This window comes from Trachypithecus francoisi, unplaced genomic scaffold (genome assembly GCF_009764315.1).
Source record: "Trachypithecus francoisi isolate TF-2019V2 unplaced genomic scaffold, Tfra_2.0 Lachesis_group6, whole genome shotgun sequence".
In the NCBI taxonomy this organism is placed as follows: domain Eukaryota; kingdom Metazoa; phylum Chordata; class Mammalia; order Primates; family Cercopithecidae; genus Trachypithecus; species Trachypithecus francoisi.
This window is the reverse complement of record NW_022681471.1, coordinates 65,026,577-65,170,755: the sequence shown is the minus strand read 5'-3', so window position 1 is coordinate 65,170,755 and position 144,179 is coordinate 65,026,577. Positions and strand designations below refer to the sequence as shown.

Here is a 144,179-nt window from a genome sequence, read left to right as displayed (position 1 = left end):
CGGTCTAATGTATAAGGAAACCATACCATATGAATGACCTAGTGGTTTAAAATAATTAAAAAAAAAAAAATTTCCGTAGGTTTTTGGGAAACAGGTGGTGTTTGGTTACATGAAGAAGTTCTTTAGTGGTGATTTGTGAGATTTTGGTTTACCCATCACCGAGCAGTATACGCTGCACCCTATTTGTAGTTTATCCCTTTCCCCCGAGTCCCCAAAGTCCATTGTGTCATTCTTATGCCTTTGCATCCTCATAGCTTAGCTCCCACTTATAAGTGAGAATATAAGATATTTAGTTTTCCATTCCTCATTTACTTTACTTAGTATAATAGTCTCTAATCTCATCCAGGCCTTGATATTGAGGTTTTTTTTTTTTTGTTGTTGAGAAATATCCATACTGTTTTCCATAGTGGCTTTAGTAATTTGTGTTTCTACCAGCAGTGTATAGTTACTTTTCTTGAGAGACAGTGGATCATGGCAGACGAGAGGCAGGAATATATTGCAGCTCTGGATAGAGCAGCATTGTGGAGGCTTGCATTGTTTTGCATTGTGAATTTTAGCTCCAGATCGACTACAAGGACAAAACAGCAATCCTGAGAGGACCCACAGACCCTCTGAAGGAAGCAGACTGCTCCTGCAGGACCCGGGAGACACCCCAAATACTGTGAGTGCCCCAACTGTGGAACTGGGAAAGGGAGACCCTCCTTTCTGGAACACACACCCCCAGTGGAGAAGTTGAAGGTCTGTTAGTGAGAGACATTCCAGACTTTATCTGGAGCTGAGTCAAGTTAGCAGAGCCGAGTGAAATACAGGGTAGAGGAGGCAGCAGGGAGGCCCAGGGAGCTCACTGAATCCCCAAGCAGCCTATTCCTGCCTGACACCACAGGGATCTATCAGGAGGGAGGCCAGAGGAGCAGGGGGTAAAACCCCACCAGGGAGAAGGACTTCCCTAGCTGAACTCTGTAACAATTTGAACGTGGCGAGAATTCTCCAAGCCAGAACTCAGGAGAGAGCACGAATCCGGCTTACAGACTTCACAAGCTGGGGGAAGAACTAAAGCCCTTTTCTTTGGCGGCTGGGAAGTGGAAAACCTTGGACAAGCTTTCAAGCCTGCACTCCGCCTGGAAACAGACCTGGGGCTGTTGTGGGTGGCACGGTGGGACTGAGACTGGCCTTTGGTTTGGGTGGGAGCTGGGTGAGGCCTGTGACTGCTGGCTTTTCCCCACTTCCCTGACAACCTGCATGACTCAGCAGAGGCAGCCATAATCCTCCTAGGTACACAACTCCAGTGACCTGGGAATCTTACCCCATCCCCACAGCAGCCACAGCAAGACCCGCCCAAGCAGAGTCTGAGCTCAGACACACCTAGTACTGCCCCCACCTGATGATCCTTCTCTACCCACCCTGGTAGTGGAAGACAAAGGACATGTAATCTTGGAAGTTCTAGGGCCCTGCCCACGGCCGGTCCTTCTCCACACTACTACAGCTAATGCTTTCTGGAAAGCATCACCTCCTGGCAGGAGGTCAACCAGCACAAAAATAGAGCATTAAACCACTAAAGCTAAGAACACTCACGGAAGGTTCTTGCAACCTTCACCACCTCTACCAGCACAGGGGCTGTTATCCACGGTTGAGAGACTCATAGATGGTTCACACCACAGGACCCTGTGCAGAAACCCCCAGAACCACCCAGGAGCTGGGTAGACTCGCTGGGTGGCTAGACCCAGAAGAGAGACAATAATCACTGCAGTTCAGCTCACAGAAAGCCACAACCACAGGAAAAGGGGGCGAGTACTACATCAAGGGAATACCCTGTGAGACAAAAAAATCTGAACAACAACCTTCAGCCCTAGACCTTCCCTCTGACAGAGCCTACCCAAATGGAAAGGAACCAGAAAAGCAACCCTGGTAATATGACAAAACAAGGCTCGTTACCACCCCCCCCCCCCAAAATCACACTAGTTCAACAGCAATGGATCCAAACCAAGAAGAAATCCCTGACTTACCTGAAAAAGAATTCAGGAAGTTAGTTATTAAGCTAATAAGGGAGGCACCAGAGAAAGCAAAGCCCAATGCAAGGAAATCCAAAAAATGATACAAGAAGTGAAGGGAGAAATATTCAATAAAATAGGTAGTTTAATTTAAAAACAAAAATTCAGGAGACTTTGGACACACTTTTAGAAATGCAAATGCTCTGGGAAGTCTCAGCAATAGAATTGAACAAGTAGGAGAAAGAATTCAGAGCTCGAAGACAAGGTCTTCAAATTAACCCAATCCAACAAAGACAAAGAAAAAAGAATAAGGAAATATGATCAAAGCCTCCAAGAAGTTTGGGATTATGTTAAATGACCAAACCTAAGAATAATTGGTATTCATAAGGAGGAAGACAATTCTAAAAGCTTGGAAAAACATTTTTGGGGGATAATCAAGGAAAACTTCCCCAACCTTGCTAGAGACCTAGATTTGCAAACATACAAAGCACAAAGACACCTGGAAAATCATCACAAAAACATCTTCACCTAGGCAAATTGTTATCAGGTTATTCAAACTTAAGACCAAGGAAAGAATCTTAAGAGCTGTGAGACAGAAGCACCAGGTAACCTATAAAGGAAAACCTATATGATTAACAGTAGACTTCTTAGCAGAAAGCCTACAAGCTAGAAGAGATTGGGGCCCTATCTTTAACCTCCTCAAACAAAACAATCTTCAGCCAAGAATTTTGTGTCCAGCAAAACTAGGCATCCTATATGAAGAAAAGATATAATTGTTTTCAGATAAATGCTGAGAGAATTTACCAAGCCGCCACTACAAGAACTGGTAAAAAGGAGCTCTAAATCTTGAAAGAATCCTGGAAACACATCAAAACTGAATCACTTTAAAGCATAAAGCACACAGGACCTATGAAACAAAAATTCAAGTTAAAAAGCAAAAACAATGTCCAGGCACGGTGGCTCATGCCTGTAATCCCAGCAGTTTGTCAGGCCGAGATGGGCGGATCATGAGGTCAGGAGATTGAGACCATCCTGGCTAACATGGTGAAACCCCGTCTCTACTAAAAATACAAAAATTAGCCGGGCATGGTGGAGGCGCCTGTAGTCCCAGCTACACGGGAGGCTGAGGCAGGAGAATGGAGTGAACCTGGGAGGCGGAGCTTGCAGTGAGTGGAGATCGCGCCACTGCACTCCAGAGCCTGGGTGACAGAGGAGACTCTGTCTCAAAAAAAAAAAAAAAAAAAGCAAAAACAAAAACAAGTCACAAGTAACAAAGAGCATGATAATGCAATGGTACTTCACTTTCAATACTAACATTCATAAATGGCCTAATGCTCTACTTAAAAGATACAGAACTGCAGAATGGATAGAACTCACCAACCAACAATCTGCTGCCTTCAGAAGACTCACCTAACACATAAGGACTCACATAAGTTAAAGTAAAGGGGTGGAAAAAAGCATTTCATGCAAATGGATGCCAAAATTAAGCAGGGGTAGCTATTCAGACAAAACAAACAAACTTTAAAGCAACAGTGGTTAAAAGAGAACAAAGGGGGACATTATATAATGTGTAAGGCCTATCCCCCAGGAAAATATCACAATCCTAAACATAGATGCACCTAACACTGGAACCTCCCAAATAAAAAACAATTACTAATAGACTAAAGAAATTAGATAGGACAGTAACACACTAATAGCGGAGACTTAGTACTCCACTGACAGTACTATACAGGTCACAGACAGAAAGTCAACACAGAACAATGGATTTAACTATACCTTGGAACAAATGCCCTAACAGATATCTACAGATCACTGTCATCAACAGCCACAGATACACATTCTATTCAACAGCTCGTGGAACTGGCCCCAAGATAGACAATATGAAAGTCCATAAATAGCCTCACTAATTTAAAAACATTGAAATTAGAAGGGCGGAGCAAGATGGCCGAATAGGAACAGCTCCAGTCTCCAACTCCCAGCGCGAGCGACACAGAAGACCGGTGATTTCTGCATTTTCAACTGAGGTACTGGGGTCATCTCTCTAGGGAGTGCCGGACAATCGGTGCTGGTCAGCTGCTGCAGCCTGACCAGCGTGAGCTGAAGCAGGGCGAGGCATCGCCTCACCTGGAAGCGCAAGGGGAAGGAAATCCTTTTTCCTAGCCAGGGGAACTGAGACACACAACACCTGGAAAATCGGTAACTCCCACCCCAATACTGCGCTTTAAGGAAACAGGCACACCAGGAGAATATATCCCACACCTGGCCGGGAGGGTCCCACGCCCACGGAGCCTCCCTCACTGCTAACACAGCATCTGCGGCGATCTATCCGCAAGGCAGCAGCGAGGCTGGGGGAGGGGCGCCCGCCATTGCTGAGGCTTAAGTAGGTAAACAAAGCCGCTGGGAAGCTCGAACTGGGTGGAGCTCACAGCAGCTCAAGGAAGCCTGCCTGTCTCTGTAGACTCTACCTCTGCGGACAGCGCACAGCTGCGTCCATTAGGGGAAAGAGCAGGGCGGTGCAGACGCGAACGACTCTGTCTGACAGCTTTGGGGAGAGCCGTGGATCTCTAACGCGGAGGTTGAGATCTGAGAACGGACAGACTGCCTGCTCAGGTGGGTCCCTGACCCCTGAGTAGCCTAGCTGGGAGACATCCCCCACTAGGGGCAGTCTGACACCCCACACCTCACAGGGTGGGTCACCCTGAGAGGAAACTTCCAAAGAAAGAATCAGACAGGTACACTCGCTGTTCAGCAATATTCTATCTTCGGCAACCTCTGCTGCTGATACCCAGGCAAACAGGGTCTGGAGTGGACCTCAAGCAATCTCCAACAGACCAACAGACAGTCCTTCTGACTGTCAGACGGAAACTATCAAACAGGAAGGACACCTATACCAAAACCCCATCAGTACGTCACCATCATCAAAGACCAGAGACAGATAAAACCACAAAGATGGGGAAGAAGCAGGGCAGAAAAGCTGGAAATTCAAAAAATAAGAGCGCATCTCCCCCTGCAAAGGAGCGCAGCCCATCGCCAGCAACGGATCAAAGCTGGTCAGAGAATGACTTTGACGAGATGAGAGAAGAAGGCTTCAGTCCATCAAACCTCTCAGAGCTAAAGGAGGAATTACGTACCCAGCGCAAAGAAACTAAAAATCTTGAAAAAAAGTGGAAGAATTGACAGCTAGACTAATTAATGCAGAGAAGATCATAAACGAATGACAGAGATGAAAACCATGACACGAGAAATACGTGACAAATGCACAAGCTTCAGTAACCGACTCGATCAACTGGAAGAAAGAGTATCAGCGATTGAGGATCAAATGAATGAAATGAAGCGAGAAGAGAAACCAAAAGAAAAAAGAAGAAAAAGAAATGAACAAAGCCTGCAAGAAGTATGGGATTATGTAAAAAGACCAAATCTACGTCTGATTGGGGTGCCTGAAAGTGAGGGGGAAAATGGAACCAAGTTGGAAAACACTCTTCAGGATATCATCCAGGAGAACTTCCCAACCTAGTAGGGCAGGCCAACATTCAAATTCAGGAAATACAGAGAACGCCACAAAGATACTCCTCCAGAAGAGCAACTCCAAGACACATAATTGCCAGATTCACCAAAGTTGAAATGAAGGAAAAAATCTTAAGGGCAGCCAGAGAGAAAGGTCGGTTACCCACAAAGGGAAGCCCATCAGAAACAGCAGCCTCTCGGCAGAAACTCTACAAGCCAGAAGAGAGTGGGGGCCAATATTCAACGTTCTTAAAGAAAAGAATTTTCAACCCAGAATTTCATATCCAGCCAAACTAAGCTTCATCAGTGAAGGAGAAATAAACCTTTACAGATAAGCAAATGCTTAGAGATTTTGTCACCACCAGGCCTGCCTTACAAGAGACCCTGAAGGAAGCCCTAAACATGGAAAGAACAACCGGTACCAGCCATTGCAAAAACATGCCAAAATGTAAAGACCATCGAGGCTAGGAAGAAACTGCATCAACTAACGAGCAAAATAACCAGTTAATATCATAATGACAGGATCAAGTTCACACATAACAATATTAACCTTAAATGTCAATGGACTAAATGCTCCAATTAAAAGACACAGACTGGCAAACTGGATCAAGAGTCAAGACCCATCAGTCTGCTGTATTCAGGAGACCCATCTCACATGCAGAGACATACATAGGCTCAAAATAAAGGGATGGAGGAAGATCTACCAAGCAAATGGAGAACAAAAAAAAGCAGGGGTTGCAATCCTAGTCTCTGATAAAACAGACTTTAAACCATCAAAGATCAAAAGAGACAAAGAAGGCCATTACATAATGGTAAAGGGATCAATCAACAGGAAGAGCTAACTCTCCTAAATATATGCACCCAATACAGGAGCACCCAGATTCATAAAGCAAGTCCTTAGAGACCTACAAAGAGACTTAGACTCCCATACAATAATAATGGGAGACTTCAACACTCCACTGTCAACATTAGACAGATCAACGAGACAGAAAGTTAACAAGGATATCCAGGAATTGAACTCATCTCTGCACCAAGCGGACCTAATAGACATCTATAGAACTCTCCACCCCAAATCAACAGAATATACATTCTTCTCAGCACCACATCGCACTTATTCCAAAATTGACCACATAATTGGAAGTAAAGCACTCCTCAGCAAATGTACAAGACAGAAATTATAACAAACTGTCTCTCAGACCACAGTGCAATCAAACTAGAACTCAGGACTAAGAAACTCAATCAAACCGCTCAACTACATGGAAACTGAACAACCTGCTCCTGAATGACTACTGGGTACATAACGAAATGAAAGCAGAAATAAAGATGTTCTTTGAAACCAATGAGAACAAAGATACAACATACCAGAATCTCTGGGACACATTTAAAGCAGTGTGTAGAGGGAAATTTATAGCACTAAATGCCCACAAGAGAAAGCAGGAAGATCTAAAATTGACACTCTAACATCACAATTAAAAGAACTAGAGAGGCAAGAGCAAACACATTCAAAAGCTAGCAGAAGGCAAGAAATAACTAAGATCAGAGCAGAACTGAAGGAGATAGAGACACAAAAAACCCTCCAAAAAATCAATGAATCCAGGAGTTGGTTTTTTGAAAAGATCAACAAAATTGACAGACCGCTAGCAAGACTAATAAAGAAGAAAAGAGAGAGGAATCAAATAGACGCAATAAAAAATGATAAAGGGGATATCACCACCGACCCCACAGAAATACAAACTACCATCAGAGAATACTATAAACACCTCTACGCAAATCAACTAGAAAATCTAGAAGAAATGGATAATTTCCTGGACACTTACACTCTCCAAGACTAAACCAGGAAGAAGTTGAATCCCTGAATAGACCAATAGCAGGCTCTGAAATTGAGGCAACAATTAATAGCCTACCCACCAAAAAAAGTCCAGGACCAGATGGATTCACAGCTGAATTCTACCAGAGGTACAAGGAGGAGCTGGTACCATTCCTTCTGAAACTATTCCAATCAATAGAAAAAGAGGGAATCCTCCCTAACTCTTTTTATGAGGCCAACATCATCCTGATACCAAAGCCTGGCAGAGACACAACAAAAAAAGAGAATTTTAGACCAATATCCCTGATGAACATCGATGCAAAAATCCTCAATAAAATACTGGCAAACCGGATTCAGCAGCACATCAAAAAGCTTATCCACCATGATCAAGTGGGCTTCATCCCTGGGATGCAAGGCTGGTTCAACATTCGCAAATCAATAAACGTAATCCAGCATATAAACAGAACCAAAGACAAGAACCACATGATTATCTCAATAGATGCAGAAAAGGCTTTTGACAAAATTCAACAGCCCTTTATGCTAAAACGCTCAATAAATTTGGTATTGATGGAACGTACCTCAAAATAATAAGAGCTATTTATGACAAACCCACAGCTAATATCATACTGAATGGGCAAAAACTGGAAAAATTCCCTTTGAAAACTGGCACAAGACAGGGATGCCCTCTCTCACCACTCCTATTCAACATAGTGTTGGAAGTTCTGGCTAGGGCAATCAGGCAAGAGAAAGAAATCAAGGGTATCCAGTTAGGAAAAGAAGAAGTCAAATTGTCCCTGTTTGCAGATGACATGATTGTATATTTAGAAAACCCCATCGTCTCAGCCCAAAATCTCCTTAAGCTGATAAGCAACTTCAGCAAAGTCTCAGGATACAAAATAATGTGCAAAAATCACAAGCATTCTTATACACCAGTAACAGACAAGCAGAGAGCCAAATCAGGAATGAACTTCCATTCACAATGCTTCAAAGAGAATAAAATACCTAGGAATCCAGCTTACAAGGGATGTAAAGGACCTCTTCAAGGAGAACTACAAACCACTGCTCAGTGAAATCAAAGAGGACACAAACAAATGGAAGAACATACCATGCTCATGGATAGGAAGAATCAATATCGTGAAAATGGCCATACTGCCCAAGGTGATTTATAGATTCAATGCCATCCCCATCAAGCTACCAATGACTTTCTTCACAGAATTGGAAAAAACGGCTTTAAAGTTCATATGGAACCAAAAAAGAGCCCGCATTGCCAAGACAATCCTAAGTCAAAAGGACAAAGCTGGAGGCGTCACGCTACCTGACTTCAAACTATACTACAAGGCTACAGTAACCAAAACAGCATGGTACTGGTACCACAACAGAGATATAGACCAATGGAACAGAACAGAGTCCTCAGAAATAATACCACACATCTACAGCCATCTGATCTTTGACAAACCTGAGAGAAACAAGAAATGGGGAAAGGATTCCCTATTTAATAAATGGTGCTGGAAAATTGGCTAGCCATAAGTAGAAAGCTGAAACTGGATCCTTTCCTTACCCCTTATACGAAAATTAATTCAAGATGGATTAGAGACTTAAATGTTAGACCTAATACCATAAAAACCCTAGAAGAAAATCTAGGTAGTACCATTCAGGACATAGGCATGGGCAAGGACTTCATGTCTAAAACACCAAAAGCAACGGCAGCAAAAGCAAAAATTGACAAATGGGATCTAATTAAACTAAAGAGCTTTTGCACAGCAAAAGAAACTACCATCAGAGTGAACAGGCAACCTACAGAATGGGAAAAAATTTTTGCAACCTACTCATCTGACAAAGGGCTATATCCAGAATCTACAAAGAACTCAAACAAATATACAAGAAAAAAACAAACAACCCCATCAAAAAGTGGGGAAAGGATATGAACAGACATTTCTCAAAAGAAGACATCCATACAGCCAACAGACACATGAAAAAATGCTCATCATCACTGGCCATCAGAGAAATGCAAATCAAAACCACAATGAGATACCATCTCACACCAGTTAGAATGGCAATCATTAAGAAGTCAGGAAACCAGTGTTGGAGAGGATGGGAAAATAGGAACACTTTTACACTGTTGGTGGGATTGTAAACTAGTTCAACCATTATGAAAACAGTATGGCGATTCCTCAAGGATCTAGAACTAGATGTACCATATGACCCAGCCATCCCACTACTGGGTATATACCCAAAGGATTATAAATTACTCTACTACAAGACACATGCACACGTATGTTATTGCGGCACTATTCACAATAGCAAAGACTTGGAATCAACCCAATGTCCATCTGTGACAGACTGGATTAAGAAAATGTGGCACATATACACCATGGAATACTATGCAGCCATAAAAAAGGATGAGTTTGCGTCCTTTGTAGGGACATGGATGCAGCTGGAAACCATCATTCTTAGCAAACTATCACAAGAAGAGAAAACCAAACACCGCATGTTCTCACTCATAGGTGGGAACTGAACAATGAGATCACTTGGACTCGGGAAGGGGAACATCACACACTGGGGCCTATCATGGGGAGGGGGGAGGAGGGAGGGATTGCATTGGGGAGTTATAATGATATAAACGTCATGCACATGTACCCTAGAACTTAAAGTATAATAAAAAAAAAAAAAAAGAAAAAACAAATGTATCAGATAAACAAATAAGCAAATTTCAAAAAAAAAAAACAAAAAAAAAGTATGCAATTTGGCAACTTATTATTTTATTTCTTGACATTTTCCTATTTAATGTTTTTGGTGCACAAATACTAGGGTAACTGAAACCATGGCCTAAAACCCAGATAAAAAGGGAAAAAAAAAAACAAATTTGAAAATTATAAATCAAGCAGTTTCTCAACCGCAGTGGAATGAAACTGGAAATCAACTCCAAAGGGGCCCCTCAAAGCCATGCAAATACATGGAAATTAAATAACCTGCTCCCGAATGAGCATTGGGTCAAAAACGAAATCAAGATGGAAATTTAAAAAATTTTCAGGACAGGTGCAGTGCTCATGCCTGTAATCCCAGCACTTTGGAGGTGACGGATCACCTGGGCAGGAGTTCTCAAGACCAGCTTGACCAACATGGTAAAACCCCATCTCTTCTAAAAATACAAAAATTAGCCAGGTGTGGTGGCAGGTGCCTGCATTCCCAGCTACTTGGGAGGCTGAGGCACGAGAATTGCTTGAACCTGGGAGTCGGAGGTTGCAGTGAGCCGAGATCGCACCAGTGCACTACAGCCTGGGCAACAGAGTGAGACTCTCTCTTAAATTTTTTTTTTCACACTAAATGACAATAATGACACAACATATCAAAACCTCTGGGATACAGCTAATATTGTGCTAAGAGAAAAGTTCATATTCCTAAACACCTACATCAAAAAGTCTGAAAGAGCACAAACAGACAATCTAAGGTCACACCTCAAGGAACTAGAGAAACAAGAACAAACCAAAACCAGCAGAAGAAAGAAAATAACCAAGGTCAGAGCAGAACTAAACGAAACTGAAACAAAAAAAAAGTATGAAAGATAAATGAAACAAAAGACTGGTTCTTTGAAAAGATAAATAAGATTGATAGACCATTAGCAAGATTAACCAAGAAAAGAAGAGAGAAAATCTGAATAACTTCACTGAGAAATGAAACAGGAGATATTACAACTCACACCACCAAAATACAAAATATCATTCAAGGCTACTGTGAACAGCTTTATGCACATAAACTAGAAAACCTACAAGAGATGGATAAATTCCTGGAAAAAATACAACCCTCCTAGCTTAAATCAGCAAGAGTTAGATAACCTGAACAGACCAATAACAAGCAGTGAGATTGAAATGGTAATTTAAAATTACCAACAAAAATAAGTCCAGGACCAGACGGATTCACAGCAGAATTTGACCAGACATTCAAAGAAGAATTGGTACCAATCCTTTTGACACTATTCCACATGATAGAGAAAGAAGGAACCCTCCCTAATTCATTTTATGAAGCCAGCATTACCCTAATACCAAAACCAGGAAAGGATACAACCAAAAAAGAAAACTATGTGCTGATATCCTTGATGAACATGGATGCTAAAATTCTTAACAAAGTACTAGCTAACGAATCTGACAACATATCAAAAAGATAATCCACAATGATCAAGTGGGTTTCATACCAGGGATGCAGGGATGGTTTAATACACACAAGTCAATAAATGTGATTCACCACATAAACAGAATTTAAAACAAACATCACATGATCATCACAATAGATGCAGAAAAAGCATTCAACAAAGTCTAGCATCACTTTATGATCAAAACTCTTAGCAAAATCGGCATACGAGGGGCATACCTTAATGTAATAAAAGCTATCTCTGACAAACCCACAGCCAACATGATACTGAATGGGGAAAAGTTGAAAGCATTCCCCCTGAGAACGGGAACAAGACAAGGATGCCCACTCTCACTACTCCTCTTCGACATAACACTGGAAGTCTTAGCCAGAGCAATCCAACAAAAGAAAGAGATAAAGGCATCCTAATCAGTAAAGAGGAAGTCAAATTGTCCCTGTTTCCTGATGATATGTTAGTTTACCTTGAAAACCCTAAGGACTCCTCCAGAAAGCTCTTAGAACTGATAAAAGAATTCAGCAGACTGCACGCAGTGGCTCATGCCTGTAATCCTAGCACTTCGGCTGGCCGAGGCAGGTGGATCACCTGAGCTCAGGAGTTCGAGACCAGCCTGGCCAACGTGGTGAAACCCTGTCTCTACTGAAAATACAAAAATTAGAAAAGGTGTGTTTGTGCACACTTGTAATCCCAGTTACTTGGGAGGCTGAGGCAGGAGAATCACTTGAACCTGGGAGGAGGAGGTTGCAGTGAGCTAAGATTGCACCACTGCACTCCAGCCTGGGTGACAAGACTGAAACTCTATCTCCAAAACAAACAAACAAAAAATTCAGCAAAGTTTCTGGATACGAGATTAATGTACACAAATCAGTAGCCTTCTATACACCAACAGTGACCACGCAGAGAATCAAATCAAGAACTCGACCCCTTTTACAATAGCTACAAAAAAAAAAAAAAAAAAAGGAATATACCTAACAAAGGAGCTGAAAGACCTCTACATGGAAAACTACAAAACATTGCTAAAAGAATCAGATGACACAAACAAATGGAAACGCATCCCATACTCATGGATGGGTAGGATCAATATTGTGAAAATGACCATACGGCCAAAAGCAATCTACAAATTCAATGCAATCTCCATCAAAATAACACCATAATTCTTCACAGAGTTAGAAAAAGCAATTCTAAAATTCATATGGAACCAAAAAAGAGCCCGCACAGCAAAAGCAAGACTAAGCAAAAAGAACAAATCCAGAGGCATCACACTACCTGATTTCAAACTATACTATAAGGCCGTAGTCACCAAAACAGCGTGGGACTAGTATAAAAATACACACATAGACCAATGGAACAGAATAGAGAATCCAGAAATAAAGCCTAATTCTTACAGTCAACTGATCTTTGACAAAGCAAACAAAAGCATAACGTGGGGAAAGGACTGCCTTTTCAACAAATGCTGCTGAGATAATTGGCTAGCCACATGTAGGAGAATGAAACTGGATCCTTATCTCTCACCTTATACAAAAATCAACTCAAGATGGATTAAGGACTTAAACCTAAGACCTGAAACTATAAGAATTCTAGAGGATAACATTGGAAAAACCCTTCTAGACATTGGCTTAGGTGAGGATTTCATGACCAGAAACTTAAAAGCAATTGCAAAAAAACAAAACAAAACAAAACAAAGATAAATAGCTGGGACCTAAGTAAACTAAAGAGCTTTTGCATGGCAAAAGGAACAGTCAGCAGAGCCCAGCCTGATTTTGAACTCCTGGGCTCAAGGAATCCTCCCACCTCAACCTCCCAAAGAGCTGGGATTACAGGCCTGAGCCATCAAGCCTGGCCTTCTTTGTCTTTTTAATTACAGCCTTCTGACTGGTTTAAGATGATATCTTATTGTGGTTTTGATTTGCTAATATTGAGCATTTAAAAATATACCTGTTGGCCATTTGTATGTCTTCTTTCATCACCTATCCTTTGGGCTATTGCAATGACCTCCTAATTAATAAATATGTATTGTGAGAGCATTTTTTGCAACACAAAAAATAGTGACACCTAACAAATCTGACAAAGGATTTTTTTTTAAATAGACAACTTTCAGTTATGAAAGGCAGTCTGAGGGATAGACATTAGATATCAAGTATCAGTGTTCAGGTTATGAATCTTACAGTTCTAGTAGTTCAGAAGAGGAAGAGATCACTTCCATTTTGGTTATCAGGGAAACATTTATACAAGAGCTTGGTTTTAAGGAACAAGATAGGCAGAGAGCACAGTATGAACAAATGCACATGGCATATTTGTTAGTGGTGATGGCAGAGTAGACTTGTTTGTTTCGAATGGAGAGTTCATGCAGTTTTTCCTAATTGATACTAATTATCACTTGGGTGCTTGTTAAATATACGATTAGCAAACCTCTGGATTAGAAATTTTGATTCAATAGGTCTGAGTGAGGGCATAGGAGTCAGTGTTTTTAACAAGCATATCAGATGATTCTTAGGTTCAGGGAAATTTGGGAAACACAGAACTGTAGAGAGAATAATGGCAGAATTATTCTGCCAGGTGGAATGGAAAGTAGGTGCTAGATTATGTGAGACTTTCAAAGCCAGGTGCAGGAGCTCAGAATGTTGCCACTGAATATGAGCAATATCTAACATTTGGAAGTCTGTGACTATCTCCTGCTTTCCATACTGGAAATGCTGCCAGTACTATGACTGTGGATAGCATAGGTTATGAGCTGTTGTCTTGTTTACATTGGAGGAACTGTCAGGTTTACCTGGACTCTGCAAAAATATGTAGTTGCAGGAATGAGACCTTTAACTTCATAGCTCAAGCAAGGGCCTGTGTCAATCAAGTGCACTGATTTTTCAATTTGTCCCCACTCTAGCCTGTAATCAGTGATTTCAGCACCATTGCATACAGGAATGTGAAAGATGCAACAGACACAGAAATTGAGTTCTTTCTCTAGGTAGTCACTGTACTAGATACTGTCAAGAGTTACAGCATGATCCTTTCAGTGTCAAAGCTTATAATCTATTAAATGCTATGAGATACAGACAAGTGTAGAAATAATTAAGCATAAGGCAGTATACTATAATTAACATTAAAAGGCTCAAATAAAACTAAGAAAAAGGATAATCTAATTTTACATATTAGATGAATGCCTTTAAAAATGTATTAAAATTATTTTTAAGTGAGTTACTTAAAAAAGAGCAAACTTACATATACTAATGTTGCTTTATATTACTATTGGTTACTGGGATGAAACACAAACCCCAGTATTCTCTGGCCTTTATACAGTGATACAGTGATGTAATCATACCTGTCATCTATTATTAAGAGACTAAGGCTTTTTGTTAATGCTACACATACCCTGCTAGAGTCTGGGAAAAAGGGAAGAAAATTTTAAAGAGACTTACATGGCTAAATAATTAGGCCTTTTTTTTTTTTTTTTTTTTTTTTTAGAGCTTAGTTTGAATGTGAAAATATTCACATGGATGTAAAAAAGTTATTTTCTGGTTTTTGTTTTTTTTTTGAGATGGAGTTTCGTTCTTGTTGCCCAGGTTAGAGTGCAATGGCGCCATCTTGGTCCACCGCCACCTCCGCCTCCCGGGTGCAAGTGATTCAGTGATTCTCCTGCTTCAGCCTCCTGAGTAGCTGGGATTACAGGCATGTGCCACCACATCCGGGTAATTTTGTATTTTTAGTAGAGACAGGGTTTCTCCATGTTAGTCAGGCTGTCTTGAACTCCTGATCTCAGGTGATCTGCCTGCCTCGGCCTCCTAAAGTGCTGGGATTACAGTTGTGAGCCACTGCGCCCAACCAAAAGTTTGTTTTTTTTAAAGCTTCATTATCTTATAGCCACATTTCTTATGTGTCATACTGTATAGTTACATGCAAGCAAACATGACCAGAGATTTCCCAATGACGCTTTAAAAAATGCTAAATTCTGGCCGGGCGCGGTGGCTCAAGCCTGTAATCCCAGCACTTTGGGAGGCCGAGACGGGTGGATCACGAGGTCAGGAGATCGAGACCATCCTGGTCTACACGGTGAAACCCCGTCTCTACTAAAAAAAAATACAAAAAAACTAGCCGGGCGAGATGGCGGGCGCCTGTAGTCCCAGCTACTCGGGAGGCTGAGGCAGGAGAATGGCGTAAACCCGGAGGCGGAGCTTGCAGTGAGCCGAGATCGCGCCACTGCACTCCAGCCTGGGCGACAGAGCTAGACTCCGTCTCAAAAAAAAAAAAAAAAAAGCTAAGTTCTGTAAATTGATTTAACTTTATCTTTATTTTAGTTTTAAAAATTAAATTAGTGACCTATTGATATTCTACTTGGTTTTCCAAATGTATTACTCTCCTCAAATATAGGCTCTGTAGAGCAGGATTAGCATTGCTATAGCCTTCCTAATACCATTAGTATTACATCCTAGGTGTGTTCCAGAAACCATGATCCAAGATTTGTGGGATTCTAATTCTAAACTCTGACTCCTTAGGGAGTTCCAGAGTTTCCAAAAAAGGTTCTAAAAAAATTACTGTGCTTTTATAATAATCATAAATTAATAACAATAAATTGATAACATACTCCCCAACTAACAACAACACAGTTTGGACCCTTTCAGGTTAGTACAGATGTACCACATTGAGAAGGAGGGCCTGGGACTGATGCGGTTTCACACTTCATTGAAAGATCCAAACTACAAACAAACAAATAAGCAAACATACAAATGATTGTGCAGGCATGATCACTTCCCACCTTGACGGGAAGTAGCAGCATATATCCATCCAAAGTGAAATGGACTACAAATGGGACAACGTAACTATATAACTTCTCTATCCCTATTTGCTGTTTTTAACTAGAAATTGTGTATTCTACAGGAATTTGTTTTCTCGATCTGTATTTCACTTCAGAGCCAGGGTGCCCTTGTGTGTCATCGTGGTTACCATTTGCTTTTTTGACACATACAAGTGCTTCAGGGTTTCCATTAGCAACAGAATTTTCTATGAAAATATACAAAATCAAATTTAAAGTATTTTGTAAATAGTTTTAAAGGTGCTTCTCTAAAATTATACAAAATAATTTGAGAAGACTTTTAAAACACTTAAAGTAACAGAAGACTCAAAATGTAGTAATCGTGTCAATTAATTTTTAAATTTTATTTACAGACTTAAAAAAAATTGTGGTTTCAATTACTAAGTAAGAAACAACTGGCCAGGCTCGGTGGCTCCTGCCTGTAATCTCAGTGCTTTGGGAGGCTGAGGTGGGAGGATCACTTGAGGCCAGGAATTCATGACCAGCCTGGGCAACAAAGTGAGACCCTGTTTCTTCAAAAAATAAAAAATGTAGCTGGATATGACGGTGCATGCCTGTAGTCCCAGCTACTCGGGAGGCTGAAGAGGGAGGTTGCTTGAGCCCAGGGGTTCAAGGCTGCAATGAGCTATGATTACTGTCAGTGCACTCCAGCTTGGGTGACAGAGTGAGACACAGAATCTAAAAAATGAACAAAGTAAAAAAAGAAACAATTGGCTGACCAATATTTGATTATATACTAAAAGAAAATCACTCTTTCTGCTTTAATATCATTTAATATATAAAAAATCAAAAGTTACAAAACAGGAAATATAGGCTTAGTCATACAAATCATACAAAGAAGCCTCATTGCATAGGACATTGGTTTCTCTGGACTTTGTCTTACCATTCAAGGGTGGAGGACAGCAAGATGCAGGAGAAAGAGTAGGTGTTTGAATAGTCAATATATCTGAAGGCTAAGGGAAAGAAAAAATACGTTATGACTGTACTGAATTAAAGTTCAGTTTTGTAAAACATTTAGTAATATGATACAGCTCATTTCAGTCTTCAGTTTAAAATGTTTTCCATCTTTCTTTTCTCACCTGTCTGGACTATAAGTGAGTTACAAAAGACTCTCAGTTTATATGCAGTACCAGGTTGCAGGTGATTATATAGAAATTCCCTTTTGTTGCCACTGTAAATTATGTTCCAGAGATTCACTGAAGGGATAAAAGCAAATTTATTCAATTTATTTATAGGTAGCTTATCATTTAAAAAAATTTTTTGAGTGGAGTCTTGCTCTATCGTCCAGGCTGGAGTGCAGTGGTGCAATCTTGTCTCACTGCAACCTGCACCTCCCGGGTTCAAGCGATTCTCATGCCTCAGCCTCCCAAGTAACTGGGATTACCAGCCTGTGCCACCAAGCCTGGCTAATTTTTGTATTTTTAGTAGAGACGGGGTTTCACCATGTTGGCCAGGCTGGTCTTGAACTCCTGACCTCAAGTGATCCACCCGCCTTGGTCTCCTAAAGTGTTGGGATTACAGGCGTGAACCACCATGCCCAGCTTGCTTATAAATGTTATTGGTTTCCATGATATCTCATGTATATACTAAGAAATAACAACTTTGGAAACGAAGTTGGTCCAGTTATCTATTTCAATAGTAAAATAATATATGCCCCTTGAATTAACCATAAAATCATAAGATATCAGTCAGTAAACATGATTTATTACTAGAAACTGCAGAAACTCAAGTAATTTCTTGGGTTTAGGTGATAGTATTATCCCAATGTCAATTTCCTAGTTTTGATAATTGTACTATGGTCATGTAAAATATTAATCTTAGGAGAAGCTGAGTGAAGATTTAACATGGGACTCTCTATACCTTTTTTTTTTTTTGCAGCTTCTAGTGAGTCTAAAATTATTTCAAAATAAAATATTAAAAAAAATCATGATGCCTTACCATCTGAATTTTCACTGACTTCTAAACTGTAACTTGAAATGTATGTTCCACCATTATGTTTGGATGGTTCTGCAAAGAGAAATAAAATCAAAATTATTCTTGAATAAACTTAAAAGTCTCCCACTTGAGTGTTATCTCATGAGTTAACAAAAATTTTTCACAGAGGAAAAAATATAAACATGAAACAATAGTGTATTAATAACCAGATATGAATAAAGATAATGAAAACATAATTCAAGTTACATGTTTGGAATATTGCACATGAAGCATTTAAATAAATATTGTAAAGTTATTTGCAAGAGACTGAAAAGCTAAGTATATGTGCCATAAGTTGATTTCTCTAGTTTGGAGAGAAAATAATTTGTATGAATATAATTTCTTAAGCTGACTTTTATCATTGATGTGGCCTTCTAATTGTGGCCTCCATATTAGATATAATCTTACTTAAGGACACATAAAGCTCAATAATTTGTTCATGTGCAAATTAATGAGATAGCAAGAGAGAACTAGAAAAATAATATAGTTTACAACTAAACCCATTTATATGACAGAATATCTCACATATAAATGATTAAGAGAACATTTTATAAAGCTGAGGACAATGAGAGGAAGATTTCTTCTCAATAGTTAATATTAAGACAGAGGGAAAATTTTAATACAAAAACATTACTTACTCCATCCCATTTTTATACTGTGTGCATGGATCTTTCCCTTTATATATGGTTTTCTAGGGGATCCAGTTTTATCTGGACAGGTAGTATATTTTACTTCTCCACTGGGGTTGCTTCTTCCTTCCATATTGCAGGCAAAGATCTGTTTAAATAAAAGAGGATGATGTGGCTGACCATTGCAAATGAATGTTTGATTTGAAAATGTTCAGTTTGCAAATATAAAGTAAGTTGAGTGAGCATTTCTAAGAAATAAATACAAAATAAGGTTTAATTTCAAATAAAATACACTCATTTCTCTGGTGAAAAGTATAATTTTATATTAAAATATGACACAAATTTATAAAGTATAGCCACATACCCTTGTATGTAGTACTTCTCTGAAGACTTCTTATAGTGCATGAAAAGTCTTCTCCATTGTATTTCGGCTTAAAATCTAAACCCTAGAAAGACAATGAACTTTGGAACTGGGCAAGCATGGATTACAACTTCAATTTATTTTCCATCTGGGTGATTCTGAGCAAGTCCCTTAGTGTCTCTGAACTTCAGTTTCTCTGTATAAAAAATGGAGATAATTTCTACTTTGATGGGCTCATTCCTTTGGGAGGATTTAATGAGGTAATGAATGTGAAAGCACTTAGCACATTACTTGCAACATAGAACACTTCTCAAAATTTATCTACTTTATGTAAACTGTGGTAAAATATACATAATATAATTTACAGCTGCTTTACAAATTTACCAGCCTATTCAGTACAGACTTGGAAGTTCAGGATGGAATGAAATAGTTGCCCACCCTTATCAAGAATCCAGTGATACGAACAAAGGGTAGAAATATGTTGAGGTGCTGAAGATTTATGTGACTATGCAAGGTTGTCTGGTATAGGCCCAAAGTTAAAAACTAACACAATTCTCTGAGTCTCTATGCTATTGTTATGGCTGCTGCTGCTTCTAGCTAATTTGCAGGGGCTTGAGTAGTTTTAGATCTTTCTGTGCAGCATTGCCTAACCCCAGCTCTGCACTGGCCCCATCTGGAACACAGGAAGTCAGGAATCACGCAATTCCTGACCCAACCTTGGCTCTGTATTGGCTCCCTGCAGAACACAGGGGACTCGGGAATTATGCAATTCCTGAATGAATTGACTGAGTAGAAAGCAAATAGATTAAATTAAAACTCTTCTCAAGTGTGGAATCCATGTAACAAATACCTAAAACTGAGGTTGAATATTAAAGCATATGAAAGAAAAATGTACAGATCCTGCTTCCTCCATTTCTAGTACATAAGTAGAGTGTCATTTTGGTTTGTGTTGGGGCACACCAGTCTAATGACAAATAATGGATTCTTGCTTCTTTTAGCTTAGGAGGCTGAGGTGTTGGAGGCATAGTTCCTGATGTATGGAAGACTGCTATTTAACTGAAATCACTGAAAAATATATTAAGATGGAAAATTAGTCTCAGATTCTTATTGAAGTACAGACTTAAATATTGTAAACATTTAAATATACTTCGAGCCAAAGTTATTTTTGGCAGCTAATCTGAATGAGTATTTTGTAGAAACACTCAGTCCAAGGATCTTGTGCTGTTTTATGATACTCATATAGCAACTTTTGAAGTCTTCATCTTTGCCTTTAATAATAGACACAAAATATTAGAATATCATAAAATGCTACAGTTAACAACAAAAATTCAACATAACACTAATAATAATCCACAATCAAGTGCTTTTTTGTTTTTTATTATTATTATACTTTAAGTTCTAGGGTACATGTGCATGACGTGCAGGTTTGTTACATATGTATACTTGTGCCATGTTGGTATGCTGCACCCATCAACTCGTCAGCACCCATCAACTCGTCATTTACATCAGGTATAACTTCCAATGCAATCCCTCCCCCCTGCCCCCTCCCCATGATAGGCCCCGGTGTGTGATATTCCACTTCCCGAGTCCAAGTGATCTCGTTGTTCAGTTCCCACCTGTGAGTGAGAACATGCGGTGTTTGGTTTTCTGTTCTTGTGATAGTTTGCTGAGAATGATGGTTTCCAGCTGCATCCATGTCCCTACAAAGGACGCAAACTCATCCTTTTTTATGGCTGCATAGTATTCCATGGTGTATATGTGCCACATTTTCTTAATCCAGTCTGTCACAGATGGACATTTGGGTTGATTCCAAGTCTTTGCTATTGTGAATAGTGCCGCAATAAACATACGTGTGCATGTGTCTTTATAGCAGCATGATTTATAATCCTTTGGGTATATACCCGGTAATGGGATGGCTGGGTCATATGGTACTTCTAGTTCTACATCCTTGAGGAATCGCCATACTATTTTCCAAAATTGTTGAACTAGTTTACAATCCCACCAACAGTGTAAAAGTGTTCCTATTCCTCCACATCCTCTCCAGCACCTGTTGTTTCCTGACTTTTTAATGATTGCCATTCTAACTGGTGTGAGATGGTACCTCATTGTGGTTTTGATTTGCATTTCTCTGATGGCCAGTGATGATGAGCATTTTTTCATGTATCTGTTGGCTGTATGCATGTCTTCTTTTGAGAAATGTCTGTTCATATCCTTTGCCCACTTCTTGATGGGGTTGTTTGTTTTTTTCTTGTAAATTTGTTTGAGTTCTTTGTAGGTTCTGGATATTAGCCCTTTGTCACATGAGTAGAATGCAAAAATTTTCTCCCATTCTGTAGGTTGCCTGTTGACTCTGATGGTAGTTTCTTTTGCTGTGCAGAAGCTCTTTAGTTTAATTAGATCCCATTTGTCAATTTTGGCTTTTGTTGCCATTGGTTTTGGTGTTTTAGACATGAAGTCCTTGCCCATGCCTATGTCCTGAATGGTACTACCTAGGTTTTCTTCTAGGGTTTTTATGGTGTTAGGTCTAACATTCAAGTCTCTAATCCATCTTGAATTAATTTTCATATAAGGAGTAAGGAAAGGATCCAGCTTCATCTTTCTACTTATGGCTAGCCGAATTTCTGGGCACCATTTATTAAATAGGGAATCCTTTACCCATTTCTTGTTTTCTCAGGTTTGTCAAAGATCAGATGGCTGTAGATGTGTGGTATTCTTTCTGAGGACTCTGTTCTGTTCCATTGGTCTATATCTCTGTTGTGGTACCAGTACCATGCTGTTTTGGTTACTGTAGCCTTGTAGTATAGTTTGAAGTCAAGAAGCGTGATGCCTCCAGCTTTGTTCTTTTGACTTAGGATTGTCTTGGCAATGTGGGCTCTTTTTTGGTTCCATATGAACTTTAAAGCCGTTTTTTCCAATTCTGTGAAGAAAGTCATTGGTAGCTTGATGGGGATGGCATTGAATCTATAAATTACCTTGGGCAGTATGGCCATTTTCACGATATTGATTCTTCCTATCCATGAGCATGGTATGTTCTTCCATTTGTTTGTGTCCTCTTTGATTTCACTGAGCAGTGGTTTGTAGTTCTCCTTGAAGAGGTCCTTTACATCCCTTGGAAGCTGGATTCCTAGGTATTTTATTCTCTTTGAAGCAATTGTGAATGGAAGTTTATTCCTGATTTGGCTCTCTGCTTGTCTGTTACTGGTGTATAAGAATGCTTGTGATTTTTGCACATTAATTTTGCCTCCTGAGACTTTGCTGAAGTTGCTTATCAGCTTAAGGAGATTTTGGGCTGAGACAATGGGGTTTTCTAAATATACAATCATGTCATCTGCAAACAGGGACAATTTGACTTCTTCTTTTCCTAACTGAATACCCTTGATTTCTTTCTCTTGCCTGATTGCCCTAGCCAGAACTTCCAACACTATGTTGAATAGGAGTGGTGAAAGAGGGCATCCCTGTCTTGTGCCAGTTTTCAAAGGGAATTTTTCCAGTTTTTGCCCATTCAGTATGATATTGGCTGTGGGTTTGTCATAAAGAGCTCTTTTTATGTTGAGATATGTTGCATCTATACCGAATTTATTGAGCGTTTTTAGCATGAAGGGCTGTTAAATTTTGTCAAAGGCCTTTTCTGCATCTATTGAGATAATCATGTGGTTTTTGTCTTTGGTTCTGTTTATATGCTGGATTACGTTTATTGATTTGTGTATGTTGAACCAGCCTTGCATTCCAGGGATGAAGCCCACTTGATCATGGTGGATAAGCATTTTGATGTGCTGCTGGATCCGGTTTGCCAGTATTTTATTGAGGATTTTTCATCGATGTTCCTAAGGGATATTGGTCTAAAATTCTCTTTTTTTGTTGTGTCTCTGCCAGGCTTTGGTATCAAGATGATGTTGGCGTCATCAAATGAGTTAGGGAGAATTCCCTCTTTTTCTATTGATTGTAATAATTTCAGAAGGAATGGTACCAGCTCCTGCTTGTACCTCTGGTAGAATTCAGCTGTGAATCCATCTGGTCCTGGACTTTTTTTGGTGGGTAGGCTATTAATGATTGCCTCAATTTCAGAGCCTGCTATTGGTCTATTCAGGGATTCAACTTCTTCCTGGTTGAGTCTTGGGAGAGTGTAAGTGTCCAGGAAATTATCCATTTCTTCTAGATTTTCTAGTTGATTCGCGTAGAGGTGTTTATAGTATTCTCTTATGGTAGTTTGTATTTCTGTGGAGTCGGTGGTGATATCCCCTTTATCATTTTGTATTGCATCTATTTGATTCTTCTCTCTTTCTTCCTTATTAGTTACTAATGGTCTATCAATTTTGTTGATCTTTTCAAAAAACCAACTCCTGGATTCATTGATTTTTTGGAGGGTTTTTTGTGTCTCTATCTCCTTCAGTTCTGCTCTGATCTTAGTTATTTCTTGCCTTCTGCTAGCTTTTGTATGTGTTTGCTCTTGCTTCTCTAGTTCTTTTAATTGTGATGTTAGGGTGTCAATTTTAGATCTTTCCTGCTTTCTCTTGTGGGCATTTAGTGCTATAAATTTTCCTCTACACACTCCTCTAAATGTGTCCCAGAGATTCTGGTATGTTGCATGTTTGTTCTCATTGGTTTCAAAGAACATCTTTACTTCTGCCTTCATTTCGCTATGTATCCAGTAGTCATTCAGGAGCAGGTTATTCAGTTTCCATGTAGTTGAGCAGTTTTGATTGAGTTTCTTAGTCTTGAGTTCTAGTTTGATTGCACTGTGGTCTGAGAGACAGTTTGTTATAATTTCTGTTCTTGTACATTTGCTGAGAAGTGCTTTACTTCCAATTATGTGGTCAATTTTGGAATAAGTGTGATGTGGTGCTGAGAAGAATGTGTATTCTGTTGATTTGGGGTGGAGAGTTCCGTAGATGTCTAGTAGGTCTGCTTGCTGCAGAGATGAGTTCAATTTCTGGATATCCTTGTTAACTTTCTGTCTCGTTGATCTGTCTAATGTTGACAGTGGGGTGTTGAAGTCTCCCATTATTATTGTATGGGAGTCTAAGTCTCTTTGTAAGTCTCTAAAGAGTTGCTTTATGAATCTGGGTGCTCCTGTATTGGGTGCATATATATTTAGAATAGTTAGCTCTTCCTGTTGAATTGATCCCTTTACCATTATGTAATGGCCTTCTTTGTCTCTTTTGATCTTTGATGGTTTAAATTCTGTTTTATCAGAGACTAGGACTGCAACCCCTGCTTTTTTTTGTTCTCCATTTGCTTGGTAGATCTTCTTCCATCCTTTTATTTTGAGCCTATGTGTGTCTCTGCATGTGAGATGGGTCTCCTGAATACAACAGACTGATGGGTCTTGACTCTTTATCCAGTTTGCCAGTCTGTGTCTTTTAATTGGAGCATTTAGTCCATTGACATTTAAGGTTAATATTGTTATGTGTGAACTTGATCCTGCCATTATGATAATAACTGGTTATTTTGCTTGTTAGTTGATGCAGTTTCTTCCTAGCCTCGATGGTCTTTACATTTTGGCATGTTTTTGCAATGGCTGGTACCGGTTGTTCCTTTCCATGTTTAGGGCTTCCTTCAGGGTCTCTTGTAAGGCAGGCCTGGTGGTGAGAAAATTTCTAAGCATTTGCTTATCTGTAAAGGATTTTATTTCTCCTTCACTTATGAAATTTAGTTTGGCTGGATGTGAAATTCTGGGTTTAAAATTTTTCTTTAAGAACGTTGAATATTGGCCCCCACTCTCTTCTGGCTTGTAGAGTTTCTGCCGAGAGATCTGCTGTTAGTCTGATGGGCTTCCCTTTGTGGGTAACCCGACCTTTCTCTCTGGCTGCCCTTAAGATTTTTTCCTTCATTTCTACTTTGGTGTATCTGACAATTATCTGTGTTGGAGTTGCTCTTCTGGAGGAGTATCTTTGTGGCATCTTGTATTTCCTGAATTTGAATGTTGGCCTGCCCTACTAGGTTGGGGAAGTTCTCCTGGATGATATCCTGAAGAGTGTTTTCCAACTTGGTTGCATTTTCCCCCTCACTTTCAGGCGCCCCAATCAGACGTAGATTTGGTCTTTTTACATCATCCCATACTTGTTGCAGGCTTTGTTCATTTCTTTTTCTTCTTTTTTCTTTAGATTTCTCTTCTTGCTTCGTTTCATTCATTTGATCCTCAATCGCTGATACTCTTTCTTCCAGTTGATTGAGTCGGTTACTGAAGCTTGTGCATTTGTCACGTATTTCTCGTGTCATGGTTTTCATCTCTGTCAGTTTGTTTATGGCCTTTTCTGCATTAATTTTTCTAGTTATCAATTCTTCCACTCTTTTTTTCAAGATTTTTAGTTTCTTTGCGCTGGGTACGTAATTCCTCCTTTAGCTCTGAGAAGTTTGATGGACTGAAGCCTTCTTCTCTCATCTCGTCAAAGTCATTCCCCGTCCGGCTTTGATCCATTGCTGGTGATGAGCTGCGTTCCTTTGGAGGGGGAGAGGCGCTCTTATTTTTTGAATTTCCAGCTTTTCTGCCCTGCTTTTTCCCCATCTTTGTGGTTTTATCTGCCTCTGGTCTTTGATGATGGTGACATACAGATGGGGTTTTGGTGTGGGTGTCCTTCCTGTTTGTTAGTTTTCCTTCTAATAGTCAGGACCCTCAGCTGTAGGTCTGTTGGAGATTGCTTGAGGTCCACTCCAGACCCTGTTTGCCTGGGTGTCAGCAGCAGAGGCTGCAGAAAATAGAATATTGCTTAACAGTGAGTGTACCTGTCTGATTCTTGCTTTGGAAGCTTCCTCTCAGGGGTGTACTCCACCGTGTGAGTGTGGGGTGTCGGTCTGCCCCTAGTCGGGGATGTCTCCCAGTTAGGCTACTCAGGGGTCAGGGACCCACTTGAGCAGGTAGTCTGTCCGTTCTCATATCTCAACCTCTGTGTTGGGAGATCCACTGCTCTCTTCAAAGCTGTCAGACAGAGTCGTTTGCATCTGCAGAGGTTCTGGTGCTTTTTGTTGTTGTTGTTTAGCTGTGCCCTGTCCCCAGAGGTGTAGTGTACAGAGACAGGCAGGCCTCCTTGAGCTGGTGTGAGCTCCCCCCAGTTCGAGCTTCCCAGTGGCTTTGTTTACCTACTTAAGCCTCAGCAATGGTGGGCACCCCTCCCCCAGCCTGGCTGCTGCCTTGCTGTTAGATCGCAGACTGCTGTGCTAGCAGTGAGGGAGGCTCCATTGGTGTGGGACCCTCTCTGCCAGGTGTGGGATATAATCTCCGGTGTGCCAGTTGCTAAAACCCTTAGTAAAGCGCAGTATTGGGGTGGGAGTTACCCGATTTTCCAGGTGTTGTGTGTCTCAGTTCCCCTGGCTAGGAAAAGAGATTCCCTTCCCCCTTGTGCTTCCCAGGTGAGGCGATGCCTCACCCTGCTTCAGCTCTCGCTGGTCGGGCTGCAGTAGCTGACCAGCACCGATTGTCCGGCACTCCCTAGCGAAATGAACCCAGTACCTCAGTTCAAAATGCAGAAGTCACCTGTCTTCTGTGTCACTCGCGCTGGGAGTTGGAGACTGGAGCTCTTCCTATTTGGCCATCTTGCTCTGCCCCAGGTATATCTTTTTTAAGGAGCACCCCCATCCTAGTAATGCTGTGTTTCTTGCAGAATCATAGAGGTACTGCCTTGATGGTCTTGGACAAGATTTAAGAGAATTCTCTGGATTACCAGGCCGAGACTGTTGTTTCATTCCCTTACTTTCTCCCAAACAGTCTCTCTCTCTGTTCTAAGTCATGTAATCCTTGGGGTGAAGTGACACAAACCCCCCTCTGGCCACCACCACTGTGACTGCTCTGGGTCAGACCTGTAGCTAGCACAGTACTGGGTCTCACCCAAGACCTGCTGTATCCACTCCCTCATTATTGCCTATGTTCACTTGATGCCCTGGGGCTCTAAAATCAGCAGGTAGCAAAGCCAGCCAGGCTTATGTCTTTCCCTTCAGGTTGGAGAGGACCCCCAGGCCCTGAATGGGTCCAGGAGTGCCATCTGGGAGGGAGTCAGGGACTAGTGTAAAAATCCTTAGAAGTTTACATGGTATTTTACTGTATTGTGGCTGAACTGGCACTCAAACTACAAGTTGCAGTTCTCGCTCTTCTCTGACCTTTCCAAAGGCAGAGAAGTTACACCCCGTGGCTACCACCAACTCTTGTCATGAGGAGTACTACCAGACTACTACTGATGTTTCCTTAAGGCCCAAGGTCTCTTGGTCAGCTTGTGGTGAATGCTGCCTTACCTAGGACTCACCCTTCAGGTCAGTGGATTCCCCTCTGGCCCAGGGCAGGTCCAGAAATGCCATCCAAGACTCATGTCCTGTAATTGGGGATCCCTAAGAGCCTGCTTGGTGATTTACCACACCCTGTGGTATTGTTGGTAACTAATGTGCAAGACTAAGTCCCCTTGGCTTTTCCCTCTGCTTTTCTCAAGCAGGAGGAGTTTTGCCCCATAGCCACTACAGCTGGTAATGTGCTGAGTCTCACCTGAAGCCAAGAAGTCTCAGAGGCTCACACAAGGCCCTTGATGTAGTACCTTGGTATTGCTGCTTATTATTCAGGGCCCCAGGGCTCTTCAGTTAGCAGGTGATAAATGCTGGCAGGACTGAATTTTTTCCTTCAAGGCACCAGGTTCTCTTCTGGTTCAGGGTGTGTCTAGAAATGTCATCTGGGAGCGAAGGCCTGGAACGATGGTCTCATGACTCTGACCAGAGCCCTATCCTGCTGTGGCTGAGCTGGTATCCAAGATGTAAAACAATGTCCTCCCCACTTTTCTGTCTCTTTTCCTTAAGCGGAAGGAAGGGGTTTTTTCTTGAGTTGGGAGCTGTGCAGCCTGGGGTTAGGGAAGGCGTGATGCCAGCACACTGTTGGCTGCCCCAGCCAGTCTTTCAGTATGTCATGTACCCTCCCAGTTCACTGTTTCTGTGCCTAGTTCAGGTCTAGGACTCACCTAAGAGTTGCTGTCCTTGTGGTGTAGATTGCCTTTCAGGTTTACTTAGAGAACAAGAGCACTTTGGCCCTCAGTGGCGAGGTTTTCAGGCACTACTCAAGTTTGGACCATTGGGATAGGTGATTTTCCTTTGGCTAGGGCTTGTTTAAATGCCTCCTCTGTGGGTGGGCATCAGCTGAGTTGGATCTGCTTTTCTTTCTGCTCTAACAGGAGGGCACCGAGTTCAATGCCTCACAGTTACTGTGTTCTCCCTCCCTCAGTGTCCAGAGATGCTCTCAGCACCTCTGGAGTGGGGTGGGGTTGTGTCAGCAATTCAGATTTGTTTTTTTGATCTCTTCAGTGCCCCTTCCAGCAATATGATGTTTAAACGAGGTACTATGAGTGCTCATCTGATTTTTGGTTCTTATGCAAGTGTTTTTTTTTTTTCTTTTTTTCTGTGTGGTGTCCTTGTGGGCGGCACGATTGATGGAGCTGTGTATTCTGTCGTTTTGCTCTGTCTCTCTAATGTTACTAACTTTTCAAGAACCAGTTTTTTTTTTTAATATCTTTTCAACTTTTATTTTAGGTTCGGGGGTACATGTGCAGGCTGTTACATGGCTATATTTTGTGACACTGAGGTTGGGTTAAAAATGATCCTGTCACCCAAGAAGTGAGCATAGGATGCAACAGGTCATTTTTTAGCCCTTTCCCCACTTTCTCTTCTTCCATTAGTGTCCGTGATGTCTATCGTTGCCATCTTTATGTCCATATATACCCAATGTTTAGCTCCCACTTATAAGTGAGAGCATGTGATATTTAGTTTTCCATTCCTCTGTTTTGGTTAGGATTATGGCCTTCAGCTGCATCCATGTTTCTTCAAAGGACACAAATTTATCCTTTTATATGGTCACATAGTATTCCATGACGTATATATACACCATATTTTCTTTATCCAACTTACTATTGATAGGCCCTTAGGTTAATTCCAGATATTTGCTATTGTGAATAGTGCTGCAATGAACATATGAAGACATGTGTCTTGTTTATAGAACAATTTAGTTTTCTTTGGGTGTCTACCCAGTAATGGGATTACTGTGTCAAGTGGTAATTCTGTTTAAAATTCGTTGAGAAATCTCTAAACTGCTTCCTACACTGGCTGAACTAATTCACATTTCCACCAACAGTTTATGAGTTTACAAGCATTCCCTTTTCTTTGCAGCTTGACCAGCATCTGTTATTTGTTAAAAATCTTTTTAGTAATAGCTATTCTGGACTCATGCAAGATGGGATCTCATTGTGGTTTTGATTTGCATTTCTCTGATGATTAGTAATGTTGAGCATTTTTTCATATGTTTGTTGACTGCATGTATGTGTTCTTTTATGAAGTGTCTGTTTATGTCCACTTCCTAATTTTAAATGGGGTTTTTGTATTTTGCTTGTTGAGTTGTACAAGTTCCTTATAAATTCTGGATATTAGACCTCTGTCAGATACATAGTTTGCAAATATTTTCTCCCATTCTGTGCATTGTCTGTTAATCTGTTGATAGTTTCTTTTGCTGTGCAGATGCTTTTTAGCTTAATCAGGTTCCATTTGTCAAGGTTTGTTGTTGCTGCAATTGCTTTTGAGAACTTAGACATAAATTATTTGCCTACACCAAGGTTCAGAATAGTATTTTTTAGAGTTTCTTCTAGGATTTTTATAGTTTTGGGGGTCTTCCATTTAAATCTTTAATCCATCTTGAGTTAATTTTTGTATATGGTTAAAAGTAGGGGTCCAGTTTTATTTTTCTGCATATGGCTAGCCAGTTATTTCAGCACTATTTTTGAATAGGCAATCTCTTCCCCATTGCTTATTTTTGTTGACTTTGTTGAAGATCAAATCATTGTAGGTGTGTGGATTTATTTCTTAGTTCTGAATTCAGTCCATTGACCTACGTGTTTGCTTTATTGTTTTAACCAGGACCATGCTGTTTTGGTCCCTGTAGCATTATATATAGTTTGAAGTTGTGTAATGTGATGCCTCTGGCCTTAAAGAACCAGCTTTTGGTTATGTTGATTTTCTCTTGACTTATTATTTTTCAATTTCATCGATTTCTGCTCTAATTTCCATCTCCTTTCTTCTTCTTACTTTGGATTCAGTTTGCTCTCCTTTTTCTAGTTTTTTCAGATGAAGATTTAAATTATCATCTTTGACTTGCTGCTGGATTTGGTTTGCTGGTATTTTATTAAGAATTTTTTTGCATCAATATTTATCAGGAATATTGGCCTAAAGTTTTCTTTTTTTTTTTTGTATCTCTGTCAGGTTTTGGTATCAGGATGATGCTGGCCTCATTAAATGAGTTAGGGAGGAGTCCCTCCTTTTCAACTGTTTGGAATAGTTTCAGAAAAAAATGGTACCGGCTCCTCTTTGTACCTCTGGTAGAATTTAGCTGTAAATCTGTCTGGTCCTGACCTTTTCTTTTTTGCTTGGTAGGCTATTTATTACTGCCTAAATTCAGAACTTGTTATTGGTCTATTCAGAAATTCCACTTCTTCCTGGTTCAATCTTGGCAGGGTATTGTGTCCAGGAATTTGTCCATTTATCCTGGATTTTCTAGTTTGTTTGCAGAGAGTTGTTTATAGTATTCTCCGATGGATGTTTGTATTTCTGTGGGATAAGTGGTGATATCCCTTTATCATTTTTTATTGCATCTATTTAGTTCTTCTCTGTTTTCTTCTCTATTAGTCTAGCTAGTGATCTATTTTATTAATTTTTTTCAAAAACCCAGCTCCTGGATTCATTTATTTTTTGAAGGATTTTTCATGTCTCTATCTGCTTCAGTTCCACTGTAAGCTTGGTCATTTTTTTATCTTCTGTGAACTTTGGGGTTTGTTTGCTCTTGGTTCTCTAGTTCTTTTAGTTGTGATATATAAATTTCCCTCTTAACACTCTTTAGCTGCATCTGAGAGATTCTGGTACATTGTCTCTTTGTTCTCATTGGTTTCAAATAACTTCTTGATTTCTGCCTTAATTTCATTATTAACCCAGCAGTCATTCAGGAGCAGGTTATTCATTTCCATGTAGATGTTTGTTTTGAGTGAGTTTTTAAATCTTGAGTTCTAATTTGATTGCGTTGTGGCCTGAGAGACTGTTATGATTTCAGTTATTTTGCATTTGTTGAGGAGTGTTTTACTTCCAATTTTGTGATGGATTTTAGAGTAAAGTGCCATGTGGCACCGAGAATAATGTATATTCTATTGTTTTTCGGTGTAGAGTTCTGTAGATATCTATCAGATCCACTTGATCTGGAGCTGAGTTCAAGTCCTGAATATTTTTGTTAATTTTCTGCCTTGTCGATCTGTCTAATACTGACAGTGGGGTGTTAAAATTTCCCACTATTATTGTGTAGGAGTCTAAATCTCTTTATCAGTCTCCAAGAACTTGTTTAATGAATTTGGGTGCTCCTCTAGTGGTTGCATATATACTTAGGATAGTCAGCTCTTCCTGTTGAATTGACCCCTTCATCATTATGTAATGCCCTTCTTTGTCTTTTTTTTATCTTTGTTGGTTTAAAGTTTGTTTTGTCAGAAACTAGGATTCCAACCCCTACCTTTTTGCTTTCTATTTTCTTGGTAAATTTTTCTTTAGCCCTTATTTTGAGCCTCTGTGTGACTTTGCATGTGAGATAGGTCTGTTGAAGACACCATATTGATGAATCTTGACTCTGTATATAGCTTACCCTTCTGTGTCTTTTAATTGGGGCATTTAGCCAATTTACATTTAAGGTTAATATTGTTATGTGTGAATTTGATTTTATCATAATGGTTCTAGATGGTTATTTTGTGTATATATATATTTGAGATGGATTCTTGCTCTGTTGCCCAGGCTGGAGTACAATGGCATGATATCAGCTCACTGCAACCTCTGCCTCCTGGGCTCAGCAATTCTTCTGCCTCAGCCTCCCATGTAACTGGGGTTTCAGGCACGCACCACCACACCTGGCTAATTTTTTTTGTATTTTTAGTAGAGACGGGGTTTCACTATGTTGATCAGGCTGGTCTCGAACTCCTGACCTCAAGTAATCTGCCTATCTCAGTCTCCCAAAGTGCTGGGATTACCAGTGTGAGCCACCATGCCTAGCCATGCAGACTTGTTGATGTAATTGCTTCATAGTGTCATTGGTCTTTGTACTTCAGTGTGTTTTTGTGGTGGCTGGTAACAATTTTTCCTTTCCATATTTAGTGCTTCCTCCAGGAGCTCTTGCAAGGCAGGCTTAGTGGTGACAAACTCCCTCAGCATTTGCTTGTCTGAGAAAAAATTATTTCTCCTTTGCTTATGAAGCTCAGTTTGGCTAGGTATCAAATTCTGGGTTGGAAATTCTTTTAAGAATGTTGAATATTTGCCCCCAATCTCTTCTGGCTTGTAGGGTTTCTGCTAAGAGGCCCTCTGTTAATCTGATGGGCTTCTTTTTGTAGGTGACCTAGCCTTTCTCTCTGCCTGCCCTTAGCATTTTTTCCTTCAAATTGATCTTGGAGAATCTGATGATTATGAGTCTTTGGATTGATCTTCTCTTGGAGCATCTTACTGGGGTTCTTTGGATTTCCTTGATTTGAATGTTAGCCTCTCTAGCTAGGTTGGAGTTCTCCTGGATGATATCCTGAAGTATGTTTTCCAACTTGGTTTTGTTACTTCTGTCTCCTTCAGAAGATTGGTACTGATTGGTACCCCAATCAGTCATAGATTCAGTCTTTTTACGTAATCCGTAGTTCTCAGATATTTTATTAATTCTTTTTCATTCCGATTTTTTTTCTATTCTTGTTTGCCTGTCTTATTTCACAAGATAGTCTTCAAGCTCTGAAATTCTTTGCTTGGTCTATTTGGCTATTTATACTTGTGTTTGCATTGTGAAGTTCTTGTATTGTGTTTTTCAGCTCTATCAGGTTATTAATGTTCCTTTCTAAACTGGTTATTCTGGTTAACAGCTTGTGTAATGTTTTATCATGGTTCTTAGCTTCTTTGCACTGGGTTGGATCATGCTCCTTTAGCTCAGTGAAGTTCATTATTAGCAGCCTTCTGAAGCCTACTTATGTCAATTTATCGATCTCAGCCTCTGTCCAGTTCTGTGCCCTTGCTGGAGAGGGTTGTGATCATTTGGAAGAGAAGATACACTGTGGCTTGTTGAGTTTTCAGTGTTTTTGCATTGATGCTTTCTCATTTTCATGAGTTTATCTAGCTTCAATCTTTGCAGCTGCTGACTTTCAGATGGGGTTTTTGTGGGGAATTTTTTGTTGATGCTGTTGTTGTTGTTGGTTTCTGTTTGTTTTTCTTTTAACAGTCAGGCTCTTCTTCCATAGGGCTTCTGTAGTTTGCTAGGTGTCCACTCCAGACCCTATTCACCTGGGTCCCTCCTGTACCTGGAAGTGTCACCACTGGAGGCTGCAGATAGCAAAGATTGCAGCCTGCTCCTTCCTCTGGGAGCTCTGTCTTAGAGGGGCACCAACCTGATACCAGTGGGAACACTCCTATATAAGCTGTCTGGAAAACTCTGTTGAGGGGGCTCAACCAGTCAGGAGGCATGGTATCAGGATCCTGCTTAATGAAGCACTCTGGCTGTCCATTGGGGGAGGGGGTGCACTGTGCTGGGGAAAAATTCCACTCATTCAAACTGCCTGGATTCCTCAGTACCAGCAGGGGAAAGACTAAGTCTGCTGATCTGTGGAGATGGTGGCCACCCTCCCCTTCATGGGGTCCATCCTAGGGATATCAGAATTCCGTTCATAATCCGCTGGCTGGAGTTGCTGAAATTTCCACAGGGAGGCCCCACCTGGTGAGGAGGGATGGGTCAGGGTCCAGCCTAAAGAGGCAGTTTGGCCATGATCTGCCACAGCTGCTGTGTTGCATTGCATTGTGGGGAATTCCTCCTGAGTCCAAACTGCCTCATCTCCCCAACTCTGGCAGGGGAGAAATGGCAGACTTGAGCTTTAGTGATGGCTGCTGCCTCTTCCCTCTGGGAGCTCAGTCCTCTCAGGTGACAGGCAGCTGCAGTGATGGCTACTGCCTCTCCCTTGAGGAGCTTAGTTGCCTTAGGCAGCAGGCAGTCACAATTGATGGTGGCCAACTCTCCCCATGGGAACTCAATAATCTTAGGCAGTCTCCTAGGATTATTGAATGACTGCGGAGAATCCACACAGTTCTGTGCTTGGGACCCAAGACCCTGGTGGCATAGGCTCATGACGGGGACTTCCTGACCCACAGGTTGCACAGATACATGGAAAAAAGCCTGGTTTCCTGGGCGGGGTAGCACAGTCACTCACTGCCTCCCTTGGCTAGGGGTGGGGGCTCCCCTTGCCCCTTGTGGCTCCCAAGTGGGCTGTTGCACCACATTGCTTTTCCTCTTTCTCCATGGGTTGTGCCAACTGCTTAGTTAGTCCCAATGAGAGAACTTGAATACCTCAGTTACTGGTGCAGGATTCACTTGCTGTTTTCATTCTTCTTAGTGGGATCCTCTGACCACAGCTGTTTCTAGTTGGCCATCTTGGAAATCCCTGCTCCTTTTAATCCCTGATAATTTCCCTTCCTCTGAAGTCTCCTTTTCAGAATCGATATATGTATCTTCTTTCTTTTGATTAGTGCTATCATGGTATATTTTCTCCATTCTTTTAGTTTTGATGTATCTCTGTCTTTATATTTAAAGTGAGTATTGTGTAGAAAACATAGAGTTGGTCTTTCAAGAAATTCACTCGCACAGTCTCTTTTAGTTTGTGTATTTAGACTACTATTCACATTTAAGGTGATTAACAATATAGTTGAATTAATAACTACTATATTTATAACTGTTGTCTATTCATTGCCCTGATTCTTTCTTTTCTTTCTTTCTTTTTTTTTTTTTTTGATCTTTCACTCTTTTTTTCTCCTTTTCTGGTTTTGAGTTCCTGTCATTTTTAAGAACAGGTTAAATAGCCACTTGGCAGAAAGCCCTAGAGGGTAATCAAACAATGTATGGGAGTCTGAACTACATAATCTTTAGGGCCTCTTTCAATTCCCAGTTTGTAAGATTCCTAATTAGTCAAATTATTCAATAGTTATATGGAGATACAGTCAAGGTGATTATAGTATCTACTTTTTTTTGTAGTGTCTGCTTTTAAAGTACCATAACCATATTTGCAATATTGAGGAATAGCTTAATAAACAAGATGTTGAGGTTGCAGTATTTCTCTATCCCAGAGTTGAAACTTCTATCTTTTGTCAATTTATTTTTTCAGGGATGGTTTGGAGCTGAGAGGAAAGGGTATGGAGGTTGGGACACAGGGAAACTAGCTCATGTTACCCAAACTCACCAGAAAAGAATCTGTACCAGAAAACCAGTTGAATAATATGTAGTAAAAAGTGAAATAACCAAGCAGATGATATTCTAATCAACTAGTCAATATTTTGTCTTTCTGGCAAGTAAGCAAAAAAATGGATATTCTAAAGTTTATTGATAAATAATGCATTTGACCAGAGAGAAGACTGTACAAACTAACCAGATCTCCTGTCATCCATTTGGGCACTCCCTTGAGTGCCCCTGTATATATATTGTCCTAATATCACCTCAACTTCTACTTTCAAACATTCCATGGTGCTGCCTGGGGTTTTATAATGATAGGAACACTTACCTTAAGGGTCCCTAATTATGTTAACCTTGAGAAAGGTCCAATTTTTCTGTTAATACACTAGCTTCTCACTCCCTTGAATCAAGGAATTTTAGGCTTCTTCTAATATTCTGACAATATTAGAATATAGATTGTCAATGGGACCCTCCCAAAACAGGGGAAGAAAGGGTTCATTCAAGATGCCAGTTATGCTGAGTACTAAATGTGGCATAATGGGAAAAGACACAGAGTTAAAAATCAAGCCCTGCAGCACTATAGGATCTGATTTGCAATGCTTTATAGTTAGACTTAAGTTTAAAACCTGATATACATGAAGAGTTGTTGTTGTGGTGCTGTTTTAGTGACAAAAACTCCTGTGAAGTGAATAAAGAACCAAATCTTATGCTGAGCTACAATAACTTTTATCCAGTAAAAGGGAAAACTATTTGGAAGAGTAAAAGGGGAGAAACTTTCTTGGTTTCTTGTCAGTTGTTTGAATTTTTTTAAAGGGGGACTAGAATTAGGTAGTAATTTGAATTATTCCTTGCCAAGTTGCAGAAAGAATAATCTGGTTTTTAATGGGTTGTAAAACATTACTTTTCATTCTTTAATTTTCATAACTATCTGGGTCTTCAAGAGTCCATTACTCTTTCCAGTTAGGAAGGTGAAAAACACTGAACCAAAAGCAGTTATGGGTATTCAGAAACAAATATGCTATTTTTTATTTACCCAGAGTGCAATGCAATGAGGCAAGGGCATACTTTTACTTTGTTTTGCCATTTGGATAGCCAGTAAATAACTTTCTGCACCAAAAGGACAGTTTTCCTTAAGGATAATTTAATTGGGTTAAATTTCTAAGATAGTGCTAGGGACATGCAAAACATTTCTTAGATCAAGTGACTAGCTATCAAGAGACACTGTAAAGGTCAGCTTCTTGGGGATACAAATTTAAATGTCACTTGAGCATGTGTTCCATGTAAATCTGTTTGACAAAGTTTAAGTTATGCCTTTGTAATTTAGAAAAGAAATATATTCTTGTGATTTAGCAGAGTTACCATGGAGGGGATTATGTGAAGGGATTACATATAGTGCAGAGAAAAGGGAACTAAGTAGATGAATGAGGAGTTAGAAATTGTCTTGTGATTTATCTGGAGTAACAGAGCTCTTGGTGGATCAAAGAAAATGTGTCAGATGTGGTTCTCAGAAACATTTTGCTATTTTAGTATCAGGCAAAGCCAATCTAACCTGGGTTGTACACATGAGTTAGAATACGATAAATGAGCTTCTTTTCCTACCTTCTGTGCAGTAGTGCTTACCAATAAAAGTCCACAAATTTACATTGCTGAGATCTAATCTCACTTTTCAAGCTTCCGAATTTTCTAACTTTGGAGTCACTAAAGTGTTAGTAAGAAGTAGATATTGAAATATATATTTAATTATCTTAAAAGGACAATTAAAATGCAAAATTATGTCACTAAGGTGAAAGGCTAGGAGGTTTTGACAACCAAGAAAACCAAAGTTTACAGTCTGAGTACACAGAACCATTTATGTTTATTTTGTAGGAGAAAATGCAGAGTATTCTTTCAAGATTTGAATTTTTTTTTGATATACAGAAACCATATTGGCGGAGCAAAATAAAAAACTAAGTATATAATGAGAGTTTAGATAGCTGATATTTAAAAGGACCGTTTACAACCAAAAGAATGTGTGTGAAGGCCATTAGGAATCACAAATGTGAAGCTCCTTCTAATGTCAATGTTCTAGGATATAATGTTCTTTTTTTTTTTTTTGAGACAGAGCCTTGCTCTGTCACCCAGGCTGGAATGCAGTGGTGCGATCTTGGCTCACTGCAACCTCTACTTCCTGGGTTCAAGCAATTCTTCTGCCTCAGCCTCCCTAGTAGCTGGAATTGCAGGTGCGTGCCACCACACCTAGCTAATTTTTGTATTTTTAGTGGAGACGGGTTTTCACCATATTGGCCAGGCTGGTCTCGAACTCCTGACCTCGTGATCCACTTGCCTTGGTCTCCCAAAGTGGTGGGATTACAGGCGTAAGCCACCATGCCTGGCCAGGATATAATATTTTTAAGATGTTCTTCCAACTAAAATAATAGGCTTTAGGTCATGGTTCATGTGTTTATATAATTAAAAAATATAAGCCTGTAGTTTAATTAAACCTAGTTTTTAAAATAAATGAATAAATAATTTAAACATCATTAAAAAATAAACTTTAATTTTCTATATTTCTCTTTCTCTCTGTATTTGTATATCTTTTACTGTGGTAAAAGCACCTAACATGAAATATATTCTCTTAACAAACTTTTAAATATATAATATTGTACTGTTAACTATAGGCTCAATGTTGAAAAACACATCTGTAGAACCTATTTCTCTCTCACAGCTGAAGCTTTTTGCCTGAAAATGGTCCAGCAGGATATTATAGCAAATTAAGAACATGGGTGTGAAATCAGACTGCCTGGGTTTGGACCTGGTTCCGGTGCTTACTAGCTGACTGACTGAGCAAGTTACATAACCTCACCTCAGTTTTTAATTCAGCAAAGCAGGCATAATAATGGTACATACCTTGCAGGGCAGTTGTAAGCGTAAAATGAAATGATATGGGCAAAGCACTTAAAATAGAATATAGTATATAGTTAGAGTTTATTAAATGATAGATACTACCACTTAAATACATAATTTTCAACCTCAAGGAATTTATATTTCCACAAAGTGATAACTCCACTTTGGAGACAATATTAACACGTGGAAAAATTGGTGAAAACATTAAGTACTATGCAGTGTGGTAGAGGCTATAAATATATAAGACATGAAAAAAGCAAATTTATGGTGGGCTTGCAAGTAATTGAAGATTTTATGGTATGTTGCTGTATGGGAGGAAATGGGACTATGACTGGAAATGACAACATAGACAAAAGCCTGGAAGAAATAAATAACCCACAAGATTCTTTGTTGTGGAGTAGGATTTAACTATGGCTATTTTTTGTTCAAATTCTTTCAAATCTGAGAATTTATGTAGTAAATATGACTCAGTAATTTTAAGTAACAGAAGTACCACTAAATACTTAAAAATTATATCTTGTTACATATTTTTAAAAACTTTAACATTCCTGATCTCATTTGAGTTTCACAAATGCCCTATAACAATGCAAGATAAGTATTGTTATTACCATTTTACAAATGAGGAAGCTGAGGATTAGAGTTTATGTCATTTGCTTAGAATTACTTAACTAGTAAGCAATGGAGACCAGGTTAGCATCCAGGTCTTCTGGATTCCAATCTAGTGCTCTTCTACCATACTATGCTACTTGCTGAATAGCAGAAGGCCCAGTAAATGAGAAATGAGGATTGAATTTTGTGATAAATATTATGTTTGGTCTTTGTCTCCAGCAAGGGAAAAATAGTATAGGGTAAGAGTGTAGGGACGGCCAGGTCACAGGTATATTAAAAATAAGTGGGCACAAGCTATTACTATGCCTTAGAGGTCCTTTCTGTTTATGTTTTGTAATTTTTTTCCCCAAGGGACTACAACATTAGAAATGAAATAGAAATAATGTACCCATGGCAGATTCAGATAGAAAATTTTCCCAAAGCTTTCTTTTTTCTTTATAGTTATAATTTATTTCCTCTGAGGTAATGTACCTCTTAAAAGGCAAAGCTAAAGGACACACTACACTTCAGCAAAAGCTTGTCCACGAATATTATATTTCAGCCCTAGATGAGTTGTTGTGACTGTTTTAAGATCAAAGCATCCATTGTAATATAAAAGTCACTGTAAACATATCCATGATATTCCTGTCAACATACCAATAAAAAGTAATAAAACAATAATAAAACTTATAGTGAACTTTCAGCCATACTGCATATCATAGAGCAAATCTCTTACATAAGGTTGTTGAAATACATATACATAAATGTATGCACTTCTTAAAATAATTTGTAACATGAACATTCACAATTTTCTTCATCAATCCCTTGTAGTTTATTTTGATCCCAGCAATTGGCATATAGAAAAGTAGATTCCTTTTCCTTTCCTCTTCTTCAGATAAATTTTTAATTACTTCTGTTTATATAAGGAAGTGCCAGTTGTCTGGCTTTTTAAGGAAGAATTTTATGTCATGGATGGAGAGAATTCTCTACAGGAACCTCACTGAGCAGCTAAAACTCCACTATTCAATTTGGGAGCCTGAGGCAAAGGCAGAAGAAAACTGGAGACAAACTGGCTTTTGACCAGATTTCTCCTGTTTCCATATTGAACATTGTATGGTGCCTTTAGGACCATTTAGCTGAATACTAGTCTGTTCTAGCACTTTTACATTCTCTTTTGGAAGAAATGGCCCTAATTTGCCTAGCCAATCAGTACTACAAAGAAAGCTGACAGTACATTTTATTTAGCTTCTGAGTCATCTCGAGTTCTCATCCGATGGCATGCATGCAAAGGAATATGTTAGAATGATTGAAAACTCTTTGCCAATTTTATATCTATTTTTATATTTTATAACTTTTAGCTTACATACATTTTATATTGACTAATTTTATGTATTTTATCCTTTGTAAAGCTTTTATTTGAAAAGGAAAACTTTAATATAAGACATATTTTATAGTGCAAACATACAAATAGTCTCCAAATTCTGGTAAGTGGTCAAAATTATTTATAATTAGTTCATAGTTGTGGACTATATTTTTAGCACTTAAAGTATCTATAAATATCTAATCATGTGAATGCAAAAATGAGATAGATTTGTAAGCCCAAATAGTTAAGTATTTGTAAAATATTAATGAAAAATTGTATTTTTTTGTAAATGATTTGGCAAAATATTTATTTGGGAAACTATTTTCATTGGTTTGGACTGGAAATGGGCTTAAACTACACTTTACATATTTCTCCCTTTTCTGGCAAAGAGGCCTTCTTTCTGGGTACATAAGTCATGCTGGACAAAGAATGCTTTCTAAATGTAGACAGCCTTTTCCTAAAGTTACCTCCAGAAAAGAAATATAGGAGAGGGTCAAAGCAACAATTTGATGCAGCCAGAGACAAGGTTATGACCACGGACTTCTGCATTCTAAGGACAGAATCACAGGGTTTAGTTTCATTGTGTAAAAAATGAAGGTGAATGGTACGTTGAATATGATATGGCATGAAACTGACTAAAAAGGCAGCGGTCACGACCACAATCATTCCTACAGCCTTTTTACGACTTGGCAGATTTTTTTTCATTGATTTTTTTAGTAAGGTCAAAATGATCATTGTGTAACAGACAATTATAATAACAAAAGGGATGATAAAGCCAACAAACAATGACACATAATGCAAGACCAAAACATGATTTTTAGTTTGATTGTCTTGTGGGGGCTCAAAACACTTGGTATTATTTTTCTCATCTTTTTGTGGTTTGGCCATTAGAAATGGAGAACTGGTCAAAATCACAAAAATCCAAATACCTACACACACAAACCTGGCTTTTTTCTGAGTAACCAAATTAATGTTCTGGACTGGAAAAACAATTGCAATGCACCGGAAAAAGCTCATGGCTGTCATAAAGAAGATGCTACAATAGAGGTTGACATACAAAGCATAGGTGCTGAGGCGGCATAAGAAGTCACCAAAGAACCAAATGCCTTTGTGAACATAATAGACCACACGGAGAGGCAGTGTGCACACACAAAGTAGATCTGCTACTGCTAAATTAATCATGTATACTTGGAAGGCTGACTTCTCATGATAGGTTTTTATGAGGACATAGAGCACAAAGCCATTGCCAAAGAAGCCTACAACAGAGATCATAGAGTACAAGGTGGAATACACTTGATTGCGGAAGTCATCAATAGTGTCATGGCATGTGGCAGAAGATACTGTCAGATTTCCGGTTTCATCCATGTTTCTCTAGGAATGTCTGCTTTGTGCCTACAATAAATAAAAAAAATTGTCAATTTTAACTAGACCATAAATTACAGGAAGTACTAATGTTTCATTTCATAGTGTCACTATATATACTTTTTGACCACGGCAGCAAGCAAGAGTAGTGAGGCATTGAGGAGGGATTCAGCTGTACCTTATCCTCTGGAGAACAGTTTGTATCCTACAGACATCCAGAAACTTTTTTTTGTCCTTTCCCTCCCATGTTTTTCTGATGGACTTCCTCTAAATCTTCAAGACCTAGGTAAAACAGCCCTCCTGTATTTTAAATCATATTACTCTAGTACAATTTGGTAGGTTATCCTTTCAAATGAACTTGTTTTTCTATTAGAGAAAAGCTTTAAGATAGCAGCTTCACATGTATGAATATATTTATATCTATATCTATCTATTATTGGAAAATCTCTAAAATATTTTAGAGAATAAAATTTGGATGAAAATGCTTGGTTCCCTCAAGAAGAGGACTTCCTTGGTAATATCTGTTGAGTGCCGCCCATACTTGTGGAAAATAATCTAATTTGCTGTTAATGAAACTCCCTCCCCTGGGGGAGAGTATTAATCTAGAACATAGTTGACTCTACCTATAACTGCAGAACTCCATGGCAAGAGAAACCTTAGAAGCCATATAGTTATTTTAAAGATGAGAAAAATGTTTCAGAGTGATAAAATACATTTCTAAAATCTGCACCAGTATTTAAATCTCTGAAGAAAGATGTAGTACAAGTAGTTGGAATATACTTGTCGGCTGAGAAAAATGTTGTAGCCATTCATTCTTGTTCTCTTTCTAAACTTTATAGACTTTACTGTTTAGCAATATATAGTTATTTCTCTTATAGGAAGAATTTCTCTTGTAGTTGATACTTGCTCTAGTCTATTTCAGCTATGTCACTGAGGGCAGTCAATAAGTTCTGATCAGAGAAGGCTTGAGGTGAGATATTGTAGTGTAGAAGTAGTGATGTCTCTCATGTTTCTCTAGATTATCCTCTTTTATTCTTTGCAAAGGTTGAAGGTACTCAATATATAATATGTCAGATAATCTTTGATTGAAGTCTGATGTTGGCCTTTTATACAACTCCTGCTCCCTTGTAAGAGAGGTGTTGGGGTTTGTAAGGTGGGAAGACTGCTTGAGTATGCAAAAACTGCCAGCCATGAAGGGGACTGATCTTTACTAGGGATACAGAAACAGATAGCTATGGTAGTTGTTGCAGGTAGGATATAACTTCCCAGGTTTGCTACTGCTAGCAATTATATTTGCTGTTGAGGATGCAGTGTCCATCCGTCTAGCCATCCCAGCAAGTTGTTCCATTTTTCCCCTTTCATTAAAAAATGTCATTTTTATTATTGTTACCAAGAACTTTTGGTATAAGATAAAAATTGGATGGATTATCTGAGCCAAGATGGCCAATTGTATGCAGTCAGAAAGAGCTTCTTCCACCAAAAGACCAGACTGTGAAGAAGATTGGCACACTCCAAATTGATCCTTATAAAAAAGGCATTGAAAGTGGACAGATGGAGGATGGAGACCCTGGGCTGAAAGGGGAGGAAGCTGAGAACACTGCACAGGGGTACCAAGTACTAGGACTCATTCCTGGCCCAGAGCAGCTCCTGGGGAAGAGATGAGTGAAACAGGCATGGAGTGCCCTTGGGACATGTGGGCCATGGACATTTGGAATCTTAACTGCAGGAGACCCCATGTTCTCCATGGACATTTGAGCTAGCAGGGAGAACTGCTCAGAGAGTTGGCAGAGACAGAAATCTAGCCTTCACAGAGCCCAGAGTATTTGGCACCAGAATGACTATAGTGGAGCATGGCCATGGTTACACATACCCCAAGGATCACCATACTCCTCTAAGTAGCTTCATCCTTTGTTGACTGCCAGACCTGGACAGAGCAGGGCTATCTTGCTCATAGGATAGCGGTAGACTGATCTGAGGATACCCTTGTCTGCTGGACTCTCCCAGGGTCCCTGCCTGGCCACACCTGCTTGCAGCACAGCCTCAGCTGCCCAGCCAAATAACTTGCTAGCAGCCACCACCTTAGCTCTTTCACCAGATGACCCTGCATAACAGTCAGAGAGCTTTTGTAGATAGACTGCCACTAGCATGCAATTGCTTGCGTCCTCTCCCCACCACTTCACCAGTACATGTGCAAAGACCCCACTGCCACCCTCCACCCCCCTGAAGTGGTTTTGCTGGCAGTCCCTATTGATGTGTTGTTGTCAGTAGACTGGGAACACCTTGGTTCCTCCAGCACAGCAGGTCCTTAATCTTGAAGGATCAGCGAAAAACTGTGGGCCTGGTCCCAGTCCACCAAGGTTAAAACACACAGCTCAGGAGGACTGGGCTGAACCTTGGACCCCTGAAATTATCCAGAAACAAAGTCAATTAACTAAACTTAAGTTATACCACAGTCAAACCCTCAAGGCATCAAAGAATATAAAAGCAAAAAGCCATATGCAAAGAACAGCAACTTCAAACCTTAAAGGGACATCAGCCCACACAAATAAGAAAGAACCAGTGGGAGAGCTCTGACAATTCTAAAATCCAGAGTATCTTCTTATCTCCAAATGACCACACTGGCTCCCAAGGAATGACTCTTAACCAGATTGAAATAGTTGAAATGACAGACATAGAATTAAAAAATCTGTGTGGCAACAAATCTCATTGAAATTCAGGAGCAAGCTGCAACAGAATTCAAAGAAGCTAATGAATCCAATAAAATGATACAAGAGCTAAAAGGTAAAATAGCCATTTTAAGAAAGAGACAAACTGATCTTCTAGAGCTGAAAAACTCTCTTTGAGAATGTCATAATGCAAATGGAAGTATTAACAGCAGAACAGACCAAAGTGAGGAAAGAATCTCAGAGCTCAAAGATCAGTTCTCAGAAATAGTCAGACAAAAATAAAGAAAAAAATAAAGAAAGAACAAAACCTCTGAGAAATATGGGATTATGTAAATAGACTGAACCCATGACTCATTGGCATCCCAGAAAGACAGGGAGAGAGAGCAAGCAACATGGAAAACATCAGGAACACAAGTCCATTCACAATAGCCACAAAAAGAGTAAAATTCGTGGGAATACAGCTAGCAAGGGAGGTGGAAGATCTCTACAATGAGAATTACAAAACACTGCTCAAGAAACCAGATATGACATAAACAAATAGAAATACATTTTATGCTCCTGGAGGGGAAGAATCAATGTTGTTAAAATGGCCATACTGCCCATTTACAGATTTAATGCTATTCCTATGAAACTACCAACATCACTTTTCACAGAATTAAGAAAATCACTTCTAAAATTCATATGGCACCAGAAGAGAACCTGAACACCCAAAGCAAACTAAGCAAAAAGAACAAAGCTGGAGGCATCACACTACTTTAAACTACAGTACAAAGCTAGAGTAACAAAACAGCATAATGCGGGTACAAAAACAGACACATAGACCAATGACACAGAATAGGCATTCCAGAAATAAATCTGCACACCTACAACCATCTGATATTCAACAAAGTCAACAATAACAAGCCATGGAGAAGGGACTTCCTATTCAAAAAATGGTGCTGTGATAACTGGCTAGTGCCATATGCAGAAGATTGAATCTGGACCACATCCTTTCACCATCTACAAAAATAAACTCAAGATGAATGAAAGACTTAAACATAAGACCTAAAAGTATAAAAACCTTACAAGAAAACTTAGGAAATACCATTCTTGACACAGTACCTAGCAAAGATTTCATGAAGAAAACATCAAAAGCAATTGCAGCAAAAGCAAAAATTAACAATTGGGATCTAATTATACTAAAGAGCTTCCACACAGCAAAAGGAGCTATCAACAGAGCAAACAGACAATCTATAGAATGGGAGAAAATATTTGCAAACTATACATCCAACAAAGGTCTAATATCCAGAATCTATAAGAAAATTAAATCAACATTCTAAAAACAACCCTGTTAAAAAATGGGCAATGGACATGGACACTTCTCAAAACAAGACATAGATGCAGCCAACAAACATATGAAAAATGCTCAATGTAACTATTCAGAGAAATGCAAGTCAAAACCATAGTGAGATGGTAATCTCACACCAGTGAAAATGGCTGTTATTCAAAAGTAACAAAAATAATAGATGTCGGTGAGGTTGCGAAAAGGGAACACTTATACATTGCTGGTGGGAATGTGAGTTAGTTCAGCTACTATGGAAAGCAGTTTGGAGATTTCTGAAAAGACTTAAAACAGAACTACCATTTTACCCAAACAATCCCATTATTGGGTAAATACCCACAGGTATATAAATTGTTTTTCTATAAAGATGCATATACTCATGTGTTCATTGCAGCACAATTCACAATAGTAAAAACATGGAATCAACTCAGATGCTCATCCATGGTGGACTGATAAAGAAAATATGGTATGTATACACTATTTGATACTAGGCAGCCATAAAAAAGCATTAAATAATGTCCTTGACTGCAACATTTATGCAGTTGGAGGCCATTATCCTAAGAAAATTAATGCAGGACCAGAAAATCAAATACTGCATGTTCTCACTTGTAAATGGGAGCTAAACATTGGGTATATATGGACATAAAGATGGGAACATATATATTGGAGACTATCATAGGAGGTAGGGTGGAAGGGAGAGGATTGTGGACTGAAAAACTACCTATTGGGCACTATACTCACTACCTCAGTGATGGAACCATTCGTACCCCAATCCTTAGCATCACACAATATACCCATGTAACAAACCTGCACGTGTAGCCCCTGAATCCTCCCCAACCCCCAAAATTGAAGAACAATCATTCTGAGGCCATAGAGAAAAATGTGACTCCTATTTGAAACTCCTGCATTATTTCTCAGTTTGCTTTCTAGTTACCTGGCTCATTCACCATTGGTTGTGAACTCAGTGCAGTTGTGGAAGAAAAAAAAAACTGCCTAAAGTTAACCTTTTCCTTAGTTCCATGTCAAGTGTTTTTTTCTAAACTGAGCAGTATTATCTTGTAATACACTAGATAGTGCTGTTGAAAATTTTGGTAATAACCCATTTCAGCTTTATTGAGATATAATTGACAAATAGAAATTGCATATTCTAAGGTGTACAATGTGATGATTTCATGTAAGTATACACTGTGAAATCATTTCTCTAACAAAGTTAATCAACACATCCATTACCTAATATACCATTTGTGTGTGTGTGTTGGGTGGGTGGGGGCAGGGGGCGGTAAGGGTGCTTAAGATCTACTTTCTTTTTTTTCACTTCTATTTTAGGTTCAGGGGTACATGTGCAAGTTTGTTATATAGGTAAACTTGTGTCACGTGCTTTTTTTTTTAATCTATACAATCATTTGTTGTACAGATTATTTCATCACCTAGGTGTTAAGCCTAGTACACATTGCTTATTTTTTCTTATCCTCCCCTGCCTCACAGCCTCCACCCTCAGGTAGGTCCCAGTGTCTGTTGTTCTCCTCTTGTGTCCATGTGTTCTTATCATTTAGTTCCCACTTATAAGTGAGAACATGTGGTATTTGGTTTTCTGTTTCTGTGTTAGTTTGCTAAGGATAATGGCCTCCAGCTCCATCCATGTTCCTGCAAAGGACATAATGTCATTCTTTTATATGGCTGCATAGTATTCCATGGTGCATACATACTCTAATTTCTTTATCCAGTCTTCTATTCAGGGACATTTAGGTTGATTCCATGTCTTTGCTATTGTGACTAGTGCTGCAGTGAACATATGCATACACACATCTTTATGGCAGAATGATTTATATTCCTTTGGGTATATACCCAGTAACAGAATTTCTGGGTGGAATGACAGTTCTGTTTTTAGCTCTTTGAGGAATTGCCACACTGCTTTCTACAATGGCTGACCTAATTTACACTCCCACCAACACTGTATAAGTGTTTTTTTCTCCACAATCTCACCAGCACCTGTTATGTTTTATTTATTTATTTTTTTTGAGACGGGGTCTCACTCTGTCACCTAGGCTGGAGTGCAATGGCATAATCTCGGCTTACTGCAGTCTCCACTTCCCGGGTTCAAGCTATTCTCCCACCTCAACCTCACGAATAACTGGGATTACAGGCGTTTGCCATCACGCTCGGCTAATTTTTGTATTTTTTTTGGTAGAGACCAGATTTCACCATGTTGGCCAGGCTGGTGTTGAACTCCTGACCTCTGGTGATCTGCCTGCCTTGGTCTCCCAAAGTGCTGGGATTACAGGTGTCAGCCACCATGCCTGGCCTGCCTTATGTTTTGAATTTTAAATAATAGCCATTCGAACTGGTGTGAGATGGTATTTCATTGTGGTTTTGAAATAAGATCTTCCTTATCAAATTTCAAGTAAATAATATAATAATTTCAAGTAAATAATATAATATTAACTATAGCCACCATACTATACATTAACTCCTCAGAACTTGTTCATATTATAGATGAGCCACACTTGAAAGGTATTAGATAATTACCAGCAGCCTTCCCACCACTATCAACTTTCAATCTACCTTGCTACAAACCCTTTCTGGAATAATTCTTTACACACTGTAGCTTTCAATTATGACGTGTCTTCCTTAAAATCTTCAGTGATTTAGAATGCCTTCAGAATAATATCTAGACTTCTTGGCCTGATATTTAAGGCTCTCTATAGTCTGAGTACAATTTACCTTTCCAAGTTTCTCTCTCACTGCTCTCTTTTGTACACTGTATAGTTAGAAGAACAACTATTTTAGTATACCAGTGACATGTGCCATAAGCTTACCCACCTGGCTGTCTTTTTTCACTGTCTTTTTTTCTTCTTGAATGGCCTTTCCTTCTTCCTGAAATGCCCTTTCCTCCTTCTTTGCATATACAAAAACTACTCATCATTCAGCTCAAATTACACTTTCTTGACTAAGTCTTCCTTCAGCCTCTATCTGAAGTAATTTCTATCTTTGATGAACTTCTAGAGAAACTTAAATCAATCCTGCAAATCAATGATTTGTGTAAATACCTTATCTCCCAGACTATCTGGTTAATACATAAAAAAGCAGCCCACACAGGGCCTACCTAGCACATATGTACCTTGCCCATAAGTGCTCAGTAAGTGTTGAGTGAATACTAAATTAATGATAGGACAAGTTTAACATTTGAAGGTATTATTTGTCATTTAAAACCATTTGGAGTTATCTTCTCATTCCAATATAAATTAAAATCTTTCCAATGTCAGAGTCCGAAGTTGCTGTGTAAGTAAAGTTGCTTCCCAATATATCAAGGAAAGTACTAAGTCACAAGGCTAACTATAATGTTAAAAAGCACAGATAATGTCAGTTGTGGTGGCATATGCCTGTAATCCCAGCTACTCAAGAGGCTGAGGCAGGAGGATTGCTTGAGCTCAGGAGTTCGAGACAAGCCTGGACAAAACAGTGAGACCTTGTATCTAAAAAATAAAAAAATCCCACCCATATCATTGATATAGACTAATCCATTACATATTATAATTAAATTTGAAATTCTCACATCTTTGAAAGATGCTAAATAAAACTGATAAATAACTATAAAAATATACAAAGAAGCAGATGGTCTCTAGTCTCATTAATAACGTCCCAGTCCTTGCAGACCAAAATAAACTTTTCTAAAAATTAAATATTTAGACTCAGTTGTCTATTTATATGAAGTCAACAATTTGTATTAAGCCATAAAAAGAAGATTGTAAAACTTTCAAGCAAGTGGTGAATCCTAGAGTGGTAGAGATCATTTAGTACAAGCCACTCTTTTCACAGATTATGGCTTTACTTGTCTGAAACAGCATTTAATTTGTTTTTTAGAATTTACTGTGATCCCCCAATAATGTTACCCTCCACTAGATGAATACAGAGAGTTTCTTTGGAAATCTAAGATACTTAAGACCTCATCCCTGCCTTCAAGCAGCTCATTTTCTAGTGGGGGATAGGAATGATAACTTAGAAGTGTGAAGAGGTTACAATACAGCATTGTAAAAGCCGTCTTAGCAGAAAACAAATGGGTTAATAAAAGCTAGCAACAAACATAAATAGAACTGATTTTATTTTCATGAGAATAATGAAGTAAGTTACTTTGTTAAGATAATTGCAAGTTGAAAAAGCAAAGTTCATTTGGAAAATTCAGGTATACCTCTTTCTGGCACTGGAGTATCTTCACAAATGTTCCTTCTTATGGTGATCAATGCTTTCTATGGTGTAATATCAGAGGAAGCCCACGCTGAAATCATAAGATTGAAAAGGAACTTAACAACTGTAGAAGCAGTCCGGAAGGGTCATGAGAACTTAGCAGCCTTATTTATAGATCCAGAGTGTGTAATGGGGCATCAAAGCTTTACTGACAGATTTAGGGCTAGTCACTGAATTCTGTGTCTCCTTCTTTTTTCTCCATCTGTTTTTACATTCCCAGGGGAAACTTGGAATACAGACAAGGGCTGGTCACAGATATTTGCTGCTGTGTGCTTGTAGCTTCTCTATCTAAAATGAACACACTATTATAAAATATTCCTCTCTCTATGAAACCAGGGTATTTCCTCTATCTTCTCTTCTAAACACTTGGTTATAAAGTTAAGAGGGGAAGTAATTTGGAACTTTACATCCAGGGATCTGGATTGCTACGAATAGGTGTTGGAACATTAAAAATATCAAGTATATCTGTCTGGAATGGCTTAGAAATAGTTTTCCTTAAAGGACGAATGGCTTAAAGAACCTTGCACTCTCCTTATAACTATAATAGCATGTAATGCTTATATCACTAATTTGGCATATATTATATACTTTTGGAGATCAACTTTTTGTATAGTTAACTTTTCATAAGCATATATCTCTTCTCTTCAATTAAGTTATACTCAATAATCTAAGAAAGTATAACAAATCTCCAAAAAATGAGCAGAGATGGGCTTTCTTGAAGGAGGAGCAACCTGAATGCTTTTTTTCTAAGTTTTTCTTGTCCTATGGCAACTTTAATTCCTGCCTGCAAGGCCTCCAGAGGCTAGCTACTATTCCTTTATCCGTGGTCCAAGCGCTAACAAAATAAACACTTTCCTTCAGTTTATTTGTTTATTTATTTATTTGAGACAGAGTCTCACTCTGCCCAGGCTGGAGTGACTGGAGTGCAGTGGCATGATCTCTGCTCACTCTAACGTCCGCCTCCTGGATTCAAGCAATTCTCCTGCCTCAGCCTCCTGAGTAGCTGGGATTGCAGGCATGCACCACCACACCCAGCTAATTTTTGTATTTTTAGTAGAGATGGGGTTTCACTATATCTTGGTCAGGCTGGTCTCAAACTCCCGACCTCAGGTAATCTGCTCGCCTCAGCCTCCCAAAGTGCTGGGACTACAGGCATGAGCAACCACATCCGGCCCCTTCAGTTTATTCTTAATCAGTAGAAATAGGCTGGAATTTTCTAAAGGAACTCTACTAAAAAAAAGAAAATCAAAAGGAAAATAAAAGAAATGCAAAAATGAAAAATATAGTCTAGTTTTAAAAGTAGAAACCTGAACCTACTGCTGCAATATTGCCATTTGAACCCCCCTTGTACTCAGATAATCATTTCTTAGATCTTCTCCACTTTCTTCTCCCTCTCCAAATTGTTCCTTCTTCTCTAGGTAAGAAGTTGACATATGTAACCTACTACACTCTGGGTAAAGTGTGTGTTGCTGGTGCAAAATTACTCAGAGTTGTCCTTTATATTTTGTCAATCAGGCAATAAACACATTTTTTAAGTTTGTTTAGCTTGTCCGGGTCTCCGTACATCAGTAAAAATCTAGTGACTGAATGCTGAATGTATAAAAATCCTTTCTGATCCTGAAATTATATGATTCTACTCACCTGTGAAGAAAATTAACTTGGCTCTGTCCTGGTTTTGTGTTTAGACAAAGCTTTTTTTTTTCCCTAGTGTGGGACAAGAAAGAAAGTTTATGAATTTCTAAGACCCACCTATGAGAAGTTTAATATTACCAGCTTAATGCACTATCTGGTTATCCATTTCCATGGTGGTTGTGCAATTACAATTAGTCCAATCTTTACATACACAAGTGAGTAAATGTCACATTGTCTGGGCAACAATGTAGTATTTTTCAAGTTCGGGATTCTGAAGGGTCTTCTATGGTTCCTTTATGAATTAGCCTTGCACATAGTAGGCCCTCAATACTTTCACTCCTTGCTTCTCTTTCCTTTTCAGTTCCTTGAGGACTCTTGTCTCTGACAGGAGCTCTGCCAATATTGGGCTCTACCATTGTTATCTGGGTGATAGGGAGGGTAAAGATGAGTTAATGAAGTCAAATGTGGTTGTATGATTTTGATTTTAATTGTTTAATTCAGGAGCTACTCAGATCTTTTATTCAGCTCATGTAAGTCCAATTCAGTTCAGATTAACAAATATTTAAGGAGCCCCTATTCTTATAAGGAAGAGGATACATTTTCTGCATCAGCCCTTAGCATCTATTGAACCTATAACCTGGTCAAGCTCTAGTGTACAAGGTAAATAAGAGAGCCCAGAGGTTTCCTAAGAATATCAGACCCCAGGTTAATTGTGTAATTCCAGTGCTTCGGGAGGGTGAGATGGGAGGATTGCTTGAGGTCAGAAGTTCGAGACAAGCATGGGCAACACAGCAAGACCACTCCTCTACAAAAAATAAAAAATTGTTGCTGAATAGGATTTCATTATATAGATATACAAATTGTTTATACACTTAGTCATTGATGGACATATGAGTTGCTTTCAGGTTTTGACTATTACAAATAAAGCTGCCACAAACATTTATGTGCAAGTCTCTATATGGGCATGTTTTCACTTTTCTTGGGTAGCTGGATTATAAGGTAGGTGTATGTTAAACTTTTTAAGAAACTGACAAACTGCTTTTTAAGGTGGGTGATGTGGGTATACTACTGATATCCCCTCCATATTTCCATATGCTAACACTTGGTATGGTCAGTCTTTTAAATTATATCCATCTAATATGTGTGTTGTGATATCTTATTTTGATTTTGATTTGCATTTTTCTAATGATGAATGATATTGAGCACCTTTTCATGTACTTATTTGCCATACATATATTTCCCTTGGTGAAATGTTTATTCAAATATTTCACACATTTTTCCATTAGGATGTTTATTTTCTTATTATTGTGTATGAGAGTTCTTTATATGTTCTGGACACAATACCTATATCAAATATATGCCTTGCAAATATTTGCTACTATTTTATGGGTTGCGTTTTTACTCTCTTAACAGTGCCTTCCAAACAACAGAAGTTTTCATTGTGATGACATCCAATTTATCAACTTTTCTTTTATAGATTGTGATTTTGGTGCCATATCTAAGAAATTTTTTCTTTGCTCAAAGTCATGAGGAAGTGCTGATACATGCTACAACATGGATCAACTCAAGAATATTTGCTAAATGAAAAAGCTATATGCAAAAGACCACATTTTGCTTATTCCATTTATCTCAAATATCCTAAAAAGACAAACCTATAGAGATAGGTGATAGCTGCCTGAATCCACACGTGGGAGCAGGGAGTGATTGCAACTGGACACAAAGGATCTTCTGGGGGGTGGTGAAAGTGTCCTAAAATGGCATTGTGGTAATGACTGCACAGTTCTGGAAATTTACTATAAATAATTGAATTGTACACTTACAATGGGTGAATTTTATGATGTATAAATTATACCTTGAGTTTTCGCTAAAAATGAAGAAATTATTGAAACAGTCACAATGTGGATGAATCTCAAAACAATTATACTGAGTGAAAGAAGCCAGACGAAAAAGAATCCATACTGTGTGATTCCATTTATATAAAATTCTAGATAAACTAGTGCATAGTGATGAAGAGCAAATCAGCAGATCCCTGGGAATAGGAACAGGGTAGGAAGGGGAGAGCCCATAACTAGAGACAGGAGGGAGAAATTACAAAGGGGACACTTTGGGGTGATGGATATATTCACTATGTTGATTATGCTGATGGTTTCATAAGTATATACATGTGTGAAAACTCATCAAATTGTGCACTTTAAATGTGTGCAGATTACTGCGTGTCAATTCTACCTCAGTACAGCTGTTTTTAAGGGACATGAATGGTAAGATAATTTTAAAAAATTAGTTCTCTCAGAAAAAAACAAAGAACAACAACAAAAAAATGATAAAATAATTAGCCAAGTATGGTGGCATAGTGCCAGTAGTCCTAGCTACTCAGAAGGCTCAGGGGGAGAATTGCTTGAGCCCATGAGGTCAAGGCTGCAGTGAGTCATAATTGTACCAGTGCACTCCAGCCTGGTGACAGACCGAGAGCCTGTCTCTTAAAAAATAAAAAGGTGTCAACACATATACCATACAACTATATTGTTACTGCAATAGAATTGTATGAACAAGAATCAATTATATACTATTGTGTTAAGTGAGGTCCAGTAACAGCTAGTGATCCAAAAGTGTCCCCAGGTAGTCCCCAGACTGGTGTCTTCTACTAAATGAAATTGTAATAATACTTCTTTTTTGTTTCTAATGAAATAGTAAGCCATTATTGATCCTTTTAACCCAATTTTACATTCTCTCCTTTGAAATGCTACAGTATTTTGTCTGTACCTTTCTTGATAATTCCATTCATTGCTTCTCTGTGGTCATTCAATTTATGTTTTTATTTTTTTTTATTTTTCATTTCTGTGGGGACATAGTAGCTGTATATATTTATAGGGTACGTGAAATGTTTTGATACAAGCATGCAATGCATAAAAATCATATCATGAAGAATGGGGTATCTTTCCCCTCAAGCATTTGTCCTTTGTGTTACAAACAATCCAATTTTACTCTTTTTGGTTATTTAAAATGTACAGATAAGTTGTTATTCACTATAGTCACTCTGTTGTTCTGTCAAATACTGTGTCTTATTCATTCCCTCTAATTAGTATTTTGTATCCATTAACTATCTCCACCTCCTCCCACTACCCTTCCAAACCTCTGGTAACCACCTTTCAACTGTCTATATCCATGAATTAAATTGTTTTGGTTTCTATATCCCACAAATAAGTGAGAATATGATATGTTTATCTTTTTTTAAATTATACTTTAAGTTCTAGGGTACATGTGCACAACGTGCAGGTTTGTTACATAGGTACACATGTGCCATGTTGGTTCGCTGCACACATCAACTCGTCATTTGCATTAGGTATTTCTCCTAATGCTATCCCTCCCCCAGCCCCCCACCTCCTGACAGGCCCTGGTGTGTGATGTTCCCCACCTGTGTCCAAGTGTTCTCATTGTTCAATTCCCACCTACGAGGGAGGACATGTGGTGTTTGGTTTTCTGTCCTTGTGATAGTTTGCTGAGAATGATGGTTTCTGGCTTCATTCATGTCCCTGCAAAGGACATGAATTCATCCTTTTTTATGGCTGCATAATATTCCATGGTGTATATGTGCCACATTTTCTTCACCCAGTCTATCATTGATGGACATATGGGTTGGTTCCAAGTCTTTGCTATTGTGAATATTGCCACAATAAACATATGTGTGCATGTGTCTTTATAGTAGCATGATTTATAATCTGGGTATATACCCAGTAATGGGATTGCTGGGTCAAATGGTATTTCTAGTTCTAGATCCTTGAGAATCACCACACCATCTTCCACAATGGTTGAACTAATGGACACTCCCACCAACAGTGTAAAAGTGTTCCTATTTCTCCACATCCTCTCCAGCACCTGTTGTTTCCTGACTTTTTAATGATTGCCATTCTAACTGGCTTTAGATGGTATCTCATTGTGATTTTGATTTGCATTTCTCTGATGACCAGTGATGATAAGCATTTTTTTCATGTGTCTGTTGGCTGCATAAATGTCTTCTTTTGAGAAGTGTCTGTTCATATCCTTTCCCACTTTTTAATGGGGCTGTTTGTTCTTATAAATTTCTTTAAGTTCTATGTAGATTCTGGATATTAGCCCTTTGTCAGATGGGTAGATTGCAAAAATTTTCTCCCATTCTGTAGGTTTCCTGTTCACTCCAATGATAGTTTCTTTTGCTGTGCAGAAGCTCTTTAGTTTAATTAGATCCCATTTGTCAGTTTTGGCTTTTGTTGCCATTGCTATTGGTGTTTTAGTCATGAAGTCTTTGCCAATGCCTATGTCCTGAATGATATTGCCTAGGCTTTTCTCTAGGGTTTTTATGGTTTTAGGCCTGACATTTAAGTCTTTTATCCATCTTGAATTAGTTTTTGTATAAGGCGTAAGGAAGGGATCCAGTTTCAGCTTTCTACATATGGCTAGCCAGTTTTCCCAGCACCATTTATTAAATAGGGAATCCTTTCCCCATTCTTGTTTTTGTCAGGTTTGTCAAAGGTCAGATGGTTGTAGATGTGTGGTATTATTTCTGAGGCCTCTCTTCTGTTCCACTGGTCTATATCTCTGTTTTGGTACCAGTACCGCGCTGTTTTCATTACTATAGCCTTGTAGTATAACTTGAAGTCAGGTAGCACGATGCCTCCAGCTTTGTTCTTTTGGCTTAGGATTGTCTTGGCTATGTGGGCTCTTTTTTGGTTCCATATGAACTTTAAAGTAGCTTTTTTCCAATTCTGTGAAGAAAGCCATTGACAGCTTGATGGTAATGCCACTGAATCTATAAATTACCTTGGGCAGTATGGCCAATTTCATGATATTGATTCTTCCTATCCAAGAGCATGGAATGTTCTTCCATTTGTTTGTGTCCTCTTTTGTTTCATTGAGTAGTGGTTTGTAGTTCTCCTTGAGGAGGTCCTTCACATCCCTTGTAAGTTGGACTCCTAGGTATTTTATTCTCTTTGAAGCAATTGTGAATGGGAGTTCACTCATGATTTGGCTCTCTGTTTGTGTGTTATTGGTGTATAGGAATGCTTGTGATTTTTGCACATTGATTTTGTACCCTGAGACTTTGCTGAAGTTGCTTATCAGCTAAAGGATATTTTGGGCTGAAATGATGGGGTTTCCTAAATATACAATCATGTCATCTGCAAACACAGACAATTTAACTTCCTCTTTTCCTAATTGAATACCCTGTGTTTCTTTCTCTTGCCTGATTTCCCAGGACAGAACTTCCAACACCGTGTTGAATAGGAGTGGTGAGAGAGGGCATCCCTGTCTTCTGTCAGTTTTCAAAGGGAGTGCTTCCCATTTTTGCCCATTCAATATGATATTGGCTGTGGGTTTGTCATAAATCGTTCTTACTATTTTGAGATATGTTCCATCAATACCAGTTTATTGAGAGTTTTTAGCATGAAGGGCTGTTAAATTCTGTTGAAGGCCTTTTCTGTACCTATTGAGATAATCATGTAGTTTTCGTCATTGGTTCTGTTTATGTGATGGTTATGTCTATTGATGTGCATATGTTAAACCAGCCTTACATCTGAGGGATGAAGCCCACTTGATCATGGTGAATAAGCTTTTTGATGTGCTGCTGGATTTGGTTTGCCAGTATTTTTTTGAGAATTTTTGCATTGATGTTCATCAGGCATATTGGTCTAAAATTCTCTTTTTTTGTTGTGTCTCTGCCAGACTTTGGTATCAGGATGATGCTGGCCTCATACAATGAGTGAGGGAGGATTCCCTCTTTTTCTGTTGATTGGAGTAGTTTCAGAACGAATGGTACCAGCTCCTGTTTGTGTCTCTGGCAGAATTCAGTTGTGAATCCATCTGGTCCTGGACTTTTTGTGGTTGGTAGGCTATTAATTATTGCTTCAATTTCTGAGCCTGTTATTAGTCTATTTAGAGATTCAACTTCTTCCTGGTTTAGTCTTGGAGAGTGTATGTGTCCAGGAATTTATCCATTTCTTCCATATTTTCCAGCTTATTTGCATAGAGGTGTTTATAATGTTGTGTGATGGTAGTTTGTATTTCTGTGGGATCGGTGGTGATATCCCCTTTGCCATTTTTTTTGTGTCTATTTGATTCTTTTTTCTTCTTTATAAGTCTTGCTAGTGGTCTATCAATTTTGTTGATCTTAAAAAAAACAGCTCCTGGAGTCATTGATTTTTTTGAAAGGTTCTTTTGTGTCTCTATCTCCTTCAGTTCTGCTCTGATCTTAGTTATTTCTTGTCTTCTGCTAGCGTTAAATTTGTTTGCTGTTGCTTCTCTAGTTCTTTTAATTGTTTTGTTAGGGTGCCGAATTTAGATCTTTCCTGCTTTACCTTGTGAACATTTAGTGCTATGAATTTCCCTCTACACACTGCTTTAAATGTGTCCCAGAGATTCTGGTACGTTTTGTCTTTGTTCTCATTGGTTTCAAAGAACATCTTTATTTCTGCCTTCATTTTGTTATTTATGCAGCAGTCATTCAGGAGCAGATTGTTCAATTTCCATGTAGTTTTGTGGTTTTGAGTGAATTTCTTAATCCTGAGTTCTAATTTGATTGCACTGTGGCCTGAGAGACAATTTGTTGTGACTTCTGTTCCTTTACATTTGCTGAGGAGTGCTTTACTTCCAATTATGTGGTCAATTTTAGAATAAGCGAGATGTGATGCTGAGAAGAATGTATATTCTGTTGATTTGGGGTGGAGAGTTCTGTAGATGTCTATTAGGTTCGCTTGGTGCAGAGCTGAGTTCAAGTCCTAGATATCCTTGTTAACCTTCTGTCTCGTTGATCTGTCTAGTATTGACGGCGGGGTGTTACAGTCTCCCATTATTATTGTGTGGGAGTCTAAGTCTCTTTGTAGGTCTCTAAGGACTTGCTTTATGAATCTGGCTGCTCCTGTATTGCAGGCATATGTATTTAGGATAGCACTTCTTGTTGAATTGATCCCTTTACCATTATGTAATGGCCTTCTTTGTCTCTTTTGATATTTATTGGTTTAAAGTCTGTTTATCACTTAAAGTGTAATTTAAAAAAGAAAATAAAAATAAATAAAAAAGAAATTAAAAATTAACCATGACATCACACACACAAAAATAAAGTCTGTTTTATGAGAACTAGGATTGCAACCTCTGCTTTCTTTTTCTTTCCTTTTGCTTGGTAAGTATTCCTCCTTCCCTTTATTTTGAGCCTATGTATGTCTTTGCATGTGAGATGGGTCTCCTGAATACAGTACACTGACGGGTCTTGACTCTATCCAATTTTCCAGTCTGTGTCTTGTAATTGGGGGCATTTAGCCCATTTACATTTAAGGTTAATATTGTTATGTGTGAATTTGATCCTGTCATTATGATGTTAACTGGTTATTTTGGCCATTACTTGATGCAGTTTCTTTATAGCATCAATGGTCTTTACAATTTGGCATGTTTTCGCAGTGGCTGTTACCCATTGTTCCTTTCCATGTTTAGTGCTTCCTTCAGGAGCTCTTCTAAGGCAGGCCTGCTGGTGACAAAATCTCTCAGTATTTGCTTTTCTGTAAAGGATTTTATTTCTCGTTCACTTATGAAGCTTCATTTGGCTGAATATGAAATTCTTGGTTGAAAATTCTTTGAGAATGTTGAATATTGGTCCCCACTCTCTTCTGGCTTGTAGGGTTTCTGCCGAGATCAGCTGTTAGTCTGATGGGCTTCCCTTTGTGGTTAACCCGACCTTTCTCTCTGTCTGCCCTTAACATTTTTTTCTTCATTTCAACCTTGGTGAATCTGACAATTATGTGTCTTGGGGTTGCTCTTCTTGAGGAGTATCTTTGTGGTGTCCTCTGCATTTCCTGAATTTGAATGTTGGCCTGCCTTGCTAGGTTGGGGAAGTTCTCCTGGATAATATCCTTAAAAGTGTATTACAACTTGGTTCCATTCTCCCTGTCACTTTCAGGTACACGAATCAAATGTAGATTAGGTTTTTTTCACATAGTCCCATATTTCTTGGAGGTTTTGTACATTTCATTTTACTCTTTTTTCTCTTAACTTGTTTTCTCACTTTATTTCATTAATTTGATCTTCAATCACTTATATAGTTTCTCCCACTTGATTGAATTGGCTATTGAAGCTTGTGCGTGCATCACGAAGTTCTCATGCCAGGGTTTTCAGCTCCATCAGGTCATTTAAGTTCTTTTCTACACTATTTATTCTAGTTATCCATTCATCTAACCTTTTTTCAAGGTATTTAGCTTCCTTGTGATGGGTTAGATCATGCTCCTTTAGCTTGGAGAAGTTTGTTATTCCTGACCTTCTGAAGCCTACTTCTGTCAACTCGTCAAACTCATTCCCGTCCAGCTTTGTTCAATTGCTGGCAAGGAGCTGCCTTCCTTTGGAGGAGAACAGCCCCTCTGGTTTTTAGAATTTTCAGCTTTTCTGCTCTGGTTTCTCCCCATCTTTGTGGTTTTATCTACCTTTGGTCTTTTCTTTTTTATTATACTTTAAGTTCTAGGGTACATGTGCACAATGTGCAGGTTTGTCACATATGTATACATGTGCCATGTTAGTGTGCTACACCCATTAACTCATCATTTACATTAGGTATATCTCCGAATGCTATCCCTCCCCCCACCCCCACCCATGACAGACCCTGGTATGTGATATTCCCCTTCCTGTGTCCAGGTGTTCTCATTTTTCATTTCCCACCTATGAGTGAGAACATGTGGTGTTTGGTTTTCTCTCCTTGCGATAGATTGCTGAGAATGATGGTTTCCAGCTGCATCCATGTCCCTACAAAGGACATGAACTTATTCTTTTTTATGACTGCATAATATTCCATGGTGTATATGTGCCACATTTTCTTAATCCAGTCTGTCATTGATGGACATTTGGGTTGGTTCCAAGTCTTTCCTGTTGTGCATAGTGCTGCAATAAACATATGTGTTCATGTGTCTTTATAGCAGCATGATTTATAATCCTTTGGGTATATACCCAGCAATGAGATGACTGGGTCAAATGGTATTTCTAGTTCTGGATCCTTGAGGAATGGTCACACTGTCTTCCACAGTGGTTGAACTAGTTTACAGTCCCACCAACCGTGTAAAACTGTTCCTATTTCTCCACATCCTCTCCAGTACCTGTTGTTTACTGAGTTTTTAATGATTGCCATTCTAACTGGTGTGAGATGGTATCTCATTGTGGTTTTGATTTGCATTTCTCTGATGGCCAGTGATGGTGAGCATTTTTTCATGTGTCTGTTGGCTGTATGCATGTCTTTTTTTGAGAAATGTCTGTTCATATACTTTGCCTACTTTTTGATGTTTTTTTTTTTTTTTCTTGTAAATGTGTTTGAATTCTTTGTAGATTCTGGATATTAGCCCTTTGTCAGATGGGTAGATTGCAAAAATTTTCTCCCATTCTGTAGGTTGCCTGTTGACTCTGATGGTAGTTTCTTTTGCTGTGCAGAAGTTCTTTAGTGTAATTAGATCCCATTTGTCAAGTTTGGCTTTTGTTGCCATTGCTTTTGGTGTTTTAGACATGAAGTCCTTGCCCATGCCTATGTCCTGAATGTTATTTTCTAGGTTTTCTTCTAGGGGTTTTATGGTTTTATGTCTAAGATTTAAGTCTCTAATCCATGTTGAATTAATTTTTGTATAAGGAGTAAGGAAAGGATCCAGTTTCAGCTTTCTACATATGGCTAGCCAGTTTTCCCAGCACCATTTATTAAATAGGGAATCCTTTCCCAATTTCTTGTTTTTGTCAGGTTTGTCAAAGACCAGATGGTTGTAGATGTGTAGTATTATTTCTGAGGGCTCCCTTCTGTTCCATTGGTCTATATCTCTGTTTTGGTACCAGTACCATTATGTTTTGGTTACTGTAGATTTGTAGTATAGTTTGAAGTCAGGTAGCGGGATGCCTCCAGCTTTGTTCTTTCAGCTTAGGATTGTCTTGGCAATGCAGGCTCTTTTTTGGTTCCATATGAACTTTAAAGTCGTTTTTTCCAATTCTGTGAAGAAAGTCTTTGATAGCTTGATGGGGATGTCATTGAATCTATAAATTACCTTGGACAGTATGGCCGTTTTCACAATATTGATTCTTCCTATCCATGAGCATGGTATGTTCTTCCATTTGTTTGTGTCCTCTTTTATTTCATTGAGCAGTGGTTTATAGTTCTCCTAAAAAGGTCCTTCACATCCCTTGTAAGTTGGATTCCTAGGTGTTTTATTCTCTTTGAAGCAATTGTAATGGGAGTTCACTCATGTTTGGCTCTCTGTCTGTTATTGGTGTATAGGAATGTTTGTGATTTTTGCACATTGATTTTGTATCCTGAGACTTTGCTGAAGCTGCTTATCAACTTAAGGAGATTTTGGGCTGAGACAATGGGGTTTCCTAAATATACAATCATGTCATCTGCAAATGGGGATAATTTGACTTCCTCTTTTCCTAATCAAATACCCTTTATTTCAATCTTCTGCCTGATTGCCCTGGCCAGAACTTCCAAAACTATGTTGAATAGGAGTGGTGAGAGAGGGTATCCTTGTCTTGTGCCACTTTTCAAAGGGAATCCTTCCAGTTTTTGCCCATTCAGTATGATATTGGCCCTGGGTTTGTCATAAATAGCTCTTACTATTTTGAGATACATTCCATCCATACCGAATTTATTGAGAGTTTTTAGCATAAAGGGCTGTTGAATTTTGTCAAAGACCTTTTCTGCATCTATTGAGATAATCATGTGGTTTTTGTCTTTGATTCTGTTTTATGCTGGATTACGTTTATTGATTTGCATATGTTGAACCAGCCTTGAATCCCAGGGGTGAAGCCCACTTGATTATGGTGGATAAGCTTTTTGATGTGCTGCTGGATTCTGTTTGTCAGCATTTTATTGAGGATTTTTCATCGATGTTCATCAGGAATATTGGTCTAAAATTCTCTTTTTTTGTTGTGTCTTTGCCAGGCTTTGATATCAGGATGATGTTGGCCTCATAAAATGAATTAGGGAGGATTCCCTCTTTTCCTAGTCATTGGAATAGTTTCAGAAGGAATGGTACCAGCTCCTTCTTGTACCTCTGGTAGAATTTGGCTGTGAATCCGTCTGGTCCTGGACTTTTTTTGGTTGGTAGGCTATTAATTATTGCCTCAATTTCAGAGCCTGTTACTGACCTATTCAGCGATTCAACTTTTTGCTGGTTTAGTTTTGGAATAGTATATCTGTCCAGGAATTTATCAATTTCTTCTAGGTTTCCTAGTTTATTTGCATAGAGGTGATTATAGTATTCTCTGATGGTAGTTTGTATTTCTGTGGGGTCGGTGGTGATATTCCCTTTATCACTTTTTATTGCATCTGATTTTTCTCTCTTTTCTTCTTTATTATTGTTGCTAGTGGTCTATCAATTTTGTTGATCTTTTTAAAAACCAGCTCCTGGATTCATTGATTTTTTTGAAGGTTTTTTTTTGTGTCTCTATCTCCTTCAGTTCTTCTCTGATCTTAGTTATTTCTTGCCTTCTGCTAGCTTTCGAATGTATTTATTCTCGCTTCTCTAGTTCTTTTAATTGTGATGTTAGGGTGTCAATTTTAGGTCTTTCCTGCTTTCTGTTGTGGGCATTTAGCTCTATAAATTTCCCTCTACACACGGCTTTAAATGTGTCCCAGAGATTCTGTTATGTTGTATCTTTCTTCTCATTGGTTTCAAAGAACATCTTTATTTCTGCCTTCATTTCGTTATGTACCCAGTAGTCATTCAGGAGCAGGTTGTTCAGTTTCCATGTAGTTGAGCTGTTTTGAGTGAGTTTCTTAATCCTGAGTTCTAGTTTGATTGCCCTGTGGTCTGAGAGACAGTTTGTTATAATTTCTGTTCTTGTACATTTGCTGAGGAGTGCTTTACTTCCAACTATATTGTTCAATTTTGGAATAAGTGCGATGTGGTGCTGAGAAGAATGTATATTCTGTTGATTTGGGGTGGAGAGTTCTGCACATGTCTCTTAGTTCCACTTGTTGCAGAGTTGAGTTCAATTCCTAGATATCCTTGTTAAGTTTCTGTCTCATTGATCTGTGTAATGTTGACAGTGGGGTGTTAAAGTCTCCCATTATTATTGTGTGGGAGTTTAAGTCTCTTTGTAAGTCTCTAAGGACTTGCTTTACAAATCTGGGTGCTCCTGTATTGGGTGCATATATATTTAGGATAGTTATCTCTTCTTGTTGAATTGATCCCTTTACCATTATGTAATGGCCTTCTTTGTCTCTGTTCATCTTTGTTGGTTTAACGCCTGCCTGCTGTATCAGAAACTAGGATTGCAGCCCCTGCTTTTTTTTTGTTTTCCATATGCCTAGAAGATCTTCCTTCCTTTATTTTGAACCTATGTGTGTCTCTGCACGTGAGATGGGTCTCCTGAATACAGCATACTTATGGGTCTTGACTCTTTTTCCAATTTGCCAGTCTGTGTCTTTTAATTGGAGCATTTAGCCCATTTACATTTAAGGTTAATATTGTTATGTATGAATTTGATCCTGTCATTATGAGGTTAGCTGGTTATTTTTCTCATTAGCTGATGCAGTTTCTTCCTAGTATCGATAGTCTTTACAAGTTGGCATGTTTTCGCAGTGGCTGTTACTGGTTTTTCCTTTCCATATTTAGTGCTTCCTTTAGGAGCTCTTGTAAGGCAGGCCTGGTAGTGAAGAAATCTCTCAGCATTTGCTTGTCTGCAAAGGATTTTATTTCTCCTTCACTTTTGAAGCTTGGTTTGGCTGGATATGAAATTCTGTGTTGAAATTCTTTTCTTTAAGAATGTTGAATATTGGCCCCCACTCTCTTTTGGCTTGTAGAGTTTCTGCTGAGAGATCTGCTGTTAGTCTGATGGGCTTCCCTTTGTGGGTAACCTGACCTTTCTCTCTGTCTGCCATTAAGAGTTTTTCCTTCATTTCAACTTTGGTCAATCTGACAATTCTGTGTATTGGAGTTGCTGTTCTCAAGGAGTATCTATGTCGCATTCTCTGTATTTCCTGAAATTGAATGTTGGCTTGCCTTGCTAGGTTGGGGTAGTTCTCCTGGATTATATTCTGAAGAGTGTTTTCCAACTTGGTCCCATTCTCCCCGTCACTTTCAGTTACCCCAATCAGACATAGATTTGGTCTTTTCACATAATCCCATATTGCTTGGAGGCTGTGTTCATTTCTTTTTACTGTTTTTTTTTTTTTTTCTAAACTTCTCTTCTCACTTCATTTCATTCATTTGATCTTCAATCACTGTTACCCTTTCTTCCAGTTGATTGAATCAGCTACTGAAGCTCGTGCATGTGTCACGTAGTTCTTGTGCCATGGTTTTCAGCTCCATCTGGTCATTTAAGTTCTTCTTTATGCTGTTTATTCTAGTTAGCCATTCTTCCAATCTTTTCTCAAAGTTTTTAGCTTCTTTGCGATTGGTTCGAACATCCTCCTTTAGCTTGGATAACTGTTATTACTGATCTTCTGAAGCCATCTTCTCTCAACTTGTCAAAGTCATTCTCCGTCCAGCTTTGTTCTGTTGCTGGTGAGGAGCTGCCTTCCTTTGGAGGAGAGGAGGTGCTCTGATTTTTAGAATTTTCAGCGTTTCTGCTCTGGTTTCTTCCCATCTTTGTGGTTTTATCTTCCTTTGGTCTTTGATGATGGTGATGTACAGATGGGGTTTTGGTTTGGATGTCCTTTCTGTTTGTTAGTTTTCCTTCTAACAGTCAGGAACCCTCAGCTGCAGTTCTGTTGCAGTTTGCTGGAGGTCCACTCCAGACCCTGTTTGCCTGGGTATCACCAGCAGAGGCTGCAGAACCACAAATATTACAGAATGGCAGGTGTTGTTGCCTGATCGTTCCTCTGGAAACTTCGTCTCAGAGGGGCACCCAGTCGTATGAGGTTTCTGTCAGCCCCTAGTGGGAGGTGCCTCCCAGTTAAGGTACTCGAGGGTCAGGGACCCCCTTGAGGAGGCAGTCTGTCCATTCTCCGATCTCAAACTCCATCCTGGGAGAACCACTACTCTATTCAAAGCTGTCAGACAGGGATGTTTAAGTCTGCAGAAGTTTCTGCTGCCTTTTGTTCAGCTATACCCTGCCCCTAGAGGTGCAGTCCACAGAGGCAGGCAGGCCTCCTTGAGCTGTGGTGGGCTCCACCCAATTCGAGCTTCCCGGCCACTTTGTTTACCTACTCAAGCCTCAGCAATGGTGGACGCCCTTCCCCCAGCCTTGTTGCCGCCTTGCAGTTTGATCTCAGACTGCTGTGCTAGCAGTGACCAAGGCTCTGTTGGCGTGGGGCCCTCTGAGCCAGGCACAGGATATAATCTCCTGGTGTGCCTTTTGCTAAGACCATTGGAAAAGCATAGTATTAGAGTGGGAGTGATCCGATTTTCCAGGTGCTGTCTGTCATGGCTTCCTTTGGATAGGAAAGGGAATTCCCTGAGCCCTTGCACTTCCCAGGTGAGGCAATACCTCACCCTGCTTCAGCTCAGTCCGTGGACTGCACCCACTGTCCTGCACCCACTGTCTGACAAGCCCCAGTGAGATCAACCCTGTATCTCAGTTGGAAATGCAGAAATCATCTGTCTTCTGCGTCACTCACATTGGGAGCTGTAGACTGGAGCTGTTCCTATTCGGCCATCTTGGAACCTCTCCTACCTTTGGTCTTTGATATTGGTACCTGCAGATGAGGTTTTGGTGTGGATGTCCTTTTTGTTGATATTGATGCTCTTACTTTCTGTTTGTTAGTTTTCCTTCTAACAGGTCTCTCAGATACAGGTCTGTTGGAGTTTGCTGGCGGTCCACTCCAGACCCTGTTTGCCTTGATATCACCAGTGGAGGCTGCAGAACAGCAGATATTGCAGAACAGCAAATATTGCTGCCTGATCCTTCCTCTGGAAACTTCATCCCAGAGGGGCACCCTCTTGTATGAGGTGTCTGTCAGCCCCTACTAGGAGCTGACTCCCAGTTAGGCTACATGGGGGTCAGGGACCCACATGAGGAGGCAGTATGTCCAGTCTCAGATCTCAAACTCCAAGCAGGGAGAACCACTGCTTTCGTTAGGCCTGTCAGACAGGGACATTTAGGTCTGCAGAAGTTGTCTGCTGCCTTTTGTTCAGCTATGCCCTGCCCACAGAGGTGGAGTCTATAGAGGCAGTAGGCCTTGCTGAGCTGTGGTCGGCTCCACCCAGTTCGAGCTTCCCAGCCACGTGGTTTACCTACTGAAGCCTCAGCAATGGCAGATGCCCCTCCATCCACCAGGTTGAAGCCTCACAGTTCAATCTCAGACTGTGTGCTGGCAGTGAGCAAGGCTTTGTGTGCGTGTGACCCACCGATCCAGGCATGTCGGAGAATCTCCCGGTCTGCCAGTTGCTAAGACTGTGGGAAAAGCACAGTATTTGGGCGGGAGTGTACTGATTTTCCAAGTACAGTCTGTCACAGCTTCCCTTGACTAGGAAAGGGAAATCCCCTGACCCCTTGAAATTCGCAGGTGAGGTGATGCCCACCCCACTTTGGCTCGCCCTCAGTGGGCTGCACCCACTGTCCAACCAGTCCCAGTGAGATGAAACAGGTACTTCAGATGGAAATGCTGAAATCACCCGTCTTCTTTGTTGATCATGCTGGGAGCTGCAGACTAGAGTTGTTCCTATTTGGCCATCTTGGAATAGAATCAATGTTTATCTTTTTGTGCCTGGCTTATGTCACTTAAAATAATGATCTTCTGTTCCATCCATGTTGTTGCAAATGACAGGATTAAATTCTTTATTTTACGGCTGAATAGTATGCCATTGTGTATATGTACCGTCTTTTGCTTTATCCATTCATCTGTTGATGGGCCCTTAGGTTGTTCCCAAATATTGGCTATTGTGATGGTGCTGTTACAAACAGAAGTGCAGATATCTCTTTGATATACTGATTCCTTTTTTTTTTTTGCAGCAGGTTGAGGGGGGCGGCAGTGTATATATCCAGCAGTGGGAGTGTTGGATCATATGGGAGTTCTATTTTTAGTGTTTTGAGGAACCTCCAAACTGTTCTCCATAGTGGTTGTACTAATTTACATTCTCATCAATAGCGTATAAGACATTCCTTTTCTTCACATTCTCACCAGCATTTTTTACTGCCTGTCTTTTGTATATAACAATTTTAACTGGGGTGAGATGATATCTCATTGCAGTTTTGATTTGTATTTCTCTGATGATAAATGATGTTGAACCCCTTTTCATATGCCTATTTACCATTTGTATGTCTTCTTTTGAGAAATGTCTTTTCAAATCTTTTGCCCATTTTTAATTAAGTTATTATATTTCTTTTCTTTTTTTTTTTTTTTTTTTTGAGACGGAGTCTCGCTCTGCCGCCCAGGCTGGAGTGCTGTGGCCAGATCTCAGCTCACTGCAAGCTCTGCCTCCCGGGTTCACGCCATTCTCCTGTCTCAGCCTCCCGAGTAGCTGGGATTATAGGCGCCCGCCACCTCGCCCGGCTAATTTTTTTGTATTTTTTAGTAGAGACGGGGTTTCACCGTGTTAGCCAGGATGGTCTCGATCTCCTGACCTCGTGATCCGCCCGTCTTGGCCTCCCAAAGTGCTGGGATTACAGGCTTGAGCCACCGCGCCTGGCCTATATTTCTTTTCTTATACAATTGTTTGAATTCCTCACATATTATGGTTATAAATCTCTTGTTAGATGGGTAGTTTGCAAATATTTTCTCCTAATCTGTGGGTTTTCTGTTCACTTTGTTGATTGTTTCCTTTGCCATGTAGAAGATTTTTAACTTGATAGTATCCCACTTGTCCATTTTTTGCTCTGTTGCCTGTGCTTGTAGGGTATTACTCAATATTTTTTATTTTTTTTTTGCCCAGAACAATGTCCTGGAGAGTTTTTCCCAATGTTTTTTTGTAGTAGTTTCAAGCTTGAGGTCTTAGATTTAAGTCTTTAATCCATTTTGATTTGATTTTTGCATATGGTAAGAGATGGGGGTCACGTTTTTTTCTTCTGCATATGAATATTTATTTTTACCAGTACCATTCACTGAAGAGTGTGTCTTTTCCCCAGTGTATGTTCTTGGAAACTTTGTTGAAAATGAGTTCACTGTAGGTGAGTGGTTGTGTTTCTGGGTTCTCTATTCTGTTCCATTGGTCTACCGGTCTGTTTTTACACCAGTACCATGCTGTTTTGGTTACTATGGTTTAATAATATAATTTCAAGTTAGGTAATGTGATTCCTCCAGTTTTCTTTTTTTTTTTTTGAGACGGAGTCTCGCTCTGTCGCCCAGGCTGGAGTGCAGTGGCCGGATCTCAGCTCACTGCAAGCTCCGCCCCCGGGTTTATGCCATTCTCCTGCCTCAGCCTCCCGAGTAGCTGGGACTACAGGCGCCCGCCACCTCGCCCGCTAGTTTTTTTGCATTTTTTAGTAGAGACGGGGTTTCACCGTGTTAGCCAGGATGGTCTCGATCTCCTGACCTCGTGATCCGCCCGTCTCGGCCTCCCAAAGTGCTGGGATTACAGGCCTGAGCCACCGCGCCCGGCCAATTCCTCCAGTTTTCTTATTTTGCTTAACAGCTTTGGCTATTCTGGGTCTGTTGTGTTTCCATATAAATTTTAGCATTGTTTTTTCTATTTCTGTGAAGAATGTCATTGATACTTTGATAGAAATTGGATTGAATCTATAGATTGCTTTGGGTAGTATGGACATTTTAACATTATTGATTATTCCAAAACATGAAAATGAAATATCTTTCTATTTTTTGGTATCCTCTTCAATTTCTTTCACCAGTATGCTATAGTTTTCTTATAGATATCTTTCACTTCTTTGGTTAATTCCTAGGTATTTAATTTATTTGTGGTTCTTATAATAGGATTATTTTCAAAATGTCTTTTTCACATTGTTCACTGTTGGCTTATAGAAATGCTACTGATTTTTGTATGTTGATTTTGTATCTTGCAACTTTATGGAATTTATTTATCAGTTCTATTGATTTTTTGGTGGAATCTTTAGGTTTTTCTAAATATAAGATTATATCATCTACAAACAAGGATAAGTTGACTTATTCCTTTTTAACTTAGATACTCTTTATTTCTTTTTCTTTTTTGATTGCTCTAGCTAGGATTTCCAATACTATGTTGAATAATTGTGGTGAAAATGGGCATCCTTGTTGTGTTCCAGATCTTAGAGGAAACACTTTTAGTTTTTCCTCATTCAATAAAATTCTAGCTGTGAGTCTGTTGTAATAGGGTTTTTATTACTTGAGGCATGTTTCTTCTATACTTAGTTTTTTGAGAGTTTTGATCATGAAAGGATATTGAATTCTATAAAATAATTTTCCAGCATAAAATTAAAATGATTGTATGTTTTCTGTCTTTTATTCTGTTTACATGGTGTAGCACATTGATTGATTTGCATATGTTGAACCATGAATTCCAGGGATAAATCCCACTTGGTCGAGATGAATGATCTTTCTAATGTATTGGTCAAATTTGATTTGCTAGTATTTTATTGATAATTTTTGCATTAATATTCATCAGAGATAGTGGTTTGTAGTTTTCTTTTTTGATGTGTGTTTGTTTGATTTTGGTATCAAGATAATACTGGCCTCTTAGGATAAGTTTGGAAGTGTTCCATCCTCCTCTATTTTTTGGAATAGTTTGAAGAAGATTGGTATGAGTTCTTTTTAAATGTTTGGCAGAATTCATCAGTAATGACTTCAGGTCTCAAGCTTTTCTTTACTGGTAAACTTTTTATTATAGCTTCAAACTTGTTATTGATCTGTTCAGGTTTTGGGTTTCTTCCTGGTTCAGTCTTGGTAGGTTGTGTGTGTCTAGCAATTTGTCCATTACTTCTGGATTTTCCAATTTCATGGCATATACTTGTTCATAGTAGTCACTAATAATCCTTTGAATTTCTGCAGTATCAGTTATAATGTCTCCTTTTTCATTTGTGATTTTATTTATTTGGATCTCTCTCTTTTCTTAGTCTAGCTCAAGGATTGTTAATTTTGTTTAACTTTTCAAAAAACCAATTTTTTTTGTTTCATTGATCTTTCATATTGTTTTTTCATTTCAATTTCATTTATTTCTGATCTGATCTTTATTATTCTTTTTCTTCCACTAATTTTGGGTTTGCTTTGCTCTTCCTTTTCTAGTTGTTTAAGATGCATTGTTAGATTGCTCATTTGAAGTTTTCCTTTTTTATAATGTAGGCACTGGTAGCTATAAACCTCCCTCTTAGTATCACTTTTGCTATATCCCCTAGGTTTTGGTATGTTGTGTTTCTATTATCGTTTGTTTCAAAAATTTTCTCAATTTCCTTCTTAATTGTTTCCTTGACAAACTGGTCACTCAGGAGCATATTGCTTAATTTCTATGTATTTGTATAGTTCCCAAAATTCCTCCTGTTATTAATGTCCAGTTTTATTCCATTGTGGACAGAGAAGATTCTTGATATTATTTCAATTTTTTGAATGTTTTAAGATTTGTTTTGTGGCTTAACATACGGTTTATCCTTTAGAATAATCTACGTACTGAGGAAAATAATGTGTGTTCTGCAGCTCTTGGATGAAATATTCTGTGAATATCAGTTAGATCCTTTTAGTCTGTAGTGCAGATTAAGTCTGATTTTCTTTGTTGATCTTCTGTTTGGAACATCCGTCTAATGCTGAAGGTGGGGTGCTGAAGTCTCCAACAATTATTATACTGGGGCCTATCTCTCTTTTTATCTCTAATGATATTTACTTTATATATCTGGATGCTCCCTTGTCGGATGCATATATATTTAAAATTGTTATATCCTCTTGCTGAATTTACCCCTTTATGATAATATAGTGACTTTGTTTGTCTCTTATTTTTTTGGGTTGAAATCTATTTTGTCTGATGTAAGTATAGTGACTCCTGCTCCTTTTGGTTTTTTATTAGCATGGAATGTCTTTTTTCCATTCTTTTATTTTCTGTCTATGTGTGCCTTTATAAGCGAAGTGTATTTCTTGTAAGCATCAGATCTTGTTTGTTCATCCATTCAGCCAGTCTATGTCTTTTGATTGGAGAGTTTAGTTCATATACATTCAATGTCATTATTAATAAGTAAGGAGTTAATCCTGCCATCTTGTTATTTGTTTTCTGGTTGTTTTATGTTCTTCTCTTCCTTCTTTTTTTCCTTTCTGTTTTTAGTGCAGGTGATTTTTGCTGGTGATATGATTGCTTCTTGTTTTTTGTTTTTTGTGTATCCATTGTATGTTGTTTGGTTTGAGGTTACCACAAGGCCTGTAAATATTATCTTATAATTTATTATTTCAATCTGATAAAAACAACACTATTTGCATAAACAAATAAAAAAGCAAAAATAATGTTTATAAAAACTCTATGCCTTAACTTTATCCCCCAACTTTTAACATTTTGTTGTTTGTATTAATATCTTATTGAACTGACTATGTCTTGAAAAGTTGTTGTAGTTATTATTTTTGATTGCTTCATTGTTTAATCTTTCTACTTAGTATATGAGTAGTTCACACACTGAGTTACAATATTATAATATTATGTTTTTTCTGTGTACTTGCTATTACCAGTAAGTTTTGTACATTCAAGTGATTATTCATTGTTCATTAATGTCCTCTTTTCATAATTGAGGTAATCCCTTTAACACTTCTTGTAGGACAGGTCTGATAATAATAAAATTTCTCAGCTTTTCTTTTTGTCTGGAAAGTCTTTATTTCTCCTTCATGTTTGAGGGATATTTTCACCAGGTACACTATTTTACTGTAGACTTTTTCTCCTTCAGCACTTTAAATATGTAATGCCACTCTCTCCTGCCCTCTAAGATTTTCACTGAAAAGTATGCTGCCAGAGGTATTGGAGCTTCATTGTATGTTATTTGTTACTTTTCTCTTATTGTTTTTCATATCCTTTCTCTATTTTTGACCTTTGAAAATTTTGATTATTAATGTCATTAGGTAGTCTTATTTGGGTTAAATCTGCTTGGTGTTCTATAACTTTCTTGTACTTGGATATTTATATTTTTCTCTAGATATAGTAAGTTCTCTGATACTATCCCTTTGAACATGGTTTCTAACCCTATTTCTTTCTCTACCTCTTCTTTAAAGCTAATCACTCTTAAATTTGCCCTTTTGAGGCTATTTTTTAGATCTTGTAGGCATGCTTCATTGTTTTTTATTCTTTTTTCATTTGTCTCCTCTGGTTATGTATTTTCAAATAATCTGTCTTGAAGTTTACTAATCCTTTCCTTGGATCAATTCTGCTATTAAAAGACTCTGATGCATTCTTCAATATATCTATTTCATTTTTCAGCTCCCAGATTTCTACTTGATTCTTTTAAATCATTTTAATCTTTGTTAAATTGTCTAATAGAATTCTGAATTTCTTCTCTGTGTTATGTTGAATTTCTTTGAGTTTCCTCAACAAAGCTATTTTGAATTCTGTGTGAATGGTCACATATCTCTGTTGCTCCAATATTCGTCCCTGGAAACTTATTTAGTTCATTTGGCAAAGTCATGATCTCCTGGATGGTCTTGATACCTGTGGATGTTCATCTGTGTCAGGGCATTGAAAAATTAGGCATTTATTTCAGCATTTTCAGTTTGGGCTTGTTTTTACCTGCCCTTCTTGGGAAGGCTTTCCAGATATTTGAAAGCACTTGGGTGTTGAAATCTAAACTGTATCTGCTTTAGGGGGCACCCTAAGCCAAGCAATATTTTGATTCTTTCAGACACATAGAGGTTCCTTGTAATGATCTTGTGCAAGATCCAGGCGAATTCTCTAGATTACCAGAGACTCTTGTTCTCTTCCTTTACTTTCTTCCAAACAAACAGTGATATAGTTTGGCTGTGTCGCCACCCAAATCTCATCTTGAATTGTAGCTCCCATAATTCCCATGTGTCATGAAAGGGACCTGGTGAGAGGTAATTGAATCATGGGGGCAAGTCTATCCCATGCTGTTCTCATGATAGTGAATAAGTCTCATGAAATCTGATGGTTTTCTAAATTGGAGTTCCCCTGTACAAGCTCTCACAACCAGAGGTTCTTCATGAGGGCCCTGCCCCTGCAGCAAATTTCTACCTGTACATCCAGGCATTTCCATAAATCCTCTGAAATATAACTGGAGGTTTCTAAACCTCAATTCTTGACTTCTGCCCGCCCACAGGCTCAACACCACATAGAAGCTGCCAAGGCTTGGGGCTTGCACCCTGTGAAGCCACAGCCTAAGCTGTACCTTGGCTCCTTTTAGCCATGGCTAGAGTGGCTGGAATGCAGGACACCAAGTCTCTAGGCTTCACAAAGCAGGGGGTTCCTAGGCCTGGTCCACAAAACCATTTTTTCCTCCTAGGCCTCTGGGCCTGTGATGGAAAGGGCTGCTGCAAAGGTCTCTGACATGCTCTGGAGACATTTTCCCCATTGTCTTGGTGATTAACATTTGGCTTCTCATTACTTATGCAAATTTCTGCAGCTGACTTGAATTTGTTCTCAGAAAATGGGTTTTTCTTTACTATTGCATCATCAGGCTGCAAATTTGCTGACCCTTTATGCTCTGTTTCCCTTTTAAAATTGAATGCTTTTAACAGCACCCAAGTAACTTCTTGAATGCTTTGCTGCTTAGAATTTCTTCTGCCAAATACCCTAAATTATCTCCCTCAAGTTCAGAGTTTCACAAATCTCTAGGGCAGGGGCAAAATGCCACCAGTCTCTTTGCTAAAACATAGCAATGTGTTGGCAATTCAAGACTGTTTCTTCTACCTCTTCTGTGCCTCTTTCAGCATTACAAAGTTAAAATCAGATACTGTGAGTGCTCACCTGATGTTTGGTTCTTACAAAGGTGGTATTTTTTGTATGCAGATAATTGTTAAATTGATGTCCTTGTGAGGTGTGGCAGGGACAATCAGTGGAGCCTTCTCTTTTACCATCTTGCTCCACCTCCAGTCACTGGTCATTCAATGTAAACTTCCCCATTAATCCTACCCCAGTCCCACTAGACAGTCAAAGCAATGAATAAGTCATTCTTTTGGTATACCCCACTGTATGTAGTACAGTGCCTTTTAAATATTAATTTATTTGAGTTAATCCATTTTCTGTACCATTTAATTGATGTCTTATCAAAATCAGTGAAAATCCTTCCATGTAGAAAGACAATGAACATGGTGGAAAATTCATAGGACTGTTAGGCCGAAGATTTGGATTATACCTCAGGCTTCAGTGGATGATTAATTGAGTGATCTTGGTCAAATCACTTCTTTTTGTGATCTCTTCACTTATCTGTAATACAATAGGGTTTGAATTATATGATCTCTGCTGTCCCTTCTAGTCTACCATACTATAAATCTGTGAGTCAGGGTATTTCTGTTTTTTTGAGAGCTGTAGGATAAGAGATTTATAGCTTCAATGAAGAGAAACGTGGACATAAGTTGTTTGTGATCTTGACTTAAGACTACTAGATATTCCCTGAACTTCTTCCAGGTGATATCTGAGGGAAAGACTCAATTCTTTGAGTGTATTAGCTGTGCTCAGAATACAGGCTTGGCCAGGCACTGTAAAGGCAGCACAGTTGTTCTAGATTTGAAAGTGATTTCTAAACAAAGTGCTAATTTATGATTTAAAGTTTTCTCACTTGTCAAAGTCCACAGGTATTTCTCCCTGGACTTATCCTTTTTGTTTTACAAGTTATGCCACCTCTGGTTCTTACTATAGGACTACGATTCTTCAGGTCTTCTAAGAGAGAAACTCCTGAAATCATATTTGATGCTCATTTTTATCATTTGTTTTATGAGAAGCCCATCCTGCCCTATCGTGTTGTGGCATGCCAGGTTTCACTAACACAGGCCTCCACACAGGCCTCCATAATAACTGTTTCAGTACTGACCAAGTGGTTAAGTTAAATATTAAAAGCCAGTGCCCTTATGTGAAGGCTGGAATTTAACAAAGAGTCCACCAAGAGTTTTGCCTAGGCTTTTCCTGGGCCTTAAACATGACAAAATAATGAAGGAATTCTTAACAGGACCCATTTAGGATTAAACAAACTTTATTGGGGGTCTGAAGAAACTCCCCAGGCCTCCACAAACAAGTTCATTGGGGTCTAAAGGAGCTCCCAAACCTCCATGATTTAGCAGGAGACAAGATGAGGGTAATCACTCCAGCACCTAGACCCATTTAGATTAAGAAACTCCCCAGGCCTCCCCAAACAAGTTTATTGGGGTCTAAACTCTGCAGAGTTTCTAACAGGCTTTGATTCCTAGGAAAGTACATCTCTTCCTTAATATGGACCATTTTGGTTCTTGGGCCCTTAATAATCTAAACAAATGAGTCCTCTTTGCCCCAAGTAAAAATGTTTGTAATTTGTTTTACTCCAACAAAGTGCAATAAATTAAGCCTTTGACTTTAGTAAGACAGCTGCTCTTTTTTGTAAATTTTTGGAAATTTTCTCATAGTCTTCTGGGAGCCAAATTCCAGAATTAAGGCAATCTCTTGAGATTGTTTTAGAGTCCAAATGCCTAAAAGCAAACAAACTACTACTCTCACCATGCTGATCAAAGTTGTCTTGACAGCTCCACTGATTAGGATTGGTGGAGACATCAGATATACTTGAGTACCTTCCAAGATATTACTTATAAGGAAAAAAAGTTACTTTTTTCTAGATTGGATAAATAGCAACATCAAAATGGATATTTCATTGCTTAGAAGATAATCCTAAGAATTATTCATCTTGCTTCACTGAAATTTTACGCCCATTCCTCACCTTCCCAGCAGCCCCTGGCAAGTGCCATTCTACTTTCTGATTATATACATTTCACTATTTTAGATATTTCATTTAAGTGGAATAAGTGCAGTATTTATCTTTCTGTGATTGGCTTATTTTGCTTAGCATAACGCCCTCAAGGCTCATCCATGCAGTTGCATATTACAGAATTTCCTTCTTTTTTTTTTAAGGCTGGATTATATTCAATTTTATGCATATATCACCTTTCTTTGCCTATTCATCAGGACAATCTGCAGAACTATTTACAATAGCTAAGATTTGGAAGCAACCTAAGTGTTCATCAACAGATCAATGGATAAAGAAAATGTGGTACATATACACAGTGGAATACTATTTGGCCATAAAATTAGATCCAGTAATTTGCAACAACATATATAGAACTAGAGATCATTATGTTAAGTGAAAAGTGAAATAAACCAGGAACAGAAAGACAAACATCACATGTTCTCACTTATTTGTGGGATTTATAAATCAAAACACTAGAACTCATGGTTGTTGAGGGTCTTTCTTTCTTTCTTTCTTTCTTTCTTTCTTTCTTTCTTTCTTCTTTCTTTCTTTCTTTCTTCCTTTTTTTTTTTTTTTTGTTTTTGAGGATGTCTCACTCTGTCACCCAGGCTGGAGTATAATGGTGTGATCTTGGCTCACTGCAACCTCCACCTCCCATGTTTAAGCAATTCTTCTGCCTCAGCCTCCCGAGTAGCTGGGATTACAGGTGCCTGCCACCATGCCTGGCTAATTTTTGTATTTTTAGTAGAGACCATGTTTCATCATGTTGGCCAGGTTGGTCTCGAACTCCTGACCTCAGGTGAGCTGTCTGCCTCAGTTTCCCAAAGTGCTGGGATTACAGGCATGAGCCACTACACCCGGCCTCCATTGAGGGTTTCTAGTTTTATTCTATACCATCTCTTATTTATGGTAAGTGCCCTGTTTTATAAATAGAGACTCCTTTTTAGTTATACTAAATCACTTCTCCTTTAAGAAAGGAGAAAAATTAGTTTAATTTTCTAATGAAGCAAAGACAATATGGGAAAAGCAGCTATAACACAATAGTCTTTGTCCAAGAATGATCTGAGTTTGAATCATTGTTTCTTCACTTAGCTGTGTAACCTTGGGCAAGTTACTTAACTTCTCTGGTACTGTTTCTTCATCTGTAAAATGAAGATAATAAAGGAGAAAAGACAACAAAATGGTATCAGAGAGGAAAAAAATGAAAAATGTGTAGTATTGTAGAATCCAAAGGAGTGGTTTTTAAGAAAGAATGTGGTCATTGGTTTGAAATGTTCCAAAAGACCAAAGAGAATGAGGTTTGTAAAATGGCAATTGGACTTGGTAATTAGGAGGCCTGTGGTGATTTTCTAAGGAGGAAAATGTGGTCTAAAGCCAAGCTATAAAAATCCTTAACAGTGGCAGCAGCAGAAGTGTGGACTTGTAAATAAAAATGTTTGAGTGATTAGTCAAGGTGCTTCAGGTGAACATTTACTTATCTCAGACATATTTTTGGCAAGGTGGGAGTGAAACAGTGTAGAGTCTGCATATAAATGCTCCAAACAGAAAGAGTTTATCAGGGATCTGTGGCCTGAGTCCAGGTGAGGTTTCTATGCCAAAGTATAGTAAAATCTGGGGAAGCAGTTGAGGTTTCCTAGGTAAAGGCAGGTTTTTGTAGTGCTGAAAGAAGCTCTTGAAAATAAAAGCACACAGTACCATTAAGGAAGGAGTCAATCAGGAAACAAAACTGTCCAGTTGCCTGATATTGGGTATTCTTGGTGTGGAGGAGCAGACTGTACCTTATTTCCCCAAGTGTTGCAGAAAACAGTAATGTATTTATATTCCTCTTAAAAATACATAGCCATGTATCCGTTCTTAGTGAGTAGAATGAAAGGGAGGTGACCTTATAACTGTGTGGGTAAATGGTACATGAAAAGTTATTAATTGAATTAAATTGAATTGAATTAAATGGATTTTGATTATATGATTAATGGTTTACAGTTTTGTCATATAAAAATGAAATGTCTGCTGAACCTTGTTTACCTAAGCCTTAATTACCCCAAACTATTAATTTAATTAATTCAGCTAAATTTACTGAGGTTAAAGTGAAAGTTTAAATAATAGGACTGGAAATGGAGCCTCTAAGTTTAATTTTTATATCTAGGAAGATTTGGTAAAGATACTGAAAAGATCAGCTTATATTAATACTAAGATGTACTAAGAAGAAATCAAACTGGAATTGTAAAGAGCCCACAAGCCTGATTTGAAACTTTAAATTCTATTCTTCATAACAAAACAGAAAAATATGGTCTAACCATAGAACTTACTACTTCTGCCTAGTATTATATTATATGCATTCATTCAAAAATATTTTTCTAAGCCTCTATTTTATCTATTTATGTACTTGGCTTAACACTTCTTAAATGAAACTCCTTAGGACAGGGAGCAGGTTTCACTCATCTTTGTGCTCTCTTAGAGCTTAACCCAGGGCTTGGGACATAGTAAGCCCTCACTAGATGTTACTGCTTGGCATTGAATTGGTGGCAGGGATTATGTGTGAGGATGACACCTGATCTGTGTTTCCCTGGGAGAGATATAGTTATATTTCACAGGACTAGCCTTTGTCTATCACTGTGTTATTAATATCCTCAATTATAGGCAAGGAAAGAGAGTCATTATTTTATGCAGATGTTGTCAACTGGTGGATGGGAGTTAAAAATCTGAATAACTTTGAAAAATTGAGGTATAACTAAGGTGAATGCCAAGTAAATTTGTGTAGTTTATCAAATACCAGTCAAAAAATGTACTGTTTAGTTGCAAGTAGAGCTAGAGAGAGAAGGTGGGAGAGAGAGAACAAAAATTGGTGTAAGTGTGAAAAGTATATCAGCAATGAAGTGGTAGTCCTGATTGAACACCACATTGATCACACCTTCTCCCTTTTTAGAAGCTCCTTGTTGTTTACAGGAAAGGGGGTAATTCCTGTCCCATTAGATGGTATTGAATGACTTCTCAGGACCCCTTCTGTTACTATAAACCTATCAGCATAATATGAAATTTGATTCTCTAAGGTGTATTCAGTTCTTTGAAAACTTCTTCCAGTAATTCTGGGGTACCCTTTAGAATAAGAAATGGCATGACAAAGAGTAACTTATCAGTGTCCTGGTGTTCAGACTTTCATGAGGATTTGAGACCAAATATGATCACAAAGTGAGTAATATGAAAAGAGATGACAGCTATGTTCCCACACAACTGTGAGGTGAACCAAGTCACTTTGAACAGATAATAAAAGGAGTATGTGTCAGGTTACTGAAAACAATTATCAAGCAGAGTTACTCAGTGAAAGGAAGCTACCATAAGAGGCTATAAAAATCTTTGTTTGGGATTGAATGACTTAGTTTTATAGAATGTTAGGATGAAAGAGCACTTGGAGAACATCTAATACCCTCCCTTCATGACCCAGAAAGTTAAAATGACTGCTGAAAGTAACAGACAGAATTAGTGGCAGAGTAAAGACACCTCACTCACGGTCCAGTGCTCTTTTCACTAAAGCATATAATTAAGTTTCAGATTCCACAAAGTCTTTCAATAGACACTGGCACAAGACAAATTCATATACTGCTACAAATCAGGACAGTTAAATAAACTGTTGTGCAAAGGACTGCACAAAAGGCAAGGATTGTTCCATTATTTTTGCTCTTTGTTTACAATATGGGAATATTGTTTGCTGAATTTACAAATCACAAATTTCTTTTTTCTTATTTATCTTCTGTTCAATCTGTCCTTATCACTTATGCTGAATTATTCTTAAAGCATAGTTTTAATCATATCCTTTCCCTCTCAAAGGTCTCCAGTGGCCTATTAATTAAGCTCTAAGAACTATTCAAGACTACAATAATATTCCCTCCTAACTGCACAGAGTTACTTTCCTGTTGTTTACCATATGTGTATCATGCAAATGATGCTATGAACAGCTCCATCTCTCGTTTTGTCTCTTTTTCTTTGCTCAGGGCATTTTAAGGATGGCAAAATGCTGTTTTGCCATTTATAAAATGCCCTTTGTCCTCATCACTATTATATGTAATTCTAACCATCGTTAAGACAATCTCTTACATCCCCCCCTTCCCTAAAACTTTCCAGATGCTCTATATTACTTTGAAATACTAGTTATATTAAAGGGGATGGATTAGCCACTTAATATGTATCAATTCTGTGCTAGATATTTGGAAAACAAGACATAGACCTTGCCCACGAAGGGCTTGCAGTCTACTAGAGGGAGACACAGGTATGTTAACAAATAAATACACTGCATTATTGCAGCTGCTGTGATAGAAGTTGATAAAGGACACAGAGCATAAAAGTAGTAAATGAGTGCATGCATTTGTAGAAAAGGCTTTATAAAAGAGAGAAGGGTGGGGCATATGGGGAACAGTATCCTAAGTAGGGGGAGAAAGTAGAATGAGCAAGGAATAGAGGTGCAAAGTAGCCTGACATATTTAAGGAACATCTAACATTTTGATATGGCTAAAATACAAGATGAAAGTTGTATGTTTGTGCATGTGTGTGTGTTTGGGTGTGTGTGTGTCTGTGTGTGATTGGAATTCGGGGCTTAAAAGTGAGATATTAGGTATAAAAGAAATGCAGAAAGTAGATCATAAAGGGTGTTATATGCCATTCTTTTGATAATTGAGTTTGTCTTCTAGGGAATTGAAAGCTACTAGAAGATGCAGAGTGAGAAAAGAATACTGATATACAAGGGAAAGAGGAAGTAGAGCTGTAAATATAGTTTGCCCATCCTGAGTGGTTTAATTTTCTTGATAAAATAAGAGACAATATTATCTGCTGAGAAAAAAATGGGCTGCAGTAGGGTTTAGCTCATTGAAGATTGGTGGAGGTTGGAATAATTGACTTTGGAGAATGGGAGAAAAATATGACCAAGAAGGGACTGACGGCCCAATTGAGGTTTGAGAATGTGAATTTTTAACAGCCCCAGTCTGCATGCTTGTGTGATTTATTCCAGCAAGCACCCTGGATGTAGGAGAGAAAATATACAAATGTTTCAATTGATCTAAAACTGGGGGCCACAGAGCAAATATTATTATTATTATTATTATTATTATTATTATTATATTTTTGAGACGGAGTCTCGCTCTGTCGCCCAGGCTGGAGTGCAGTGGCCGGATCTCAGCTCACTGCAAGCTCCGCCTCCCGGGTTTATGCCTTTCTCCTGCCTCAGCCTCCCGAGTAGCTGGGACTACAGGCTCTAGCCACCTCGCCCAGCTAGTTTTTTGTATTTTTTTTAGTAGAGACAGGGTTTCCCCGTGTTAGCCAGGATGGTCTTGATCTCCTGACCTTGTGATCCACCCGTCTCGGCCTCCCAAAGTGCTGGGATTACAGGCTTGAGCCACTGCGCCCGGCCCAGAGCAAATATTATGAAAGGACAATGGAGTAAGGAAGTTAAGATTGCTACCAAAGAAGTCCTAGCCAAAGCAATTAGGCAAGGCAAAGAAATAAAAGGCATTCAAATAGGAAAAGAAGTCAAACTATCTCTCTGCTGCTGCTGATTACATACATAGAAAACCTTAAAGACATTGCAAAAAAAAAAAACCTCCCAGAACTAATAAAAAAATTCAGTAAAGTTTCAGAATATAAAATCAATGTACAAAAATCAGTTGCATTTGTATACACCAAAAACATTTTAGCTGAGCACCAAATCAAGAACACAATTCCATTTACAATAGCCATAAATGTTGAAATAGCTAGAAATTTATCTAATCAAGAAGATTAAAGATCTATACAAGGAGAATACAAAATGCTGCTAAAAGAAATCAGAGATGATACAAATAAATGGAAACATATTCGATGCTCATAGAATGGAAGAATCAATATTGTTAAAATGGCCATACTGTCCAAGCCATTTATGGATTTAATGTTATCCCATCAAAATACCAATGTCATTTTTCACAGTTAGAAAAATGAATTCTAAGAATTTATGTGAAACCAAAGAAAGCCTGATTTACCAAAGCAATTGTAAGCAAAAGGAACAAGCTCGAGTCATCACATTACTCAATGTCAAACCATACTATGAGGCTACAGTAACCAAAATAGCATGATACTGGTACAAAAACAGACACATATCAGTAGAACACAATATAGAACCCAGAAATAAATGTACACACCTACAACCATCAGATCTTTGACAAAACTGACAAAAATAAGCAATGGGGAAAGGACTCCTATTCAATAAATGGTGCTGGGATACTGGCTAGCCATATGCAAAAGAATGGACCCTATACCTCTCACTATATACAAAAATTAGCTGAAGATGAATTAAAGTTTTAAATGGAAAACCTCGAACTTTAAAAATACTAGTAGAAAACCTAGGAAATACCCTTCTCAACACTGACTTTGGCAAATAATTTATGGCTAAGTCCCAAAAATCAATTCAAACAAAAACAAAAATAGACAAGTAGAACTTAATTTAACTAAAGAATTTCTGCAAAGCAAAATAAACTACCAACAGAGTAAATGTATAGCCCACAGAATGGGAGAAAATATTTGCAAACTGTACACCTGACAAAGGTCTAATATCCAGAATCTATAAGGAACATAAATCAATAAGCACAAAATAATCCAATTTAAAAATGGGCAAAGAACAGGAACAGACCCTTCTCAAAAGAAGATGTACAAACGACCATCAAACATAAAAAATACCCAACATCACTAATCACCAGAGAAATGCAAATTAAAACCACAGTAAAATACCATCTCACAACAGTCAAAATGGCAATTAGTAAAAAGTTAAAAATAAAAGATGCTGGTGAGGCTGTGGAGAAAAGGGAGTGCTTATACACTGCTAGTGGGAATGCAAACTAGTTCAGTCGCTATGGAAAGCAGTTTGGAGATCTGTTGAAAAACTTTAAATGGAACTCTATTTGACCCAGCAACCTCACTAGTGGCTATATAGCCAAGGGAAAATAATTCAGTCTATCAAAAAACACATCCATGCACATGTTCATCAAACTGCTATTCACAATGGCAAAGACATGGAATCAACCTAAATGGCCATCAGTGATAGACTGGTTAAAGAAAATGTGGTACATATATACCATGAAATACTATGCAGCTATATAAAAAACAAACCAACATGGATGGAGCTGGAGGCAATTATCCTAAGCAAATTAACATAGGAACCGAAAACCAAATACCACACTTCCTTGCTTACAAGTGGGAGCTAAATATTGAATGCATATAGACATAAAGATTGGAACAATGGACACTGGGGACTACCTGATGGGGGAGGAAGGGAAGTGGGCATGGGTTGAAAAACTACCTATTGGGTACTGTGTTCCCTACCTGGGTGTTGAGATCATTTGTACCCCAAACCTCAGCATTATGCAGTATACTCATGTAACAAAGTGCACAATGTACCCCTTAATCTAAATAAAAGTTGAAACTATAAAAAATAAAACTAGCAACAATAGAATGCAACCAAAATAATAGTTAAAAGTAAAATTATGAAGAAGTTTAATAGATTGGCAGAACAGGGAGGGCACAAAAGACTTGAAGACTCACTGAAATGTATGAACTGGTGTAGTGGTAAAAGGGATGTGAGAGATCTGAAATCCTATGGGCTTTAGTCAGAGTGTTGTACACTGGAGTTCAAATTTCAGTTCTGTGGTGATAAATAAGGCCCTGGGCATGGGCATGGAATGAGTAACCAAGATGGAATATGAATGGACATTGTTTCAGATAAGGTGGTAAAAATTGAAGTCAGCTTGTTGGGTTGGTTGTTCACATGGAAGATGAAGTTACCTATGTGATCATAGAATTTAGGGGGTAGAAAGGAGAACTGTCTCAGAGGTTGACAGATGATGTGAATAAGAAAGATTAGAGGATGACATAGATGAATGTCTTTTTGCATTATGGTAGAAAAGTAATGATTTAGAGTAGCATCAGCGAGCCAAGAGACAGCTGATAAACTCTGGCTCACAGTATATGGGATGTAGAAAAATAAGCAGCATACTTTTGATGAGAAAGACCAAGGTTAGCTTAAGGCAAGGACATGGTGAGAGAATTCTCTGAAGAGGTTTAGGACATAGGAGAACTTACTCATAATGGAAAGGGTGTTCCAGAAGGCACAGTAAATAAAGGGTTAGAAAGGTCAGATGTGGAAGAATTAGAAGGAAGGAAATACAGTGTATTCTCATGATGTTAGAACCTTGGAGAACAGTTGACTAGAAAGTTGATGGTTCAACCACAGAATTCAAATTTCTGTTTTTACTTAATTTGTCTCTAGCTCTTCTTTGTACTTTTAAAAATAGTAATTGTATCAGTAGATGGAGCAAGAAGGCAGAATGGAAAGTTCCACCAATTGTCTTCCCTGCAGGGACTTCACTTTAACAACCAGCTACAAAAAATCACCTTCATAAGAACCAAAAATTAGGTGAGTACTCATAGTACCTGGTTTTAAGTTCATATTGCAGATAGAGGCACTAAAAAGGTAGAAACAACAGCTTTGAATTACCAATGCCACTACTCTCCTATTCCCTAGCAGTGAATAGGAGTGACAGTGTGGTGGGAAGAGTGTTTCTGTGTGCCAGAGAGGGAGAGTGCAGCAATCGTGAGGCATTGAACTCAGTGCTGTCCTATTAGAGCAGAAAAAAAAACTGGATGAAACTCAACTGACACCTGCCCACAGAGAGAACATTTAAACCAGCCTTAGTCAGGGGAGAATTACTAACTCCAGCAGTCAGAACTTGAGTTCCTGCATGTCTCACCACCAGGGGTAAAGTGCCCTGGGGCTCTAAATAATCTTGAAAGGCAGCCTAGGCTGCAAGGACTGCAATTACTAGGAAAGTCCTAGTTCTAAACTGTGCCCAGATACAGTGGACTAGGGGGACATGTCATCTACTGAGACACCAACCAGGCCAAGGGAGTGCTCATATCATCCTTCTTCTTATCCCAGCCTGCACAGCTTGCAAGTCCAAAATAGATGCCTTCCTTCTGCTTGAAGAGACAAAAGAGAAAAGTGGGGAGGACTTTATCTTGCATCTTGGATGCCACCTCATCCATAGCAGGATAGGGCACCTGTTAGAGCAATGAGGCTCCCTTTCCAGGCCCTAACTCCTGAATGACATTTCTAGACATCCTTGAAGGGAAGGACCCAGTCCTGGCAACACTCATCACTGGCCAACTGAAGAGCCCTGGGGCCTTGAATAACCAGAAATGATATCCAGGTACATTGCTGATGGTCTTTGGTGACACTGAGAGCTTCTGGCTTCCGGTGAAACTCAGCATATTCCAAGCTCTAGTGCTTGAGGCAAGATTCTTCCTGCTTCTGAAGGGAGAGAAAAAAGTGAGGGGGATTTGGTCTTACACCTTATATACCAGCTTGGCCACAGGGAGGCAGACCACCAAATGACCTCTCGGAGTCCTCAAATCAATAATATGGCTCTTGTATGGCATTTCTGTATGTTTCTTGGGCTGGAAGGGAACCTACTGTTCTGTAGGGTGAGTCCCAGGTTGGGCAGCATTGACTACAAGCTGGCTTAAGGGAACTTGGCCTTTAAGGGAACATTGGTGGTAGTCTGACAGTAGTCTCCATGGGCCTATGGTTATGGTGGCCATGGAATGAGGCTTCTCTGCTTTGGAAAGGGGAGGGAAGAGTGGGAAGGACTGAATTTTGTAATTTGAGTGCCAACTCAGGTGCAGTGCAACACACCAGGTAGACGCCTAAGGATTTTGATTCTAGTCCCTGACTCCTGAATGGCACTACAGGACCCATCCAAAGAATGGGGAAACTTGCTACTATTAAGAGAGGGACACAAGCCTGGCTGGGTTTACCACCTGCTGATTATAGATTCCCCAGGGCCTTGAGTAAACACAGACAGTAGCCAGGGAGTGGTTACAGCAGGCCTGGGGTGATACTCAGTGCTGTGCTGACCCAGCAGTCACAGTGGTGGTAGCCACAGGGATGCTTGTGTCACTCTACACTCAGCTCTAGGTGGTTCACAATGGAGAGAGGGAGAGACTACATCTGTTTGGAAGAAAGTAAGGGAAGAGAACAAGAATCTCTGCCTGGCAATCTGTAGAATTTTTCCACATTTTATCCAAGACCATCAAGGTGGAACTTCTATGAGTCTGCAAGGGTCACAGCATTACTGGGCATGTGGTGCCCCAAGATTCAGATACAGCTTAGATCACACACCCACATCCTTTTGGATATCTAGAAAGCCTTCCCTAGAAGGACAGATACAAATAAGCCCAGACTGCAAAGACTACAATGAATACCAAATTCTTCAATTTGCAGACACAGATGAACATCTGCAAGTATCAAGATCATCCAGGAAAACATTACCTCACCAAATGAAATAAATAAGGCACCAGGGACAAACGCTTTAGCAATAGAAATATGTGACTTTTCAGACAAAGAATTCAAACTAGCTGTTTTGAGGAAACTAAAAAAAAAAAGGAAACAGCAATCTAATACAGAGAAAGAATTCAGAATTGTATCAGATAAACTTAATGAAGAGATTGAAATACATAAAAATAATCAAGCAGAAATTCTGGAGATGCAATTTAGTATGACAACTGCAAAAAATGCAGTTGGCATACTAAAATTTGCATCAGAGTCTTTTAATAGCAGAATTCATCAGGGGGAGAAAAAAGAATTAGTGAACTTGAGGACAGGCTATTTAAAACTACACAGTCACAGGAGACAAAAGAAAATAGAATAGAAAGCAATGAAACAGGCTTACTAGAAAAATAGCTTCAAAGGGCAAATCTAAGAGTTATTATTGGCCTTAAAAAGAAGGTAGAAAAATACATAGGGGTAGAAATTTTATTCAAAGAGATAATAACAGAGAACTTTCCAAACCTAGAGAAAGATATCCATATCCAAAAAGAATAAGTGTATAGAACACTAAGCAGATTTAACTCAAAAAGACTACCTTAAGGTTTTAGTAATCAAACCCTGAAGAATCAAAGTTAAAGAAAATATCCTAAAATCATCAAGAGAAAATAAGCAAGTAATATGTAGTGGAGTTCCAATAAATCTGGCAGTAGACTTTTCACTGGATACCTTACAGGCCAGGAGATAGTGGCATAACATTAAGGTGCTGAAGAAAAAAATAACTTTTATTCATTGTTCAAAATACAAATTTTATCCACTAAAATGAAAACAGAAAAACCAACTCTGCAATGTAAATAATATAACAACAAAAATAACAAAATATCATAATACACAAGGCCAAATCACATCATATACACTCACTACACCCACTCTACCCTACCTTAGCCCTTAATCAAAGGGACAGGGGAATAAAACAAATGTAGCGGAAAGGTAATATAAAGCCATTAATTAAATACCTGGAATTTAGTTTGTAAATGCTAAAACCATTTCTCAAAAATTAAGACAATGCTTTTGATCAACAGACTAAATTACTACAAATAAAGATAAGTACTTATTACAAAACAACTTGAATCTTTGCATGACTAAAATGTAAAATAAGTAGTGACTTGAAATCCTAGAGTGAACTTTATACAGAAAAGGAATATCTACCTGTAGACACTGAGAACTCTTGGGAGGGGGAAAAGATTTGGATATGGTTATAGTTTCGACTTTGCAAATGATCATTTTTGCAGAATTAGATGGAAAAGATCCAGTGCTTTTTACAGTTCAAACACAGACAAATGCTGGTAAGTCTCTTAAAATTAGATTAAAAGTTGGAGTGCTGAGTGATTTTAAGAACCTGAAGCAACAGCATTTCTAAACAATTCTTTTTTTTTTTTTGGAATTAATGTATTTTATTCATATTTTCCAAAAAAAACAACAAACAAACAAACAAAAAAAAAAAACGGGTTGAAACACAAAGGGTTAACAACAAAATTTAATCAATACACTATACTCCATTACCCAAGCTTCTGCTAATTCTGGGTCTGAATCACTGAGGAAACAAAAAGGCTGCATGTTGGAAGAAGAAAAATTCAAATTACTAGCATGGGGAATCTGGACTGGTGAAACGTGTTCAAAGGCTAGTAAAATATCTCTATTTGCAAGGCTATGCTAGATGGCTTATCATCGATTTTGTCATTTGGCAAAAGGTAGAAAAAAGCAGAAAATATCATTTTTGTATGTATTTTTCTGAAAGTACACCTCTTTAACATCTCTGATTACAATTTTGTGGCTCAATGCATATGAAAGACTGAAAAAACGAGGATACTTATGAATCCATTTTGGTAACAAAGGAAAGAGATTGCTGAAATGTCTATAGCAGTTTTGCAAGCTGTATAGAAAATGCCCAATTCCCTGCTCCTTAGATGCAGGATACTCACTGTCTCTCAATTTCTACTTTCCATTGCTGTTAGCTTCTTGGTAACAGCAGGTGCAATCAGATAGAAATATCTGGCCATGTGTTCTAGAAACAAGTGATAGAGAAGTAAGAAAAACCATGATGGGGTCTTCAGAAAATTGTTGCTCTGGGAAATTAAATATTGCCCTCTGGCCCTGTACCAACCACATCTTTTTTTTTTTTTTTTTTATTACTACTATACTTTAAGTTCTAGGGTACATGTGCATAACGTGCAGGTTTGTTACATATGTATACTTGTGCCATGTTGGTGTGCTGCACCCATCAACTCATCAGCACGCATCAATTTGTCATTTACATCAGGTATAACTCCCAATGCAATCCCTCCCCCCTCCCTCCTCCCCATGATAGGCCCTGGTGTGTGATGTTCCCCTTCCCGAGTCCAAGTGATCTCATTGTTCAGTTCCCACCTATGAGTGAGAACATGCGGTGTATGGTTTTCTGTTCTTGCGATAGTTTGCTGAGAATGATGGTTTCCAGCTGCATCCATGTCCGTACAAAGGACACAAACTCATCTTTTTTATGGCTGCATAGTATTCCATGGTGTATATGGGCCACATTTTCTTAATCCAGTCTGTCACAGATGGACATTTGGGTTGATTCCAAGTCTTTGCTATTGTGAATAGTGCTGCAATAAACATACGTGTGCATGTGTCTTTATAGCAGCATGATTATAATCCTTTGGGTATATACCCAGTAATGGGATGGCTGGGTCATATGGTACATCTAGTTCTAGATCCTGAGAAATCGCCATACTGTTTTCCATAATGGTTGAACTAGTTTACAATCCATCAACAGTGTAAAAGTGTTCCTATTTCTCCACATCCTCTCCAGCACCTGTTGTTTCCTGATTTTTCGATGATTGCCATTCTAACTGGTGTGAGATGGTATCTCATTGTGGTTTGGATTTGCATTTCTCTGATGGCCAGTGATGATGAGCATTTTTTCATGTATCTGTTGGCTTTATGCATGTCTTCTTTTGAGAAATGTCTGTTCATATCCTTTGCCCATTTTTTGATGGGGTTATTTGATTTTTTCTTGTAAATTTGTTTGAGTTCTTTGTAGATTCTGGATACTAGCCCTTTGTCAGATGAGTAGATTGCAAAAATTTTCTCCCATTCTGTGGGTTGCCTGTTCACTGTGATGGTAGTTTCTTTTGCTGTCAGAATCTCTTTAGTTAAATTAGATTGCATTTGTCAATTTTGGCTTTTGTTGCCATTGGTTTTGGTGTTTTAGACATGAAGTCCTTGCCCATGCCTATGTCCTAAATGGTATTCCCTAGGTTTTCTTCTAGGGTTTTTATGGTATTAGGTCTAACATTTAAGTCTCTAATCCATCTTGAATTAATTTTCATATAAGGAGTAAGGAAATGATCCAGTTTCAGCTTTCTACTTATGGCTAGCCAATTTTCCCAGCACCATTTATTAAATAGGGAATCCTTTCCTCATTTCTTGTTTCTCTCACGTTTGTCAAAGATCAGATGGCTGTAGTTGTGTGGTATTCTTTCTGAGGACTCTGTTCTGTTCCATTGGTCTATATCTCTGTTTTGGTACCAGTACCATGCTGTTTTGGTTACTGTAGCCTTGTAGTATAGTTTGAAGTCAGGTAGCGTGATGCCTCCAGCTTTGTTCTTTTGACTTAGGACTGTCTTGGCAATGCAGGCTCTTTTTTGGTTCCATATGAGCTTTAAAGCAGTTTCTTCCAATTCTGTGAAGAAACTCATTGGTAGCTTGATGGGGATGGCATTGAATCTGTAAATTACCTTGGGCAGTATGGCCATTTTCATGATACTGATTCTTCCTGTCCATGAGCATGGTATGTTCTTCGATTTGTTTGTGTCCTCTTTTATTTCACTGAGCAGTGTTTTGTAGTTCTTCTTGAAGAGGTCCTTTCCATCCCTTGTAAGTGGATTCCTAGGTGTTTCATTTTCTTTGAAGCAATTGTGAATGGAAGTTCATTCATGATTGGCTCTCTGTTTTTCTGTTACTGGTGTACAAGAATGCTTGTGACTTTTGCACATTAATTTTGTATCCTGAGACTTTGCTGAAGTTGCTTATCGCTTACGGAGATTTTGGGCTGAAACAATGAGATTTTCTAAATATACAATCATGTCATCTGCAAACAGGGACAATTTGTCTTCTTCTTTTCCTAACTGAATACCCTTTATTTCTTTCTCTTGCCTGATTGTGCTAGCCAGTATTGAGGACTGTGCTGGGGGTGGTGAAGAATGAACAGGCACAAGAGACAAAGACAAACAGAGAACATGGCGGCCGCATGCAGCGCCTCCGCCTCACTTTATTTATACTCCATAAACCTCACATCAGCAGAAATAACACAATGCAAAACAAACTTTCTCTACCCAGATGTAACCTTCTGCTTAGTTCCTTGTCTCTAGGCTCTTCCTTATTTGTCTGCCTTCTTGGCGCCTACTGGAGTTCATTAAAAGTTCAACTGGAGATACTGTCCCTGAGCCCTATCTATTCTTAGCATATTGTTTTCAATGGCCCCTGCATTTCCCCCTTTTGTTTTGCCTCAATCTTAGAAAGGTAGCCCATACTTGTTCCTGTTTTTTCCTTTGTTTTTGGATGCGACAGAGGGAGCATCGGATTACCAGGAGAAGTAGACTCAATCCAAGCGCCCAAAGCAATATACTTTCAGAGATTGTAGAATCTATGTTTTCATCTGGGTCCATGGATTAAGAGCAGCAATGCGTTGACCCAGCTCCTGCATAGTAGCTGCTCTGGACAATACATGTAATTGTTGTTGAAATGCTTCGGAAATGTTTTGAGTGAGTTTTTGGATGTCCACACTAATATTTTATGGCCTATTAATAGTTTTTAGATTTCGGTCCAATTTTGAGAGATATTAAAAGGCACAGGTGTTACGCAAAATTGAGTAGAGTTCCAATCACATTGTAGTGTTATCCGAGTACTGAGGACAGTGAGCTGATCTCCAAGCCACGTTGAGGCTTGTTCCACGTTGTCCAATCTTTTAGTGAGTTGGGAGTCAATGTTCCGTTGTTGTAGCCACAACTGGTGAGATTGTTCATGCCATTGCTGTACAAATTCAGCATTTTGTATGTTTGATGTAGCGTGAGCCCTGCCACAGCCGCAGTGGAGGCAATGGCAACAAGGCTCATCACCAAGGCAATTATAAGTCCAAGGACATGACGGGTCCACTGAAGGGAAGTCCAAATATAAGTCTCAAGAGGTGATGTCCCCCATGGTCGCGTAAGGTTGACAGGTAGCCAAATTTCCTTATGAGCCCTGAGGATATAAATATCCCCCGTAAAACTGCGCCACCAGGAATGATTGAGGCAAGACAAAAATGTACACGTATCTTTACAATTAACAATCCCCATATCATTATCCCACGTTAGTGCCTGCTAATAATAGGTAAGGCTTTCAGACACAAGCAATAATATATAGGGAGGTATTCCGATGTAAGTGAATATGAAAGGAGCTCTTCGGGTTAGAAGATTAAGGGACATATTCCCACAAAAGTACTAATAGCATCACCTGCAGCTAATAACTTCAAAGATGACTCTGTATTTGTAAAGAGTGTTTAAGATGAGGCATAGGTGGCGACAAGCCTCCTTCATGCCATAAAAGTCTCGTACCACAGCGGCAATACTTTTATTTATCTGGTGCCATTTCAAAGGTATGTGACTAAATTTTGTTTGAAAATTTCAAGTGCACACTCCAATCAGTTACTTGCAGCCCATTGTACTCTTTTTTTTTTTTTTTTTTTTTTTTTATGTTAAATTTCTATTTTGATTAATATTTGATGAGAAGACTGTGCAAAGCAGTGACCAAGCCTGGCACTTTCATGCTCAGAACTCATGGTCTCCAAGCAAGCTGATAGTTCTACTAATTAGCTTGATTTAAACATTCCAGATTGTATACTTCTGTGAAAACATCACATTATATTTCATAAGTGAAGCAGTTACAATTTGTAATCAAAAATAATCTTTAAAAAATAACTCATGGCAGTACTTTATCGCCCGTGAATAATCTAAACTCCCTGGTCTGTCACACAAAACAAACCCCATTGCATTTCTAATATGTTTATTATACTCAGCCAACCTTTCCCCATCTCCCTATCTATTGCTGGCAACAAATTACACAGGAATTAGCAGCCTAAAACAGCCTATATGTATTAGCTCATGATTTTGGTGGATCAGGAATCCAGGCACAGGTTATCTGGGTCTCTTGATAGAATGAACAACTCATCAGAATTTGTCCAGGATTTTCCCTGTCTTAGCACCAAAAAGGCTTCATCCCAAAAAACTCATTTCAGGCATGCTGAGATGGGTTTCTAGAAACTGCACCAGTTAGAAAATAGAAAGCCTGCATCCCAGGCACTTCCTTCAGTCCAGGGCCAACTGGATGGATGGTCACCTAGCTCGAGGTCTCTCGGCCTAGCTGTATCAAGGCATTGGCTGAGCTGGAGTCATCGGAAGGCTCAACAGGAAAAGAATCATTTCCGTGTCCACGTAGTGGTGATAGATTCATTTCCTTTCTGCCTGTTGGCCGGACATTGTCCTCAGTCATTTGTCATGTGGACTCCTCCAACATGGCAACTTGCTTCATCAAAGCAAGGAACTGCTTTCGGTGTTTCTGGGGGAAAAGTACTCCAAGAACTGTTAAACCCTGTGGTGTGTTTCTGAGTAATTCATCCCCATCATCAGCCATGGTTCACAGGGTGGAGAGGTTTGGCTTGTCCTGATGTGATATTTATCAGTCAACACAGCCATTACCTAGTGACTTTGTTGAGACCTGCAGAAGACTTTTCATAGACTCTTAGATTTATACAGAATCCAAGAGGTCAACTAGACGAGAGATTCTCAAAGGAAACTCCTCTATGAGGGAGGTTTTCTTTTCTTGTTTAACTGCTAGACATATTTAGTTGAAATATTAAATAAGCATTACATTTCCCTCATTGCTGTTATGAGCTTATCAGGATGTAACGCTGGGGCTATCATGGAATCCTGGCACCCTTCAGAGGCAGAGCTTTATTTCCCAGTGTTTCTTCCCAAACGAAGGAATTTCCAGCAAGTCCCACTGTCTCAGGTTTTTTTTTTTTTTTTTTTAGACCAATATTCTTTTTTTTTTTTTTTTTTTTATTATTATACTTTAAGTTCTAGGGTACATGTGCATGACGTTTATATCATGTATAACTCCCCAATGCAATCCCTCCCTCCTCCCCCCTCCCATGATAGGCCCCAGTGTGTGATGTTCCCCTTCCCGAGTCCAAGTGATCTCATTGTTCAGTTCCCACCTATGAGTGAGAACATGCGGTGTTGGTTTTCTCTTCTTGTGATAGTTTGCTAAGAATGATGGTTTCCAGCTGCATCCATGTCCCTACAAAGGACGCAAACTCATCCTTTTTTATGGCTGCATAGTATTCCATGGTGTATATGTGCCACATTTTCTTAATCCAGTCTGTCACAGATGGACATTTGGGTTGATTCCAAGTCTTTGCTATTGTGAATAGTGCCGCAATAAACATACGTGTGCATGTGTCTTTGTAGTAGAAGTTTTAATCCTTTGGGTATATACCCAGTAGTGGATGGCTGGGTCATATGGTACATCTAGTTCTAGATCCTTGAGGAATCGCCATACTGTTTTCCATAATGGTTGAACTAGTTTACAATCCCACCAACAGTGTAAAAGTGTTCCTATTTCTCCACATCCTCTCCAACACCTGTTGTTCCTGACTTCTTAATGATTGCCATTCTAACTGGTGTGAGATGGTATCTCATTGTGGTTTTGATTTGCATTTCTCTGATGGCGAGTGATGATGAGCATTTTTTCATGTGTCTGTTGGCTGTATGGATGTCTTCTTTTGAGAAATGTCTGTTCATATCCTTTGCCCACTTTTTGATGGGGTTGTTTGGTTTTTTCTTGTATATTTGTTTGAGTTCTTTGTAGATTCTGGATATTAGCCCTTGTCAGATGAGTAGAGGTTGCAAAAATTTTCCCCATTCTGTAGGTTGCCTGTTCACTCTGATGGTAGTTTCTTTGCTGTGCAAAAGCTCTTTAGTTTAATTAGATCCCATGTGTCAAATTTGGCTTTTGCTGCCGTTGCTTTTGGTGTTTTAGACATGAAGTCCTTGCCCATGCCTATGTCCTGAATGGTACTACCTAGATTTTCTTCTAGGGTTTTTATGGTATTAGGTCTAACATTTAAGTCTCTGATCCATCTTGAATTAATTTCGTATAAGGGGTAAGGAAAGGATCCAGTTTCAGCTTTCTACTTATGGCTAGCCAATTTTCCCAGCACCATTTATTAAATAGGGAATCCTTTCCCCATTTCTTGTTTTTGTCAGGTTTGTCAAAGATCAGATGGCTGTAGATGTGTGGTATTATTTCTGAGGACTCTGTTCTGTTCCATTGGTCTATATCTCTGTTGTGGTACCAGTACCATGCTGTTTTGGTTACTGTAGCCTTGTAGTATAGTTTGAAGTCAGGTAGCGTGACGCCTCCAGCTTTGTCCTTTTGACTTAGGATTGTCTTGGCAATGCGGGCTCTTTTTTGGTTCCATATGAACTTTAAAGCCGTTTTTTCCAATTCTGTGAAGAAACTCATTGGTAGCTTGATGGGGATGGCATTGAATCTATAAATCACCTGGGCAGTATGGCCATTTTCACGATATTGATTCTTCTATCCATGAGCATGGTATGTTCTTCCATTTGTTTGTGTCCTCTTTGATTTCACTGAGCAGTGGTTTGTAGTTCTCCTTGAAGAGGTCCTTTACATCCCTTGTAAGCTGGATTCCTAGGTATTTTATTCTCTTTGAAGCAATTGTGAATGGAAGTTCATTCCTGATTTGGCTCTCTGCTTGTCTGTTACTGGTGTATAAGAATGCTTGTGATTTTTGCACATTAATTTTGTATCCTGAGACTTTGCTGAAGTTGCTTATCAGCTTAAGGAGATTTTGGGCTGAGACAAGGGTTTTCTAAATATACAATCATGTCATCTGCAAACAGGGACAATTTGACTTCTTCTTTTCCTAACTGGATACCCTTGATTTCTTTCTCTTGCCTGATTGCCCTAGCCAGAACTCCAACACTATGTTGAATAGGAGTGGTGAGAGAGGGCATCCCTGTCTTGTGCCAGTTTTCAAAGGGAATTTTTCCAGTTTTTGCCCATTCAGTATGATATTAGCTGTGGGTTTGTCATAAATAGCTCTTATTATTTGAGGTACGTTCCATCAATACCAAATTTATTGAGCGTTTTAGCATAAAGGGCTGTTGAATTTTGTCAAAAGCCTTTTCTGCATCTATTGAGATAATCATGTGGTTCTTGTCTTTGGTTCTGTTTATATGCTGGATTACGTTTATTGATTTGCGAATGTTGAACCAGCCTTGCATCCCAGGATGAAGCCCACTTGATCATGGTGGATAAGCTTTTTGATGGCTGCTGAATCCGGTTGCCAGTATTTTATTGAGAGAGGTTTTTGCATCGATGTTCATCAGGGATATTGGTCTAAAATTCTCTTTTTTTGTTGTGTCTCTGCCAGGCTTTGGTATCAGGATGATGTTGGCCTCATAAAAGAGTTAGGGAGGATTCCCTCTTTTTCTATTGATTGAAATAGTTTCAGAAGGAATGGTACCAGCTCCTCCTTGTACCTCTGGTAGAATTCAGCTGTGAATCCATCTGGTCCTGGACTTTTTTTGGTGGGTAGGCTATTAATTGTTGCCTCAATTTCAGAGCCTGCTATTGGTCTATTCAGGGATTCAACTTCTTCCTGGTTTAGTCTTGGGAGAGTGTAAGTGTCCAGGAAATTATCCATTTCTTCTAGATTTTCTAGTTGATTTGCGTAGAGGCATTTATAGTATTCTCTGATGGTGTTTGTATTTCTGTGGGGTCGGTGGTGATATCCCCTTTATCATTTTTTATTGCGACTATTGATTCCTCTCTTTTCTTCTTATTAGTCTTGCTAGCGGTCTGTCAATTTTGTTGATCTTTTCAAAAAACCAACTCCTGGATTCATTGATTTTTGGGGTTTTGTGTCTGTACTCCCTTCTCCTTCAGTTCTGCTCTGATCTTAGTTATTTCTTGCCTTCTGCTAGCTTTTGAATGTGTTTGCTCTTGCCTCTCTAGTTCTTTTAATTGTGATGTTAGAGTGTCAATTTTAGATCTTCCTGCTTTCTCTTGTGGGCATTTAGTGCTATAAATTTCCCTCTACACTGCTTTAAATGTGTCCCAGAGATTCTGGTATGTTGTATCTTTGTTCTCATTGGTTTCAAAGAACATCTTATTTCTGCTTCATTCGTTATGTACCCAGTAGTCATTCAGGAGCAGGTTGTTCAGTTTCCATGTAGTTGAGCGGTTTTGATTGAGTTTCTTAGTCCTGAGTTCTAGTTTGATTGCACTGTGGTCTGAGAGACAGTTTGTTATAATTTCTGTTCTTGTACATTTGCTGAGGAGTGCTTTACTTCCAATTATGTGGTCAATTTTGGAATAAGTGCGATGTGGTGCTGAGAAGAATGTATTCTGTTGATTTTGGGTGGAGAGTTCTATAGATGTCTATTAGGTCCGCTTGGTGCAGAGATGAGTTCAATTCCTGGATATCCTTGTTAACTTTCTCTCTCGTTGATCTGTCTAATGTTGACAGTGGAGTGTTGAAGTCTCCCATTATTATTGTATGGGAGTCTAAGTCTCTTTGTAGGTCTCTAAGGACTTGCTTTATGAATCTGGGTGCTCCTGTATTGGGTGCATAGATATTTAGGAGAGTTAGCTCTTCCTGTTGAATTGATCCCTTTACCATTATGTAATGGCCTTCTTTGTCTCTTTTGATCTTTGATGGTTTAAAGTCTGTTTTATCAGAGACTAGGATTGCAACCCTGCTTTTTTGTTCTCCATTTGCTTGGTAGATCTTCCTCCATCCTTTATTTTGAGCCTATGTATGTCTCTGCATGTGAGATGGGTCTCCTGAATACAGCAGACTGATGGGTCTTGACTCTTTATCCAGTTTGCCAGTCTGTGTCTTTTAATTGGAGCATTTAGTCCATTGACATTTAAGGTTAATATTGTTATGTGTGAACTTGATCCTGTCATTATGATATTAACTGGTTATTTTGCTCGTTAGTTGATGCAGTTTCTTCCTAGCCTCGATGGTCTTTACATTTTGGCATGTTTTTGCAATGGCTGGTACCGGTTGTTCCTTTCCATGTTTAGGGCTTCCTTCAGGGTCTCTTGTAAGGCAGGCCTGGTGGTGACAAAATCTCTAAGCATTTGCTTATCTGTAAAGGATTTTATTTCTCCTTCACTGATGAAGCTTAGTTTGGCTGGATATGAAATTCTGGGTTGAAAATTCTTTTCTTTAAGAACGTTGAATATTGGCCCCCACTCTCTTCTGGCTTGTAGAGTTTCTGCCGAGAGGTCTGCTGTTATTCTGATGGGCTTCCTTTGTGGGTAACCCGACCTTTCTCTCTGGCTGCCCTTAAGATTTTTTCCTTCATTTCAACTTTGGTGAATCTGGCAATTATGTGTCTTGGAGTTGCTCTTCTGGAGGAGTATCTTTGTGGCGTTCTCTGTATTTCCTGAATTTGAATGTTGGCCTGCCCTACTAGGTTGGGGAAGTTCTCCTGGATGATACTGAAGAGTGTTTTCCAACTTGGTTCCATTTTCCCCCTCACTTTCAGGCACCCCAATCAGACGTAGATTTGGTCTTTTTACATAATCCCATACTTCTTGCAGGCTTTGTTCATTTCTTTTTCTTCTTTTTTCTTTTGGTTTCTCTTCTCGCTTCATTTCATTCATTTGATCCTCAATCGCTGATACTCTTTCTTCCAGTTGATCGAGTCGGTACTGAAGCTTGTGCATTTGTCACGTATTTCTCGTGTCATGGTTTTCATCTCTGTCATTTCGTTTATGATCTTCTCTGCATTAATTAGTCTAGCTGTCAATTCTTCCACTTTTTTTCAAGATTTTTAGTTTCTTTGCGCTGGGTACGTAATTCCTCCTTTAGCTCTGAGAGGTTGATGGACTGAAGCCTTTTCTCTCATCTCGTCAAAGTCATTCTCTGACCAGCTTTGATCCGTTGCTGGCGATGGGCTGCGCTCCTTTGCAGGAGGAGATGCGCTCTTATTTTTTGAATTTCCAGCTTTTCTGCCCTGCTTTTTCCCCATCTTTGTGGTTTTATCTGTCTCTGGTCTTTGATGATGGTGACGTACTGATGGGGTTTTGGTATAGGTGTCCTTCCTGTTTGATAGTTTTCCTTCTGACAGTCAGAAGGACTGTCTGTTGGTCTGTTGGAGATTGCTTGAGGTCCACTCCAGACCCTGTTTGCCTGGGTATCAGCAGCAGAGGTTGCCGAAGATAGAATATTGCTGAACAGCGAGTGTACCTGTCTGATTCTTTCTTTGGAAGTTTCTCTCAGGGGTGACTCCACCCTGTGAGGTGTGGGGTGTCAGACTGCCCCTAGTGGGGGATGTCTCCCAGCTAGGCTACTCAGGGGTCAGGGACCCACCTGAGCAGGCAGTCTGTCCGTTCTCAGATCTCAACCTCCGCGTTAGGAGATCCACGGCTCTCCCCAAAGCTGTCAGACAGAGTCGTTCGCGTCTGCACGGCCCCGCTGTTTCCCTAATGGACTGCAGCTGTGCGCTGTCCGCAGAGGTAGAGTCTACAGAGACAGGCAGGCTTCCTTGAGCTGCTGTGAGCTCCACCCAGTTCGAGCTTCCCAGCGGCTTTGTTTACCTACTTAAGCCTCAGCAATGGCGGGCGCCCCTCCCCCAGCCTCGCTGCTGCCTTGCGGATAGATCGCCGCAGACGGCTGTGTTAGCAGTGAGGGAGGCTCCGTGGGCGTGGGACCCTCCCGGCCAGGTGTGGGATATATTCTCCTGGTGTGCCTGTTTCCTTAAAGCGCAGTATTGGGGTGGGAGTTACCCGATTTTCCAGGTGTTGTGTGTCTCAGTTCCCCTGGCTAGGAAAAGGGATTTCCTTCCCCCTTGCGCTTCCAGGTGAGGCGATGCCTCGCCCTGCTTCAGCTCACGCTGGTCAGGCTGCAGCAGCTGACCAGCACCGATTGTCCGGCACTCCCTAGAAGATGACCCCAGTACCTCAGTTGAAAATGCAGAAATCACCGGTCTTCTGTGTCGCTCGCGCTGGGAGTTGAGACTGGAGCTGTTCCTATTCGGCCATCTTGCTCCGCCCCTGTCAGCCCATTGTACTCTATTAAATCCGGGGCTTAGTTCCCCAACAGTGCTGCCACTCCAGCACCCAATATTAGGGGAAACTCTGGGATAGACAAAAGGTAAGGAACTAGGAATAGTCTCATTACTATATACGTATGGTTATACTGAAGCTTCTAGTTACAGTATACAGTGTTAGCAGCCACATGGCTATGATTATAGCGACAGCCCAGCTTCATGCGATTTCCGAACATGAGACTAATTCCCATGCAAATCGGAATCCTCCTCTACTCTAATTGGTATGTGTGTTTATTTATTCCCATTTCCCGTTCTATGTTGTCATTATCCATATAGGGGGACGGCATCCAAGTGTGTCATTGGTGAAACCTTAATTTCTGCCTCCCCCCGGTGACTCCCTGATACAGGGTGGAAAGGAATATAAGTCCAATATTCATACAAAGCCTCACTAAGGGAATAAGTCCCCCGCCGAGAGCACATCCAACAAAAGAAGAGGTGTTCATGCTGAGTCAGTTTCTTTCAACAGGGTTTCAATCGCCCTTAGGAAACCACTCAGGTCTTCTCCCTGTAAGGATAAGAGCATAGCCCCGTCCCTGTTTTAGAACTTGCCCTTGAGCATACTTACCCTCTTCATTAGGATACCAAACCCTTAAATTGTCAGTGGGGACTATCGCCAAGGGAGGTGAGGAAAGATGAGTTACAGTAGCGGAGTCCTGCAATTGTCTCCATTGATTCAAAAAATTTAAGGTAAAAAGAACCTTCAAATCTGGTTTCTGGGGGACTCATTTCCCCTTTTTTGGTTTTGCAGCTGCGTTTTAAGATTAAATTTGCGTGCTCAATAATGGCTTGACCTTGACTGTTGTCTGGATATTGGTGATGTCGAATATTGTATTGTTGTAAGAAAATTGTAATTTACAAGAACATAGGCAGGCATTATCATTTTAAGTATAAGAGGAATGCCCATGATGGTAAAACAGCTAAGAGATGAGTAATAACAGAGTCAGCTTTTTTAGATGGCAAAGGAGTTGCCCATGAAAATGAGAGAAAGTATAATGGTATGATGAACATACTTTAATCGTCCGAAAGAAGGGACATGCGTGACATCTATTTGTGAGATCTGATTACTTGGTATCTGTGGATTAACCCCAGGATGGAAAGATGGATGCTTAAAGGAGCACAAGAAGGACAAGCTCGGATAAGAAAACGAGCTTGTTTACGAGTTAAATGAAACCGTCGTTGAGGCCAGAACTATTAGTGTGATGTAGATCTTTCTTGTTTGCAGCTGCAGGTGGCCGATTAAAAGCGAATTAATTTGAGTATTACCATGACTAGGGGTCCAGGAAGTTGAGAATGAGAACGAAGAGAGTAATGAATAAAGGAGCTCGACGTTGGCTCAAGTGGACCTTGAACGGAATACATATTGGTGAGAAGGTAACACAGAATGCTGCCTGAAAACTGAAAAGATTGGAGACTTAGGATATTGGGTAAGAAAATTGTCCAACAAATGAGCGCAAGCAACTTGCCAAGAATCAGAAGTGGCAAGGAGATAGTACTCTGACTATGATGAATTGAGAGATAATTAAGGAAGGATCTCCTCCCCAGAGTTGTTGACGCGATGTTGTCTTTTGATGATTAATTAGCTAAACGATCAACATAAGTAGTCAAGCGTTTAGATGTTTTGTTGGACAAAAGATCCATTCTAACGGCCGATTTGTTTTTGATGATCATTCCTGTGGAGAGATGTAAAGTGTGAATAAACACAAGGAAAGGGCAAGTCAGGAAGGATATAATGTAAATGGGCTTTTTGAATCGCTCTTTCTACCAGCTGGAGTTCCTGTAAAGCCAAAGATTAAATGAACGTGGGCTGTCCAAGTGACTTGTCTCCTTCTAGAATAGAACAAAGTTTCGTACTGATACGTTGGTTTCCTAAACAGGACGCATCAATTAATGTCTCCATAATCGTTTGAAGTCATTTACTGTTTTTAAATGATCACGTCGATTTGAATTTTTGGGGTCGATTTGCGTGCTCCTAGGTATAACCTAAATGTGAATAGAAAAATCCGGGGGGCGGAGCAAGATGGCCGAATAGGACAGCTCCAGTCTCCAACTCCCAGCGCGAGCGACACAGAAGACCGGTGATTTCTGCATTTTCAACTGAGGTACTGGGGTCATCTCACTAGGGAGTGCCGGACAATCGGTGCTGGTCATGCTGCAGCTGCTGCAGCCTGACCAGCGTGAGCTGAAGCAGGGCGAGGCATCGCCTCACCTGGAAGCGCAAGGGGGAAGGGAATCCCTTTTCCTAGCCAGGGGAACTGAGACACACAACACCTGGAAAATCGGGTAACTCCCACCCCAATACTGCGCTTTAAGGAAACAGGCACACCAGGAGAATATATCCCACACCTGGCCGGGAGGGTCCCACGCCCACGGAGCCTCCCTCACTGCTAACACAGCCGTCTGCGGCGATCTATCCGCAAGGCAGCAGCGAGGCTGGGGGAGGGGCGCCCGCCATTGCTGAGGCTTAAGTAGGTAAACAAAGCCGCTGGGAAGCTCGAACTGGGTGGAGCTCACAGCAGCTCAAGGAAGCCTGCCTGTCTCTGTAGACTCTACCTCTGCGGACAGCGCACAGCTGCAGTCCATTAGGGGAAGAGCGGGCCGTTGCAGACGCGAACGACTCTGTCTGACAGCTTTGGGGAGAGCCGTGGATCTCCTAACGCGGAGGTTGAGATGAGAACGGACAGACTGCCTGCTCAGGTGGGTCCCTGACCCCTGAGTAGCCTAGCTGGGAGACATCCCCCACTAGGGGCAGTCTGACACCCCACACCTCACAGGGTGGAGTCACCCCTGAGAGGAAACTTCCAAAAAAGAATCAGACAGGTACACTCGCTGTTCAGCAATATTCTATCTTCGGCAACCTCTGCTGCTGATACCCAGGCAAACAGGGTCTGGAGTGGACCTCAAGCAATCTCCAACAGACCAACAGACAGTCCTTCTGACTGTCAGACGGAAAACTATCAAACAGGAAGGACACCTATACCAAAACCCCATCAGTACGTCACCATCATCAAAGACCAGAGACAGATAAAACCACAAAGATGGGAAGAAGCAGGGCAGAAAAGCTGGAAATTCAAAAAATAAGAGCGCATCTCCCCCTGCAAAGGAGCGCAGCCCATCGCCAGCAACGGATCAAAGCTGGTCAGAGAATGACTTTGACGAGATGAGAGAAGAAGGCTTCAGTCCATCAAACCTCTCAGAGCTAAAGGAGGAATTACGTACCCAGCGCAAAGAAACTAAAATCTTGAAAAAAAAGTGGAAGAATTGACAGCTAGACTAATTAATGCAGAGAAGATCATAAACGAAATGACAGAGATGAAAACCATGACACGAGAAATACGTGACAAATGCACAAGCTTCAGTAACCGACTCGATCAACTGGAAGAAAGAGTATCAGCGATTGAGGATCAAATGAATGAAATGAAGCGAGAAGAGAAAACCAAAAGAAAAAAGAAGAAAAAGAAATGAACAAAGCCTGCAAGAAGTATGGGATTATAAAAAGACCAAATCTACGTCTGATTGGGGTGCCTGAAAGTGAGGGGGAAAATGGAACCAAGTTGGAAAACACTCTTCAGGATATCATCCAGGAGAACTTCCCCAACCTAGTAGGGCAGGCCAACATTCAAATTCAGGAAATACAGAGAACGCCACAAAGATACTCCTCCAGAAGAGCAACTCCAAGACACATAATTGCCAGATTCACCAAAGTTGAAATGAAGGAAAAAATCTTAAGGGCAGCCAGAGAGAAAGGTCGGGTTACCCACAAAGGGAAGCCCATCAGACTAACAGCAGACCTCTCGGCAGAAACTCTACAAGCCAGAAGAGAGTGGGGCCAATATTCAACGTTCTTAAAGAAAAGAATTTTCAACCCAGAATTTCATATCCAGCCAAACTAAGTTTCATCAGTGAAGGAGAAATAAAATCCTTTACAGATAAGCAAATGCTTAGAGATTTTGTCACCACCAGGCCTGCCTTACAAGAGACCCTGAAGGAAGCCCTAAACATGGAAAGGAACAACCGGTACCAGCCATTGCAAAAACATGCCAAAATGTAAAGACCATCGAGGCTAGGAAGAAACTGCATCAACTAACGAGCAAAATAACCAGTTAATATCATAATGACAGGATCAAGTTCACACATAACAATATTAACCTTAAATGTCAATGGACTAAATGCTCCAATTAAAAGACACAGACTGGCAAACTGGATAAAGAGTCAAGACCCATCAGTCTGCTGTATTCAGGAGACCCATCTCACATGCAGAGACATACATAGGCTCAAAATAAAGGGATGGAGGAAGATCTACCAAGCAAATGGAGAACAAAAAAAAAGCAGGGGTTGCAATCCTAGTCTCTGATAAAACAGACTTTAAACCATCAAAGATCAAAAGAGACAAAGAAGGCCATTACATAATGGTAAAGGGATCAATTCAACAGGAAGAGCTAACTCTCCTAAATATATATGCACCCAATACAGGAGCACCCAGATTCATAAAGCAAGTCCTTAGAGACCTACAAAGAGACTTAGACTCCCATACAATAATAATGGGAGACTTCAACACTCCACTGTCAACATTGACAGATCAACGAGACAGAAAGTTAACAAGGATATCCAGGAATTGAACTCATCTCTGCACCAAGCGGACCTAATAGACATCTATAGAACTCTCCACCCCAAATCAACAGAATATACATTCTTCTCAGCACCACATCGCACTTATTCCAAAATTGACCACATAATTGGAAGTAAAGCACTCCTCAGCAAATGTACAAGAACAGAAATTATAACAAACTGTCTCTCAGACCACAGTGCAATCAAACTAGAACTCAGGACTAAGAAACTCAATCCAAACCGCTCAACTACATGGAAACTGAACAACCTGCTCCTGAATGACTACTGGGTACATAACGAAATGAAAGCAGAAATAAAGATGTTCTTTGAAACCAATGAGAACAAAGATACAACATACCAGAATCTCTGGGACACATTTAAAGCAGTGTGTAGAGGGAAATTTATAGCACTAAATGCCCACAAGAGAAAGCAGGAGAGATCTAAAATTGACACTCTAACATCACAATTAAAAGAACTAGAGAGGCAAGAGCAAACACATTCAAAAGCTAGCAGAAGGCAAGAAATAACTAAGATCAGAGCAGAACTGAAGGAGATAGAGACACAAAAAACCCTCCAAAAAATCAATGAATCCAGGAGTTGGTTTTTTGAAAAGATCAACAAAATTGACAGACCGCTAGCAAGACTAATAAAGAAGAAAAGAGAGAGGAATCAAATAGACGCAATAAAAAATGATAAAGGGGATATCACCACCGACCCCACAGAAATACAAACTACCATCAGAGAATACTATAAACCTCTACGCAAATCAACTAGAAAATCTAGAAGAAATGGATAATTTCCTGGACACTTACACTCTCCCAAGACTAAACCAGGAAGAAGTTGAATCCCTGAATAGACCAATAGCAGGCTCTGAAATTGAGGCAAAATTAATAGCCTACCCACAAAAAAGTCCAGGACCAGATGGATTCACAGCTGAATTCTACCAGAGGTACAAGGAGGAGCTGGTACCATTCCTTCTGAAACTATTCAATCAATAGAAAAAGAGGGAATCCTCCCTAACTCTTTTATGAGGCCAACATCATCCTGATACCAAAGCCTGGCAGAGACACAACAAAAAAGAGAATTTTAGACCAATATCCCTGATGAACATCGATGCAAAAATTCTCAATAAAATACTGGCAAACGGATTCAGCAGCACATCAAAAAGCTTATCCACCATGATCAAGTGGGCTTCATCCCTGGGATGCAAGGCTGGTTCAACATTCGCAAATCAATAAACGTAATCCAGCATATAAACAGAACCAAAGACAAGAACCACATGATTATCTCAATAGATGCAGAAAAGGCTTTTGACAAAATTCAACAGCCCTTTATGCTAAAAACGCTCAATAAATTTGGTATTGATGGAACGTACCTCAAAATAATAAGAGCTATTTATGACAAACCACAGCTAATATCATACTGAATGGGCAAAAACTGGAAAAATTCCCTTTGAAAACTGGCACAAGACAGGGATGCCCTCTCTCACCACTCCTATTCAACATAGTGTTGGAAGTTCTGGCTAGGGCAATCAGGCAAGAGAAAGAAATCAAGGGTATCCAGTTAGGAAAAGAAGAAGTCAAATTGTCCCTGTTTGCAGATGACATGATTGTATATTTAGAAAACCCCATCGTCTCAGCCAAAATCTCCTTAAGCTGATAAGCAACTTCAGCAAAGTCTCAGGATACAAAATTAATGTGCAAAAATCACAAGCATTCTTATACACCAGTAACAGACAAGCAGAGAGCCAAATCAGGAATGAACTTCCATTCACAATTGCTTCAAAGAGAATAAAATACCTAGGAATCCAGCTTACAAGGGATGTAAAGGACCTCTTCAAGGAGAACTACAAACCACTGCTCAGTGAAATCAAAGAGGACACAACAAATGGAAGAACATACCATGCTCATGGATAGGAAGAATCAATATCGTGAAAATGGCCATACTGCCCAAGGTGATTTATAGATTCAATGCCATCCCCATCAAGCTACCAATGACTTTCTTCACAGAATTGGAAAAAACGGCTTTAAAGTTCATATGGAACCAAAAAAGAGCCCGCATTGCCAAGACAATCCTAAGTCAAAAGGACAAAGCTGGAGGCGTCACGCTACCTGACTTCAAACTATACTACAAGGCTACAGTAACCAAAACAGCATGGTACTGGTACCACAACAGAGATATAGACCAATGGAACAGAACAGAGTCCTCAGAAATAATACCACACATCTACAGCCATCTGATCTTTGACAAACCTGACAAAACAAGAAATGGGAAAGGATTCCCTATTTAATAAATGGTGCTGGGAAAATTGGCTAGCCATAAGTAGAAAGCTGAAACTGGATCCTTTCCTTACCCCTTATACGAAAATTAATTCAAGATGGATTAGAGACTTAAATGTTAGACCTAATACCATAAAAACCCTAGAAGAAAATCTAGGTAGTACCATTCAGGACATAGGCATGGGCAAGGACTTCATGTCTAAAACACCAAAAGCGGCAGCAAAAGCCAAAATTGACACATGGGATCTAATTAAACTAAAGAGCTTTTGCACAGCAAAAGAAACTACCATCAGAGTGAACAGGCAACCTACAGAATGGGAGAAAATTTTTGCAACCTACTCATCTGACAAAGGCTAATATCCAGAATCTACAAAGAACTCAAACAAATATACAAGAAAAAAAAACAACCCCATCAAAAAGTGGGCAAAGGATATGAACAGACATTTCTCAAAAGAAGACATCCATACAGCCAACAGACACATGAAAAAATGCTCATCATCACGGCCATCAGAGAAATGCAAATCAAAACCACAATGAGATACCATCTCACACCAGTTAGAATGGCAATCATTAAGAAGTCAGGAAACAACAGGTGTTGGAGAGGATGTGGAGAAATAGGAACACTTTTACACTGTTGGTGGGATTGTAAACTAGTTCAACCATTATGGAAAACAGTATGGCGATTCCTCAAGGATCTAGAACTAGATGTACCATATGACCCAGCCATCCCACTACTGGTATATACCCAAAGGATTATAAATTACTCTACTACAAAGACACATGCACACGTATGTTTATTGCGGCACTATTCACAATAGCAAAGACTTGGAATCAACCCAAATGTCCATCTGTGACAGACTGGATTAAGAAAATGTGGCACATATACACCATGGAATACTATGCAGCCATAAAAAAGGATGAGTTTGCATCCTTTGTAGGGACATGGATGCAGCTGGAAACCATCATTCTTAGCAAACTATCACAAGAAGAGAAAACCAAACCCGCATGTTCTCACTCATAGGTGGGAACTGAACAATGAGATCACTTGGACTCGGGAAGGGAACATCACACACTGGGGCCTATCATGGGAGGGGGGAGAGGGAGGGATTGCATTGGGGATTATACATGATATAAACGTCATGCACATGTACCCTAGAACTTAAAGTATAATAAAATTAAAAAACAAAACAAAAAAAAAATAGAAAATCCATTTGAATTTTTCTGGAGCAATATTAAGTGAGTAAAAAGAAAGCTGAGTGTAATGATGCAACAGCATCTTGCTGCTTTTTCTTTGGTGGGTGCAGCAAGAAGAATGTCATCCATATAATGATTAAAAAGAACAGAAGGATGACACTTTTGAACAGGATCAGGGCCCAATGAACAAGTCTTGACACAAGGTAGGGCTTTTAACATACCTTGAGGTAAAACTTCACTGATATTGCGAAAGTAGCTGAGAATTATTAAAAACAGGCAGAGAAGGCAAAACGCTCACAATCCTTTTGATGCAAAGGAATAGAGAAAAAACAATCCTTTAAATCAATACCATGAGTAACCAATCTTGAGGAATCATAGAAGGATTAGGAAGGCCAGGTTGTAAAGATCCCATGGGTTGAATACATGCATTAATAGCACGGAGATTTGTTAATAGTCTCCATTTACCGCTTTTTTTTTTTTTTATTACAAGACAGGGGAATTCCATGGAGAAGTACTAGGCTCTATATGACCTAAGGATATTGTTCCTGAACTAAGTTTTCCAAGGCCTCAAGCTTTTTACGTGTAAAGGCCACTGTTCAATCCATATAGGAACATTAGTTTTCCACGTCAAAGGAAGGGCTTGAGGCTGCTGAACAGTGGCTACATGTTTAAAGATTTTTAAAGGGGATTGTAGCCCATGTGGAACATCATATTCTTGGCAGAATTAGAGACATGAGGAATAGAAACAAAAGCTCCAAATTGTTGCAATAAATCTCGCCCCCATAAGTTTAGGGCAATAGGAACAATATAAAACTGGACTTGGGCCTTTGACCATCCGGCCCTCGACAACTCAAGAATTGAGAACTTTGATACACCTCAGAGGCAGAACCTAATCGGTAAGAGAAACAGCAACAGGCTGTTTAGGCCACTGTAAAGGCCATTGGTTGGAGGCAATAATAGAAACGTCAGCTCCAGTGTCGACCAAGCCCTGAAAATTTGTCCCTCTACTTTGAGGGGAAACAAGGTTTTTGTTGAGTTACTAAAGTTTCCCAAAAAATATGTTTACCTGTGCTTCCAAAACCTCCGGTTCTTTTTTGTCTCCGTGAAGGAAACTGAAAATAGGGTAATAAAAGAAGTTGTGCAATCCGCTGCCCCCCTTTAAGGGATATGGTTTATGAGCCTGTGCCATAATTTGAATTTCCCCTTTATAATCAGAATCTATAACTCCCAATGAACTTGTAACCCTGTAGAATGCTACTGCTGCGTCCTATAAGCAGTCCAACAGTATGTGACGGTAATGGCCCAAAAACACCTGTAGGCAATTTAACAATCCCCATTTCTGGGGTAAGTTCGATGGCCTGCAAAATCGCCACATCAGCAGCGGCGCTACCAGAAGTAGCAGAGAAAAGCTGAGCTACTGAAAATTGGGGGTTAACATTGACTGACTGGCCTGCTGATGCTGGACCCCCGAGCTGACTGGAAATTGCAAATGAAGAGGGCTTGTATTGTTGTTGGGGCCCCAAGCTGAAGGGCCCCCTTGCAAGTTTCCGATCCGGAGGTTAAAAGATTACCATCTTTGTCCACCTTAGAGTGACATTCATTAGTCCAGTGTCGCCCTTTGCCGCAACGACGACAGGGCTCAGTGGGAAGCTTTTTAGATCCTACTCTTGAGGAGTCACTCTTATTAGATAGTTTACGGCACTCCTTTTTAAATGACCAGTCTTTCCACATTGGAAGCAAACTCCTTTTTTTCTCATGAGTGCCTTAGATAAAGCTCCAGCAAACAATTGTGCATTATAGGCAGCCCCTCCCACTCCTGCACAGGCTCTAATAAAATCTTCTATTTGTAAGTTTCCAGCAGCCTTGAGAGGACGCAACAACCTCTGACATTTCTGATTAGCATTCTCAAAGGCTAGTGTGGTTATCAGGATTTTGCCTGCAGCCCCACTACCCACAGTCTTTATTACAGCATCTTGGAGCCGAGCAACAAAATCAGGATAAGGTTCATTGGCACCCTGCAAAACCTTAACAAAAGACAAGGCAGTTTTCCCCATGGTTCTACTTTACACCAAGCCTTTAAAAACAGTCCTTTAACTTGTGATAATGCCACGTCATCGAGTCCAGATTGAGCCGCTACTGTAGCAAACTGACCAGTACCTGTTAATTGCTCCTCTGTTGGCCCTGGAGGATTTCTAGCGGCATTACGGGAGCCTGTTCTTTGGCATCTTCCAGCCACCAACTGCGTAGCTGAAGCCACTGAGAGTGGTCCAAAACAGCCTTCCCCAAGGTCTCCCAATCAAGAGGCAAAAACAAATTCTCAGAAGAGAAAGAATCTAAAAGCCCCATGACAAAGGGGGATTGAGGGCCATAATTAGCAACAGCTGCCTTTATTTCTTTAAGGAACTTAAATTGAAGGACATTATACTGTACATTTATACCTCCTTGAGGAAATTGATCATTAGGACCAAAAGGTTGCCTAGTAATGGGAAACAATTGTAGAGGATCCTCATCCTCTTGAGAATCCAATACCTCAATTACAGCTTTAGCAGTAGAAGCAGGGACAGCAAAAACCGTGCCTGAATGAGGCAACATTTCCACTGGTGGTGGCGGTGGGGAAAACTGTCCTCCTCCTCCACCTTGGGTGCGATGGGGGTGGATGGACCACAGGAAAAGTAAAAACAGGAGTGGGTGGAGGAGAAGGCTGAGGGGGAGATAACTGTAATTGTAAAATTGTTGTAGCAATTGGACAACTGGCTGAAGCTCCTTTTGAATTTCTGATTCCTTTTCATGAGACACATCATCAGACAAAGGACCGTTTCCACCAGCTACGGGATTATCTAAAGAGGGGAAATGGCTATTGGAGACTTTGAAGACTCCTCATCCCCATTTTCCCCTTTTTCAGAGTCTGTCTCTAAGAGCTCCAAAGCTTGGGTAATAGAAGCACAAAGGGGCCATAAAGGTGCCGACATTACATCACCGCACTGGTGTGCTTAACAAAGGGTCTTAACAACCTGTTGCCAATCTCGTTTATTTAATTGCACTTTAGTTTGATATTGAAACCAATAGCAATGTTGTTCCACATGAGCAAACAATTTTTGCAGAGTTCTCTCTTTTGTATCAACCCCAATCAAAAGTAAAAACCCTTGTAATAATCTTAAATATTTTGAGGCAAGGAACTGGAATTCCCCATAATGAAAGCTTAAGAAGGTTCCCCTTAACAATCCCCGGGTTTTACCCGCTCCTAGGGGGTTCTCCTTCTTGTTCCCCACTACTCACCCATGCGGACCCTGCTCGCTATGCCACTTATTGAGGACCGTGCTGGGGGTGGTGAGGAATGAACAGACACAAGAGACAAAGACAAACAGAGAACATGGCGGCCGTGTGCAGAGCCTCTGCCTCACTTTATTTATACTCCATAAACTTCACGTCAGCAGAAATAACACAATGCAAAACAAACTTTCTCTACCCAGATGTAACCTGTTTAGTTCCTTGTCTCTAGGCTCTTCCTTATTTGTCTGCCTTCTTGGCGCCTACTGGAGTTCATTAAAAGTTCAACTGGAGATACTGTCCTTGAGCCCTATCTATTCTTAGCATATTGTTTTCAATGGCCCCTGCAAGCCAGAACTTCCAACACTATGTTGAATAGGAGTGGTGAGAGAGGGCATCCCTGTCTTGTGCCAGTTTTCAAAGGGAATGCTTTCCAGTTTTTGCTCATTCAGTATGATATTGGCTGTGGGTTTGTCATAAATAGCTCTTATTATTTTGAGATATGTTGCATCAATACTGAATTTATTGAGAGTTTTTATCATGAAGGGCTGTTGAATTGTGTCAAAGGCCTTTTCTGCATCTATTGATATAATCATGTGGTTTTTGTCTTTGGTTATATTTATAAGCTGGATTACATTTATTGATTTCCATATGTTGAACCAGCCTTGCAATCCCAGGGATGAAGCCCACTTGATAATGGTTGATAAGCTTTTTGATGTGCTGCTGGATTCAGTTTGCCAGTATTTTATTGAGGATCTTGCATCGATGTTCATCAGGGATACTGGTCTAAAATTTTCCTTTTTGTTGTGTCTCTGCAAGGCTTTGGTATCAGGATGATGTTGGCCTCATAAAATGAGGTAGGGAGGATTCTCTCTTTTTCTATTGATTGGAATAGTTTCCGAAGGAATGGTACCATCTCCTCCTTCTCCCTCTGGTAGAATTCAGCTGTGAATCCATCTGGTCCTGGACTTTTTTGGTTGGTAGGCTGTTAAATATTGCCTCAATTTCAGAGCCGCTATTTGTCTATTCAGGGATTCAGCTTCTTCCTAGTTTAGTCTTGGGAGAGTATAAGTGTCCAGGAAATTATCCATTTATTCTAGATTTTCTAGTTGATTTGCGTAAGGTGTTTATAGTATTTCTCTATGGTAGTTTGTATTTCTGTGGGGCCGGTGTGATATCCCCTTTATCATTTTTTATTCTGTCTATTTGATTCTTCTCTCTTTCTTCTTTATTAGTCTTGCTAGCAGTCTGTCAATTTTGTTGTTTTTTTTAAAAAACCAACTCCTGGATTCATTGATTTTTGGAGGGTTTTTTTGTGTCTCTATCTCCTTCAGTTCTGCTCTGATCTTAGTTATTTCTTGCCTTCTGCTAGCTTTTGAATGTGTTTGCTCTTGCTTCTCCAGTTCTTTTATTGTGATGTTAGAGTGTCAATTTTAGATCTTTCCAGCTTTCTCTTGTGGGCATTTAGTGCTATAAATTTCCCTCTACACACTGCTTAAATATGTCCCAGAGATTCTGGTATGTTGTATCTTTGTTCTCATTGGTTTCAAAGAACATCTTTATTTCTGCTTTCATTCGTTACGTAGCCAGTAGTCATTCAGGAGCAGGTTGTTCAGTTTCCATGTAGTTGAGCGTTTTGATTGAGTTTCTTAGTCCTGAGTTCTAGTTTGATTGCACTGTGGTCTGAGAGACAGTTTGTTATAATTTCTGTTCTTGTATATTTGCTGAGGAGTGCTTTACTTCCAATTATGTGGTCAATTTTGGAATAAGTGCGATGTGGTGCTGAGAAGAATGTATATTCTGTGTGATTTCGGGTGGAGATTCTATAGATGTCTATTAGGTCCGCTTGGTGCAGAGATGAGTTCATTCCTGGACATCCTTGTTAACTTTCTGTCTCGTTGATCTGTCTAATGTTGACAGTGGAGTGTTGAAGTCTCCCATTATTATTGTATGGGAGTCTAAGTCTCTTTGTAAGTCTCTAAGGACTTGCTTTATGAATTGGGTGCTCCTGTATTGGGTGCATATATATTTAGGAGAGTTAGCTCTTCCTGTTGAATTGATCCCTTACCATTATGTAATGGCCTTCTTTGTCTCTTTGATCTTTGATGGTTTAAAGTCTGTTTTATTATCAGAGACTAGGATTGCAACCCCTGCTTTTTTTTGTTCTCCATTTGCTTGTAGATCTTCCTCCTTCCCTTATTTTGAGCCTATGTATGTCTCTGCATGTGAGATGGTTCTCCTGAATACAGCAGACTGATGGGTCTTGACTCTTTATCCAGTTTGCCAGTCTGTGTCTTTTAATTGGAGCATTTAGTCCATTGACATTTAAGGTTAATATTGTTATGTGAACTTGATCCTGTCATTATGATATTAACTGGTTATTTTGCTCGTTAGTTGATGCAGTTTCTTCCTAGCCTCGATGGTCTTTACATTTTGGCATGTTTTTGCAATGGCTGGTACCGGTTGTTCCTTTCCTGTTTAGGGCTTCCTTCAGGGTCTCTTGTAAGGCAGGCCTGGTGGTGACAAAATCTCTAAGCATTTGCTTATCTGTAAAGGATTTTATTTCTCCTTCACTGATGAAACTTAGTTTGGCTGGATATGAAATTCTGGGTTGAAAATTCTTTTCTTTAAGAACGTTGAATATTGGCCCCCACTCTCTTCTGGCTTGTAGAGTTTCTGCCAAGAGATCTGCTGCTGTTAGTCTGATGGCCTTCCCTTTGGGTGACCCGACCTTTCTGTCTGGCTGCCCTTAAGATTTTTCCCTTCATTTCAACTTTGGTGAATCTGGCAATTATGTTGTCTTGGAGTTGCTCTTCTCGAGGAGTATCTTTGTGGCGTTCTCTGTATTTCCTGAATTTGAATGTTGGCCTGCCCTACTAGGTTGGGGAAGTTCTCCTGGATGATATCCTGAAGAGTGTTTTCCAACTTGGTTCCATTTCCCGATCACTTTCAGGCACCCCCAATCATACGTAGATTTGTCTTTTTACATCATCCCGTACTTGTTGCAGTCTTTGTTCATTCTTTTTCTTCTTTTTTCTCTTTTTTTTCTCTTGGTTTTCTCCTTCTCACTTCATTTCATGCATTTGATCCTCAATCGCTGATCCTCTTTCTTCCATCCATCGAGTCAGTTACTGAAGCTTGTGCATTTGTCACGTATTTCTCGTGTCATGGTTTTCATCTCTGTCATTTCGTTTATGACCTTCTCTGCATTAATTAGTCTAGCTGTCAATTCTTCCATTCTTTTTTCAAGATTTTTAGTTTCCTTGCGCTGGGTACGTAATTCCTCCTTTAGCTCTGAGAAGTTTGATGGACTGAAGCCTTCTTCTCTCATGTTGTCAAAGTCATTCTCTGACCAGCTTTGATCTGTTGCTGGCGGTGAGCTGCGCTCCTTTGCTGGGGGAGATTCGCTCTTATTTTTTGAATTTCCAGCTTTTCTGCCCTGCTTTTTCCCCATCTTTGTGGTTTTATCTGCCTCTGGTCTTTGATGATGGTGACCCTCTGATGTGTGGGGTGTCAGACTGCCCTTAGAGGGGGATGTCTCCCAGTTAGGCTACTCAGGTGTCACGGACCCACTTGAGCAGGCAGTCTCTCTGTTCTCAGATCTCAACCTCCGTGTTGGGAGATCCACTGCTCTCTTCAAAGCTGTCAGACAGGATTGTTTGCATCTGCACAGGTTTCTGCTGCTTTTTTGTTGTTGTTGTTTAGCTGTGCCCTGTCCCCAGAGGTGGAGTCTACAGAGACAGGCAGGTTTCCTTGAGCTGCTGTGAGCTCCACCCAGTTCGAGCTTCCCAGCGGCTTTGTTTACCTACTTAAGCCGCAGCAATGGCGGGCGCCCCTCCCCCAGCCTCACTGCTGCCTTGCGGTTAGATCGGAGACTGCTGTGTTAGCATTGAGGGAGGCTCCGTGGCCATGGGACCCTCCCAGCCAGGTGTGGGTATAATCTCCTGGTGTGCCTGTTTGCTTAAAGCGCAGTATTGGGGTGGGAGTTACCCGATTTTCCAGGTGTTGTATGTCTCAGTTCCCCTGGCTAGGAAAAGGGATTCCCTTCCCCCTTGCACTTCCCAGGTGAGGCGATGCCTCGCCCTGCTTCAGCTCTCGCTGGTTGGGCTGCAGCAGCTGACCAGCACCGATTGTCCGTCACTCCCTGGTGAGATGACCCCAGTACCTCAGTTGAAAATGCAGAAATCACCAGTCTTCTGTGTCACTCGCGCTGGGAGTTGGAGACTGGAGCTGTTCCTATTTGGCCATCTTGCTCCGCCCCAGTCAGTGTCTTTTAATTGGAGCATTTAGTCCATTTACATGTAAGGTTAATATTGTTATGTGTGAACTTGATCCTGTCATTATGGTATTAGCTGGTTATTTTGCTCATTAGTTGATGCAATTTCTTCCTAGCCTTGATGGTCTTTACATTTTGGCATGTTTTTGCAATGGCTGGTACCAGTTGTTCCTTTCCATGCTTAGTGCTTCCTTCAGGGTCTCTTGTAAGTGAGGCCTGGTGGTGACATAATCTCTAAGCATTTGCTTATCTGTAAAGGATTTTATTTCTCCTTCACTTGTGAAATTTAGTTTGGCTTTATATAAAATTCTGGGTTGAAAGCTCTTCTCTTTAAGAATGATGAATTTTGGCCCTCACTCTCTTCTGGCTTGGATAGTTTCTGCCAAGAGATCTGCTGTTAGTCTGATGGGCTTCTCTTTGTGTGTAACCCCACCTTTCTCTCTGGCTGCCCTTAAGAATTTTTCCTTCATTTCAACTTTGGAGAATCTGACAATTATGTGTCTTGGAGTTGCTCTTCTCGAGGAGTATCTTTGTGGCATTCTCTGTATTTCCTGAATTTGAATGTTGGCCTGCCTTACTAGGTTGGGGAAGTTCTCCTGGATGATATCCTGAAGAGTGTTTTCCAACTTGGTTCCTTTTTCCCCCTCACTTTCACGCACCGCAATCAGACGTAGATTTGGTCTTTTCACATAATCCCATACTCCTTTTTTTTTTAAGACAGAGTCTCGCTCTGTCACCTGGGCTGGAGTGCAGTGGCCGGATCTCAGCTCACTGCAAGCTCCGCCTCTGAGGTTCAACCATTCTCCTGCCTCATCCTCCTGAGTAGCTGGGACTACATGCACCCGCCACCTCCCCCAGCTAGTTTTTTGTATTTTTTAGTAGAGATAGGGTTTCTCCATGTTAGCCAGGATGGTCTCGATCTCCTGACCTCGTGATCTGCCTGTCTTGGCCTCCCAAAGTGCTGGGATTACAAGCTTGAGCCACTGCGCCCGGCCAATCCCATACTTCTTGAAGGCTTTGTTCATTCTTTTTCCTCTTTTTTCTTTAGACTTCTCTTCTTGCTTCATTTCATTCATTTGATCCTCAGTCACTGATACTCTTTCTTCCAGTTGATCGAGTCGGTTACTGAAGCTTGTTCATTTGTCACGTATTTCTCGTGTCATGGTTTTTATCTGTGTTAGTTCACTTATGGCCTTCTCTGCATTGATTATTCTAGTTATCCATTCTTCCATTCTTTTTTCAAGATTTTTAGTTTCTTTGCACTGGGTACCTAATTCCTCCTTTAGCTCTGAGAAGTTTGATGGACTGAAGCCTTCTTCTCTCAACTAGTCAAAGTCATTCTGCATCCAGCTTTGATCCATTGCTGGTGATGAGCTGCGTTCCTTTGGAGGGGAAGGTGGGCTCTTATTTTTTGAATTTCCAGCTTTTCTGCCCTGCTTTTTCCCTACCTTTGTGATTTTATCTGCCTTTGGTCTTTGATGATGTTGACGTACTGATGGGTTTTGGTGTGGCTGTCCTTCCTGTTTGTTAGTTTTCCTTGTAAGAGTCAGGACCCTCAGCTGTAGGTCTGTTGGAGATTGTTTGAGTTCCACTCCAGACTCTGTTTGCCTGGGTATCAGCAGCAGAGGCTGCAGAAGATAGAATATTGCTGAACGGTGAGTGTACCTGTCTGATTCTTGCTTTGGGAGCTTCGTCTCAGGGGTGTACCCCACCGTGTGAGGTGTGGGGTGTCGGTGTGCCCCTAGTGGGGGATGTCTCCCAGTTAGGCTACTCAGGGTTCAGGGACCCACTTGAGCAGGCAGTCTGTCCGTTCTCAGATCTCAGCCTCTGTGTGGGAGATCCACTGCTCTCTTCAAAGCTGTCAGACAGGGTCATTTGAGTCTGCAGAGGTTTCTGCTGCTTTGTTTTTGTTGTTGTTGTTTAGCTGCGCCCTGTCCCCAGTGGTGGAGTCTACAGAGACAGGCAGGCCTTCTGGAGCTGCTGTGGGCTCCACCCAGTTCAGGCTTCCCAGTGGCTTTGTTTACCTGCTTAAGCCTCAGTAATGGCGGGCACCCCTCCCCCAGCCTCGCTGCTGCCTTGCCGTTAGATAGCAGACTGCTGTGCTAGAAATGAGGGAGGCTCCATGGACGTGGGACTCTCCCGGCCAGGTGTGGGATATAATCTCCTGGTGTGTCATTTGCTAAGACCCTTGGTAAAGCACAGTATTGGGGTACGAGTTACCCGATTTTCCACGTGTTGTGTGTGTCAGTTCCCCTGGCTAGGAAAAGTGATTCCCTTCCTCCTTGCACTTCCCAGGTGAGGTGTTGCCTCGCCCTGCTTCAGCTCTCGGTGTTTGGGCTGCAGCAGCTGACCAGCACTGATTGTCCTGCACTCCCTAGTGAGATGAGCCTGGTACCTCAGTTGAAAATGCAGAAATCACCCGTCTTCTGTGTCACTGGCAGTGGGAGCTGGAGACTGGAGTTGTTCCTCAAGTTTGGGTAATTTATAAGGAAAGAGGTTTAGTTGACTCACAGTTCTGTATGGCTAAGGAAGTCTCAGGAAGCTTACAATTATGGTGGAAGATGACAGAGAAGCAAGTACCTTTTTCACAAGGCAGCAGGAAAGAGAGAAAAGAGGGGAAACTGCCACATATGAAGTCATCAGATCTTGTGAGAACTCACTCAGTATCATGAGAACAGCATGGAGGAGACTGCTCCTATGATCCAATCACCTCCCACCAAGTCCCTCCCTTGACGGGTGGTGATTCCATTTCAAGATGAGATTTGGGTAGGGACACAAAGCCAAACCATATAAGACAGTTACCAGAAACTGAGAGGGGTAGTAGGAAGGTCTGGGGGCTGTGGAGATGGTTAATGGATACCAAAATTAGAAAGTAGGAATAATACCTATGATTTGATAGCACAGTAGGGTGACTGTAGTCAATAATAATTTAATGCACATTAAAAAAACCCTAAATGACTGTAATTTGATTGTTTGTAACACAAAAGGTAAGTGTTTGAGGGAATGAGTACCTTATTCTTCATGATGTGATTATTCTGCATTTTATGCCTGTGTCAAAACATCTCATATATTCCATAAATATATACACCTAGTATGTACCCACAAAAAATTAAAAATTAAAAATTAAAAAATAGTAATTTGTGTATTTACCTCATCTTTACCTCTGAATTAGAGACTTTTAAGAGAATCAAGGTCAGATCTAATTATTATGTACAATTTCTGCAGAACTTAGGAAGGAACATTATACTTGGTGCCAAATAAATGTGTTTAATCAGACTAACTCATATCAGGATTGCTTTATTGAGGCACATTAGACATATATGTCATTTATTATATTATTTTCTTTTCTTTCTTTTGGTGTAATTCTTGAAAAAGTAAGAGAATTCTTTTTTCAGAACATTCTACCAAAGCAAAAATTAATGAGCACAACTTCATACAAGAGCGAAATTTAAGCTGTTTGTTCCTCATCCAACAAAAGTTATAGCTATGTCTAAAAGCTGAATTATGATTTACTGGGAATCAGCTGAAAGTAAGACCAGTAGGTTCAACTAGATTGCAAATTCCTTGTAAGGAGGAATTTTGTCTACACACCTTCTCATTCAAGTATTTTACTTTCCCTTACACTTTCTCATTTTCTCTCTATAGCGCTTTGCATAGTAATTTTCAAGTACAGCAGGAAAACAATAAATGACTAGTGAGATTCTATGTCTTTCTTTATAGAGAACATTATATTTTTAACTCATGTCAGTAGAACATGCCATTTGTTATTCTAAGGATAGTTGCCAGTTTGAGCCAGAAGGGACCTTTGAGATCTTGTACCAATAGACTTTTAACCTGTGAAAAAGCAAGATTCAAAACCTGGTGATGGGATTGTAGTGGTAATGACTTCTTTAAGAGCACATAGCTAGAGTTGGGAGTAGAACCCAGGCATTATGGCCATCAGACCAGTTCTACTACCATACTGCCACCCCCATTCTCACTCTTCCTTTTGATTTCCTTTCATTAATGACACATTTTTCAGAGAGTCAATTGAGGTAATCACTGCAGACAAAATCTGTAAAAGGTCAAGAGTTGGTCCTCAGTTATTTGCTTCTATCTTTCCCTTGGAATAGTTATCAACTTTCCTGGTTTAAAAAGATAACTTTCAAAGAAGATCGTAGATAGAAAACAGGGCTAATGTGCATATCTCACTTGGATGGACAGAACAGTGTATGGAGACTCACACCACAAACTTTTGCTCCAAGAACCACTGCAGGAACATACTGGGAAAATCAGAATAATTCACAGATCCTTTGAAGGAACTGGCATGCCACTACAGAGTCCATGAGTTAGGTGAAAAACTGTGAGTTCCCAAAGTGTGATTGCGTGAAAACCTGCCTCTAAACAGACATCCCCACTGGGGAATCTGAAAGTCCAGATCACAAGAGGATTTAACCTTACCTAGAACTGGAATGGATTTAGAGTGCCATGTGAAATATAAAAGTAAAAGCAGTAGTGGGAAGAGCCTTATAGGCACTCCCATTATCCAGCTTGAGCCCAGTGAAGCCATCCCTGACTATATCTCACAGGGGCCTTTGGGAAAGGCACCCAGTGGAATTAGGGAGGAGTCACAGGTTGTAAGAAGTTTCCAACTGAATTTTGCAACAATTCCAACTGGGCACTAACTTTCTTGACCAGAAGCCAGGGAGCAAATGGGAACTGCTGAAGATATGAATGCAGGAGCCACAGCTAACATTGTGGCAGATAGGGAGGGGTGAGACCTGAATGCCAAGTTTGCTTGCTCAGCGGGGAAGTTTATGGTCTTGGACAAGTTCTGAGTTCTGCACAAGCAAGCTGCCTGGATCTAAGCTTGGCACCATTAGTGGAGCACTATGGGAGCGAGGCTGGCCTTGCCAACTGTGTGGGAGGTGGGTGAGGCCTTTCACTACCAGCTATCCCCCACTTCTTTGGTGAACTATATGGCACAATCAAAGCAGCTATAATCCCCTCTGGAACATAATCCTGTTGGCCTGAGAACCACATTCCCATTCCTCACGGAGGCTTTGGCAAGCCCTGCCCAAGGAGAGTCTGAGCTCACACCCACCTAAGCCTACCCCCAGCTGATGGTATTTCTCTACCTGCCCTGGTAGATGAACACAAAAGACATACACTCTTGGGAGCTTTATGGACTTGCCCATCACCTGAGTAATGAGAATACTTCCCACAGCCAACATAGGGCAAGCTTATATCTCACTGCTAATGCCACAGCTGGTGCTCTCTTGCAAGTACCACCTCCTGGCTGGAGGCCAACCAATTCAGGCCATTACAGGAACACGTGGCAGAATAACCCTGCTCCTGGGAAGAAGAAAGCAACAGAAAATATCACCACCTGCAATGTCCTGGCTAACTAGAGGTCTTGAGTCTGTTTACTGTACAACTTCACTGCTAGCATAACCAGCATTTGAGAAAGCTAGCACATTAATCATATCTACACCAAGGACTCTCACAGAGTCTAATTCACTCCCCTGCCACCTCAACCACAGCAGGTGCTGGTATCCATGGTTGGGAGACCTGAAGACAGATAACCTCACAGGACTCTTTGCAGATATTTCCCAGCACCACCCCAGAGCTTGGTATCTCTACTGGGTGGATAGACCCAGAAGAGCAATAACAATCTCTGCAGTTTGGCTCTCATAAAGCCCCATTCCTAGGGGAAGGGAGAGAACACCACATCAATGGATCACCTTGTGGTGCAAAAGAATCTGAACAGCAGGACTTGAGTTCAGATCTTTCCACTGGTGGGTAGTTTCTCACAGCAGAGGCACAATTGCAGTGCTGGGTGCAGTAGGGGAAGTCTGCACTTATACCCCAACAGGCTGGTAATCTCTGTGATCATGAAGGGGCTTGGAGAAGGGGTTCTTGTTCCCCTCTGGCACTCCACTGCAGACACAGCTGGGGCTTCCCCCACAGGAATGCAGTGTGGAGGCACCTATAGACAACCTTTCTGGAAAAATCCAGGGTGGGCACAGCCCCACAGAAGGAGCACACTCCAGATTCAGGCCTGCACAAGAGGCAGTCACAATTCCTTCCTACTTGAAATATCAACATTTCTATAGATGAAAGGAAATGCATGTCTGATCTGAATAACTGAAACACTAGAACAGGAGTGAGGTTGCGAGGTGAATAGCTTTCCTGAAGACCTAGTAGAAGAGGTAAGGTAGCTCCCACTCTTCACCATGATAAAACCTTAGCACATCTAATTGAGAGCTCCCCCAGACACCTTCATCAAGGCTGAGACCTTGGCCCACTGTTGGATATTACATCTATCTGCTTGCCTTAGCCACAACTGGTGCCTACCCAAGGTTACCTCCCTGACTGGCCTGAAACCTGAATCATCAACTCAGTAAATAAAACACGTGGAAAAATTAAATGAATAAATAAAGTGTATATCATGAGAGAATACGATAAGTTTTGAGAGATCCCTGCCATTGTAACTCCATAGGAGACAGTAAATTTGACCACACACCAAGAATCTAACTACTACAACCAGCATTGGGAAAAGCCAATGCACAAAGACACTATAACTAAGGATCTCATACAGAGTAAGCATCAAAAAGCAAATTAGGCTAAAGTAAACATTGAAGTCAGATCCTTAAGAGGGACAAAACCCCAAAAATCCAAAAAACCACAGTTCAATAAAAAATAAATTCAATAGCAATTTTAAGAAACAGTCTATCCAGATGAGAAGAAATCAGAAAAGTAATTCTGGTAATATGACAAAACAGAGTTCTATAACACCCCCAAAAGTTCACACGAGTTCTGCAGCAATAGATCCAAAGCAAGAAGAAATCTCTGAATTGCCAGATAAAGAATTCAGAAGATTGATTATTAAGCTATGCAAGGAGATACCAGAGAAAAGTGAAAATCAACTTAAATAAAAAAAAAAAAAACAGGATATGAATAAAAAATTCTCCAGAGAAATAGATATCTTAAAGAAAATACAATCACAACTTTTGGAAATGAAAGACACATTTAGAGAAATACAAAATGCAGTGGAAAGTTTCAACAATATGCTAGAACAAGTAGAAGAAAGAACTTTAGAGCTCGAAGACACAGCTTTTGAATTAATGAATCAGACTAAGAAGAAGAAAAAAGAATAAAAAAATGAACAAAGCCTCCATGAAATTTGAGGTTATGTTAAATTGGTGTTCCTGAGGAAGAAGAGAAATCTAAAAGTTTGGAAATCTTATTTGAGGATATAATTGAGGAAAATTTCCCTGGTCTTGCTAGAGATCTAGACATCCAATCCAAGGAGCTCAAAGAACTCCTGGGAAGTTAATTGCAAAAAGATCATCACATTAGGTAACCTATGAAGGAAAGCCTATCAAATTAACAGCAGATTTCTCAGCATAAACCTTATAACCACAAAGGATTGGGGTCCTATCTTTAGCCTCCTTGAAAAAAAATATTTTCAGCCATAAATTTTGTATCCAGCAAACCTAAACTTCATAAATGAAGGAAATATAAAGTGGTTTTCAGATAAACAAATGCTGAGCGAACTCTCCACTACCAAGCACTACAAGAAATGCTAAAAGAAGTTCTAAATGTTAAAACAAAACCTCAAAATACATCAAAACAGAACCTCCTTAAAGCATAAATTTCAGAGGGCCTATAAAACACTAACAAAATGAAAAAAAACAAAAAACAAAGCAAGGTATTTAGGCGACAGGTTAGCATGATGAATGGAATAGTACCTCACGTCTCCATATTAATATTGAATGTAAAAGGCATAAATGCCCCAATTAAAAGATACAGAATGGCAGAATGGATAAAAGTCCACCAACCAAGTGTATGCTGTCTTCAAGATACTCATCTAACGCCTAAATATTAATACCCACATAAACTTAAGGTAAAGGAGTGAAAAAATATTCCATGCAAATGGAAACCAAAAGCCAGCAGGAGTGGCTAGGCTTATGTTAGACAAATCAGATTTTAAATCAATAACAGTAAAAATAAAAAAGGCAAAGAGGGACCCTATATAATGATAAAATCGTGCAACAGAAAAATATCACAATCGTAAATATATATGCTTCTAACATTGGAGCTCCCAACCTCGTAAAACAATTACTAATAGGCCTAAGAAATGAGATGGATGGCAACATAATAATAGTGGGGAACTTCAATACTCCACTGACAGCACTAGACATGTCATTAAGACAGAAAGTCAACACACAAACAATGGACTTGAACTATACACCAGAACAAATAGACTTAAGAAATATTTACAGAACATTCTACTCAACAACTGCAGAATATACATTCTTATCAACAGTACATGAAACATTTTCCAAGAGAGACCATATTATAGGCTACAAAACAAGTCTCAAAAAATTTAAGAAAATCAAAACATATCAAGTATCCTCTCAGACTACAGTAGAATAAAACTGAAAATTAACTCCAAGAGGAGCCTTCCAAACTATACAAATATATGGAAATTAAATAATCTGCTGTTGAAGAATCTTGGGTAAACAATGAAATCAAGATGGAAATTAAAAATTATTGAGACCGCTGCGGACAGCGCACAGCTGCAGTCCATTAGGGGAAAGAGCGGGGGCCGCTGCAGACCCGAACGACTCTGTCTGAAGCTTTGGGAGAGCCGTGGATCTCCTAACGCGGAGGTTGAGATCTGAGAACGGACAGACTGCCTGCTCAGGTGGGTCCCTGACCCTGAGTAGCCTAGCTGGGAGACATCCCCCACTAGGGGCAGTCTGACACCCCACACCTCACAGGGTGGCGTCACCCCTGAGAGGAAACTTCCAAGAAGAATCAGACAGGTACACTCGCTGTTCAGCAATATTCTATCTTCGGCAACCTCTGCTGATACCCAGGCAAACAGGGTCTGGAGTGGACCTCAAGCAATCTCTAACAGACCAACAGACAGTCCTTCTGACTGTCAGACGGAAAACTATCAAACAGGAAGGACACCTATACCAAAACCCCATCAGTACGTCACCATCATCAAAGTCCAGAGACAGATAAAACCACAAAGATGGGGAAGAAGCAGGGCAGAAAAGCTGGAAATTCAAAAAATAAGAGCGCATCTCCCCCTGCAAAGGAGCACAGCCCATCGCCAGCAACGGATCAAAGCTGGTCAGAGAATGACTTTGACGAGATGAGAGAAGAAGGCTTCAGTCCATCAAACCTCTCAGAGCTAAAGGAGGAATTACGTACCCAGCGCAAAGAAACTAAAATCTTGAAAAAAAAGTGGAAGAATTGACAGCTAGACTAATTAATGCAGAGAAGATCATAAACGAAATGACAGAGATGAAAACCATGACACGAGAAATACGTGACAAATGCACAAGCTTCAGTAACCGACTCGATCAACTGGAGAAAGAGTATCAGCGATTGAGGATCAAATGAATGAAATGAAGCGAGAGAGAAACCAAAAGAAAAAAAAAGAGAAAAAGAAATGAACAAAGCCTGCAAGAAGTATGGGATTATGTAAAAAGACAAATCTACGTCTGATTGGGGTGCCTGAAAGTGAGGGGGAAATGGAACCAAGTTGGAAAACACTCTTCAGGATATCATCCAGGAGAACTTCCCCAACCTAGTAGGGCAGGCCAACATTCAAATTCAGGAAATACAGAGAACGCCACAAAGATACTCCTCCAGAAGAGCAACTCCAAGACACATAATTGCCAGATTCACCAAAGTTGAAATGAAGGAAAAAATCTTAAGGGCAGCCAGAGAGAAAGGTCGGGTTACCCACAAAGGGAAGCCCATCAGAATAACAGCAGACCTCTCGGCAGAAACTCTCCAAGCCAGAAGAGAGTGGGGGCCATATTCAACGTTCTTAAAGAAAAGAATTTTCAACCCAGAATTTCATATCCAGCCAAACTAAGCTTCATCAGTGAAGGAGAAATAAAATCCTTTACAGATAAGCAAATGCTTAGAGATTTTGTCACCACCAGGCCTGCCTTACAAGAGACCCTGAAGGAAGCCTAAACATGGAAAGGAACAACCGGTACCAGCCATTGCAAAACATGCCAAAATGTAAAGACCATCGAGGCTAGGAAGAAACTGCATCAACTAACGAGCAAAATAACCAGTTAATATCATAATGACAGGATCAAGTTCACACATAACAATATTAACCTTAAATGTCAATGGACTAAATGCTCCAATTAAAAGACACAGACTGGCAAACTGGATAAAGAGTCAAGACCCATCAGTCTGCTGTATTCAGGAGACCCATCTCACATGCAGAGACATACATAGGCTCAAAATAAGGGATGGAGGAAGATCTACCAAGCAAATGGAGAACAAAAAAAGCAGGGGTTGCAATCCTAGTCTCTGATAAAACAGACTTTAAACCATCAAAGATCAAAAGAGACAAAGAAGGCCATTACATAATGGTAAAGGGATCAATTCAACAGGAAGAGCTAACTCTCCTAAATATATATGCACCCAATACAGGAGCACCCAGATTCATAAAGCAAGTCCTTAGAGACCTACAAAGAGACTTAGACTCCCATACAATAATAATGGGAGACTTCAACACTCCACTGTCAACATTAGACAGATCAACGAGACAGAAAGTTAACAAGGATATCCAGGAATTGAACTCATCTCTGCACCAAGCGGACCTAATAGACATCTATAGAACTCTCCACCCCAAATCAACAGAATATACATTCTTCTCAGCACCACATCGCACTTATTCCAAAATTGACCACATATTGGAAGTAAAGCACTCCTCAGCAAATGTACAAGAACAGAAATTATAACAACAACTGTCTCTCAGACCACAGTGCAATCAAACTAGAACTCAGGACTAAGAAACTCAATCAAAACCGCTCAACTACATGGAAACTGAACAACTGCTCTGAATGACTACTGGGTACATAACGAAATGAAAGCAGAAATAAAGATGTTCTTTGAAACCAATGAGAACAAAGATACAACATACCAGAATCTCTGGGACACATTTAAAGCAGTGTGTAGAGGGAAATTTATAGCACTAAATGCCCACAAGAGAAAGCAGGAAGATCTAAAATGACACTCTAACATCACAATTAAAAGAACTAGAGAGGCAAGAGCAAACACATTCAAAAGCTAGCAGAAGGCAAGAAATAACTAAGATCAGAGCAGAACTGAAGGAGATAGAGACACAAAAAACCCTCCAAAAAATCAATGAATCCAGGAGTTGGTTTTTTGAAAAGATCAACAAAATTGACAGACCGCTAGCAAGACTAATAAAGAAGAAAAGAGAGAAGAATCAAATAGACGCAATAAAAAATGATAAAGGGGATATCACCACCGACCCCACAGAAATACAAACAACCATCAGAGAATACTATAAATGCCTCTACGCAAATCAACTAGAAAATCTAGAAGAAATGGATAATTTCCTGGACACTTACACTCTCCCAAGACTAAACCAGGAAGAAGTGAATCCCTGAATAGACCAATAGCAGGCTCTGAAATTGAGGCAACAATTAATAGCCTACCACCAAAAAAAGTCCAGGACCAGATGGATTCACAGCTGAATTCTACCAGAGGTACAAGGAGGAGCTGGTACCATTCCTTCTGAAACTATTCAATCAATAGAAAAAGAGGGAATCCTCCCTAACTTTTATGAGGCCAACATCATCCTGATACCAAAGCCTGGCAGAGACACAACAAAAAAAGAGAAATTTAGACCAATATCCCTGATGAACATCGATGCAAAAATCCTCAATAAAATACTGGCAAACGGATTCAGCAGCACATCAAAAAGCTTATCCACCATGATCAAGTGGGCTTCATCCCTGGGATGCAAGGCTGGTTCAACATTCGCAAATCAATAAACGTAATCCAGCATATAAACAGAACCAAAGACAAGAACCACATGATTATCTCAATAGATGCAGAAAAGGCTTTGACAAATTCAACAGCCTTATGCTAAAAACGCTCAATAAATTCGGTATTGATGGAACGTACCTCAAAATAATAAGAGCTATTTATGACAAACCCACAGCTAATATCATACTGAATGGGCAAAAACTGGAAAAATTCCCTTTGAAAACTGGCACAAGACAGGGATGCCCTCTCTCACACTCCTATTCAACATAGTGTTGGAAGTTCTGGCTAGGGCAATCAGGCAAGAGAAAGAAATCAAGGGTATCCAGTTAGGAAAAGAAGAAGTCAAATTGTCCCTGTTTGCAGATGACATGATTGTATATTTAGAAAACCCCATTGTCTCAGCCCAAAATCTCCTTAAGCTGATAAGCAACTTCAGCAAAGTCTCAGGATACAAATTAATGTGCAAAAATCACAAGCATTCTTATACACCAGTAACAGACAAGCAGAGAGCCAAATCAGGAATGAACTTCCATTCACAATTGCTTCAAAGAGAATCAAATACCTAGGAATCCAGCTTACAAGGGATGTAAAGGACCTCTTCAAGGAGAACTACAAACCACTGCTCAGTGAAATCAAAGAGGACACAAACAAATGGAAGAACATACCATGCTCATGGATAGGAAGAATCAATATCGTGAAAATGGCCATACTGCCCAAGGTTATTTATAGATTCAATGCCATCCCCATCAAGCTACCAATGACTTTCTTCACAGAATTGGAAAAAAAAACTGCTTTAAAGTTCATATGGAACCAAAAAAGAGCCCGCATTGCCAAGACAATCCTAAGTCAAAGGACAAAGCTGGAGGAGGCGTCACGCTACCTGACTTCAAACTATACTACAAGGCTACAGTAACCAAAACAGCATGGTACTGGTACCACAACAGAGATATAGACCAATGGAACAGAACAGAGTCCTCAGAAATAATACCACACATCTACAGCCATCTGATCTTTGACAAACCTGAGAGAAACAAGAAATGGGGAAAGGATTCCCTATTTAATAAATGGTGCTGGGAAAATTGGCTAGCCATAAGTAGAAAGCTGAAACTGGATCCTTTCCTTACCCCTTATACGAAAATTAATTCAAGATGGATTAGAGACTTAAATGTTAGACCTAATACCATAAAAACCCTAGAAGAAAATCTAGGTAGTACCATTCAGGACATAGGCATGGGCAAGGACTTCATGTCTAAAACACCAAAAGCAACGGCAGCAAAAGCCAAAATTGACAACATGGGATCTAATTAAACTAAAGAGCTTTTGCACAGCAAAAGAAACTACCATCAGAGTGAACAGGCAACCTACAGAATGGGAGAAAAAATTTTTGCAACCTACTCATCTGACAAAGGGCTAATATCCAGAATCTACAAAGAACTCAAACAAATATACAAGAAAAAACAAACAACCCCATCAAAAAGTGGGGAAAGGATATGAACAGACATTTCTCAAAAGAAGACATCCATACAGCCAACAGACACATGAAAAAATGCTCATCACTCGCCATCAGAGAAATGCAAATCAAAAACCACAATGAGATACCATCTCACACCAGTTAGAATGGCAATCATTAAGAAGTCAGGAAACAACAGGTGTTGGAGAGGATGTGGAGAAATAGGAACACTTTTACACTGTTGGTGGGATTGTAAACTAGTTCAACCATTATGGAAAACAGTATGGCGATTCCTCAAGGATCTAGAACTAGATGTACCATATGACCCAGCCATCCCACTACTGGGTATATACCCAAAGGATTATAAATTACTCTACTACAAAAGACACATGCACACGTATGTTTATTGCGGCACTATTCACAATAGCAAAGACTTGGAATCAACCCAAATGTCCATCTGTGACAGACTGGATTAAGAAATGTGGCACATATACACCATGGAATACTATGCAGCCATAAAAAAGGATGAGTTTGCGTCCTTTGTAGGGACATGGATGCAGCTGGAAACCATCATTCTTAGCAAACTATCACAAGAAGAGAAAACCAAACACCGCATGTTCTCACTCATAGGTGGAACTGAACAATGAGATCACTTGGACTCGGGAAGGGGAACATCACACACTGGGGCCTATCATGGGGAGGGGGGAGGAGGGAGGGATTGCATTGGGAGTTATACATGATAAACGTCATGCACATGTACCCTAGAACTAAAGTATAATAAAAAAAAAAAAAAATTATTGAACAGAATATAGTGCCAAACTTATATCAGAGCTTTGCAGATACAGATAAAAGCAGTGCTAGAGGAAAGGATTATGGCATTAAATGCCTACATCAAAATATTGAAGAGCACAAGAGGACAATCTAAGATTACACATCAAGGAATAGTAGAACAAGAACAAACCAAACCCAACACCAGAGAAAAGAAAAGAAATAACAAAGATAGGCAGAACTAAATAAAGTGAAACAAAAAACCCCAAAAGATCAATTAAATAAAAGATGGTTCTTCACAAAGATAAACAAAATTTAATAGAGCGTAGCAAGTTAACCATGAAAAGTAGAGATCCAAATAAACTAACTAAAAATGAATGGGAGATATTAACCAATACCACAGAAAATGCAAAAAAAGAAAAAAAAAAAAAGCATTCAAGTCTACTGTGAACACATTTATACATACAAACTAGAAAATCTAGAGGATATAGATACATTTCTGGAAATATGCAACCCTCCTAGATTACATCAGAAAGAAATAGAAACTCTGAACAGACCAATAACAAGTAGGGAGATTGAAACAGTAATAAAAATATTGCTAACAAAAATTGTCCAGAACCAGATGGATTCACAGATGAATTCTACCAGAAATTTCAAGGAGAATTGGTACCAATCCTGCTGAAACGATTCTAAAAGATAGAGAAAGAGAAAGTCCTCCCTAGATCATTCTACGAAGCCAGTATCATTCTACTATCAAAACCAGGAAAGGACATAATAAGAAAAGAAAACTACAGACAATATCCCTAATGAAAATACATGCAAAAATCCTCAACAAAATACTAGCTAACCGAATCCACAGCATATCGAAAAGAACAAAAAATACAGCATGATCAAGTGAGTTCATATCAGGGATGCAGGGATGGTTTAACATACACAAATCAATAAACGTGATATATAAACAGAATTAAAAACAAAAATCATATAATTATCTCAATGCATGCAGAAAAAACATTTGACAAAATACAGCATTCATTTAGGAATGAAAACCCTTAGCAAAATTGGCATAGAAGGGACATACCTTAAGATTAATAAAAGTACCTATGACAAACCACAGCCAACATTATACTGAAGGGGCAGGATTTGAAAGCATCCCCCCTGAGAACTGGAACAAGAAAGGTGCCCACTTTCACCACTTCTATTTAACAGAGTACTAGAAATCCTAGACGGAGCAATCAGACAAGAGAAAGAAATAAAAGACATCCAAACTGGTAAAGAGGAAGTCAAAGTGTCGCCGTTAACTGATGATATTATTGTATACCTAGAAAACCCTAAAGACTCATCCAAAAATTCCTAGATCTGATAAACGAATTCAGTAAAGTTTCAGGATACAAAATCAATGTACACAAATCAGCAGTGCTGCTATTCACCAACAAGACCAAATGAGAATCAAATCAAGAACTCAATCCTTTTGCAACGCAGCAAAAATTAAATACTTAGAAATCTACCAACCAAGGAGGTGAAGGATCTCTATAAGGAAAAATACAAAACACTGCTGAGAGAAATCATAGATAACACAGACAAATGGAAACACATCCCATGCTTATGGATGGGTAGAATCAATATTGTGAAAATGACCACAGTGCCAAAAGCAATCTACAGATATAACACAATTCCTGTCAAAGTACCATAATCATTATTCACAGAACTAGAAAAAGAATCCAAAAATTTATATGTAACCAAAAAAGAACCTGCATAGCAAAGCAGACTAAACAGAAAGGAGAAATCTGAAGGCATTACATTGCCCAATTCAAACAATACTGCAAGACTATAGTTACCAAAACAGCATGGTACTGGCATAAAAATAAACATGTAGACCAATGGAACAGAAATAGAACCCCAAATAAAGCCAAATATTTACATTCAACTGATCTTCAACAAAGCAAACAAAAACATAAACTGGGAAAGGAATCCTATCAGCAAATGGTGCTGAAATATGGCAAGCCACGTGTAGAGAATGAAACTGGATCCTTGTCTTTCACTTTACACAAAAAATCAACTGAAGATGGATCAAAGACTTAAATCTAAGACCTGAAACCATAAAAACTCTAGAAAATAACATTGGAAAAATTATTCTAGATGATGGCTAAGGCAGACTTCATGACCAAGAACCCAAAAGCAAATGCAACAAAAACAAAAATAAATAGATAAGACCTAATTAAGCTAAAATAATTCTGCACAGCAAAAGAAAATATTAGTGGAGTAAACAGACAACCCACAGAATGGGAGAAAATATTTGTGAACTATGCATCTGACAAATAACTAGTATCCAGAGTCTACAACAACTCAAATAAATCAGCAAGAAAAAAACAAATAATCCATCACAAAGTGAAAAGGGACATGTACAGACAATTCTCAAAAGAAGATATATAAATGACCAATGAACATATGACAAAATACTCAACATCACTAATTATCGGGAATGCAAATTAAAACCACAATGAAATAGTACCTTACTCCTACAAGAATTAATAAAAAAAATAAAAAATAATAGATGTTGGCATGGGTGTGGTGAAAAGGGAACACTTTTATGCTGCTGGAGGAAATGTAAACTAGTACAACTACTATGGAAAACAGTTGGAGATTACTTAAAGAGCCAAAAGTAGAACTGTCATTTGATCCAGCAGTACCACTATTGGGTTTCTACCCAAAGGAAAAGAAGTCATTATATGAAAAAGACACATGCACATGCATGTTTATCGCAGCACAACTCCAAGTGCAAAAATATGGAACCAGCCTAAATGCCCATCAATCAATGACTGTATAAAAATGTGTATCTACACCATGGAATACTACTTACTTTAGCCAAAAATAAATGAAATTATGGCATTTGCATCAATCTGGATAGAGTTGAAGACCATTATTCTAAGTGAACTAGCTCAGGAATGAAAAACCAAACATTTAATATTCTCACTTATATGTGGGAGCTAAGCTATGAGGATGCAAAGACATAAGAATGATATAATGGACTTTGGGGACTCAGGGAAGGGTGGAAGGGAGTGAGGGAGAAAAGACTACACATTGGGTACCGTGTACACTGCTTGGGTGATGGGAGCACTGAAATGTCAGAAATCGTCACCAAATAACTTATCAATGTAACCAGAAACCACCTGTTCCCCCAATACTATTAAAATTAAATTTAAAGACCTGGAGACAGAAATACCATTCACCCAGTAACCCCATTACTGGGTATATACCTGAAGGAATATAAATTTTTCTATTATAAAGACACATGCATGCATATGTTCATTGCAACACTATTCACTATAGCAAAGATGTGGAATCAACCTAAATGCCCATCAATGATAGAGTTAATAAAGAAAATGTGTGACATATACACCATAGAATACTATGAAGCCACAAAAGGAATGAGATTATATCCTTTGTAGGGACATGGATGGAACTGGAGCCCACTATCCTTAGCAAACTAATGCAGGAACAGAAAATCAAATACCGCATGTTCTCACTTATAAGTGGGAGCTAATGATGAGAACTCATTGACATATATAAGGGAACAACACACACTGGGGCTTATTGGAGGTAGGAGGGTGGGAAGAGGGAGAGGATCAGGAAAAATAACTAAGGGATATTAGGCTTAATACATTGGTGACAAAATAATCTGTACAACGAACCCCATGACACATATTTACCTATGTAACAAACCTGCACATCCTGCACATGTACCCCTGAACTTAAGAAGAAGTTAAAAATAAAAGAAAACTTTCACGCAGATGACTCAGATCTCTGTCCACTACAGCCACAAATGACTTACCTAAACTTTAGTCTCTCATTTTCAGCTGCTTATTAGATTGCTCTACTTGGATATCTTGTCTTTTAAAAAATTTCAAACATATTTTCAGACAAATACAACCTTCTCTTCAACATTAACTTCCCCATCTTATGTTTCTGTTTCTTCAATGACAGTAATAGTCTTCCAGTCAGCCAGGCATAGGACCTGGCAGTCATCTTTGACTCCACCCTATCCTTATTTTATCCCTCATCAAGTCCTGTTGATTCTTATTTTGCAATGCCTCCTGACCCCCTTCCTTCCTTCCTTCCTTCCTTCCTCCTTCCTTCCTTCCTTCCTTCCTTCCTTCCTTCCTCCCTCCCTCCCTCCCTCCCTCCCTCCCTCCCTCCCTCCTTCTTCTTTCTTTCTTTCTTTCTTGTCTTTCTTTCTTTCTTTTCCTTTCTTTCTCTTTCTTTCTTTCTTTCTTTCTTTTTTTATGACTTAGTTCAGCATCCTTATCTCATTATGCCTTAGCTACTGGACGGTGATCTATGCATCCTCTTTCACACTTAAATAATCAAGAGGTGAACCTGGCAATTTCTACTTACACTTCAAGATTTAGGTTGAAGTTATCACTCTCTATGAATACTCCCATGTGCATAGTTCTATTCTTTCATTATTACAGTGCTGTAATTACTCTTTTTGCTTACATGCCTGTCACACCCATTTAGACAGTAAGCTCGTAGCTCATTAGTGGCAGTGAATTGCTTTATTCATTTTTTGCTCTTTTCCTCTCCGAATTGGGCAACTTTGAAGAGTAACTGTGTGGTTTTCAGAGCTGTTGAGTAATAGAGTATCTAATTTTCCAGGGTGGATGTCTAGGATCAGAGGAAGGAGCATGTTTCTCTCTCTCTCTCTCTCTCTCTCTCTGTGTGTGTGTGTGTGTGTCTGTGTGTGTGTAAGCACAGGTGCTGTTATGCAAGAATCTAAATAATGATGTAAAGTGATAGTAAAATGTGGATACATCGAGCAGGGTAGAATCTATTTAAAAGAAACCTGAAAATTCACAGAGTGCAGGGGACCATGGCTCACGGATGGACACTTTACAAATCACCAGAGAAGAAAGGAAAGAGGGTGGAGCAGATTGAATCTACACATTTGGACAGAAAGGGAGGCAAACATCTTAAAACAAAGAAGGCATAGCAGTGGCTCATGCCTGTAATCCCAGCACTTTGGGTGACCAAGGTGGGTGAATCACCTGAGGCCAGGAGTTTGAGACCAGCCTGACCAACATGGAGAAACCCTGTCTCTACTAAAAATACAAAATTAGCCAGGCATGGTGGCACATGCCTATAATCCCAGCTTCTCAGGAGGCTGAGGCAGGAGAATCTCTTGAACCAAGGAGGTGGAGGCTGCGGTGAGCCGAGATTTCGCCATTACACTCCAGCTTGGGCAACAAGAGTGAAACTCTGTCTCAAAAAAAAAAAAAAAAAAAAAGGCATAAATGGTCTGGTGGGGCTGGAGGAGAGTTCAAATGTGCCATAGGTCAGAGACTAATGGAAATCCAAAGACTCAAGGATATGTTTGATTATAGGGTTTGAAGGAGACTGATGGGTATTTTTGAATTGAACCAACAGCAGAGACAATATGATTAAATCAGTATCTGGATGTACTTTTATGATTCTATTAAGTTATATGCCTGCCAAGATTTCCTTTACCTTTCTAGTAAATACTAGCATGCAACGGATAGTCTGTATGTGTTGGAGGACTGCCAACAGGAGTGGGGTGATGAAGACAGGGCCAAAGCAGAAGAGGAAGTGGGGAGGCTGGGACTCAGGCTTCCTAAAACTGATACTTCCTCTTCTGCTGCTGAGCAGTGGCAGGATGTAGAAAACATATTTTAAGAGGGTGCAGCTCAGTGGAGCCCTGTTTTTATTTGACCAACTCCCCAGTGCCCTCTTTCCTCCTCTCCATGTAGCCTATTACTGTCAAATGAAAAAAAGTTGGTTGTGCCATCCTGTAAGTCTGAGCTCAGGGAGGTTAGGGACAATGCTGTATTAATCTTTTGATACAGTAGGCACTCATTAATGTTTGTTGAATCAATATCTGAATGAATAGGAGAGTCAACAAATATGAGTGTTTTGTAAATTACAAAGCTCTTTAAAATTTAAATTTTATTATTCTCTTCTTATTCATATAAGGCTCACCTACTTTGACCACACCACCCCACAGTCATATCTCTCTTTGCACATATTAAAATGTGTAATTGATGTTTATTGACTGATTGTTTATTGATTGACTAGAGTAAAGCTACTCATTCTCTATGGAGATTTAATCTACAACCATCAGGCTATACTAATGATCCATCCCAGTGACTTTCTCCCGTCGTAGTGAAGGATTTGGGGGAGGAGGGCAGAATGACCCTTCTGTCTGTGATCACTTTAGCCCTATCATTACAATAAGTAGCTTTCTTACTTTGTATTTCCAGGGATGTGCTGCTCACAGAGATATGCTTTTTGGGAATACATTCCAAGGATATGTATTCTCATTGGTATTTAAAACTATGGGGGGACTGATACTTCGTTGCTGACAGTTCTCAGGTGTTTCTTCTGTAGTCTCTTATTCTCCTTAAGGGGAGAACGTCAAACCCATCAATTCAGGCCATTCTGTTGTCAGACAGTTGTAATCTAAACATATGACACTGTCAAACCAAAAAGGACCCTGGACTGTGGCATTCAGAACTAGTGACAGTGTGTCTCCTTCCATTGTACTGTGCCAAAAATGCTTTATCCTGTGTAATCAGATTAAAAGGATGCATAAGACCAGACCTTAAGGGAAATGAAAGTTACCAAAAGGCAATAGAGATCTTGAGGAGTGCATGAGTGTGTGCGACAGTGTATAGTGCAGGATACTTTCACCCCTACTTTGGGTGATAGAAATGTGTTGCAACTTACATACATACTTTTGAACTTCTTGTAAAGCACTAACTAGAGGGCCTTTTTCCAGGAATACCTCTATAACTCTCTAGCTAATTCCTAGCAGCTTGGAATCCTCTGATGTTCTGAGGTCATTGCTCTTAGCTAACTCTGAGGCCTGCTTCTATCATCTTGGCATTTAGATGTCTGGTTCTTGCCAAATAATGTTCTCTATGAGATTGCTTTTTATTAAGGCCCTTTGTCTTAAGTAAGAATTCAAATTCAGATCAACCACAAATGGTAACCAATTTGGAATGAAAAGAAGCTTTATTACCTTCTGAGGCCTGAACATTTCCTAGGAACTTTGGAATAAGTATGTAAGACATATCTGAGATGTTTGAGTGTTGTTATTATTAGCTCAATTCCGCTTAGCTTGTTGAATCCATGACAACACAAAGACAACCATTTCTAGAAACAAACACTGTTAATGTGAAATTTATGAGAAATCTTAACAAATCTTATACTTTAGACATCTTGAAATGCTATTCAAAACTGGATTTTTCTTTCCCTTTTAGGGAAAAGGGATTGATGAAAAATAAAACAATGTCCAAATGTCTCCTATTTTTTCTTTAGCTCAAGGACCCTACGTCTAGATCTGAACTCCTGTTTCTTTTCTATCAGTTACATTTAAGTAGGAGCTCAAATGTCTGGGTTGTATTGATTCTGAAAGCACTCTAAATAAGATAATGACATTTTATTCATCAAAAGGAAAATCAACTATGTGTTAAATGTCCAAGGGCTTATGTTTACTCTCCTGTCTCTTTTCCTCTATTTCTATAAGGACCTCTTTCTATCCCCCAAATTTAAAATATTTTTCTTTCTCTTTTCTTCCCTATGTATCCCCCACCCCCAGTCTAGAAGAAGGACTGTGGGACACAAAGAAAGGAGAGGTCATGTCATGATGAGATGGAGTGGGATGAGACAGAATGAAGCAGCAGTATAGAAGAATTTATACGGTGGCCTTTTCTACTAATCCATAAATAATTCTTAATTAAAGGCAAAAGTAATTGTCATCTGAGGGTGTTTTAGCACCTTGATTGTAACATGAATTAATGGACCTAAGATGTCTGGATTTATCTAATCAAATTAGATAAAGGAATGACTTTATTGCCTTTTCTGTCAGGCTTCTTAGCAGTTTTGTTTGTTTGTTTGTTTGTTTTTTTAGACGGAGTCTCACTCTGTCGCTAGGCTCCAGTACAGGGGCTCTATCTCGGCTCACTGCAACCTCTGCCACCCGGGTTCAAGCGATTCTCCTGCCTCAGCCTCCTGAGTAGCTGGGACTACAGACAGGCACCACCACGCCCAGGTAATTTTTGTATTTTTAGTAGAGATGGGGTTTCACCATATTGGCCAGGATGGTCTCAATCTCTTGGCTTTGTGATCCGCCCACCTCAGCCTCCCAAAGTGCTGGGATTACAGGCGTGAGCCACTACACCCAGTCAACAGTTTTATTTCTGCACTGCAAAGCAACAAATTGGCATACTGACTAATCTATCTTTTGTAGGGTTGACTGATATAAATATATCTTTCAACATGTTGTTCATATCTGATTGAACTGGGAAAACTTTTCTCACTGACCCTGAAATCATACCACATAGGTGTTCATAGGTCCAGCAAATAACACTGGAGTGAGAGATAAAAGTGACTTTAGGTCTTTTTATTTTAGACACACACACACACACACACACACACACACATGCACACGCACACACACAACTACACATACATATTTTAAAAACATGATTTGTATTATAACCAAATCTGTGATTGAACAAGTGGTTTTATGAAAGAGTAGTGGGATATTGTGTTGCATTCAAAACTTGGTGCAAAAAACTATTTTAATCCTTCGCATATAATCCTAAGAATCAATGGGCTTAGTTAAAGTAGTAACAACAAAAAGTGGATAGTGCTTTCACAGAAATACTTCTTAAATACTACTCTTAAATATTTTTATTCCTTTTAGAGTTCACATTGAGGGTGTGCATAAGTATTGTAGGGCTAGTGACAACTATAATCCAGAGTGTTTGATGCTACTGACAGGTCCTAAGAGTAGGATGAGGTTGTTGAGACTTAGAGTGATGTCCCTGACCTAGAAATACAGTCTAGGGAGTAGAAAGTATCTAGCTCTACTCTCTCCCCATGCAATCAGTTTTGTTATGTGTTTTATCCTACTGGAATGAATGGAATTTAAACAAAATCCTTCTGATAGTGGTTTGTGTTTTCAAATTGCTTTCAGATTTTATATTTATGATTTTAAGAGATTTAGAAAATATTCCTATCAGCTCATTACTGAATTAGATACACAAAGGAACCAAGAAATACTAATAGCCGTTAACTTGCCAGAGAACACCCAGCTGTTTACACGTCAAAGCTAGGGTGAACTCCCAGTGATCCCAGTTACCCAGTTTATCTCCCATTGAAATCCATGCAGCAAGATAGTTTAGAGCAGCCACTGTTAGGTGTTAAGAACATGAGAACAACAAAATGGACCAAAGTAGAGGTCCATACAGGGCAATGTTATTTGGGAGATTATGATAGTTACCATTCACAGTATCGAATTCACAAGGTTGGGTATGTACCTTAAGAATCAGCACCTGGGCCGGGCGCGGTGGCTCAAGCCTGTAATCCCAGCACTTTGGGAGGCCGAGACGGGCGGATCACGAGGTCAGGAGATCGAGACCATCCTGGCTAACACTGTGAAACTCCGTCTCTACTAAAAAATACAAAAAACTAGCCGGGCGAGGTGGCGGGCGCCTGTAGTCCCAGCTACTCGGGAGGCTGAGGCAGGAGAATGGCGTGAACCCGGGAGGCGGAGCTTGCAGTGAGCTGAGCTCCGGCCACTGCACTCCAGCCTGGGCGACAGAGCGAGACTCCGTCTCAAAAAAAAAAAAAAAAGAATCAGCACCTTCCCTTTATTATCCTTTATTATTGGCCAATTTTACTGAAAATACAAATTTATAATTTTCTATACCGTAGAAGAATCTTGCTTTTATGACAGATAAATAGTTTCTAAATGCATCAAAATTTCATTAAGGGAAGGTAGTGGAAAATGAGAATTGATGATTCTGGGTTAGGAATACACTAACATGCTAGACTAAGTCTAAAAGCAAATTGCAAACTTTTCTTAACCTACCAGTATCTGTGTGCTTACTGGCTCCCAAACTAACTTATTTATTAGAAGGAACCCTGATTGGCTGGTGTAGTCAATACTTAGGGGAACAGGGGAACAATTTTTATTAAAAATAAATAATTTTATTTATTTATGGATGAATGTAATATAGCACTTGAGGTGTTTATGATGTAAAAACAGATAGCTTTTAGTTCTAATTAAGCCATTAATAGTAAAACAACAACAGAAAACATTTTTGAATGATTAAGACTTCTTGCAATAAAGTTAAAATTGTCTAGGAACAAATTTTCCTAATGTATTTTAATGTAATGCAGTCCTTTGTATTTTATAATGCATTGTAAAAATACATTTTTTTTGTATTTAAAATAGTGTACAGTCTAGTTTAGATTTAGTTACAGTTTCTTTTAAAATAATCATTTGTTAGACATATGGTATCATAGCTTCTCTCTAGGTTTCAAAATAATCAGAATACTGGAAAGCAGAGCCACTGAATTCAGTAGGTGGAGCTCACCAACCCATTTGTTTCCTCTTGAAAACAGCTTTTTTGCCACTAAGTAGAAAAATGTTCCTGGCTAAAGATTTTATTAAAATGTATGAATTTTTGGCTCTGTGTAAACTTAGTTTACGCCAGATGTGTCTAAGTTACTAAATAGATCATGCAATTTTCTTCTATTCATTTATAGTTGAGAGAGCTTTATTTTTACAGTCTCTGGCCAGAACTGGCTACTTTCTAGTTGTACGGTGTGTTTCAAGAATTTTTTTTAGCCTCTCTGAGTCTATTTTCTCATTCATAAACACGGACAGTAACACCTACCTTGTCTAAATTATAGGATGTTGAAAGGTTCGAGTGGGATAACAAATGTGAAACTACCTTATGAAAATTTTACTCTCCACTGGTTTACCTTCAGTAATCACTACATATTTATTTTCCATATTGAAGGAAAATACCATTACATTAGAGAAACTCCACTGAACCCTCAAAATGGGATTTGAAAACATATCTTACATTTCTGGCCTAATTGCAAAGGCGCTAGAGGCTTGTGGAGTGTGTCTCCTCTGTATATTGCCACATCGAGCCCTAGCAGAAACACTGAGCAATGTTTGTTGACAGACTGATCATATAATCAGATCTCTGGCTAAGAAATATAGCAGAAAGAATTCATACTAGCACCCAAACTTAAAGCAGGCAAGGCAGATAACTTATCCCCAAACTCCTGGGAATTTGCTAAAATTTACCATCAGCAACATTTTACTACATACTGTTCTGGTCTTAGTACTGAATACTGAGTTTCCTTACCTGCTAACTTCAAGGTCCACAGTTTACTGTCCTTTGTGCTTGTTCTCAGAAGCAAGCTCCAAGTCTTCAGTAAATTCGATCTACCAGTCCTTGCAACTAATCCTTGTTGGTGAGCTGCACAGTATCTGGATACTCTGTAGGGTCATAAAATCACAGTCCATTCACAGAGTGCCTGCTCTATAGGCAAGCTTCTTTGCAAAGATGGGTTGCTGCTATTTTTAAGAGGAGAGAGGGCAGGGCACATTTGCTAGCCAATATATACAGATATACAGATTCTTCTTCCTCTTTCAGATTAGCCTTCAAACTGTTAAAGCACTCCCGGAGTCTGACTTCTCTGGTGCAAAGTGGGGGAGGGGAAGAGTCGGAGAGGAAGGAAGAATAGAAACTGGAGACTTGCAGGCTGCGTGTATGTATAAATAAGCTTTTCTTCCTACTTTCAGGAATAGAATTCTCAGGAATTATTGAGCTGCTCTAAGATGGGAAGCAGGGGGGAGTGTTCTCTCTTCAGCTTAGTTCTCTCTGATTTCTATGACTGTGAGGTCATTAGACTATTTGTAGGTGGGGAAAGATAATCATGCCAGTATATGCTAATATAACTGGCATTATGTGAAACTTGATCTTAAGCAACGTAAATTTCATCTCTCTGTTTCTCACTCTCTCTCCTTAATGACACATGTGGCTCTATCCACATTCTAAAACGCCTTTTCCTTTCTGGTTCCTTTTTGAGTTTTGTTTCCTGAAGTCTTCATAACAATAAATTGCCTCCATTGGATTAAAACTGTTTTTTTTCTTTTTTTGTCTCACTGAAGATGATCTGGAATGACTGGGCTTGCTGTCAGTGGTCCTGTGTTGGAAATTTGGGGGATCAGGCAAGTGTTCTTGGCCTTTGGCTAGGCTCTGAGGTGTTAGAGCTCTGGGGTGCTCAGTGTGGCTTCTGGAGAATAGGGACATAGCAGTCTGGTATGTGCTGATTGAAGCCTGGGTAAACACTTCGTTGTTAAAAACCAAATTGATAAGACCCTGATGTGAATTTGTTATATCAATTATCTTGAGTTATATTAAGAAGATTCTATATGGAGATGGGCATAAATATGTTGATTTTAACACTTTATAAACATGCCCCATAACTAACAACTAGTTTTATGTACTTGTAAAATATGAGCCCAGCAGTAGCCTTCTGGCTTGCTACCTGCCATAGGAACAAAGTCATTTACTCAAACTTTGTATCTTTAGGTACAAGAATTACCTCACAACCAAGCTGGGGCAATTGCTCTAAGGTCCCTTGAATCTTTATCTCTTTTACAGAGTTCTGGATTGTGGTGGTGATGGTGATAGTTGGAGGAAAAGGCTCTCCGACCACATTAGAAGGGATGATAACATGTGGATTCAAGACTAGACTTTCTAATCCTCTCCTACGGAGTTTTAGTAACTAAACTGACATTCAAACTAGTATTTCTTCAACTGAGTTTGGATCCCCAAAGATCTACAGAAAAGTTTATAAGTGAGACAAAGAGTGAATTATCACTTTTCCTCCAGTCTGAAATGTTATAGCCATTTTGAACTACAGTGGAAGGGCAATTCATACTTAAGAAATGAAGAAAAGAGAAAGGGACTAGATCCTTTGTGGGGATAAGAAAGAGAGATCAGATTGCTACTGTGTCTGTGTCAAAAAGGAAGACATAAGAAATTCCATTTTGATCTGTACCAAGAAAAATTGTTTCTGCTTTGAGATACTGTTAACCTGTAACTTTAGCTCCTACCCTGTGTTCACAGAAACATGTGCTGTATTGAATCAAAGTTTAATGGATTTAGGGCTGTGCAGGATGTGCCTTGTTAACAATATGTTTGCAGGCAGTTTGATTGGTAAAAGTCATCATCATTCTCCATTCTTGATTAACCAGGGACACAATACATTGCAGAAAGCTGCAGGGACCTCTGCCCAAGGAAGCCTGGGTATTGTCCAAGATTTTCCCCCACTGAGGCAGCCTTGAGTTATGGCCTCATGAGAAAGGAAAAACCTTACCATCCCCCAGGCCGACACCCATAAAGGGTCTCTGCTGAAGAGTAGTAGTGAAAGAAGGAGGCCTGTTTGCAGTTGAGATAAGAGGAAGGCTTCTGTCTCCTGCTCCTCCCTGGGAATGGAATGTCTCGGTGTAAAGCCAGCCATTCCCATTGGTTCTATTCTGAGATAGGAGAAAACCGCCCTGTGGCGGGAGGCAAGATATGCTGGCAGCAGTACTACTCGGTTACTCTTTGCTACACTGAGGTGTTTGTGTAAAGTGAAACATAAATCTGGCCTACGTGCACATCCAGGCACAGCACCTTTCCTTAAACTTATTCATGATACAGATTCCTTTGCTCACATGTTTTCCTGCTGACCTTCTCCCCACTTGTTGCCCTGCTACACTCCCCTCAGCAAGATAGTAAAAATAATGATCAATAAATACCGAGGAACTCAGAGACCAGCGTCGGTGCAGGTCCTCGCATGCTGAGTGTGCCTGTCCCCTGGGCCCACTGTTCTTTCTCTATACTTTGTCTCTGTGTCTTATTTCTTTTCTCAGTCTCTCATCCCACCTGACGAGAAATACCCACAAGTGTGGAGGGGCAGGCCCCCTTCAATCCTTGAGCTTCAAGTTGGCACCAAAATAGCTGTGGCAGAGAGGGTGTTTCTTGTGGTTCTTCTTTGTGCTCCCCTACTTGTTTCTTTCATTAGCTAATTCTGTGTTCCTGAGCAATGGGAAATGCAGTGATCCACCCATTCCCAAATGGGTCTTTGCCTTGTACAGCTGGATCAATTTACACCACATTTGCTATAAATGACATCAGACTCCTTGTATCCTTTCTTCATCTCTTTATCTTTTCTCTTCCCATCCATCCATCTTCATTACATATCTACTCTCACATTCTCTTTCACTTTAGGAAAGGTTGAAGTGCCCAGAATGATACCTGTCTGCTGCTGTCTCTCTACTCTTGCTCATTTTCCCAGACTCCTTCAGTTCTTACTTTCTTATTGAGGTAGGGAAGACCAAATAGGGAGTGGTGAGGGAGAGGGGGGATAACACGTAGTTGGATGGGAAATCTGTCTCAGTGAACTAAGACTGGGGTAGAAGGATAAATAATTTTCAGTTGCAACAGTATTCACACGTAAGTGACAGGATTCATAGCTTATGTGGACTCAGAGCTGAAAGAGGTAATGAAAATCATTATCTGGTTCAGACTTTATATTAAATTGAATTCCTGAGGGTATGACATGTCTGATTCATCATCGTGTCCTCAGCTGTTAGCTCATTGCCTTGTTTGGTTTGTTGAATAAATAAATCTAGTCCAAACCTTTCATATTATAGATGAAAAAACAGGCTAGAAAGAGGCTCTCTCAAGATGCCATTATTTTACCACAAAATCAAAAAGAGTAATTTTTCTTTCTCCAGGATTGAAATTTTTTCACAGCCAACACTAATTGCGCTTTGGAAGGGTAAAGAGCATGACTATACTCAAAGCCCAGCTCTATACAGACATATATGCTTGTTAAATTAATTTTAGTCTAAAGGTGTCTTCTGGAAATATTTTAAGTTCAGCCTAAAGGTTTCTC

The 144,179-nt window shown here is 39.6% G+C and overlaps 1 protein-coding gene across 2 annotated transcripts; it reads right to left on the bottom strand.

Annotated features, from left to right (window-relative positions):
* Positions 1-37,987: 37,987 nt before the first annotated feature.
* CYSLTR1 (cysteinyl leukotriene receptor 1) lies at positions 37,988-141,104 on the bottom strand. 2 transcript variants are annotated; one of them, XM_033200845.1, is made up of 3 exons: positions 140,591-141,104; positions 49,797-49,883; positions 37,988-41,653 (listed from the first exon to the last, which is right to left on the bottom strand). In XM_033200845.1, the coding sequence occupies exon 3, from the start codon at positions 41,624-41,626 to the stop codon at positions 40,616-40,618; it is 1,011 nt and encodes a 336-aa protein (XP_033056736.1). In that variant the 5' UTR covers positions 41,627-41,653; positions 49,797-49,883; positions 140,591-141,104; the 3' UTR covers positions 37,988-40,615. The 2 variants fall into 2 exon arrangements, with proteins under 2 accessions (XP_033056736.1, XP_033056737.1); XM_033200846.1 differs by lacking the exon at positions 49,797-49,883.
* Between the last annotated feature and the right edge of the window lie 3,075 nt (positions 141,105-144,179).

Excerpts from the sequence above, each read along its gene's own strand:
- CYSLTR1 (XM_033200845.1), bottom strand. The coding sequence starts at position 41,626 with ATGGATGAAACCGGAAATCTGACAGTATCTTCTGCCACATGCCATGAC.